This window comes from Phyllostomus discolor, chromosome 10 (genome assembly GCF_004126475.2).
Source record: "Phyllostomus discolor isolate MPI-MPIP mPhyDis1 chromosome 10, mPhyDis1.pri.v3, whole genome shotgun sequence".
NCBI lineage: Eukaryota > Metazoa > Chordata > Mammalia > Chiroptera > Phyllostomidae > Phyllostomus > Phyllostomus discolor.
This window is the reverse complement of record NC_040912.2, coordinates 90397815-90519664: the sequence shown is the minus strand read 5'-3', so window position 1 is coordinate 90519664 and position 121850 is coordinate 90397815. Positions and strand designations below refer to the sequence as shown.

The 121850-nt window shown below is 56.3% G+C and overlaps 4 protein-coding genes, 1 long non-coding RNA gene and 3 other non-coding genes across 16 annotated transcripts; 5 read left to right on the top strand and 3 right to left on the bottom strand.

The window, feature by feature from the left end:
* The first annotated feature begins 1772 nt into the window (after positions 1-1772).
* ZNF467 (zinc finger protein 467) lies at positions 1773-10180 on the top strand. Of its 7 annotated transcripts, XM_036011010.1 has the most exons (7): positions 3469-3927; positions 4172-4250; positions 4556-4638; positions 4746-4867; positions 5306-5375; positions 5655-5768; positions 8336-10180. In XM_036011010.1, exons 1-7 carry the CDS (start codon positions 3726-3728, stop codon positions 9835-9837), a joined length of 2172 nt encoding a protein of 723 aa, XP_035866903.1. In that variant the 5' UTR covers positions 3469-3725; the 3' UTR covers positions 9838-10180. The 7 variants fall into 7 exon arrangements, with proteins under 7 accessions (XP_035866904.1, XP_035866907.1, XP_035866908.1 ...); XM_036011011.1 differs by lacking the exons at positions 4556-4638; positions 5306-5375 and adding an exon at positions 1773-2190 and having other exon boundaries at positions 3775-3927; positions 4751-4867; XM_036011013.1 differs by lacking the exons at positions 4556-4638; positions 5306-5375 and adding an exon at positions 2428-2609 and having other exon boundaries at positions 3775-3927; positions 4751-4867.
* Positions 10181-14467: 4287 nt separating this feature from the next.
* Positions 14468-34669, bottom strand: KRBA1 (KRAB-A domain containing 1). Its single transcript, XM_036011009.1, is given in 19 exon segments — positions 14468-16574; positions 16576-16664; positions 18274-18423; positions 18887-19003; positions 20128-20226; positions 20308-20514; positions 21337-21510; positions 21989-22141; positions 23847-24023; positions 24433-24606; positions 25078-25287; positions 25970-26125; positions 26957-27142; positions 27344-27478; positions 28392-28577; positions 28946-29080; positions 29609-29722; positions 30186-30312; positions 34504-34669. Coding segments are annotated over 19 exon segments (3435 nt in total). The 5' UTR covers positions 34516-34669; the 3' UTR covers positions 14468-15740.
* Positions 34670-34816: 147 nt separating this feature from the next.
* On the top strand, positions 34817-63874 carry LOC118497216. The gene is made up of 4 exons (XR_004899750.1): positions 34817-35032; positions 36479-36662; positions 56063-56172; positions 63358-63874. It is a non-coding gene; the product is annotated as an uncharacterized LOC118497216 (long non-coding RNA).
* TRNAC-GCA lies at positions 42167-42238 on the top strand. The gene has a single exon. It is a non-coding gene; the product is annotated as a tRNA-Cys (tRNA).
* On the bottom strand, positions 53014-53085 carry TRNAC-GCA. The gene has a single exon. It is a non-coding gene; the product is annotated as a tRNA-Cys (tRNA).
* On the bottom strand, positions 53956-54027 carry TRNAC-GCA. Its single transcript has one exon. It is a non-coding gene; the product is annotated as a tRNA-Cys (tRNA).
* Positions 63875-64094: 220 nt separating the features above from the next.
* On the top strand, positions 64095-82346 carry ZNF746 (zinc finger protein 746). 3 transcript variants are annotated; one of them, XM_036011007.1, is made up of 7 exons: positions 64095-64562; positions 67965-68264; positions 68394-68475; positions 69415-69528; positions 77752-77943; positions 78416-78541; positions 79663-82346. In XM_036011007.1, exons 2-7 carry the CDS (start codon positions 67980-67982, stop codon positions 80715-80717), a joined length of 1854 nt encoding a protein of 617 aa, XP_035866900.1. In that variant the 5' UTR covers positions 64095-64562; positions 67965-67979; the 3' UTR covers positions 80718-82346. The 3 variants fall into 3 exon arrangements, with proteins under 3 accessions (XP_035866900.1, XP_028381762.1, XP_028381761.1); XM_028525961.2 differs by lacking the exon at positions 64095-64562 and adding an exon at positions 64988-65153 and having other exon boundaries at positions 79666-82346; XM_028525960.2 differs by lacking the exon at positions 64095-64562 and adding an exon at positions 64988-65153.
* Positions 82347-93956: 11610 nt separating this feature from the next.
* Positions 93957-115315, top strand: ZNF777 (zinc finger protein 777). The gene is given in 6 exon segments (XM_028525599.2): positions 93957-94028; positions 94030-94809; positions 95871-95997; positions 98645-98758; positions 110270-110521; positions 113791-115315. Coding segments are annotated over 6 exon segments (2484 nt in total). The 5' UTR covers positions 93957-93971; the 3' UTR covers positions 114945-115315.
* The last annotated feature ends 6535 nt before the right edge of the window (positions 115316-121850 follow it).

The window sequence follows — 121850 nt, the reverse complement described above, 5'->3', positions numbered from 1 at the left end:
GGAATGAGAGCAAGCCTCAGGGGGGAGTGCCCAGGGTAGGAAGTGGGGGGGCGGGCAGGAGACCAAGGGCCCTGGGGGCCAGGCAGCCGGATGGGATAATCCGCAGCATCCGTGTGGTTGGGAGGGGCGGCAGCAGGCGGCTCAGGGTAGTCCTGGTTATGTCCTGGTTACCGGCTCCCCTGACAGCCAGGCTGGAATGTGGCCTGGGTCTCCCATTCCATAACCCTCTCTCTGTCCCCTAAACCCGATGTCCCTCAGAGCACTGCACATAGTGCTGGGGTGAAGAGGCTGTGGGGAACCAGTCTCACTAGGCATTTCTTCGGAGCCCACCAGGGTCCTGGGACCAACAGAGGTTGCAGCGAGTTCCTCAGGGCGCTCTCCAAAGGGATCCTCGGAAAGGGCGGGACAGTGTCCAGGTCCCAGTCTCGCGTGCACACCCGGACTCTCCCTCCCTTACCCGCTCCATCCACTCCCCCTGCAGGTCTCACCAGGAGAGACAGACCCAGGAGCGGGCGCCCCACCCCAGCACAGCGACACACTGCTCCCAGCGCCAGGAGGAGCCTGGCCCCCGGCCCCCTGAAACAACCCATCCTGGAGGTAAAAAAGCCTTTCACAGCTGATTCCCAGGGACACTGTGCCCCCTGTTGCAGATGCCACCTGCTGTGGAGCCCCTCTTCCTGCCCTAAACATCAGCCAGTACTGATGGTGCCCTGGCTGTGCGCCATGCTTCTCTGTCCCCCGGCACCCCCTCGGTGACGGAGGCAAGGGAAAGGCTCCGTGCTGTGTGCTCCAGGGTCATCCACCTGGCCCCCCAGCTCTGGATCCCAACCACTGCCGACAGGGCAGCACTCGCAGTGCGAGAAACTGGAGTCACCCGCGCCCTTTCCCTAAAGGGGGCGGGAGGGAGGAAGCTGCAACCCAGGGGAGATTGGAGGAAGAGATTAGGGAGGGCCGGGGCCTGGGATAACCAGCCTCGCTTTCAGCTCTGGCGGACAGGACATGGGGAGCTCTCAGAACGAGGTTAGGTGCCGAGGTTAGGTAAGGCGGAAGAGAAACATCATAGCCCCGGACGGGGACAAGGAGAAGCCGGACCTGAGGGCTGAGGACGCCCCTGCACACCTGACTCGCGAAGAGCTTCCCAGAGCCTCAGGAGGACCCGCCCCCACTGCGCCCAGGGAACTCCCCCCCCCCCCCGCAGCCCCCTCACCTGGACCCCGCCCTCAGAGTCTCCGCCCAGCGGGACTCTCACCTTGCCCCCTGGGGCCTCCTCTCCAGCCCTGCCTTCTCTCGGGTCACCGAGCCCCAAGCCCCCACCCCACCCCCAACTTCTACTTCGGAGGGTCCACTCATGGGCCGCAGAGGGGCCCAGCCTTAACGCCCTCGGCCTCACCCCAGGGGACCCGGCTCCCGAGGCAGGTCTCAGATCGCTGGACTCAGGGCGGAAGGGTGTGGGTCCGGTGGATCTTGGTGGGATCTGGGTGGAGATTGGGGTGGAGTCGGAGTTCCCCAGACCGACCCCCCCAAAACCGGCAGTGGAGACGATACCACCGCGGGAGCGCGGCGCACACACACTCCCACGGGTATTCGCGATTCAAAGACAGCAACGCAGACCGTGGCTCCCCTCCCCAAACACGCCCCCTTCTCGTCCCCCCAGCTCCTCGCCCCCCACCCCGCCCCGCGCTCCACCTTTCCCCTGGCTCCTCCCCCGACGCCCGCGAGCACCCCCCTAGCAGCCCGAGTGCTCGCCCTCCCAGCCTACTCTCCCTCCTCCACTTCCCCGCACAGTCTTCCCTTCCCTGCCCCCTCGCCCCTTCCCCCGATCCTTAGCTCCCCCTTCCCATCACCTACCCCGGACGTCTCCCCTCCCGACCGTCACCTGCCCGCCGGCACCCGCTGTGAGCCCACTCCTGGACGCCCCTGCCTCGGCCTCCCCCACAGGCGCTCCGCGGTGCCCCTCCCGCTTCCTCGCTCCCCTCCCCCAACCGGGCGCCCTTCCCCTCTCCTGCTCCCCCGGCGTCTTTTCCTCTCCCCTCCCCGCGAAGTTTCGGGGCTGTCAGTTAGTCAGTCTTTCGGGCCGTCCGCACCCGAGCTGCGGGCTGCGGGCGCCATTGCGAGCAGAGCCGTCCGGGACCGGAGGCAGGGACGCCGGGGTCCCGTCAGCAGTGGGGAGACCCGGCGTCCGTCCGCCAGGTACGGGCCCCGGAGGCGCCCGGCGGCCCGCAGCTCCGCCCGCTCCCCCCGTCACCCCGGCACTTAGTCTAGGCCCGCCCCGCGCAGGTGACAGCCCCGGGGTGGGGGCGCGCGGAAGGGGGTGGGGAGAGGTGGAGGGGAAAGAAAGCGCCGAGGAGGGGCGCGGGCTGGAGGGGGAGAACCTGGAGGGGGGGCAGGGTTGTCACGAGAAGTGACGGACGGGGGGAGCTGGAGGAAAGGGCAGGCGCTGGGAACCGGGGCGGGGGGTGGTGTTACCCCGGTGGGAAAGGGGTGAGAAGCTCGGAGGGGCGAGAGTGAGGATGATCCAGAGAGGGGAGAGGGAGTGTAGGAGGAAGCGGGGAAAGGACAACGCGGCGCAGGGGTTGGCCCTTGGGGAGGGGGGAAGAGGGTGTTGACAGGTGAGCCCGGGAGTCGGGGTGGGCCGGGGTGTGCGGTGCGCTCGGGGCGCAGCGACTCCGGACGCGCGAGGCTGGGAGGTGGGCCGGGAAGGATCGGGCCCGCCGGCAAACTTGGGAGGGGGTGGAGAAACCAGTGGGGAGCAGAAATGGGGAAGGGAGCCACGGAGGGGAGGGAGGGGAGGGGAGGGGAGGAGAGGCGGAGGTGAGTTGGAGGCCGGGCTGGGCCGAGGGGAGAGTCCAGAGCTAGCGGCTAGCGGGGCCCGGGTCTCGGGGGAGCTACGGGAGAGGACTGGGAGGGGGAGGGGCAGAGCGGTTCTGGGGACCGGGGACCCGGAGGGAGGGGAAGCGGGAGCCTGCTGGGGAGGCGGAGGGGGAAGGGAGCCGGGGGCCTCGGAGGGGAAGGAGAGCCGCAGGAGGGAGGGGCGGGGGTGGCGTGGGGAGACGCGAGGAGGGAGGGGACTGAGGTGCAGAGAGGGAGGAGAAGGAAGGGAAAGCGGAGTGGGGGAGGAGAGGGTGGGTGGGGAGGAGATCGGAGTGGGGGAGAACAGCGGGAGGGGGCCGGCGAGGGGAGGAAGGAAAGGAGGAGGGGAGAGGAAGGGAGAGGGTGCGCACCGGGGAGGGGACGGAGCGGGGAGAACCGGCGGGGAGGGAAAGGCGCCGAGAGCCTGGGGAGGGGGAGGGGAGGGCTGCGGCGGAGGCAGCCGAGAGCGGGGGTCGGGGGGCAGGGGGCGGGGCGGGGAGCGCCAGCCGGCTGCGGGCAGGGGCGGAGCTGGAGGGGTGAGGCCGAGGCGGAGCTGGGGAGCCAGCCAGATCCAGCGGGGAGAGAGGGCGGAAGGCAGAGGGAGCGGGAGAAGGGAGGGTAGAGGGAAGGCTGCCAAAGAGATTTTGGGGGGAGGGGAGTCCGCTGGGAGAGGGGCGGGGCAGGACGCTGGAGGAGGAAAGAGGCGGGGGGCGGGCGTTGGGCGGGATGGCCCTGCGCTGGGGGTGGTGTGGGCGGCGGTACCTCGCGAGGGAAGGGAGATGGTTTCGAGGTAGAGTTTTGGGGAGAGGAAGCAAGAGCCATTTCCTGCCTGCGGCGAGGACCCTCCTTTGAGAGCCTCCCCCACCAGTTGCCCAATGGTGACACTACTCACCTCCGCCCCTCCGCTGGCTCCTATTTCACCAGCTCCTGCAGTGACAGCTGGAGGGCCTAGACGATGCCCTTGCTCCCCGCCCGGGTCTCCCACCCTCCACCCTCTGCCCAGAGCATTGACTTCATCCCTGACACCCCCGGGGCAGGATCCCTGTGGGGCTGGGGCTGGCTCTGGGGGACCTCCAGGTGAGGGGAGCTGCTGACTTCTGGCGCCTGGCCAGAGCCTCGCAGGAATGGCTTCCAGACCTCCCTGGGCCACCTGCAAAGATCCCTTTGCTGTCTGAAATCCCTCATTTCCCTCATCTGTACCTGGGGACATCACCTTGGGAGCTCTCGGGGAGAGCTGATGGGGAGAGGCCGGGCTGGGCCAGGGCCCAGGGGAAATTGCGAGGAGAAGCATATTCGGAGCAAGGATGTCTTCTCTCCTTAGGGTGTGTGGCCCGCCGGTCCCCAGGAGGAGCTACCTGGGGTTGCCATGAGAGAAACCTTGGAGGCCCTCAGCTCCCTGGGTGAGCCAGCAGAACTGAAGGAACCTGGGGTGGGGGGTGGGGACTCGGGGGCCTGCCGGGCTTGTGGCCTCTCTGCAGTAAAGAAGGCAGAGCCCTCCTCCTCAGAGCCCGCAACCTCAAGATTCCCGAGACCCCCAGAACCTCTTGGGCAGCGCGTCCTTTGGGGCCTTACCCCGGTGTCTGTGAACGCCTCGCCCACGCCGGAGGTTGTGCTAGACTTGGGTGTGCACAGGTGTACTCACAGGGCACCAGGATGTGTAATCCACTCTGTCCTTCCTTCACCTGTCCCTGCCTCAACACCACAGGGGGGCTGAGGTTGACCCCTGGCCAGCCTGCTGGGGAGCCTGGCTGTCCCTTGTCCATGCTGACCAGAGACCCCTCCTTCCTGAACAGATTGGGAAAAGCCCCTTGGGTGGGCTGGGAAGGCGAAGAGCCCTAGCCTTCAACCATCCCTTCTGTCCCAGATGCTTTACTTGGACCCGTGCTTCTCCCTGTAACAGGCTTCTCTGTGGCACAGCGGGAGTTGGCCCCCCAAAGTGAGCCTGGGGACAGGTCCCATGATGCCCAGGAGCAGATGTGCCCTCCCAGGCAGGAGAGAGCGCTGGGCTCCTGTTCCGGTAAGTGAGCGGGGACCCTGCGTGGTGGCTCAGGGCAGAGCCTGTCCTTTCTCCGTCCAGTGTTTATTGAGCAGCTGCTAAGTGCCCAGTGCCATTCCAGATCTTTGGAATACCTCGGTAAGCAGACAGACGAAGGCCCCCCCTTCCAGAAGCACAGTCCTCGTGAGAGGGCAGGGAGTCAACAAGCAGCCAGTGTAAGAACAAGTGCGCTTGTAAACCTGTTAGAAGGGGATGCGGCTGGGGTGGGGGAGGGGCCTGAGGAGACTGCTGTATGCGAGGATGGAGCAGACAAGCCCTCAACAGGGGTGATGAGAGCCGCCTCGCTGGGAAGGCAAGATCTGAGCGAGATTTGAAACAGGGAGGTGGCCGAACAGATACCAGGAGAAGACATCTAAGAGGGGGGTGTGCCAGGCTTTCTGACACCCCGACCTTCTCCAGGGGTTTGCCGTGGAACTGCCATCCGTCTGGTGCTTTGGGCGGTCCCCAGCCCTCCTCCAAGGAGCCCCATGTAAGCCTAGGGGCAGGGCCCGTCCTTGCTTACGCACACATGTTCCAGAAACCGCTCACAGCTGGGGCTTTAGCAACCGTGCGGGGCCTAAGCAGGGCTGCTTGAAGGAGCCTGAGGGGCTGGGAACCCCACCCCCGCAGGTGTGCCTGTGAGCTGGGTGCCGTCCTTGCCTGCGGGGTGGGGAGTGGGGTTTCAAGCTCCCCTGTGTCCTGGCACCAGTGGGGCCCTCTGTCCGTCGGTGACGTCTGCGGTAGCTTGAGGTGGCCTGTTCTCTGCCAGGGCACCAGGGCCCCGCACTGGAGGAGGGCACCCGCACGGAGCAGGCTGAGGCCCCCTGCAGAGGAAGCCAGGACCGCCCACCAGCAAAGGCTGAGCCTGTGGGCGCCTGCCCAGGTGAGTCTTCCCAGCGCTCCGTCCCAGCGGGGGACCAGGCGGAGGGGACAGGGGCCCTGCAAGGCTCCAGAGCCGCTCTCTGATGAGGCAGCCACTCCAGGCCCCTCCCCCACAAGGCGAATCAGGCCCTGGCACCTTCCTGCTTGTAGGGCCCCAGCACCCGGAGGGAATCCTGCACCCACAGGCGATGCAGGTCAGAGAGGCTGGTCACCGAGAGAAACACTTCATCACGCCAACAGGGCCGCGTCCTCTCAAAGTCCTAACTTTGTCCTCCACGCCTGCGGTCTTAAGCACAGACTTGTCCGTGGCTTGAGTTACTTGGTGTGGGACCCACCTTTGCAGTGGCCTTCCCCAGGCATTCCCCTCCCCCACGTTCCCACTGGTCTCAGCGGCACCCAAATGCTCCCGCTCTGTGGTCTGACTCCTCTGCCCCCTCCCCAGGGCCATCCACCCCACCCCACCCACCCCCCACTCATTCTCCCTCCACAGTCCTGCCCATCACTTCCTTCCGCTACCATGGACCGCATCATCTTTTGCCTGAACGATGCCATTTATCCCACAAGGACTTCTTTGGTGACACTAGGCCCAGTCTGTTAGGTAGATGGGAAAGAGATGGACTTTAAAGCGACCCAGACCTGTTTGAACCCTGGTTCCACGTTCCCTCGCTGAGTGATCGTGAACGCTGCCTTACCTCCAGGCACCTCAGTTTGTCCCCCACCTGGAAACGGCCACGTCGTGCCTTCTGTGAAGGTTCGTGACGATGCGTACACAGGACAGCATCCGTAGTTGGCACTCAGGACCTGGCGGCCATCCTCATTTTATTAGACACGTAAAGACACATTTTTAGTAGATACAGAAGGAAATCGAACCCAAGGTGGCTGCCCTCCAGAAGCTAAACTCTGGTTGAGACTAACATGGGCCAGAGTAAAGAGTCCCCAGATAAACAGTACAGCCACGTCACTGAGCCAGTGCTCCCAGGAAGCACGCTAGGCGTTCACGTAAGAGATCCTCGGGCATCGGATATGTCAAAAAGATTTTGCTTTGTGCTGCATCTTGACAAGAGTGTAGACTTCGGCGCTGAGGAGGGTGGGGTGCAGGATGGAAAGGCACTCTAGGCTGAGGCAAGACTTCGACACAGGAAAGCTGACGACAGGTGACTGCAGTCGGAGCAGACCGGCCTGGCGACAGTGAAGGGCCTATTAGGCCTGGGAGCAGTGAGAAAGTTGGACCGAGTTGAGGTGCACCTCGGAAGCAGCCAGAACTTACTTTATCCTGTTAATAGGGAGCTGCGGATGGTTCTGGAGTGGCAGGGTGGCGCGGTAAGCGTGAAAGCAGCGTCACAACGAGATGAGGAGCTGTCTGGGACGCATGGGTCGGCGAGAGAGGCTGGGAATAGACATGATTGGGGTGGGCCGGGGTAATGCAGCCAAGGCTCAGGCTGTCACAGACTTTTCGGGCCAGACAGGAGCTCGGGTCATCTGGTTCAGGGGGTCTCAACAATGAGTCACCCGAGGAGCTTTAAAGAAAGAACGGATTCGTGTGCCTGGCTCCCTTCGATGCATTCTGTAGGATTCTCCCAGGAGATTACGATGAGGCACCAGGTTTGCGAACCGTGAACTAGTCCAGGCCTTACCCTTACGCAAACTGAAAACACTTAGCTCAGAGAGGTAAGTTAACCAAGGTCGCACTGCTGGTTAGTGACGGAGGAGACCCCAAGGGGAACTCAGGGTCTGGGCCTTCAGCCCCTTGCTCTCAGCTGGGCCATTCTGGTGCCCAAGGGGGGGCCAGGCTCCAGGAAAACCCACTTCAAACACACTCCCCCAAATGTCCCCGGCTTTGGAGGTGAGGACCAAGACCTTTCACTGGTCCCCTGTGCATGAAACCCCCTCCTTTTTCCGACTGGGATTTTTCACCTGGCTGTAGAAGCAAGAGCTGGAGGGGAGGGAGCTGGGGAGACAGCAGGAAGAAACACGAAGTCCCCCTGGTGGGAAGCCAGAGAGCAGGGGAAGCTCAAAGGTGTGAGGGTCCAGGTCCCAGGGTAGTGAGCCCAGCCGTTGGGAGGAGGCGGCTGCAGTCCTCACACTGTGGAAGCAGGGAGGTCTGGGAAGGGGAGCTGCTGGGTGATAAGCAGGCTGAGCCGCAGCCAGTGTCTAGGACCCCGGAAGGCAGCTGCCTAGCTGAGGATCAGAGGCCATGATTCCAGAAAGAAGCCTGCCTACCTGCGGGACAGGACGATCTGGGGCGGCCTAAGGATTGGAATTTGAGCGACACTGGTATTCGGGTGCCGGGAAAGCACTCCAGGAGACTAGGGAGAGCCTGGGAGAAAGCCCCCCCAGGAGGGCGGCTCCCCAGCGCCCCCCAGTGCCTGCTCAGAGGGAAGGAGGAGGACTGTGCAGATCCAGGAAGGTTCCTGGATCTTCCCATTTGGTCAGTTCCAGGAACCTTCCAGTCGAGTGGACGGAGCAGAAGCCTGGACTGCAGGGCTCCAGGAAGGGGTGGTCCACTGGTAAATAAACGTTGCAGAAACAAACGTGGGGCTCAATAGACGTCTTGTTTCGACTTTTCAGGAGAGGAGTGGATGATCCGGAAGGTGAAGGTGGAGGAAGAGGATCAGGAGGCGGAAGAGGAGGTCGAGTGGCCGCAGCATCTGTCTTTACTCCCGGGCCCCTTTCCTGCACCTGAGCTGGGGCCTCTGGCCGCGGCGTATAAGCTGGAACCCGGAGCCCCTGGGGCACTGGGTGGGCTCGCGCTGGCCGGGTGGGCTCAGGCCGCAGAGAAGCCCTACGGCTGCGGGGAGTGCGAGCGGCGGTTCCGGGACCAGCTGACCTTGCGGCTGCATCAGAGGCTGCACCGCGGCGAGGGCCCCTGCGCGTGCCCAGACTGCGGCCGCAGCTTCTCGCAGCGCGCGCACATGCTGCTGCACCAGCGCAGCCACCGCGGCGAGAGGCCGTTCCCTTGCTCCGAGTGTGACAAGTGCTTCAGCAAGAAGGCCCACTTAACCCGCCACCTGCGCACGCACACGGGCGAGCGGCCCTACCCGTGCGCAGAGTGCGGCAAGCGCTTCAGCCAGAAGATACACCTGGGCTCGCACCAGAAGACGCACACCGGCGAGCGGCCCTTTCCCTGCACCGAGTGCGAGAAGCGCTTTCGCAAAAAGACGCACCTGATCCGCCACCAGCGCATCCACACGGGCGAGAGGCCCTACCAGTGCGCGCAGTGCGCACGTAGCTTCACGCACAAGCAGCACTTGGTGCGGCACCAAAGGGTGCACGAGGCGGCCTGCCGCGCCCCGCTGTCTCCCGACGCGCCTGCCTCTCCCGGTTCTCCTGCTCCGTCCCCGACCCCGTCCCCTCCCGGACCTAAGCCTTTCGCCTGTTCCGACTGCGGCCTGGGCTTCGGCTGGAAGAAGAACCTCGCTACGCACCAGCGTCTGCACCGCAGCGAGGAGGGCGCCTTTGCTTGCGACGAGTGTACACTGGGCGCCGCCGCGGACGCCGCAGCCGCCGAGGCCCTGCCCTGCGCGCACCGAAGCACAGCGGCGCCCCAGGACGGTCCCGCCAGCGAGCGGTCCTACTCCTGCCCGGACTGCGGGCGCGGCTTCGCCCACGGGCAGCACCTGGCGCGTCATCGGCGGGTGCACACTGGCGAACGGCCCTTCGCCTGCGCGCAGTGTGGCCGTCGCTTCGGCTCGCGGCCCAATCTGGTCGCCCATTCGAGAGCCCACAGCGGCGCCAGACCTTTCGCCTGCGCGCAGTGCGGCCGCCGCTTCAGCCGGAAGTCTCACCTGGGCCGCCACCAGACGGTGCACACGGGCAGCCGGCCTCACGCTTGTGCCATCTGCGCCCGCAGCTTCAGCTCCAAAACCAACCTGGCCCGCCATCAGGCCATCCACACGGGCTCTCGCCCCTTCTCCTGCCCGCAGTGCGGCAAGAGCTTTAGCCGCAAGACGCACCTGGTGCGGCACCAGCGCGTTCACGGCGAAGCGGCCCGCCTGGCCTGTGACGCTGACCTCCCCGCCCCAGCCTGGACCACCCCGACGGAGGTGGCAGCCTCCCCACTCTTCTTCTGAGCCCCGTTCTCGGCAGGCCCTTCCTCTGCCTTCTGTCGCTCCCCGGCTGGAGAGACCCAGGTCCAAGACCCTGCCGGGCGTTGATGTTCCCTCTCCATCTGGCCAGGAAGAAGAGGTCTGGGAAGGATACCAGCTTTGACGATCCGTGGCAAAGGCAGTGCTGAGTGCACCCTTGCTGGGACGCATGGGGCCTGAGTCTTTGGGGGAGGCTCCTACGAAGAAAACCCCACTGGAAATCAAATGTTTCCTGGGCCCTCCCTGAGTGTGGAAGTCAGGAACCTCTGCGGGGGAGGGGGGGAGTGGTCATCTGTGTACCTACGTGTCATTGAAATAAACGCCTGAAGGCTCTGGGGCTGTTCACTGAGCTGAGGGGAGGGAGCCCCTGACTGGAATCCCACACACAGGGGACCTTTCCTTTCCTATCGGGGTGAATTCCCCTTCGCCAATGGCTGGTAATCGCTCCACCAAATCAAAATATAATAGAGTGAACTGCCAACCTCTCCCCTGCTCCCTGCTCCCCGCTTAGAGGTTTGAGGAGGAAGGAACATGAGCATGTACATTTCTCACGTCAGGTGTGGATGGCTGGAAGTGTGGGGAATGCACAGGGAGGGGGCAGGGAGGTGCCTTGCTGCCGTTCCCATGGAGACACGTGCCAGGAGCCACCAAGGGCCCTGGGGCTGGAGAGCCTCTGCCCTTGGAGCTCTCCCGAGGGGACCTTTGGTAAAGCAGCCCACCTGCCACTGTGCCTGGCACCGGGAGGGAGGACATTAGTGGCATATGACATTCCTTTCCTGGAAGTTGCATCTTCACGATGGGTGCTGGATCCAGATGTCTCTCTCTGTGTGGCTGGGCCTCCCCAGCACAGGCAGGCAGCAGGGGAGAGCTGGCTGGCTGGCTGGCAGTGAAGGGAAGGGGCGGGGTGATGGGGACCCAGCTGAGCCTGGAGGGAGAAGTCCCGGGTTCCAGCCCCTGGAGCAGGACATTCATTTCCCGGGCCTCTGCTCTCTAGTTGCAGTAAGATTGTTGATGTTGGTGAGAGGCAAGGGAGGGGGTGAGAAGGGGGCGTGGATGCAGTGAGTTGGGAGTTTCCTGGCCACGCATGAGTAGGTGTCTCAGGGAACATGACAGTGTGGCCATACACAGGGGCCACTGTGTTGCTCCGGCCATGTTTTAAATACTTGGGCATTGCACACAGAAATATGGACTTCCAGCTTCCCTGGTGAAAAGTTGGAAGAGCCAGCTGCTCGTAGCTGGGGCAGAGCGGACCTTGGTCTCGTCAGACCAAAGGGCAGGGCCAGGGCGCTGTGCCCGCACCCCTAGCGGCTCCTCGGCTTCCCTCTGGAGGCGCTGCTGGGCCACTTGGGCTTGCGATTCACACGAAAGCAGCATTGATGGGGGTTGTACCAACGTTTCCGTTTCTCTAAATGTTCTGGGATTCTTGTGTGAGAACAGCTTTTAGATCCTGCCACATACTCAGTGAGACCTACTGCGTGTCAGCCGTTTTCAGGATTTCCCATTCACTTGAATCTTTTCGACAATTCCTGGACCCAGCGGGTGCTTGTGACATAGTAGCTGTCGTCGTTACCTCACCGCTTCTCACCGCAGGGATTGGGGAGGAGGCACCAACGCTGGACTGCGCTGCTCAAATGGACTTTGTCAAATAAAACGTGAAAAGTGAGGAAGGGTATTTCTGCTGGGCGGGATGGCGAGAAAAATGCAGGGGCTCAGGTGGGTACGGGAGTAGCGAGAAGTCCGGTGTGGCGACGTGAGGGCCGTGGCAGAGAGCAGTGCGTGGTGAGGCTGCTCAGCGAGGCCGAGGCCAGCCCGTGGAAGGCGCCAGGTGCACCTCGGAACGATGCTGCTCCCACGCCCTCTGCCAGGGTCCAGCCTCGGCGGGGCTCAGGGACCCCCCAGAGGAGGACTGGTTCAGGCGAAGTGAATGGGGCAAGACACCAGGTGGGGTGCCGGAGGGCAGCCAGGCTCTCTCGGCCCGACTGACTCACCGGGAAGAATTAATCTTTACTTTTATAGGGGAGATTATACAATGTTCTATGGAGCAAGTGCATAGTGTGATTATCAAAACATAAACGGTTACCATAGAAATAACTTCAAAAGGTACAGAAGGTTTTACAGATCAATCGCGTTAAAGGTTATTTTGACCAAGAGGGTTATCAATCAGATAGCCAACGAAGCTATATGGGCACACACTTTTAGGTGCCAGTTAATAACTAAATGTCTACTCAGGTTCTATCGATTGGGTTAAAAAGGGTGCAAGGGGTGATTTAAAAGTCAGTTATTGTTTATTGAGGTTAGGTTGTCTAAGTTAGATAAATGGTATTTTGCCTAGGTCTATTGATTTATACATCTTGGGGGGCCATGTTTTATATTTGTTTCCATGTACTGAGATTATTATATTTAATTAAAACTCCTTCCTCCTTTACCCACCTGGTCCCACCAATAAACATCCCTGTCCAGAGTATGGGAGGATAGTGACTCTAATAAATCTTGAGCTTTTAAGTGGTGACTCCTTAAGGGACATTTTCCTAGCAACAGCTTCCTCCAGCGTTCTGGCAGCTGGTCTGCCCTTAGTTTAATTTTGTCCTTAACTTCCCAGGTGTGGGAAGTAGGCAGCATTAGGGTTGTTAGGGACTTCTATTCTGTGGTCAATAAGTCACTTCATGCAGAATCAGAGGCACTATGCAGATTTTTTGTTATAACGCACAGGTGTCCAAAAATCCCACCCCCTGTTGCTAGCGGGGACAGGCAAACAGGAAGAGACAGACAGGAGATCCAGCCACAGTCGCCTCTGCTGTGCAGATGCGTCTCATCCGTCCCGACTGTGTCAAGGGCCGGCTGTTGGTCGGCTCCTGACACCCCTCCCCACAGTGAGCTCTGCTGGAGGAAGAGAAATCTGGCGATAGATGTGTACACAGTCATTCCCTAACCAGGAGCCACTCACTCACAGAAGGAGTCCATGTGCGAGACCCTTGAAGACCTTTGAGGAGGTCCTTAAGGTTGTACTGGGGAATGGGAGGGGCCAAGTTCACGGCTTCTCAGCTTTCCTCTCAGCCGCCGTACGATACCAGGTGTCACTTGGACCTGTAATTGCACATGGCGCCCAGGCTGGACCCGAAGCCCCTTCCTTCTACCAGATCCCAGCTCGTCCTTCCTGAATCAGGAATCTAGAAATGCAGCTTCCTGCTACTCTGCCCAGGGCCCCACTCCCCTTTCCTTAAGGTTCTGTTGTTCCAGCCCATCCCACTCTCAACGGTGAGCTGCCGGTGCCCGGTGAGGGTGCGTGAGCCCGCCTGGGGCTCCGGGCACGGGCCTGGCGCTCACTCTGCGCATCTCTCTGTGATGAAATACAGGCGTGAGATGTTGCCGGTCCGGGTGGACACAGGGAGGCTCTTTGTGGTAGGTAGCGGGGAAGGCTGAAGGGAAACGGGAAAAGCCCCCAAATAAACGTTTACGGTTTTGCCAACAAAAATAGTTCTCGACACAGAATCTCTTAGAAACTTAAAAATATACCGATGACACCCCAGTTGGTGTGGCTGGGTTGGGGCATCGTCCTCCAGAGCAAAAGGTCGCTGGTTTGACCCCTGGTCAGGGCACACACTTGGGCTGCAGGTTCGGCCCACTCAGGGCGTGCGGGAGCAGCCGACCAGTGCTTCCCTCCCTCCCTCCCTCCTTCCCCCCCTCTCTGAGGTCAATAAGGGTGTTCCCAGGCGAGGATAAAAACTATTTTTTTGGCAAAATTGCTCAAAATATCTTTCAATTTTTATATGGTCTATAGCAGCATGTGGTCACCTCTTTGTTCCCGGTCATTTGTGCTTTTTACAAAAAAACTGGTGAATGACACCAACGGTGGGTCAATTCCATTTTTTGTTAAATACTTTTTGGCTTTCTGGATTATGTCTAATACGTGGATGCTATTTCACAAATTTTTGCCTTATCCTTACATCCCCTCAACCTTTTCTGGATCTCCTGTGCTGTCCTATGTGTGCCTCCTCGTGGGTCTCTTTTTCGCACGCTCATCCAGGCCCACATACTTGTAAGTACCGGCTTAGCTTCATCCTCCACGTTCGAGACGTGGTACTTCCTTGTAGTTCGGTTCGAAATATTTCCTTTCTTCATCGACACATGGGTTATTTAGGAGCATAACTCTTATATGAAAATGCCTTTTTTTTTTATTGGCTTCTAGCTTAAAAGCTGCAGTATGGTCAGAGAACACATTCCGTAAAAGACTCTCCAATTTGTTTACTCTTACTGCAGGGTTTACTCTATGGTCAATTTTTGTGGCCGTCCTGCATCTGCTTGGAAGGCACGTGCCTTCTGCAGTCCTGCGGGGGGCGTTCCCCACACTCACCAGCCGAGCTGGCCGTGTTGAGTGGTTCCAGTCTTCTGTAGCCTTCCTGTGATTCTCCTGACTCCTGGAAAAGGGGTGCTAGCATCTCCCAAACAGGACTGTAAATGTGGGCGCTTTCCTTTCAGTTCTTTAACCGCGGAGGTCAGTGGAGGGGACACGGGTGAACACGAACAGAAACCCACAGGGCTGTGGGTACAAGAGAGGGCAGGAAAGAAGCGAGAACCCCCAGAGCCAACGGGACGAACACCGCAGAGAGAGGGCAAGTTCAAATGCAAACGTGTCAGTGATTTTATTACATGTAAGTGGGTCCAGGGCCCCGAGGAAGGAAGACAAAGTCTCGTCAAGCTGGATGAAAGAATCAAATCCTACCACAGGCTGCTGGTGGAAGCCACACCTGGAACACCGACGCAGAGAGCTGAGTCAAGTCCGTGAGCCAACTCCTTCCGGAGGCAGCTGTGACCTCACGGGGTGTCGCAGACGCTGCCCCCCTGGTGGGCTCCCTTCCACTGGACCCCTCAGGAGTGGCCTGGAGCCCATGGGACCGTGCTGGTCCTGACCGATGGAATTAGGACCGTCCCTTTCCTGCCTGCAGTGGCCTCAGGCTGGCGGGTGGCCGATGGAGTGCAGAGGGAAGGCCCATGCCCAGGCCAGCCAGGGGCCGTCCTCGGGGCACCTGCCAGGATGGTGGCGGGCACAGGTGGAGCCTTCTCTGCCCTCCCCCTCCAACCCCCGGGATTCCTGAGTTCAGAAAGGCCGCTCAGTTTCTCCCACCAAAGGGCCATTTCCCCCTACAGCGGGTGCAAGTGTGGGACGCACCCCCAAAGCCCTCAACTGCAGAGGTTTTGCCCCCAGTGACTCTGGAAGGCTTTCGGCAGACAACCGTGAATGGTTTTGGTTCGAGTGGCCCCAGACCTGTGGGGTGAGTGTGGCTGCGGATCATGAAGCATCGTACCATTCATTTTATAACTTAACATTCTTAAAAAAAGAACAAAAAATGGAAACTTCCCGTAAGCTGATTGGGTGTGGACCACCCGGACTGGCCTGGCCCCAAGTGTCCTTGCCTGCCGCGCCAGCTTATCCCAGGACCGGTGACCGACTGGCCACGCCCCAGGGTATGGACCCGCCGAGCCCCTTTCTGCCAAGGGCCCTCCGCTTAGCAACCACCTTTGCAATCTTTAGGATCCGCACGGGCGAATCCAACCTAGCCCAGGGAGTGGCGCGCTCCACAGGTGAAATCTCTGCCTGCGTCCACCAGGAGGGCGAGAGCCCTGCCTTCCAGCGCTGAGAGCAGGGAGGCTGGGTGTTAGGGAAGAGGGGCCCTCATGGCGCCCCCCAGGCACGCATGCTGTGCATAGGTGAGAATGCTGCTACCCGCCTCTGAGTCCCGGCGGCACAGACGGGACAGAAGCAACGTCTGAATGGACCCGAGCCAAGCGGGGCAGAGGCGAGGCTGAGCAATGCACCTCAAGCGGCGGCCCCGCTGAGCAAGCACATCTTGGAGTCTCGGGCGGTCAGGCCAAGGGGGACGCCCAGCTGTTCACAGCCCTGAAACGGGGAAGGCTTGGCCGGAGCGGCAGGTGGGCGCTGGCTGGCCCCTAGGAGAGGCGGCCGGGGACAGGGCGCCCTCAGGGCTGAGCTGATGAAGAAGACGGTTGGGGGCCATCCACCTCGAGTCCCTATGCTCTCCGCCCCACCGTTCCTCCTTGAGGGCCCTCTGGACCCCTGCTAACAGGCCGCTGGGGTCCTTGGGCCAGTTCTGAGTGTCCGCTGGCACGGCCGCTGCAGCCGGCGGCTCTGCATCCGCACTGGAAGCGGGAGAGGCCATCCGGGGAGGGAAGGCAGCAGGCACAGAAGGGGCAGGGGGGTTCTGGGGGCCCCCTGTGTGTCTGAGTGGGGGGTGCACAGTGAGCCCAGCGCGGCTGCACGCTGAGGATGGCGGATGCTGGGAAGGGCTGGAGCTGGTTCCGGAAGGTTCTGCCTGGGGGGCGTCTGGAGGTGGCTGAGGCACCAGATGCTGTGTCCCCCAGGAGAGGCCCGAGGCGTCGCCAGCTCTGCAGCCTTCCGCCTGGCCGCGCAGGAGCTTCGGTTTTGGCCTGGTGGGGCCCTTCTGCCGCCGGCACAGCAGGTGCCTGTGAGCAGGGCCCTGAGCCCAGTGAGGTCCCCGGGGCAGGGCCCATGGCCAGGAAGCCTGGCTCTTCGGCCCTGGGCCCCGCGGCCGCCTCCTCAGCCGATCCACCTGGGTCCTCACCGTGGCCACTTCCTGAGACAGGCCTGCCAGAGCCGCGGCAAGCCGATCCAGCTTCTCCGAGAGGGCGGCACTGAGGCCGCGGAGCTCCTGCCGCAGGGAACTCCCACAGGGACACGGTGGCCGTAGGGGAGGCGGGTGGCAAAGCGGGGGAAATGGTGGCCACCGGGGGCGGCTCAGGCAGGCCCCTAGGAAGCAGCCTCTCTTCCGTCCGGGCTGGAACCAAGGCAGGGATTCGGGGTGAGCGTTCTCAGGCTGCCAGGACCTCTCTCCCCCCCAGGGGGCCTCCCGAATTGGCGCATCGGGCACCCTGCCTCCCTAAGGCCCGGCATCACATGGGAAGGAGCCGACTCAGGCTTCAGAGTATCGATGGCCATGCTCACGACATCAGTAGTGGCCATGCTTCCCCACGGTTGCCCGCACTCACGGGCAGGATAAACCTGGGTCTCCACGGTAACTGAGATTTCTGAGCACACTGGGCTTTCTAGGAAAACGGGGACCAAATGGCACCTAAACGCGACCTGGGGAGTCAGCGGGCAGGGCCTGGAGAAGCCTTGGCAGAGCGCACCAGGCCGTGGGCAGCGGCTGGAAGACGGGTGGGGGAGGGGCGGGGCGGAGGTCCGACCTGGGGCCTGGTGAGGTTGGTCAAAAGCAAAGCACCAGGGCTCCTCCCTCCCTCCCTGACTTTAGTCCTTCACACTCAGCAGTTACAGATCCAGAGGGTGTTGTGTCTTAAATCACTTTTTAAAAAACCACCAAATGTGCCCTGGCTGGTGTAGCTCAGTGCATTGAGCGCGGGCTGCGAACCAGAGCATGGCGGGTTCGATTCCCAGTCAGGGCACATGTCTGGGTTGCAGGCCACGACCCCCAGCAACCGCACATTGATTCTCTCTCTTTCTCCCTCCCTTCCCTCTCTAGAAATAAATAAAATCTTTTTAAAAAATCACCAAATCCTTCACCCTGAGTTCCCTTGGAACCGGTCTCCACCTCAGGTGAATCCCCCAGGAAAACCCTGAGACCACCGCAGGCTGGCGGGACAGGCGCGGGGTTCCCCTGTCCCCCCCCCCCCGCCCCCGGGCCCAGCCTGGCTCCATCCTCCTGTGCGCCCTTCACAGCTTCAGTTGGAGGAAACGGTGGCGCCGGAGGGGCTGCAGGAGCCCACCGCCAGCTGCGCACGTTCGAGAAGGACCTGACTAAGCGCCAGCGACCTCACTGCTGTGGCGGGCACACTTGGGGAGTGTCTGAGGGAGAGGCGCGCGCCCGCCAGCCTCGCTCTTGATAGACCAGCGGTGACTTGATATGCCTGCAGCGATGGAGCCACGCAGGCCACTCCCGAGGCCTGGTGCCAGGGTCTCCACTGGTGTCCCAGAGCCGACGGGGGCGGGGGGAGCCCCAGTCACTAACGCGGTTAGGGAGGAGCTTCCTCCGGGTCAGGGCTGATGTGGAACCACCTCTCACGCCCTCCGTGTCCGCACCTGCTCTCTGAGCCCCACTCAGACCCCAAACACCCATTCTGGGGGTGTCTATGCTGGCACACGCCTCAGTCTCTGCTCTGCCTCTGAAAGGCATCTGTGCTTTTAGGAAAAAGCCAGCCGTTTCTGTAAGAAAACTCTGAAATGAACCTGCGGTGAGCTCCAGGTGAGACTCTTCCTACCTGTGACCCAGACAAGCCGGAAGGGTGTGAAGAACAGTGCCCCCGCCCCCGGCTGTGACCCTGCAGCCAGGGCCTGAGCAGCGGGCAGGGGCCGGGCGGCCGTGCACATGCCCGCCTCTGCACCTACAGGGCCCCGGGCAGCTTGGGGGGCCGGGGAGCCCAGAGGTTCACCTGCAGCACCGGGTCCTCTGTGTCCAGGCCCTGGGCCTCCGGATTCTTCGCTGACCCTGGGCTTCCGGGACGGGGGCTGAGGGGCTGACCCCGGAGGCGGGCAGGGCCTTTTCTCCGGCCGAGGGGCAGGACAGAGGCTCCCAGCAGCCCCTGCGGAGAGAGCACAGAACATGTCGGGTGTGCACGTGTGCAGTGTGGACAGAGGCATTCTAACACGGGGCTACTTGGACACGACCTTAAAAAATCGAACTTTGGTTAAGTTCTCAAATAACGGTTAAATGGGATGCAACACGGGCACACTCGGTCCATCGGGGAGCCCGACTCTGGTCGAACAGCCCAGCAGGGCCCGTGTGACAGGCTGCGCTGGGGACAGCAGGTGGAGAGGGCCGTGGTACGCAGGTCCCACCGCCAGCGGGGCTCCATGGGGACCGGCTAGGGGCGCCCTGCGGGCCATGGGGGACTGTGCGGCCCCTGCCCAGCTCACTGGGCTCTTTCCCACCAGCCCCCTGGGCAGTGAGGAACCGCCTGGGCCAGCAGAGAGGCCAAGGACAGCGTGGGGCCGCCAGCCTGAACTCCAAGGGAGCCCTGTTCCCTGACCGACCACCCCGCCCACCCCCTCGAGTGCTGCCCAGGGGGTCAGGCCAGCCTGGGGTCTCCAAGCACACTTCTCTCCTGGGCAGCTTGGCCCCACCTCCCACCTGCTCCTCTGCTTTTCCTGCCGGGTCAACAGCTAGGTCAGGCTTGGCCTGAGAGGCAAGGCGGCCTGGGTGGCAGGCGGCGTTTCCAGCTTTCCTGACGGGACACCCTCTGAGCTCTCCCAGGTGGAGGACTCTCACCTTTGACATTCGGTTTACTGCCCAACTTTAACAACGTATATTGTTGTTGCCTTATATACATACACATATGTCCATACACATACACACTAAGTCCCTGACACTAAGCCTTGGATGGCCGAGGCCTCCATTCCAGAGACGGCCACCTGGGGTCAACACACGGCCAGGGTGTGAGTGCTACCAGCCAGCGCTAGGGAAGGAGCCGGGCCGCCACCCTGTGAAGGTCCTCGTTCAGAAAGCCTCGAGTGACCTAGATATCTGGCCGTCTGAGTGACCCCCGCTCTCCCTTCCTGCGCCCTGATTCCCCCCGTTACGTTTTAAATCAGCCAATAAAGAGTGAACCGGCCGAACTCTGGACAGCCCAGCACGACGGTGACAGACACAGGGGCCCAGGTCCCCCCCCCCCGCCCCTCGGCCCGTGACCTCGCCGCAAGCCCTGCAAGCGCTAAGTGCTAAGCCCCGGAGTGCCAAGTCCCGTGCTCAGAGTGCTCTGAGGGGGCTGGCTGAAGGGCATGCTGTGATCATAAGCAGCAGCAGACAGCGGCCTGGCCCAGACCTGTCCCCAGAACGGGGGTTGGGGGGGCAGCATCAGTGGGGCTCGCTCTGAGAAGCATGGGGGGGAGGAGTGGGGGGCGTGCCCTGGGCCTTCCTGGCCGAGCGCATCACTGTCCAGGGGCCAGGGCTTCACAACAGAGAGAGAGAGTGTGTGTGTGTGTGTGTGTGCAAACATCATTACGTGTATACAATATGTGTATATGCATAACATCACCCCCCATACCCATCAAGTTCATTGCCAGGCTTTCTAATTAAACACATGCACTTAACCCTTCTGGAACTCTCCGTGCCTCAACAGCCCCACCCTCTCTCTCAGATGTGACTCATCTCCTGGGGAACTTGAGCAGGACAAAAGTAGAGAACTTTCTGGCAAGAGTCGGGCAAAGGGACAGGTCAGGTGACACAGAGAACCCAGCCTCCTGGGGCAGGCCCTTCCCAGGAGACCCAGGCTCACCTGCACCGAGACCAAAGCGCTCCCGGGGCTCTGCAGTCCTCGGGCCTTCGCCAGGGCTGCTGCCCGTCAGGCGGCCACCCGGGCTCTTGCTCCTGGGCAGAGGGTCCCTCTCTGTGTCACAAAGCTGGTGTCAGGGTAGAGGCCCCAGCCGGGGGCACAGCTCCCTGCCCCTCCCCTCCCCCCGAAGCTCACCCGGCAGGAGCGGCTGCCAGAGCTCAGGCTCCGGCCTTGGGTCCTCTCCTTCCGAGCTGCTGAAGCTGGAGCTGGAGCCGGTGCTGGGGCTGGGGATGGGGACGGGGCCGGGGCCGGCCAGGCAGGCGAAGCGCAGGGGCCGCCCGGGCAGGATCCCCTTCAGAGAGTTCTCCAGGCAGTGGAGTGGGGAGGGCGTGGAGGCTGCCCCTGGGCAAGCGACAAGAGACCTTCCGTGGATCAGCCTGACAGGGAGGAGGAGCCCCTGCCTGAATGAGCAGGCACACGCCCAAGCAACGGCCGCAGACGAGCCCTGCTGGCCCCAGCACCCTCTCTGCCATGACGGTGGACAGGAGTGACACCGGAGCCCGGCTAGGCCCCGGCCCCCTGCAAAGCCAGTTGGGGGACTTTGCAGGAGTCTAAAGGCCCTGAAAGCCCCTAGCAGTTGGTCCCAGCCAGGCCCCAGGCCCTCCTGCCCTGCTCCCCCAGGACCGGATGTCTGACAGCAGAGACTCAGGCTGCCCACAGGAGGCCCCCCAAGGCTGCTCTTGTCCAGTGGGGGCACTAGAAACCCCACACAGGGCAGAGCCACCCAGCACTTCGGCCGGCTGTGGGCAGGCTTTTGCAGCAGGTTAAACTAAGTGCTAGAGCAGCAGGGGCCCTGCCCCCGCTCCTGGGCTCAGCTACAGCCTGGGGCAGGGGTGCAGCCTGGGGCAGGGTTGGGGCCTGGGGCAGGGTTGGGGCCTGGGGCAGGGGTGCAGCTTGGGGCAGGGATACAGCCTGGGGCAGGGGTGCAGCCTGGGGCAGGGGTGGGGCCTGGGGCAGGGGTGCGGCCTAGAGCAGGGGTGCAGCCTAGAGCAGGGGTGCAGCCTGGGGCAGGGATGCGTCCTGGGGCAGGGGTGCAGCCTGGGGCAGGGGTTCATGAAGGGGAGGAACAGAGGCACAGAGAGTGGAGGGGAACTGGGCTCCGCATCACAGACTTTATCCGGAGGGACACACGGCAGGAAGACCTGGGGGCAGGCGTCAGCTCACCGTCTTGGAGCCACCTCCACGGTCCTGGCCGGGTGGCCGCCTGGTCCCTGAGCCCTCGCTGGCAGCAGGCAGGGACGCTGCTGGAGGACAGTGCCTGGGGGCTGGCCGGCCACGGGCTCCTGGGGGGTGCGTCGCCCCGGAGGTGGACTGGCTCGCAGGCCTCATTCCGCAGTCCTGTGTTAGTGAGAGGCCGAGGGGCCGGTCAGCCCCACGGGGCCCCTGTCGGCACCGAGGAGAGGAAGCTGATGGACAGAGAACCTCCCTCGCCGCACCCTCGGGCACATGAGCCCCGGGACTGGCACACACGCCCACCCTGCAGATCCTCCAGGGTCTCCTCAGGCCCACCCCCTGGGCTCCTGGGAGCCCCGAGGCTCAGTGACTCGCCAGGCACACGGGGACGGGAAGACACTCCTCCCCGGGCCAGGCCGGGCTCAGGCCTGGACTCGGCAGCCGAGGGCCCAGCCCTGACTGTACCCCCGCACAGAGGCAGGCAGCCCCTGGCCCCCCCGCCGCACGCCAGCCTCTGCCGGGTCGTGCCCAGAGCGCCTCTTCATCTCCAGGGTGGACGTGGGCGGCCGGGGGATGCAGCACCTGGGGGCCAGCACAGGGCGCCTTCTCCTGCTCCCAGACCCCCGGGGCAACCACGCTTTACCTTCCTTGTCTGCCGTCCAGCCCCTGGGCTCCACTCTCCGGGGTTCTCTGTCCCCTGCTGAGGACCAGGGCCAGGCAGGCTGTGGCCTGGGCACAGGGATCTCTCGGAGACAATTCTCCAGGCCCTGCAGGGGGGCACTTCCGACTGGGACCCCTGGGAAAACCAACGTGCGCGGCCCTCGTCGGAGCTCGGCCTCTGCACGCCCTGGGGCCTCACCTACACCGTGTCCAGGGCGGCTGGGCCCACGGGCGGAGGCGCAGGGCGCTGGACCTGTCCTGGCAGTACAGGGCCCCCCGAGCCGAGACCCAGCGCCCCGCCTGTGTCAGTCCTGCTCCGGCTGGGCCAACCCGTCTCGCCGCCTGCTTGGAAGTCAGGTCAGTGGGCTGCGACGAGGGACACTGGCCGCAGGCACGGGGTGAGGACACCCAGCGCCACCCCTGTGAGAGACGCCACTACCCAGCCTCGCCCCCCAGGGAGGCCCTGAGGTTCGAAGGGAAACGCTGAGGGCGCCCTCTTGGGTGTGAAGGGGAGGTCGAGGAAGACCCACACCAACGCGGTTCAACCAGGAAACAAAACCAATCACAGCCATCACACTTCTAGCGGCGGCTGCCGAAGCGACAGAGCGCCGGCCGGCGCCTGGGGCTGGGATGGCCGGGTGTCCATCAGGGGAGCCCCAAGCTCGGGGCTCCCCACGGGGCACTGCTGAGTTCTGGGGCGACAGACAGACAGAGCCGGGGAGCTGGGCTGGAAGCCTCTGAAGGGCCGCATGAGATCCCCTTGCAGCCCGGGCTGCTCAGGAGATGAGGCCCGTGCACGGAGGCCGCCCGAGAGAGAGACCTGCTGACCCCCCCAGGGGAGACCCTGCCGCTGCTCAAACGCAGGGGCGCCACGAGGGTCCAGGGGGCACCCAGACAGGACAGACATCCAAAACCGACATTGAGACGAAGAGCAAGGTGGCGGGTGGAGCACAGGACGCCACCACCTGTGTGAGGGGACAAGCGGCATGGCCACGCAATGACTCGGCAGGTGAGAGCCCACAGCAGCGGTGGCTCAGGGAGGGCCGCAGGTGCTGGGGGGCAAGGGCGGGCGGGAGGGTGACGTCACCATTCCTGCATGACCTGCTGCAGCTTCTGACCAAGACCACGTGATTCTACTACCTCTTTAAAGCCAGAAATTTCAAAGAAAGGTCAGCTACGTTTTGGGAGGAAGGAGCCCCCACACCCAAGGGGCTGCTTCCTGGCAGGGTGCAGGAAGCCAGGCCACCCGGACACTGGAGGGCCCCGGGACTGTCCCACGGGCCCCGACTGGCCTGGGCACCAGCAGTGAGCGGGCCAGGACACAGGAGGCCCGGGGCCGGGCTCCGTGGACACCGCAGACCGAGGCCTGTGTTACTCTCGTGGGGAGGGAGAGGTCAAGGAGGGGCCCTGGAGAGACTTGCAGGATTCTAAAGAGGTGACAACGGCTCACCACGGGGGCTTCCATGCAGAGGGGCCTCGGAGACTCGGTCACCCAGCACGCCCTTTAATGTGGTTTTTCACGTTAACCCCACGTGGTTCTTTTCCCCAAGTCAGAGGTCAGTCTGATGTCCCAGCACGCACTTCTTGGTGGATGGGGTAAGGGAGGATCTGACCCCTTTTCATTTTTTAAGAGCTCTTGAGTGTTGTCCCCGCCCTTCGGAGCCAAGTGGCTAAGAGAGGCGCCTCACCCGAACAAGTCCTGCGTCTCCCTGTCTGGGCGCCCCGGCTCTGCGGCCGGAACTGTGCACAGGGGCCCAGCGGGGTATGCTGGACGCCGGGGTGCATTGGCTGCCCCCGCCCCCCCCCCCGGTCGACCCTGAGCCTCAGGCCAGCCTGCTCACCTTTTCCGGGCCTGCGCCCCCGGCTGCTGCCGTCGGGGCTCTGGAAATCGAGGTCCCCGTCGGTGCTGCTGGACGAGGAGCAGCTGGTGGGGGTGCTGCGGGGCCCTGCGGGGAGCACGGGGCCCTCCCTGACGAAGCCCTGCAGGCCCAGCGCCAGAAGGGGCCCGGCCGTCGCTTCTGCGGGGAACAGCACAGCTGGCACCCGGGGACGGGAAGGCTGCCGGAGGAGGGGCCCCTGGGCCCTGCCCCGAGACCTGCCCCGAGGACCTTCCACCGGGGCCTCCCCTTCGGTCAGGGCGTTTGCAGCGCTGATCAACATACTGATCTACATGCTACAGTGCATCACCCCACGCAACCCCGCCACCGGCCTCCTGGGGCTGGAGGGCGAGGAAGAGCTCTTAGAGGAGGTGGTGGGCAGGGAAGGCGTAACTGGCTCCCACCCAATTCAGGAGTTGTTTGGGGGCAGGTATGACAGGGGGCGGGGGTGGGAAGGGAGAAGGACAGTGCACTTTAAGGGGCCCAGGACAAGGAGGGGGGACCCGTCAGTGTCCTCGGCATGGCCACCCCAGCCCAGGGCCAGGTCCACCTTGACTGTGCGCTCCTCGGGGCTGCAGCTCGGGCCTAGGAGACCCGGTGTCTCCCAGCGTGGGGCTCCGGAACCAAGAGGAGGCCGGCGGCTGGGGAGGCAACGACCCACTCAGGGGAATGTCCTTCAGGCAGGCCTCCAGGGCGTCCAGGGGCGAGCTCGAGGCACTGCTGGCTGGGACAGGGGAGACGGCCCTTCACCATCTCTGGCAGGTGCCCTGGCCTGCCCTGGCTGGCTGCCCGCCCACTCCTGCTGCGGGGACAAGTCCTGCACCAGGCGTGGGCGCCTGCCAGACAGGACACCCTCCCGTGGGGGTGCAGATCTGCTCTCTGTTCGTACAGGGGGGACTGACAGCAAGTGTAACCCCAGGTCTGGGGCGGGGGAGGACACCCACTTGTGGGCCGTGGCCAGCACCCCGACAGCAAGGAAACCTCTGCAGACGAAGGTCCTGCCAGTGGAAGGCTCCCTCCCTGGGCGAGGCCAGGCAGAGGAGGGCGTGGGTGGAAGGACGCGGTTAACTGCTTGGGGAGGGCAGCTGGGTGCTGCCCCTGTGCCCTGGACCTGCTCCTCCCCCCGCAGGCACGCAGAACCTCACTGGGGGGCTGAGAACCCCTTCGGGACTCAGGCAGACGAGTCGGGCCTCACCTTGAGCCGCGGGGCCCCAGCTGGGCACTCGGACCCCGCTGGCGTCTCCGTCGCCCCCCTGGCTGCCAGCGGCACAGGGGCTGTGGGGCGGCTTTCGAAGCTGACAGGAAGCAGGCGCGGGGGGGCTCTGGGCCCAGCTGTCCTCCGTCTTCACAGAGAGCACACGGACAGCACCAGGGCAGGGAGGAGGGGTCTGCAGGGGTCTGGGTCCTGCGGGAAGCCCCCCACGGGGCCCTCGGGGGTTAGGATGGGGCTCCCGAGGCCGCTGGTCCCCGCTGCAGCCTCACCTCGGAGGCAGTCACCACTCAGCCACCAGCAGATGGACCAACTCTTACGCCCCATCCCCCGGCAGCCGCCTCCCCCCACCTGCGGGCACCTGCACAGGTTTCCACAGAAGGAGCCAGGCCAGCACTCCCCACAGAGCCCCTGATGAGGCTCCTGCCCCCGAGGCCGGCACGCCTGTCTCCACTCAACCTCCTCCTGGGAAGCCACTGAGCACGGGTGAGCTGCCGTGTGTGGAAATCCTACCCCCACCCACACGTCGTGGGATGAGCACCCCGAGATCAGAACTAACACCCTGGATGTCTACGGGCGGAAGCTCTGTTGTCTGCCCTCCGTCTCCCATCGCCCTCCCTCTACACCCCCTCCTCCCGGAACTCCTGGCTCCTGCTCTAAGGGCCCATCTGGGAAATGATCATGAACGGACGGGTCACCTCCTGTGTGACCAGCTCCATTTATGGCGACAATCCCCGACTCCTGGCCACTCTGAGCAACAACACACAGACGTGTGGCCTGCGTGTCGCACCGCGGAGGGTCACCCACGGCCCTGCCTGGAGCCGAGGAAGGAGTGGACGATGGCCGGGGCCCGCGCGGCCCCGCCTCTGGCCTTTACCTCCAGAAGTCCTCTTCCAGGCCCCTGCATCCTCTGGCGGCCGTGGGTCCCCCCCGCCGGAAGGGCTGGGGCGTGTGTCCTGGGCCACCGGGATCTCCTTCAGGCAGTTCAGCAGACCCTGGAGGGGACAGCCCCCGGACGCTGCCTCCGTCTTCACTGCGGGGAACGGCAACACGTTTCCACCCTGAGCTGGGTGTCCTCCGTCCCCGGGACACACAAGGAGTGGACAACCCAGGCAGGTAGGCAGAGAGGCCAGGGCCAGGAATCTGGAGAGCTGGGCCGTCTTGCAGAGGCCACTGTCGTCTGGGTGGCAGGTGGAAAGCCGCTTGCCACCACGCCTCCCCGATAGGTCAGGGAAGGGGCGGGAGACAGAGGCAGAGCGCACAGTGTGTCTCTGCGCGCAGACGGGGCAGCGGGCCGCCGCCGGGCTGCTGCTTGTAGACCCTGAACGGGACATACACGGGGGAGGCCCAGCCTTTGCATGTGAGCACGCACACACACGCACACACACACACACACGCAGGCCTCTTAGGTGGGAACAGTAAGTCCCCCACCGTACAGATGGGGAGACGGAGGCCCCAGGAGCCTCCAGTCCGCACAGCCGGCAGGTGTCGGACTCCAGGACAGGTGCTCCGGCCCCACCACGTGGCCCCAGGTCCACGCTGAGTGCCCCGCCCAGTGTCCAGGCGAAGTGGCACTCAGCACCTCCTCCTCCCGGTCCCCACACGGGCACGGGGACGAGTCAGGAACACTAACAGGGCCCTGGGTCTGGGTCTGCGCCTGAGTTTTCTTCCCCAGCTGCCCAGACGCTGCTGTCAGAACGCCGCCTGGCCCCCCGAAATCTGACCCTGGGGGTGCAGGGGCAGCCCGGCTGGGGACGACTCTTCAGGAAGACACTCCATTTAGAGGGACGTGTCTAGAGAAAGCCAATCAATCGGGTTTCAGGGGCTTCTGGACCTTGGCCTGAGATGCGTCCCCCGGACTCACCTCTGCCTGGTGGGCTTCTGGGCCCCGGCCCCATCCCGGTTAGCTGGGCCAGGCCCGGGCCCGGGCCGGGGCCGGGAGGCAAGCGTGGGGCCGCCTCGGGCTTCTGGGGCCCGGGCACAAGGATGTCCTTCAGGCAGTTGATGAGGCCTTGCAAGGGGGTGTTCCCAGGAGAGGCTCCCTCGGGACCTGCAAGATCACTGGGTCAGCACAGCCCTGAGGGCGGCAGCCGGGGGAGGACAGGGCATCGGGGCACCAGAGACTCCCTGCAGGTGCATGCGACTGGGAGGGACAGCGTGCGCTGTCAGGTTGTCAGGAGGCTGGGGTGGGAGAGGATGCCACCTGCCTCCCCCTCCCCCGTCCGCTCCGCTCCAGCAGCCAGCCTCTCACCTGTCCCCAACGACGTCCCCCTCTGCTGTTTCCTGTGGCTCTTCCTTCGGCCAGGGCTGCTGGTGGGAGGGCTGTGCTCCCTGCCCGGGGCTCCGGGGCTCTCCTGCTCTGCAGGCCCCGGCGTGTCTGCAGTTTCTGCAGCAAGAGAGACAGGAAGGTCTTTTCGGCCCTGGCTCCCGACCCCTGGGGAGGTGCGCAGGTCGGGTGCCCACAGAGGGACAGACCTCTCCCGCCTCCAACCCCAGGCAGGGGGCAGCCAAGGCATGGGCACCTCAAGTGGCTGCAAAGCCAGCTCCTTTGAGGCTTGTTCCCGAGGGGCTGCCTTGGAAGGTGTGGGCAGGGGGAGGGTTCCCTTCCCTTGCTCCTCCCAGGGACTGTGAATGACAAGACTGTTCGCTCCCAGTGCCTGGGACCCGCCCCCAGCTCCAGCCTCGGACTGGGGCTCAGCGAGTGACAGCAGCTACCTCAACGAGCAGGCCCCCTTCCGCATTCGAACTTCTCGAACGTGGGGACCCGGAACCCCGGAGCAGACCTGCCAGGTGACACCCGGATCCACAGGCTAAATGGGGCGTGTCTTTCAGGAGTGCTGATTTTACCCCACGTTGATTTAAAATATGTTTAAATAAAGACAGACATTCAAGCAAATGCGAACTTTGCAAGGATTTTACAAGATGAAGTGAGACCCCGGAGAAAGTCTAATGGCTGCCGTCGCCCCCCACCCCCTGCTCCTAGGGCTGCTGTGACGGGCAGGTCTGAGAACCCGACCAGGTGCACGCACAGGCGTGTTGCCTGCTGATGGGCCTGCAGGTCCGCAGCCGCCCCACGCCCGCTGCATGAGCACACAGCGCTCCACCAGCAGGGCTCCAGGGGCACCGAGCATCACCCCCTCTCTGGCTGACAGACAGGGGCCAAGCACTTGTCCCAGTCCCTAGGGAGCTGTGCCCATTTAGCGACGAGGGAAACTGAGTCTTAGAGAAAGTGAACAGGGCATGGGATCCAGACCCCCCGACTCTGGTGTTGGGGCTCTGCCCCCGTGGGTCACACTCACTGATGGGGAGGGGACTTCCCTGCCCCCTGGCTCCGGGCGACCCGCTGGACGATGAGCTACTGCTGGGCGTGCTGGCCAGACTGGGCCGGCCGACAGGCGGGTCTGGAAGGCAGCTGAGCAGGCCTTGCAGAGGACAGGTCTCCACCGTGACCGCTGCTGCCGGGAGCAGGGAGAGGACAGTGGAAGCTGAAATATAAACCCAGCAGTGGGTGAGGTGCTCCTAACACTGTCCCTTTCCAGCCCTTCCCCGGCCGGTGCCACCAACAACGACCAGGGCGGCAGTAAGCTCTGCCTCGTCACGCCGAGCTCTAAAAGGCCGGTTCACAGTCTCGAAGGAGCCCTAAGGCTCGGGCTGGTGGGCACAGACCCCCTGAGGAGGTGAGGCCTGAGGAGAGAAGGGCGAGTGAGCAGGGCACAGGGCAGGAAGGGGAGGATGGGGAGGCTCCAGCTGGGCCTGGCAGCAGCAGGCCCGCACATGGCACAGGCCACAGGGCGCTGCCACAGCTTGAACTTCACCTTGCGGACGGCAGAGGCTGCCCCGCTGTCCGACTTACCCTCGGGGCTTGGCCGCTCCCCGTCCAGGCTGGCTCCCCCGCTCTCAGGGCCGCCTTCCCCGAACAGGAAGCCCGGGATCTCCTTTACCAGCTGCACCAGCGCGGAGAGGTGCAGGCTGTGCTGGGGCGCTCCTCCTGCTGAGAGGCCACAGGGAGCCCCCAGACCCACGTCAGCTCAGCACTCACGCTTCGTGTCGTCCTCATGCCAGCGCCTCACATGGTCCCCGCACCACGTGAGCAGCAGCAAAGGGGAGACCCGTGGCCGGGAGATAAAGAGGCCCCAGGCTTAGGTCTGGTGACCTGCCCACGGGCCAGCCAGGCCTGGGGGCACCTTCAGGGGTTGCAGGAAGGCTCTGTGTGGGGGGGGTGGCAAGAAAAGGGCCTTCTGGGGTGACACAGTCCAATGGCATCTCCGGGTTTCTCTGAGCAGGTCACGCCACTGGCAAGTGTACCAGCCCAGAGGGACGAGGTCAGGGTAGGGCTGGGGCCAGCAGCTGGGTAAGGTGGGGGCGGGGGTTGATGTCACAGTGTCCGGTGAGGAGAGGGGCTGGGGGCTAAGGACCCCATGGCGGAAGGGACAAGAGTGAGTCCACGCTGGCCCAGGCTGCCCAGGGGGACCAGGACACCCAAAGGGGCCTGGCCTCCATCAACGAGGTTACTCACCTAGGGCACCTCCCCCCGGAGGCGCCTGTCCCTCACCCGCTTTGCTGCTGCTCCTGGCTCCGCCAGGCTCCGCGGGAGACAGGAAGGCAGAGAGGGGGACCAGCTCAGCTGTCCCTGAGTGAAAAAGAGGGACGGTCCTCCTAGAACAGAAGCTCACCTTTGCCCCCCCAAGTGCGAGCATGCAGGCAGCCCTGACGCCTGCGCATCCACACACCTGCTCACACGCCTTCCTGTGGCCACCCCAGCCCCAAGGACCGCTGAGCACCAGGGCCTGGGAGGCCACCTTGCTCAGTGTCTCCCCAGTTTTTGAGCACCCCCCCACTGCAGCGCACCCAGAGCCCTAGTGTAGTCCAGAGAGATGACAACAGCATAAAAGATCAGTGAGGCCGCCAGCTCAGCCAGAAGCTGGGCGGAAAGCCGCCTCAAATGCTGTTCCTTTTGTAAACGAAGACTAAAGGCCTGGGGGCAGGGGGGCGGGGGGCTCCCCAGGGAGCCTCTGGGTGTGCCTGGTGCCAGACCCAGCCCCCTTCCACTTCCAGCCCAGAGAGGCCCCAGGGCACCCCAGCCAGTGCCTCACCCAAGGAGACCAGCGCCTCGTAGTTCTCCTGCATCACGTCCCGGTAGAGCGCCCGCTGCCCCTCCCCCAGCAGCTGCCACTCCTCCTCGGAGAACCGCACGGCCAGGTCCTGGAAGGCGATGGGCACCTGTGGGCACAATCTCGGGGAGTTGGCTGGCTCCGCTCCCCCGAGGCCGGGTGCACACCGGGGAGCGGGGCGCAGCGCGTGTGGGGCGGGCACCCGATGCACAGGACCAGGTGAAGGGGCAACAGGGGAATTCATGCTCCCGGGACAGTGACGGGAGTCGTCGGCTGCGTCCCCGAAAGGAGACGCTGGAGCCCCCACCCAGCGCCTGTGAAAGTGGTCTTATCTGGAAATGGGGTCATCGCAGATGTCGTTAGTTAAAATTAGGTCATACTGGAATGGGGGGGCCCTTCACCCAGCATGACTGGCGTCCTTGTCAGAAAAACAGAGACACGTGGACACAAGAGACGGCCACGTGACAACAGAGGCAGAGGCTGGAGTGACGCAGCCGCGAGCCAAGGCCACCTGGGGCCACCAGAAGCTGAGTAACTGATTCCGCAAAATGTGACACCCGGGATGACAGGAAACTCCTGCATATGAAGGAACTGGCCACTCTGACTTATCCATCCGTCCCCTTGGGTGTGGTTCCCATAAGTCAATTAATTCCCATCAGAACCATAACCGGGGGTGTAAGGACCGACATCGGGCTCTGCTCCTGCCAATCAAGAGTCCCGCCCAAGACACCCCCGCCCCCCTCAGGATGGACTTGGAGGTTCACTTCTTCTCCACCTTCTGAACTCAACACAGAGCTGGCTCGCAGGTCCGCGTCGATCCAGGGAGCAGGCTGACGGCACAAACACCCTGAGCTATGCAGGGCCCGCCTTTCTAGCAAGGCCACTTCCCAGACCAGGGACATTAGCTGACCCCTCCCGGGCCCCGCTCTGTGGAACTTGGGCCATGCTGCGCATGGCAGCCGGCCTGGACACCTCCCTACCTGGTGACCAGAGCTGGGGCTCGTGGGCACGTGGCTGCTTCTCTGCACGGGCGGTTTCCCCGACACGCCCATTTACACGTGTACCGGCTGCACCAGCCACACAGCCAGCCCCTCGGCCCCGGCTGCCTCTCTCCCCGCCCTCTCCAGCTTTAACACCTACATGCGGGCTGCTAAGTGACATGTGTCACACACAGGCTCTGTCCTCGAGGGGCCCACAGGTCAGCAGAGGGGTGATTCTGACATGTTTCAAAGCACTTCCAATCTCCCATCTGATGAACACAATGGCCCTATGCTGGTGACACATTTGTCCTGTGTGAGGGGGGGAGGATCTGAAGCAGGACAAATAGCCTCGGGCCAAGTCCAGGGCTCGGGCCTTCAGACTAAACTTGTGGTGTCCCTTCCACTGTGCTTGACAGTGACCCTAGCCAGTAACTATGAGGTCAGTAAACCTTAAGAAACCAGGCATCTAACATCCAGTTTTCTAAACGATTATTCTCTGGTCAAGTCTGCAGGGACACACCTGGGGTCACCTGTAATCAGACATCACCACCCCTCTTGACAAAAGCTGAACATTTAAACAGGTTTGTTCGAGGTGGTGATGGGTAGGAGTCCTGGGCACAAGGAACGCCCCTGTAGCCACCGCTTTGTGGCCGGAGCAGGAACGGGGAGCCAGGGCCCAGGGCCGGGCAGAGCCGAGTGGAGGTGCTGCTGCTGGAGAGCTCGCTCACGCCAGCACCCAGCACCTGCGGGGGGGAGCCAGGCGGGAAACCCTTGGTGCCCTCAGCCTTTCCCGTCAGCAGCTCTTTATCGCAGAACCGACAAAACGAAGAGCTTCGAGGTTCCAGTTCACTGTTACAGGCGGATTTCCCGCCTCACCCCAGATCCACTAAATCACGGTTTAGTGCTTTCTGCGCTTAGAGATGGGCGTTTTCAAACTTCCCAGGTGACTCCGACATGCCGCCCAGTCACCGGCTAGAGACCGGGTGGCACCTGCCTGGTCCCCTGAGAACAAAAACTCCCCTGGAGAACTGGCCCCTCTGCCCCTCTCCTTTCCTCTCCCCAGGCACCAGCGGTCCAAGGCAGCACCTTTGGGAGACGGCTGCTGTGGACCTTGAAGGAACAGTGAACATTTCATGTCGATTTCCACCGGAAATAGAGTGGCTCGTCAATTTCTCCTTCCAGTGCTGTGAGTAATGGGGCCTCTCCCACTCCCAGCTGCTGGTGCTATGGCAGTTAACAAAGTTCTGGGCACAGACAGGGGATGGTGAGGGGTGGGGGCTTGCCCTCAGGAGCCAGGCCGCAGGCCTCCCGGTCCCTGCTCTGCTCCAGATCGGCTGTGGCGCCAAACCCATCTCTAAGTCTGGGATCACAACCACCTACCCCACAGGGATGCTGTGAAGACGAAATGAGTTAATACAGGAAAAGCGCCCAGAACAGATGCTGGGACGTAGTTAAGTGCTGATTAGTGTTACTGCAGCCAAATCCGCCTGCTTAACGCCCAGCTGCGGGTCACAGCCCGCCACCTCCGGCTACACAGCACGGACTCTTCCCCACACACTCCAAGTGCCTCGTTAGCACCCAGCTAATACACCCAGCTCTTCTAGGCACCTGGAAGGCACGGTTCCCCGGCCTTTCACCGCCTCAGCCCCGAGCCAAACTCTTCTATGACGAAGTTCTTATAAAATGGGAATGAAAACGGACTGTGGCCAGGGTAGGCAGTACCAACAGCGGCCTCCCTCTGCCCCCGCAAGAAGCAGAGAAGTGAGGAATGTCTGTGCGAGAGAGTGAGCAAGAATGAGGGTGAAAATGTGAACGAAACCCACCTCTGACTTGCGGTCTGGACCCGCCACCCTCCCCTGGCCCTACTTCACCCTCTGGGCTCTCAGACCACCGCCCTCCCTCAACCAGCAGGAGAGACGCTTTCTGGGCTGACTCAGGGTAGCTGGAACTATGCAGCCTACTGGCTCACCGCTGCCATGCTGGTCCTCCGAAGACACTCCCCCATGGTGTCACTAGCGCAGCCTGAAAACCGCAGGTTCGGTGTCCACGGGACCTGGCCATCTTTCCCCCGTCCTTCCAGCCTGACCCAGCACTCCCCAAGCATGCCTCAGGCTCGGCGGCCTCCCAGATCATACCCTGCACCCTGCCGCCCCCCACCTGTGGGCCTGCTCACAGGTCCCTGGGCTTTGGGGAGTGGCACTAGACAGGAAGACAGGAGGCCCTCCCTGCTCCTCTCCATCTGACTGTGCCCTCCTGCTCCCCAAGGCCACTCCTGGCCCCCTTCTCCATGGAGCTATATGCAGTATGAGTGCACACCGCTCCAAGAACATCAGGTCTGAAAGATCGGGGGTCCAACCCCCATTTTTTAGAAGAGGAAACTGGAATGAGGAGGCCCTAGCATGGGGCCAGTGGCATTCCGAGTACGGGTGTCCCTGGACCGCTAACTGGGCCGCCAACGCTGCAAGGGAGGCAGCCCCTGCTCCCACAGCGCCCAGCATGCCTGGCTGCTCCTTCCTCCCACAAGTTTGTGGGGCATTCATGACACGGAGGTCCTGGCACAATGACTGCTCAGCCTGGACACAGCCTGCCCCACACCCCTGTGCCGCGCTACACCCCCAAACATGGAGTCTACAGCTGCCTGAGACTGGCCCAAGCTCAGGCGCCACCCTGATTACAGATACTAGACTGCCCAGGAGCCCACCAGGAGAACGTGTGGCAACTCCCCCACCTGTATCACCCTGTTTCCCTAGCACCCTTACATAACCTGTCCGAACTGTGCCCAGGCTGTGACAGACCGGGCTTTCCCTTCAGCTCCCGGAGCTGCACACCTTACCTAAAGGATAAAAGCTGGGAGTGGTGGGCACGGACCTACTAGTAATATGTCTCCCCAGCCCCCGAGCGGGGGCGAGGTGTCTGTTCAGTAATACAAGAATTAGATGTGCTCATTCTCCTGAGGCCTTCCTGCCCACCGCTCCCAGAGTAACTTACAATTAATTAAAATTAAGAAGCCAAACCGAGGGAGAAAGATGATTATCCCAAAGGATCGAGGTTCCCAAGGTGGAGAGACGCTCCTTGTAGGTGTATACCGGAGGCGAGGAGTGGGGAGGGGTCGCCCGAGGACTGGGCTAGAGCGCACGACACCCTGCGTACCCGGCCAGCGCGGCCCCGTACTGCCCGATCCAAAGTTGGAGGGTCCCAGGCTCTACCCGCCGCCCCCGGGGCCCGCACGGAGCTCGGGGAGGACACCTGCCCACGAGTGCATTAGTGCTTTCCGTCCCCCGACACGGTCTGGTTCACAGCCCGGTCCCAGCGCGCCTTACCTGGTTCGCCATCCCGGACTCAGCCTCCGCTCCCAGCTTCCAGCGCGGTTCCCGTCGCTAGCTCCCCCGCCCGCGGGTCGTGGCGCAACCCTTGGCGACGCCGGCGACAGAGATCCCGAGGTATGAGAGGGAGTAGGCGGGGCCGGGGGCGCGGACAGCAGAGAGTCGGCAAGGCAGGGCGCACTGCGGCCAGCCCCACGCCTGGCTTCCCTAGACGGGTGGTCCCACTTCCGCCCAGAGACCCCAGGCCTCGGAGGCCTCCGGGGCGCAGGCGCGAACTAAACTTCCCAGAGGGCGCCGCGGCGCCGGCCAGGGGCCGCCCGTACCCCTGAAGACCTGGAGTATCCCACTCCTCACCGCCTTAGACCCGGATCCCCGAAGCTGCCAGGAGTGGCTGGACGCTGTGACCCGCCTGATGGCCAGCTTATGGTGTGCTTGGTCGAGTGTACGCATCCTTCCGTCTGCCCATCCCTCCATCCCTCCATCCATTCTTGCATTCAACAGTTACTGAGCGCATCCTCTATGCAAGGTGAGGATGCTGGGATGAAACAGAACCGGCCTCTCCCAGACGGCGCATGTGTTAAACCGACAGTAACGGAGGCCCTCGGGGGGAGGGCGTGGGGATAGCGAGTGGCCCCAGGGGTGGAGAGGGACTGCAGGCTGGCGGTGCCGGCGGAGGTCATGCGTGGGTGGGAGTGGCTGCCAGGCCCTGGCGCATTCTCACGTGTCACCCCGCTCCCTCGCTCACCACAGCATTGACCTGCGTGTCGTGTCTTGGCTGACTGCTGATCTGTTTGGTTGATTGTGCTATCCTCAGAAGTTCCTGGCACATAGTAGGCCTTCAAATAAATGTGGGGACTGAGCCCTGGAAGCTGTGGCTCAGTGGATTGAGTGCTGGCCTGTGAACCAAAGGGTCACCTGTTTGATTCCCAGTCAGGGCACATGCCTGGGTTGTGGGCCAGGTCCCTAATAGGAGGCATGTGAGAGGCAACCACCCATTGATTTTTCTCCCTCTTTCTCCCTACCCCTCTCTCTAGTAATAAATAAATAAAACCTTTTTTTAAAAAATGTGGGGCATGAACTAAGTGTGGGCCCCGCCATTCTGTCAGGCAGAAGTCTGCGGGGCCAGGGAAGTGGTGAGCTGTGTGGGTGGGGGGGAGGCAGGTGTTTGAGAGGTGAGCAGAAGAAGCCTTATCCCAGGTCTGGAGGAGGACCCAGCTCAGAGAAGGTGGGCCTAAGGGGCTCAACCTGCTCTGAAAGACAGAAGGTTGGCGGGGCAGAGGAAGCGGCCTGCAGCCTAGAGAGCCCTCCTCCCCGCCCCCTCTCCGGCACGGGTTGTCTTCCTCGGGAATATTTGGGGCAAGGGACTGTCTCGCCCAGCAGTCCTAATGTTGGCCCCTGTGATAGCTCTGGCCTGCCATGGATCTCTGCTGGCTCGCTGCTGGTCACCTCCCAGAACCCTGGGGTACAATATTGACATTGCTTTGGCCTGGCCTCCAAAGAAAGGCTGAGAGGAGCCTACTCTCAGTCACTGCCCAGCCCCACGCCTGGGCAAAGACCGTTCCTTCCCACCTAGCAATTCAGGGGAGTTATCCAGACTGAACTGCCAAACTCTGCTGCGTTCCCGCCCTCTGAGCAGGTCCCTGATAAAGGACTTCCTGGAATCCTCTTTGGCCAATGGGCTGAGACCGGCCCCATCCAATCGGATCTGTGCAGCTATGTTCTTATTTGCATCTCTGCTGATCCATTAGAGCCACTCCAACTTGTGAAACCAACCAATCAGGATAGTGCTATTTGGATATCACTGCAAATTTGAATTTCTCATTTGCATAAAAATAGACAAATCAGGTACCAGGGTAGGAACTTGCCTTATGAAGAGAGCCTCCACTTTGTCTCTGTGGTTTCTTCCTGAGGCTGTTTCCCCAGTTTGCTGACTGTTCATCTGAATTAAGTTTCTTCTCTTCCCACACTCCAGACTATCGGTGGCATCGAACTTTTGTTGGCAGTGCCTAAGGAATCCCTGACACAGGGCTGGTGCGTGTATGTGTGACCAGCTGTTGGGCGATTTGAAGAGATCACAAGGGTTTCACACCATGGAAAAGTAAAACTTAAAATTCAACATCTGATCTCAGGATCCCTAAAGGCCCAGGAACCTTATGGTAAGTCCTTTGCCTGCGCTTTGAGCCCGGTGTCCCGCCTGCTTGCTGATGTCGGCTTCCTCCTAGTAATTTGTTCCTACTCCTGGCTCCGCCCCACACCCCATCTTTGGTCTCAGGATCCCTTAACTTAAAAAAAAAAAGGCAGTATAACTATTCAAGAAAGCTACACACCTTTATTTTATCATGTACAGCATCTTGACACCTCTTTGACTCAACCTCCCCGTCCCTGACCAGGACTGGGGTCTATTCATTGACTCTGGGTCAGCAGTTGCTCATGAGCGAAACATCCTATTTGCTGAGGGACCAATTCTCCCAGTTTTTGACAAACCTCTTTTCTACTCCTGTACCCCCAGGACTTAGCGGCACCTCTGACCCGTTCACGCATCCCATTCCTGCCTCTGCTGATTCTGGTTTAAAGTGTTTATTTGGCAGTTCTGCATAGGGACAAAGGCAGGATTGCAGATGGAACACATTTTTTAAGAATTCTCAGTAATTCAAATTGGTTTATCAGCCAGTTGATATTCACTGGCTTAACTTACATCGTACTTGGCTTTGGCTATCATGGTCATTCTATGAATTGGCTTTGGGTGAACCATGCCAGCTACAGGTTTTCCCAAATGAGCTTCCTCTAGAGATAAACTGGTACTGTCCACTCTCCCATGTGAAAATGGCTGCAACTGATTTAATTACTTAAAGTAGTTAAATATTTAAAAACACTTTCCTGATTGTCATTATTTCTTTTTATATTCAACTGGTTATTTTAAAGTACTTTTCAGGTTTCAAATGTATGTGTCTTTTAACAAGTTACCTTTCTGTTATTGAGTTTGGCCTTGTAGTAAGAGAATGTAGTGTAGGATGCTGATTTTTTTTGTTAAGGATTTTCCAAGACTTGCTTTGTGGCCACGTATGCAATAAATGTTTGAAAAATGTTCCATGTTCGCTTGAGAAAGGTATATTTTAGTGTTGATTGCAGGGATCTAGTTAGGTCAACTGAATCAAGCTTATTGATTGTGTTATTTATATCGTTTATATTTCATACTTTTTGCCTCTTTGATCTATCAGTTACTGAGAAAGATGTATTAAAATCTATCAGGATTGTGCATTAATCATTTTCTCTATATATTTCTGATAATTTTTGCTTTAGATATTTTGAGACTGTATATATAGGTTTAGAATTGCATTTTCCTGGGGAAGGGTTTATTTTATCTTTATGAATACTCATTACCCTAATAATACTTCTGCTCTGTAGTCCACTTTATCTGATACTGATATTTCTACACTCACTTTATTTTGGTTAGTATTGTTTGATATATTTTTTATCATCCTTCTACTTTCAAATTTTCTATATATTTATGTTTCAGATGTGTGTTTTATAAGAGTAAAACTTTCCACACTTCCGTATGTTGGCTATTAAGAGTGTTTGCATTAGCGTTGTGGAAATTGGCGAGAAAACTATTTCTTCTATTACACTGAGAGGCAGGGCTCAAATGGAATATCTCTCACTCTTGAGAAACAATTGTTACCGCATTTAAAATACCACATTTTACAGGGAGGAGTGGGCAGAGCTGAGGGAGGAGCGGAGGAAGGAAGGGAGGAAGGAAGAATGGGTGGGGAGAATGGGGTTCTCACGCTTGGTGCTGCCCCACCCAGAACCGAGTGAAGACTTGCCTATTAGACAAGGGAGGGGTCCCAGGAATGGAAGGGTGAACTCCTGGCCAGTGGGGGGTCTCCAGTCAGCCTGTGATGGCTCTGCCATTTCCATCGGCCAGCCAGGAATACATAGACCTTCCTGTACCTTGTGGCATGAGAGGTTACACAGGGGAAATAAGGAGCTCTTACTAGGCAAGAAGGTATATAGCTCAGGGGTAGTGTTTGACTGCAGATCCATGGGTCCCTGGTTTGAAGCTGGGTGCCCCCTGGTGGTGACCTGCTTTATTGCCAAATACCTTGATGTGTATTTATTGCCAAATGTCCTTGATACCACATTCTACTAAATAGCAATGTCTTTGGTGGTTTTTGTGTGCTCTGAACCCCTTTGCTCCGGGCTAGGCCATATGTAGCAGTCTGGGCCAATCAGAAGACAGAAACCACACAGCCCTTTAAACAGGGAAAGTTTAATATAAATCATTATTGTGCTATAAGAAGAGAGTAATCATAAAGGTTCAAAGAAAACTCTAAAGGTACCCCTGGGGTGAGGGACCCAAGCAAGGGCAAGTTTGGAAGGGGGACCCTTCCCCAAAGCTAGGATTCAGACCTCATCAGGGGCAAATGTGGTTGCTGCCCACCCACTGAGTGGTCCCATCCTTACCTGTCCACAGTTGTTGGGCAAGCAGGGGTTGGCTTTCAGGAGCACAGGTGAGTCACTTGGGAGCATGAGGACTGGAGTATGTGGTATTTACACCTGGAGGGCGTGGGAGCCGGACTGGGACACAGCCAAGCCCATGCTGGCAGGCGGCTGCATAGAGGTAGTTGGGGTGGGGAGCAGGGGAGTGGTCAGAGGTCCAGCTGGGCCTTGCGAGGCCACAGAGGGGCTTCATTCTCTGGGTGTGGGCCTGGGACTGAGCGCCACCAGGTGTCCTCACACACTTGTACCCCCTGCCAAGCATGCAGCAGGAGCCAGAGAAAAACCGGGCAAGAACAGGTAGCCGGAACTGGAAGAGAAGCCCCATTTTCCCAGCAGTGTCCCTCTACTGCCCTCTACTGACAACTGTTCACATTGTGTTCACTTGAAGGAGAAATGCTGAATCAGTCCTATCCCAGAGCCACAATGAAAGGGGGACCTTAGAGCTGGGAGTTACTACACTGATAACCTGCACACCACGTGACTTGTGCTGGCCAACAGGATGCTGGCAGATGCGCTGTGAGCAGGAGCGTGGGATCTGCGCGCAGGGTTGGGTTTGCTCTCCGACATTTCCGCCATCACCAGTGGGATGTGCTTACCTTGTACGCAGCTCCCCTTCCGCCTTGGCCCCAGCATGGAACGTAGCTCCATCTGGAGCCCAGCTCCCGGAGAGGACCTGAGGCCAGTTAGACCGGCAGCCTGTAGCCCGCCCACCCACCAGTGCCCCACCTAGATCAGCCGATTCACATTCAACCTGCAAACCCACGGGCATGAGAATAAATGCTTACTGTTGTGTGCCACCGGCTATGGGTGGCTTATTATGCAACGTTATTGTGAATAAGGCTGACAAATACTGAAGTCAATATGTAGAAGGGGACATATTTTAGCCTGCTGGAACAAAAGGCTAAAATACACATAACAGCTTCATGAGGGAGCAGTAGGTGGTAAGGAAGCCGTGACCGTCAGCTGAGAAAACAGCAAGAACAGGAAAAACAGAGGCTTCTGATAACCTGGAAGGCGGCGAATACACTTGCACTTGTAGAGTTGGCGGTAGGCTACTTCGAGGCAATGGAAGGTGAACTCATGGCCAGGAGAGTGGTCTCTAGTCAGTCTGTGATGGGCCTGCCAGTTCGCACAGGCTGGTCAGGAATAGACAGAATTTACAGTGTGCTTTGGAATCCTTGGGTGTGGTGACCCAGGTGAAATCGCTGAGGAGGACTCTTGGCCCCGGGGGGGGGGCGGGGGCGGGGAGTGTGCCGGGAGTGGTCGGTGGATATAGCTCAAGGGGTAGAGCGTTTGACTGCAAATCAATAGGTCCCTGGTTCAAAAACCGGGTGCCCTCTGCTGGTGGCTTGTTTTATTGCTGAATACAGATAAAAGACCTTCCTGATTTTTTTTTCTTTTATTCGTATTTATTTTATGCCGAATTTACTCCCAGGCCATCAGTTTTTGTTTCTTCAGTTTCTTCTGGGATATATTTGTCTTCCGTGCAGCCTCCTCTTCTGGGTTAGGTCCAACCTGCTCTTTCTCAGGAGGGTCATCTCAGGGTGGTGGGGAGAGCCCGTGTGTGGGTTAATCCACCTGTGAGCTCTGTAAGTTCTGGGCTGCGTTTTGGGAGCTTTGTTCACCTGCGTGTGCTCAGAGAATCTGCATCTAAACCCTTCAGGTCAGCACTACTCTCTGCACTTTTAAGCCCATGCGGCAAAAATGCAGCACTCTTTTTGGGCCGCTGGCAGCCCTGCGTGCAGCCCCACTGCTTGGCCCCGGCTCACCCACCAACTCCACCCTTGTAACAACAGGATGGCACACACTGCTCCTGTAAGATGATGTCCATCCTTCAGATCCTGGGTGGCTTTTCTAATATGCGTACCCCTGATGGGCAGCTTCACACGTGTTCTTCAGGTGAACACAAAGATTCGAACCTCTTTTTTTTTAAGATTTTATTTATTTATTTTTAGAGAGGGAAGGGAGAGAGAGAGAGAAACATCAATGTGCAGTTGCTGGGGGCCGTGGCCTGCAACTTAGGCATGTGCCCTCACTGGGAATCGAACCCGCGATGCCTGGTTCACAGCCCACACTCAATCCACTGAGCTACGCCAGCCAGGGCTAGACCAAACCTCTTGATTTGTGTGATTTTGTGGGGTTTTCTAAGTCAAGTGAATAGCGGACTATGTTCAGAGGTCACCTCTGGCTGCTTTTGGGAAGAGCAAAACCCTCCTGATTTAACTTCCTCCTGATTTAAAGTTAGCCTTGTCTCCACTCTTCCTTGGTCCGTCGGTTTTTCAAAAGTGACTTCTGTTTTCTGGCGCAAGTCAGGATGCTGTCGCTAATGACCTGTGTGTTTCAGAGGTTCTTAATTAGGTCCTCTTTGGAGCTGACATTACAGAGGACCTCACTGAATCAGGAGTTACCCAGCCCGTGCCACAATTACTAGTGACCTTGCTAAAAATACAGATTAAAATTGTGGCTCAGTGGGACTGAGGAGGGGCCTGGGACCTTTGTTTTGGGGGAGGCACACTGCCCTGTTAGCCTGGATCCTCCCACCCAGTGACCCTAAGTGGCTTGGAAATAATTTTGAAATTTACAACATTACAAAACCCTAAACAGCATTCTGGAGGTCAATAGCATGGTCTTCAAGCTAGTGCCTTCCACCCAGGACTGAGGGAAGCTAGGATGCTGGGCTGTAGGCATAGACCGAGGCCAGGTGTGCAGAGGTAGAAAATGCGGGAAAGGTGAGAAAGGCACAGGCGTGATGGAGTGGTGATGGCTCATAGCTAATGACCCGACTACGTGCACTGGTTGTGTCTGAGCAAAGCATGTAACTGAAACTGGGTTCAAATTCAGAGGCAAGGTAGGTCATGCTGTTCCCACATGGTTGCAGCCCTCCATGACCTCTCCACACCAGCTCTTTAGTCCCCACTTCAGTCCCACCACATCTCATGGGACATGTTCAGGGACTGAGGGAAGAAGGACACTGGTTATAAGTAGAGGTGACAATCACCTGTGTAGAAGGTGGGGGGAGGATATGGGCTGGGCACAGTAGGAAGGGCATGTTTGCAGGGTTCATGGTGACGTAGCACTAGCAAGAACACATCTCAATGTAGTGACAGCCAGGGTGTGGCTTTGTAGGTTTAGAGTACTTATTAAGGTTAGGTAAACAGGTGGGGGTATAGCTCAGTGGTAGAGCATTTGACTGCAGATCAAGAGGTCCCCGGTTCAAATCCGGGTGCCCCCTACCCGCATTCAGTTTTTATCGACTGGACACACTATGCTCCTTACCCTTTTCCCACCACACTGGCTCGGCCTGCAAGGGGGAGAGAGAAGAGATGAAGGCCCAGGCTTTACCAGAAAACCTCTGCTGACAAATCCAGTTTCTCCCTAGATAAATTCAATTTCTCCAAGGTGGAGTCAGTTCTGCTAGGTTTGTGGTGCATGTATGGTTCTTTTTTTGTCCAGCATCTGAACCCTCTGAACTCCATTTCGGGAATTCACAATTGTCTCAGTCTTGGTGGCAGACAGGGTTCTGTCTCTGGCTAAGGAAAACTAAAATGCCAGTTATCTCCTCCCCTCATTATTAGGAAAACCTCTCTCTCTCTCTCTCTCTCTCTTCTCTCTCTTATTGGATCTGAAGAAAATGAAAATCGAGGTCGTTTGGAGGAGGCTAGTCCAGGAGCCCACGTCACGCAGTAGAAAGAGTTGAGTGAATTTTGCCTGAAGTCTGCTAGGGATCACACTGAGTTCCCATGGAACCCTAGAATTGGTTTCAGGGTGGATGTACTTCCAGCCTGGATGGCTGATCCGAGCAGTTTAAAGAAAGCAAACAATTATTAGCTCAAGTGTCACTCTATATGATCTGGAAATCCAGAACTTTCTCTGACTAGACTATGATAACCTCTTCTCTCCTGTCATGGAATAACTGAAATAGCTGAAAATAAAAGTAAAGGCTGTCCTGGCCAGTGTGGCTCAGTTGGTTGGTGCGTCATCCTGTAACCAAAAGGCTGTGGGTTCGATTCCTAGTCCTGGTATGTGTGACCCCGGGTCTGGACGTGTACGATCCTCTGTCCTTGGGTAAGGCCACCAATCGATGTCTCTCTCTCACATCGATGTTTTTCTCTCTCCTTCATCTCCCTCTCTAAAAAAGCAAGTGAAAAAAATGCCCTTGAAAGAGTGGGACTTCACAAACTGAACGTGGGTTTATGAGAGCATTTGGAAAGCTTAAATTATACCAAATAACCTACTCTGAGGACTCTTCCTTGCCAACCATGCCAGCTCCTTCTTCCTTTCTGAAAGCTGGTTGGCCCAATTGAGGGGCTTTCATTGCCAGGGAACACCTCCCCACTCCTCATTGTCTCCTCATCTTCTAGAGTGACAGAAAGATCTCCACTGACCCTCGGTACCAATTACTGAGGTGAAGACTCACACAATGAAACAATTTCAGACTGGCTAGTTTATATCAAGGAAAATCTACAGAACACATGTTGGTCTGGATTCTCAAAGTATTTCGTGAAGTAGGAAGGTGTAATTTTAAGTAAGTCTGAATTTATCTTTATGACAGGTACCCAATTAACATTCTGTTTAAAATATCACAGCTATAGCAACCAGGACAAACCTGTTCGCTCAGTTGTTGACTTGAACCGGGATTCACGGGAGGCCAGTTCTAAAGGCATTTTGTAGGGCTAATGATCCCTTGGTGTGGTTAGCGCTACTTGGTGGGGGGAATCCGCACCCCAGCTGGAGAAGATTTATCATGGGTGGCTTGTCCATCCGGTCAACAGTGACTCCCTTCATCAGTGTGTTGAAAAATGCATGGGTAGGTGGAGCTTCCACATCCTTGAAAAGCATTTGAGTAGCTGTCCCCTGTAGATAGAGATGCTGGCCTAAGCCATTACAGCAGCAAGGGTTCCCTGATTTCAGTGGGAACTGGAGGATCTCAGGGTGTCAGAGTTCGAGCAGTGTGATTCTGCACCCCCAGGTGCACGTTTGGGGATTACTTCGTGAGGTCTGTGCCACAGAGAACTTGGCTGTGGTTGATTGGTCATGAGGTCCATGGGACTAAGAATGGGAAGCCCAGCCCTGTCCTACCTGATCTGCAGATCTAACGCAAGAACGAGCACCATAGATTCCTGACCTCTCAACCAGTTCCCAGATCTGAATCAGTTCCGAGACCCTGCATCCTTTGGAAGGGAAATGTGAGTAAACTTGAGAAAAGGACGCTACCAAAATCTCCAACCATGGTTGCGGATCTTCCCCTTAGATCTCCCCAAAGGGTCCTTCAGCCATTGACCTGGAAACTCTATACTGGGAAAGACAAACACCCATATGTTTTAAGGCCCACTCAAGTCATTTCCAGTGGCTTTTTTATAGAAACAGCCTGTCTTGGTTCATGCTTCATACTTTCCTAAAATCTCTCTAAGGTTCACAAGCTCCAGATAAATAATTTCTGGCTTCCATGTGCTCCACATCTCTTGCTAAGTGGCCCCAGGCCTGGCACTAGTGGTAACCAGCTTTGGTTCACAGCTTGGCCTGTAGGGCACCTCTAAGCCTATCGCAAGTAGCAACTATCTGCAGATCGCTTTGTAGCTCATGCTGCATGCCCCAGACAGGGCACAGGCAGCAGCTGATTTGGGGCTGCATCTTCCAGGAGGGCCCAGAGCCAGCGTACCTGGTGGCCAGCTTCAGCCCACACTGGAACACCATACCACCACCCCACTGGAGACACACTGAAGAGGTGGACTCATCAGGCACCAGAGTCCCACTGAAGTAAGTTCTCCTCTGTGGAGTCGGCCCATGTGCAGCAGCTTCTCCACTGTGGTGGAAGCCAGTCCTTGCAGCCCATCAGCCTGGGGGTAAATGTCTCCCATGGACATGCCAACAGCACTTAAGGCTCAACTACAACAGGAAGGTGCACACAGCCCAAACAGGGGGCACGCTCGGAGGGCCCAGGTCAGGGGAGGCTGCACCACTGAGCCTTACAGGACACCTGCTACATAAGGCCAGTCCACCAAGGTCATGAAATGTAGCAGCTCTACCTAACATAGAGAAACAAGCACAGGGAGACAGCCAAAATGAGGAGACAAAGGGAACCCATCCCAAATGATTGAACAGAACAAAACTCCAGAAAAAGAACTAAACAAAATGGAGACAAGCAATCTACCAGATGCAGAGTTCAAAACACCAGCTATAAGGATGCTCAATTATCTCAGTGAAAACTTTAACAAAGAGACAGGAAACATAAAAATGGAATTAGAAAACATAAAAAAGAACCACCAGAAATGAAAACTACAATAACTGAAATGAAGAATACACTAGAAGGAATCAACATCAGATCAGAGGAAGTATAGGTTGAACCAACATTTTGGAAGGCAAGGTAACAGAAAACACCCAATCAGAACAACAAAGAGAAAAAATAATTTTTTAAAATGAGGATAGTTTAAGGGACCTCTGAGACAACATGAAGCATAACAATATCTGCATCATAGGGATACCAGAAAGAGAAGGGAGAGAGCAAGGGATCGAGAATCTATTTGAAGAAATAATAACTAAAAACTTCCCTAACCTGGTGAAGGAAATAGACATGCAAGTCTAGGAGGCACAGAGAGTTGCAAACACTGATGAATCCAAACAGGCCCACTCTGAGACATGTCATAATCAAAATGCCAAAGGTTAAAAACAAAGAGAATCTTAAAAGCAGCAGGAGAAAAGCAGTTAGTTACCTACAGAAGACTCTTAGAAGACTGTCAGCTGATTTCTCAACAGAGATGTTGCAAACCGGAAGGAAGTGGCACGAAATATTCAAAGTGATGAAAAGCAAAGAAATACAACCAAGACTCCTTTATCCAGAAAAGCTATCATTTAAAACTGAAGGCAAAACAAGAAGCTTCCCAGACCAAAAAAAAACCCAAAAAACCCTAAACTAAAGGAGTTCACTAGCATAAAACAAGTATTACAAGTTATGTTAAAGGGTCTTTATTTTTAAGAGGAGGAAAAAAAATAAAAGTATGAACAATAAAATGGCAGTCTATCAACAATGACTTTAACTGCAAATGGAGTAAGTGCTCCAATCAAAAGACAGGGTGGCTGAATGGCTAACAAAACAAGACCCTCACATATGCTGTCTACGAGAAACTCGCTTCATATCGAAAGATACCCATACTAAAAGGAAAGGGATAGAAAAAGATATTTCATGCTGTAGGTACCACCCCCGCAGGGTCAGAACTCCGGGCTCAAACCCCCAGCCTCCCCACCCCACCACAGTTGATCCATAGTTCCCCTCGACCAATCCTGCGCCTCACTCCTCGCCTGTCCTCCCCAAGACTGGCCGCTCCCCAGGGGCTGGGACTCCTCTTCTTTCCCTGCCCCCATCAAACTGTCCAGCAATTTTGCAGTGCCCTCCCCCTCTGCTTTCTGGGACTCTAGCCAGATCCAGTATTTCTTCAGACTTCCCCGTGGGTCTTTTCTCTGAGGACACCCCACCAGTTTTTTAACTTCCTAAGATATCACAAATCCCGTAGATGGCATTAGCCTAAGTGTACAACTCAGTGGAATTTTTCATACTCACCTATATGAGCATATATATATTTACATATACATGTCCATGCATAGGGGTGTATACATATATCCATGTAACCACCATCCCGACCAAGATAGAGAACTATTTTCAGCTCCCTGGAAGTTTCCCTTGGGTGGGACACTGCTGTTTGGAAGTGAATCTGCATCTACAGCTTCTGGTCTTTGTATATGTCTGTTCAATTTTTAAATTCCGGGGAGAGGGAATCTGATTGACATAGGAAGGTCAAGGGGTGGAGTCCTATACCAGAGGCCACCGGCGGCCAGCCCTGCTGGTGCTGCCCCTAACAAAGGAGGGTGGTCGTGAGCAGCGGAACCTCTCCAGTTGATGTCTGACTCTCTCATCCTGTCGCCAGAACCTTTCTTGTGACTTAACTGTCATCCACAGAAACCTGTCCTTTGACTCAAAAGAAGAAGAACTTGGGGAGCTCCTCCAGAAATTTGGAGACTATAAAATATGTCCACGTTGTCTTGTACCCAGACACAGAGCATCCTACAGGTGTTTGCTGTCAGCTGGTCGGGCCCTAACGGACACTGACCAGGTTACGTGAGAGTCTAATGTGTGCCCTTCCGAGGGGTCCACATTCAGCCCGCGGCCTGTGGTCCATCGAGGCCTCAAGGACAGTCTGAGGTTGCCTTCCATGAGGTCAAAGTCAGCATCTCTCATAATTTTTTCTGAGCTTTTGAAACCCTCGCTTATTTACTTTAGGGTAAAGAATCCCATGTGTCGTTCTTTGAGTTTCAAATGTGATAGCATCTCCTGGGTACTAATCCCTCCACAGTGCTTGACATTACTGGGACCTCTCCTAGTTTGGGTCCGTTAGAGGTGGAAGGTGGATAGAAACTTCGTTGGAAGGGTAACAGGCAGAAAGACTGTTAACAGGAGTGCTGCCTTAGTTTTTTGTGGGTTTCACCCCCTAAAGCTGTTTCTTTTGAGTGTCCAGGGTTGACCGCTCATTTCAGCATATTGTTGTTCAGCGGGCATTTTTTCAACCCATTCCCAATCTTTGATTTCATCCATTGCGGTTGTTCTCCTAACGCTGGTGAATTCTTAATTCATTCTGATTCTTGAGCCCTTTGTGATATATGAACCCTCTCCTCAGAAAAATGCCCCTTCTGAGGGTTTGCGGGCTCTCTGGAGCCTGTCCATGGGTTGTTAACCAAATTCTGAATCTTCTGATTTTCCAAACTGGTGAGACCTGAGAATTTGGGGGATTCACTTAGCTAAGAAAGATGTGCATGAGGCCATATGGTGGAAGAAAAATGGGACTACATCCTGGAGATCAGGGGTCCCATCCCAGCTAAGCCATAGACTAGCTGGGTGATTGTTGGCAAATCATTTAACCACTTTGGGGTTCAGGTTTCTTACCTGTAAACTAATGGGTTCAAGTAGAATAATCACTTAAGGTGCATTAGCTCTGATATTCCATTATACTTCTTGGACCATCTCCATGTCCAGTATTTTTTTCTAAAAATGGGCGACCAGAATTGCATGGCAGTGCTCCAAGTAGGGGAGGATATTGCTGTCCTGTGGCGATGTCTTTTGTCCCTTTCACACATCCTTTCAGTTAGTCTGCTGCCACTCATTCTTTTTATTTTCCTTAAAGATTTTAATTTACTTATTTTTAGAGAGAAGAGAAGGGAGGGAGGAAGAGAGGGAGAGAAACATCAATGTGTGATTGCCTCTTGCACGCCCCCTACCGGGGACCTAGACCACAACCCAGGCCTGTGCCCTGACTGGGAATTGAACTGGCGACCCTTTGGTTCACAGTCCAGCGCTCAACCTGCTGAGCCACACCAGCCAGGGTTGCTAACATTCATTTTCAATAGGGGACAAAAGATCAGCGCCCTGGTAGCTCCAGGACATATAATGTTGTTTTCATATATGAGGGAATACTAACAAAATATTATGAAACATACTTCTTTTTTTTTTGGAGTTTACCATAAGGTGAACTTTTTTCCTTGCTTATAAAAGCTGCTTTTTCTCAAAGGCAGAAATTAGGGTGAGTTGATTGACCCTGCATCTAACCCATGAAGGGTGTCTGTGGAAATTCTGGAGCACGAGTTAAGCATTGAGCTTAGCCCTGACCCATGCGGCCCAGTGGGTTGGAACATTGTCCTGTAAAGGGAAGGGTCACAGGTTCAAGACCCCATTGGGACACATACCTGGGTTGTGGGTTCAGTCCCAGCCCGGGCATGGCAACTGATTGATGATCGATGTTCTCTTCCATCAATGTTTCTCTTTTCCTCCTTCCCTTCCCCTCTCTCTAAAAATAAATAAAATCCTAAAAAAAAAAAAAAAGAATTGAGCTCATGGGTTCGCTGCTATATTCATTTGAAAGAGGCCTTTTGCTCCAAGAAGCAGGTCTGCCTTTGTCTATCACCTCACCTACCTTTCTTGGAGCCAGGCCCAGGGGGCTGATCTTGGGGGTGAGGGCAGGAGTGGCGCCCAGTTTCCCCGCTGCTGCACCTCAGGTGTACGACTTTGATCCTCTGTGGGGCCCAACTTTGGGTGGCCTGGTAGAGGCGGCTGGTGCCAGAAGAACCTGGACTCAGGATAGTCAAAGAAAGTCTGCACCTGCTATGAGCCTGGAGCTGAAAGCCTGGAAGCCATGCTTTGCTCCCAAGAAGAAGTGTTTTATCCCCCTTCAGGCTCTCAGCCTGTGCTCGAGTCCCCAGCGCCCCGCGGTGAGCTCGGGGAGCCGCACTGAATCTTCAGCTGCTGTGTGGGACAGACGTGGGTTCACACCAAACCTCAGTAGACACCAGGAAGAGAGACCTCTCCCCTTGCCCACGCCTCTCTGCACCCCTGTGTCAGCACTGACCACGACACCGTCCTGTGGTTGTCTGTCAATCATTCCTCCCGCCAGACTGAGCTCTTTGAGGGCAGGCGTCATCTCTTGGTTCCAAGGCCTGGCCCAGCGCCTGGCCCAGGGTCACCTGCCCGCCAGTACTCACTGGACAAGTAGCGTGGCCAGTGTTCTGAAGCGGCTTTGCCCTGTTTCATCACCACGAACTTGTCTTCGGTATATCGGCTGCCTTATGCCATTGCTTTCAGGAGGCGATTCTGAAGCTGCTGACTTTAAAAAATGGTTCAGGTGGCTTTATCTGTTGCCAACACTTATGTACATACTGCTCTTATCTGGGTGAAAGTGCGCCGGCCCCCTGCCTCCGTTTCCATGTTCAGATCAAACGTGCCTCCTGCAGTAGCATGTCCACCTCTCTCAAAAGGGAGGAGAAGACCTCGTCATTTGTGCCTGGTGAGCTTCCTTAAACAGATGCTGTTCTTTCTTTTTCTCTTTTTTTTTAAGATTTTATTTATTCATTTCTAGAGAGGGAAGGGAGGGGGAAGGAGAGAGAGAGAAACATCAATGTGCGGTTGCTGGGGGTCATGGCCTGCAACCCAGGCATGTACCCTGACTGGGAATCGAACCTGAGACACTTTGGTTCGCAGCCCGCGCTCAATCCACTGAGCTACGCCAGCCAGGGCCAGACGCTGTTCTTTCCATCCGGACCCTCACTGCTTCGAAGTGGCGACGGGCCCCTGGAAGGTGCACCAGTGATCTTGGTGTATCGATGTGCCTGATTTTTAAGGTGAAAAGGACAAAATGACAATGTTAATTTCACACGAGTCTTCTTTTACTTTTTGCACTTCAGTGCACCATAAATCTGTCCCACCTTTTGTGCCTGCCTTCCTGCAGTCTCTCTCTCTCTCTCTGTTTTTTTTCTACCTGTTGCTTCATGGATTTCCTCTTTAATGTTCTTTCTTTCTTCATGTAGATTCGAGTTTCTGACCTAGGACATTTTCTTTTTCTGAGGAAATTCATGTAGCTTTTTTTGCAAGACCATGTCTACTGGTGACAGATTTCTTTCATTTTTATTTCCCTGAGGAAATCTTTGTTTCTCTTTCACTTTTGAGAGACAATGACACTGGATCTAGAATTCTAAGTTGGTGACTTCTTTTCCCCCAAACTGTAAATATTGCACTCTGGTCTCTTCTTGTTGACATGGTTTTTGGAGAGAAATGCAATGTAATCCTATCTTCGTTCCTCTGTAGGGAAGGGATTTTCCCCACTCCAGCTTCTTTCAGGAGTTTCTCTTTATCTTTGGTCTTCTGCAGTCTGATATCATTTTCCTAGGTGTAGATTTGTTTGGTGCTTATCTTGTTTGTTATTTGTCGAGCTCCCTGGATCTGTGGTTTAGTGTCTGTCTTTAATTTTGGGAAATTCTCAGCCCTTTTTGCTTCAAATATTTCTCCTGTCCCTTTCTTTCTTCTCCTGGTATTCCCATTGTATATTTGTCACACGTTTAGAAATTGTCCCATGCTACTAGACTTTTTTTTCCCTACTGGCTTTAAAGTCCTGTGCATGCAGGTACTTCCCCCTGATTTCTGCACATGGAAAGGGAAATGGTTATTTTGTGCCCCACTCAGTAACCCTTGTACCATAGTAGGGCCTGTGAACTGCTTGGATTCACTCTCCTGTAGTTCATCTTTGGGGTGGGGAGAATCCCCTTTTCTCACGAGCTCACACAAAGCTCCTCTTGTGCTGAGCGTTGCCGGCACACACACCTCACCCAGAGGCCCGATGGTGCTCTCTTGTCTCGTGTAGCAAAAAGTGAAATCTAAGTTCGCAACCGGCGAGCCCCAGCGGGAGCATCCGGAGCTTGGAACAGACCAGCAAGGCAGCAGCTCAAAACCACACACAGGAGCAAAGCAAGGCCCCCCTCCCCCCAGAGCGGAAGGGGAAGGTGGGCTCGATCTCGTGGACAGGGTTCTGGACCAAGGCCAAGTGGAGGGGGTGGAGCTGCCCGAGGGGAAGAAGAGGAGAAAGGCCCCGGCACTACCCTCACACCGAGGCCTCAGATTTGGTGAGAGGCAGGATAGCAGCATGGAAGGCCCGGATTCGGGTGAGGGCAGGACGGCAGCATCGAACAGTGGGAGGCTTCTGCGAAGGTTGGTTTTGCTCAGCTCCCATCCTCTTTGTGGCTCTTGTGGGGGTGGCAGGGATGCTTCGTGCTGTGACAGTCCCACGGCACAAGCAGGGGTTTCATTCCTGGACCACATGGCGGCCAGAACAGGACTGGCAGAGGGGGCCTCAGAGGACTTCCCAGGGTAGGCTTTGGGGCCATTTTCCTCCCCTTCTGAAGAGCTTCCTCCTGTCCAGACGAAGGATCAGAGGAAGAAGCGTAGCCTTGACCCCGCAGCTGTGTGAGACCTAGACCCTGAGCAGGGCCAGGGGCCCACAGCCTGCCTCACCTGGTCCCCCACACGGCACCCCCTGTTGCTGTGCAAGCACAGGAGGCACCTCCACGCCCAAGCATCTACAGACCTAGTACCCGGGGCCCGACACCCGGCCCTTCGGAATCAGGGAACACGCCAAGCAGAGGTTCTGACTGGCTCCCTTGCTCCTCACCAGGCGCAGCGAGGTTCGGCTTTCTCCGTCAGAACTGCAGACCTGGGCCTCCCCGGCTGTCAGGGGCCGAGGGGAACAGGCAAGGTCAGGTGCAACCGCGCTGCCATGCACCACCATTCTGTCCTCTCTGTGTTTAAAGGAAGTTGCAGAGGGTGGTCTTTCTCCGTCACCGGTCTCGGAGTCCACAGACTGAAATGGCTGTTCGTTCCAAATGCATGAGCTTAATCGGGATTCCGGGCTTTTATTACATAAATCGGCCTGTGCGGGAACAGTCCTTTAGAGACTAGGCAGAAATGCAGGTCGTATAAGAAGCCCTGTGAGCTCCCTTCCCGGTCAGGAATCAGCGTGTACCTAATCCCAGCACCTCTGTGACGGGGCGCGGAGGGACGGCACCCTGCTCCGCGCTGGCAGCCTGGCGCTCACGTCTACCGGAAGGAACAACTCCACACCCACGAAGACCAAATCACTGCCTTTAGCGGGCGTTCTTCGAAGTAGGTAGCTCAGTAAAACAAGGGCTCGCACAGCCCCCGTCGTCTTATTTACATGATGGTAGATCTGCAGCTAATGGTAACAACTCACATTTGAGTGCTAGGTATTGCTCTAAGTGCTTCAAATTCACACACACACACACACACACACACAGAAGCCTCTGAGCTGCTGTTATTACTAACTCCCTTTCTATAGATGCAGACACTGAGGCACAAGAGACACTGAGTAACTCCTCCGAGGGGACACTCTCCAACTCACCCCAGCGGGCATCGGGGAAGCTCTGGCTCTTAGAATCGAAACCTGACGTTCCTGGGAGCTCTGAGCTGCTCAGGTTGCTGCTGGAGGTGTGCAGGGGCCAACTCGCCTTCACAGCTGCCCAGCTGGCACTTTGTGAGTCCCTCGGTATGACCCGACTGTAGCTCTCCCGACACGCTCCGCCTCCACCAGGACTTCACCTGGAAGTCGTGCTTGACCGGGGATGCAGGGTGGAAGGTGGGCTGTTGAAGGCAGCTGAAAAGACTATTCAAAAAAATCACACATGAGGGGGCACCCGGATTTGAACCGGGGACCTCTTGATCTGCAGTCAAATGCTCTACCCCTGAGCTATACCCCCTTGGATGGTAATGTAACCTAATTGACACCTTTCCTCTGTGTGGTAACACTCGACTCTGCAAAATTAAGTGGTTGCTCCTCTCCAGGACTGACTTTCTAGAAGCTGCCAGACCTGCTTATAATGACACCTTCCCTCGGCTCTGTAGCTTTCCCAGCCTCCGTCCCTGGGTGGGGTCATCGCAGAGGAAAAAATGAGAGAGGCTACCTGCAGGAACCCCACACCATTTCCCACTGCCTTTTCGTTTCAGCCCACGAGCTGGCCAACCACCCCCGATGCTACCCACCTATCCGGACTCCCAAACCTGCACCTCTCTTCCTCTGGAAGAGGACAGAAACGGGCCCTCAGGCAGTGTCAGAGTGCTCCTTGCTCTCTGAGTGTCAGAGTGTCCCTGCACCTTGTAGGGCCAGCTCTGCAAAGTCCCTGTCTCCCTTGTCAGAGCGGCTAAGCCAGGCTTTTAGCCTCTGAGGTTGAAGCAGGCGTGTGGTGTGTGAGCGCTGGTGTGGAGAACCCATTCCCCAGCGGGGAGTGCGGATGCTCCGGTTTGCCTCTGCGGGTCTGGGCCGCTCCACGGTGCCGCACCGTTGGGGCGGAAAGGCGAGCACGGTGGGTTAGGGTTCCCGCTGACTGCTTGCTCCTGCGGAGTGCCTGAGAGTCCCTGCCTTGTCTTTGAGGACCCAACAGGGCTGAAGAAGTGAGATCTGTACAGAAGGGGGAAACTCCAGATGCCAGGACGAGTGCAGGGAGACCAGGGAGCGGCCGCCCACCCAGAGGGAACTTGGGTGAGGTCTCTTTCAAGGAGGATCGTCATGGGCATGGATGAAGGGAAACCAGAATATGGGCAACGGCGATGAGCAGGAAAACCAATAATGAAGGGGGCACCCGGATTTGAACCGGGGACCTCTTGATCTGCAGTCAAATGCTCTACCCCTGAGCTATACCCCCTCACCTATAATATACCGCTAATGAAATACCTTTTCACCTGTGTTGCAACACCCACACCTGCGCACTGAAACTCCTATTAATTCTTAGAAAGTTCTGGACATGTGACAAGCCTGCCTTACAGCAAAATCAGTAATTCTGGCCCCCAGAGAAGTTCTCTGCTTACAATCTTCAAGGCTCATCGTCCTCAGTGTCACTTCAAAGGCACCTGTTTGGAAACTCACTGTGGACCATCCCTTCCTTCCTCTCCTGGTGAGCTCCACCCACCGTAGACTGGTCCACAGGCCTTGCCCCTGCCCCACCCCCTCCCCGGGGGGGGGCTCCTTGGCCTATCTCTTCCTGTGCTCTTCCTTCCTCTACCACCGCTACTTCTTGGCTCTTGGCAGTGTCTTCACTGAGCCCGGGAAGGCCAAACAAATGACTTGAGTAATTCGGCCCGAGAGGCCAAAGCTCGCATCCTGGGGCCCAGGAAGGCACCCAGCTGTCCCCATAGACCTTGGAGCAGAAGGTCAGCGCAGCCGGGACTGTGCGCTGGAAGCAGGACCAGAGGTGCCTCCGCTGGGCGAACGCCGGCCGGCAGCACAGCCGTGCGGACCTAGGAATCGAGCCGAGCCTTGCCAGCTGGCAGGAACATGGGAGGGTAACACCGGAATCAAAGGGGAGAGAAAAAGTCACCTGCCCGAAGGGGCCCTGGAGGCCCGCCACCCCTGCCAGCGCTGGCCCTCAACGGTAGGGCCAGTGCAGCCACCAACTAGTCTACGTGGCTGAGGTCCCACAGGAGTGGTCAGAGCAGAGCACTTGGCTGAGCAGAGGGGTCGCTTTCTATCAGCTTTTCCCCCAGCCCCGCTGTGGCCCCAGCGCCAGGGTCGAGGGGTACTTGGCTTCCCAGACTCCCATGCCCCCACCTTGCCCTGCTGTGGGACGGCCCCTCAGTGACTGTGCTCCATCCTCCCCCTCCCCCTTCGGGACCGTTCCTCCTCGCAGCTCACTCTACAATTGTGCAAGCTCTCGTTTCTGCAACAGTCCCCTTACGCAATAATACTTGGTGGCGAGGCTGCCCTGATTGAGCACGGGCCGGCGGGTCTCCCAGATTTGTGGGATTGTTCATTCGTGTGTGAGACCTGCGGAAGATGCACAGGTCGTAAGTGCTCAGCTCTGTGAAATACTCCATCCAGACCAAGGGATGGAACGTGACTCGGAGGTGGGGGGGGTACACGCTTCCTTCTCTGTGTGTGTGCACGTTTCTGCAGCCTCAACCTCGGAATCATTCTAATGGTTTACGTTTCCAAAAATACAGCAACACGTATGAGGAGGTAAAAGTAAGTATAAACAAAACCCAAAGCCCTAACATTGGTCACATGACCACGAAGAAGAAAACACAGTGGGAGCTATTCTAATGGAGAAGAGGAGATAGTGACTTACAATGAGGTTGAACTTGACTTAGTAAGAGTTGTTCTGGTGTATCTCACAAAACCTATCTTTGAGTAAATGAGTACACACACTGATACTTCGGGGATTCTGGCTGAGACAGGAAATGTGAGTGCGGAATGGAGAAGGGCAGGGAGGTGCTGTGGGGTTGGGCTGGAATGGTGAGTAGCTGCGTGAACACACATGCCCTCATGCACACACATGTGTGTGCACCCCCCCCACCACATACTGCACATAGGTTTCCTAACTCCGTCTCTCGAAAGCTGGCTAGAAGCGATGACGACTCAGATGCAGTGAACACTCCCAATGCCCGTATCGTGGTTGCTAAATACCGTTCGAAGGAACCAGGCAGCCTTGGAGAAATGGCTGATTTCAGGGCTGGGCAAGAAGCCGAAAAGATGAACCACGGGACACCCCTGTGCCGGAGAGTTAGTTAGAAAGTGCTGAGTCTGACGGGAACGTGCCCGCGAGCACTGGCCTGGCCTGCAATCTCACCACCAGCTAACGCCGCGGCAATCGGAAGGTCAGAACAAATGGGATAGGAACGTGCCGTGTAGCTCACGAAATGAAAGGATCCACAAATCCATATTCATAAGTTTTTAAATTTTAGGTGGAGAAAGGGAAGCTGTTCCTTATGAAGAAGTCCACTAAGAAGCATGAAAGGAATGACAGAAATATAAAATCACCATTTTATAATCATCCTTGTAAAAATTGATGTAGGTAAGAATCATTCAAGTGTTGGGGAACAGGATGTAGCAAAATCTATCAAACGCCATTTTAATTGAATAACCAAATCCAACTTCATCGATAGTAGAACAAATTGACATCATTGCCTCTTGAGGTAATACACTGAGGACATGTAGTCATTTTACCAGAATACTGAACTTTTTAAAAAATCTATTTTTTAAAAGATTTTACCTATTTATTTTTAGAGAGAGGGGAAGGGAGGGAGAAAGAGAGAGAGAAACATCAATGTGTGGTTGCTTCTCGTGTGCCTCCCACTGGGGACCTGGCCCACACTTTAGGCATGTGCCCTGACTGGGAATCAAACCGGCGTCCCCTTGGTTCTCAGGGTGGTGCTCAATCCACTGAGCCATACCAGCCAAGGCTGAGCTTTAAACAACAAGGAAACAGTCAAATCCTCCTCTCCAAAATTAACCACTCTCTCGACTTTCAACACATTTGTTGGCCTGTTTTTGAACTCCTTCTCCCAACGTGTGTTTGGGAGATCTGGCCACGCTGGTTTATGTATGTTGACCGCAGGGACCTTCTGCAGAACAACTCGCTCTGACCTTGCGAAGAATGTCAATGTCATGAGAGAGACTGGAAGACTCAAGAGCTGCTCCAGACTAGCATGATCTGAAAACACACGACTACCACATACAATACGTGAGCCTTGATGGGGTCCTGTATTGGAAAGGAAAGGCAATCATCAATGACATCATTGGGAGAATTGAGACATACTGGGTGGGGCAAAGTAGGGTTACATTGTGAGTATGCAAAACAGAGTTTATTCTTTTATTATGTATTGGCTATTGTCTTATTTTCCATACGAACAACTGTAGACCTACTATGTAGAATATAGATTGTGTAATAGATCAGCGATTTTCCACTGGTGTGCTGCAAGGATGTTTAAAACGTGCAATACCTGACTGTTTAGTCAGGGGCACTGACCTCTTTTCCCTTAGACTGTCAAATAGAAAAATGGTAACAGCCAACACCCCAAAGCTGCCTGGTGTAGGTGCCCTATCTTGAACCATAGATATATAGTTCATATAATAGAGTTGCATCTTTTGAAAAAACATGTTTAGCCCTGGCTGGCGTAGCTCAGTGGATTGAGCACAGGCTGGGAACCAAAGTGTCCCAGGTTCGATTCCCAGCCAGGGTACATTCCTGGGTTGCAGGCCAGAACCCCCAGCAACCGCACATTGATGTTTCTCTCTCTCTCTCTCTATCTCCCTCCCTTCCCTCTCTAAAAATAAATAAATAAAATCTTTAAAAAAAAGTGGTATACCAAAACCCATTTTAAAAAAAAGAAAAAACATGTTTACTGACTTTAGAGATAAAAGATGGGAGAGAGAAACATCGATTGGTTGCCTACCATTGGTATGTGCCCTGACCAGGCACTGAACCCCCAACCTTTTGGCACACAGGACCAAGCTCCACATGGTCCCGTGGACCACCAGCCACACCGGCCAGGCCAATGGAGATGCACCTTACTGATCACAGCACATAAGGTTGCATCTGATTGGTTAATTCTTGGTACCAGAAATATTTATATATAAGTATAGGCACTTGATTTTTTTGTTGTTGTTCATTTTTTTCTTTTTATTAGCACTTGATTTTTTACAAAGTCATTTTGAAACAAAAAGGGTCGGCGATTACTACTATCATTTTTTGTAAGTCCATCAAAATTATTTATTTTTATCAAATCAGCAAAAATATAATATTTTTTCGGTGAGCCATAGAATTTTAGTAGTTAGTTTATGTGTGCCATGAGATGAAAAAGGTTGAAAATCGCTGTGACAGATGGTCAGATTGTACTGCTGATAAACTTCCTGAGCATGTTGCGGTTAGGCAAGAGAACGCATTTGTTCTTAGAAAATACATGTTGAATATCTAGGGGCACCAAGATGTCTTTAACTGACTTTCTAATGAATGAGAAAGTTCCCGGCTTTTTGAATGTTCATAACAGTTTTAGAACCTATGTGTACGTGTCCACAAAACATTCATGTGGTTGAGATGACACGGCAGTTTATAAAGATGGAATGAGAATGGGTATGGCTCTTTAAAATGAGACCCTATACTTAGTGTCTCATTCTATTAACTTAGTATATTCCACCGTTTCTGAAGTCTTTAATTTTTCTCAGTGATTGTTAAGTTTCTGTAGAGAGATATTTTATATCTTTGATTATTCTTATTCCTCTGTAGTTGATGTTTTATTTTTTGTTATTATAGAATTGTTTGAAAATGTTCTTCCTTTTTTTTTGGTTTCTGTCACTCCTTTCTGTGTTTCCATCTGCTATGATTTGAGTCCCTTTCCTTCTGCCTTAAAAACTCCCCTTTTATTTCCTTTAGTGAGGCTGTGCTGCTAACAAATCATTTGTTCTCTCTCTGGAAGTGTCTTTAATTTCTTTTTCTTTTTTTAAAGATTTTATTGATTAATTTTTAGAGAGGGGGGAGGAAGGGAAGGAGACAGAGAGGGAAAGAAACATCAGTGTGTGGTTGCCACTCATGCAGCCCCCACCGGGGACCTGGCCCACGACCCAGGCACGTGCCCTGACAGGGAATTGAACCAGCAACCCCTTGGTTCACAGTCCACGCTCAATCCACTGAGCTGCACCAGCCAGGGCTCTTTATTTTCTTTCCACATTTGAGGAATGCTTTCCGGGGTGCAGCATTCTAAGCTGGCTCTTACTTTCCTTCGGTGCATTACGGTGCCATTCTGCTGTCTGTTGGCCTCCTTCTTTTTCTGTTGAGGAGTTAGCAGTCGGTCTTCTTTTATGTTCCCTTGAAATGAGTATGTCCTTCTTATCTGGGTATTGGCGATGTTTTCTTCTGGTTTTAAGTCATTTCACTAACGAGCTTAGGCAGGGTTTCCTCTTGATATGTGATCATTGGAATTGGAATTCTTATGGCTGTGGCTTGTCTCATTGCATTAGTTTGGAAGAATTATAGGCCATGATCCTTTTAAGCGTTGCTGCTGCCTCTTCCTCCTCGCCGCCTGGGCATCCATTTACACGTATGTTAGACCATTTCACCGTGCCTTATATTCTCCTTTAGGTTTCCTGCATTTCCCATTCTTTTGTCTCTCTGTGTGTCAGTATGGATAGTTTCTTCTGCTTTTCCTTCCAGTTTCCTAATGCTTGCTGTGTCCACTCTGTTGTTAAACCTGTCTATGGAGTTATTTATATCATAGAATTATTGTTTGATTCTTTTTTATTGCATCTAGTTCTCTACCGAAGTTATCCATCTTGTCCTTTATTAATCATATTTAAACTTATCAATCCCAGTTAGTTGTATCACCTGTGCTTCTCTTGATTTCAGTCAGTTTATCTTTTCACATGCTTGGTTGTTTTCGATTAAATGATAGGCCCTCTATTTGATTTTTGTTTTTATCCTCACTGAGGACATTTTTTTCACTGCTTCTAGAGCGAGGAAGGGAGAGAGCGACACTGATTGGCCGCCTCCCCACAAGCCGGGACAACCCGGGGCTGGGGATCTCACGCACCCGGACCAGGCACACGTCCTGACCGGAATCAAACCCGCAACCTTTCGGTTCCAGGGCGACGTTCCAACCAGCTGAGCCACACCGGCCAGGGCCAGACCCGCTGGGCCTCTACTGGAAAACCCGTGAAGATACTCTGAGGCCCTGTAAGAGGTTTCCCTCTGCCCGGGAAGATTTCCGTTTCCCTCCGGCAGGCGGGCAGTGCGGTGGCTGAGCTCAGTCTGGGAATGACGCCCTTCCCACTCAGACTTCGGCATTCACGGAGACGGTCCAGCCCTGGCAGGGTCCACCCTGGAGGTCTGGCGGGCTTGCCAGGGCCTCTCTTTTTGGCAGCTGTGACTCCCACATTCGTCCCCTCGCAGGGACTCACCTGGACTTTTGTCCTCACCTCTCGGCACCTGCCTCCCTCCTCTTAATGCAACCACATCTCCAGAGTAATCTTCCCAGATGCCTCTTTTGTTTGGTACTCCCTGCTGGGAACCTCCGCTTCCTAAGCTAGTGGCTTCGGAGGTGTGCTCTGTGGAAATCCTCCCGTGACCCCGCCAGGGGAGATGCGGAAGAGGTCGTGCTCCGTGGGGCTTGTGAAACCCCGCCGTCCCTGGGGTCATGCCCAAAGGGAGCACTTCCTCCCGGGTCGCGTTTCCACATTGTGCCTGTCAGGTTTTCTTGTGAAGAAAGGGGTTCAGAGCCAAACTTGCTTTAACAGCCCTTGATTTATGAATAGAATCTCAGTGACGAGCACCACACGCAGGGTCGTTTCTCATCTGGCCTCAGTCTCATCACCACACTTGAGGCGTTCTGATTTCCATCTGGAAAGTTCCTTGCCCCACTTCGCCTGCCTAGCAAACTCCTACTGACCCTTCTACGGCTCAGTTCCAGTCGGGGGCTTGGAGAGGCCCCGCCCTGCCTCCCAGGCCGGGGGTCGCGTTCCTCCTTCCCTCCGCTGAGCGTCCTTCTCGTGCGTGAGTCCCCTCCGCGCTGCGCTGAGGGTGCGCACAGCCTTCCCACAGACAGACACCGAGCTCCTCGGAGCAGCGGCGACATCTCTGGCCACTGTGCTGACCCTGAGCAGTTTGCATCAGTGAGCGCCTAAGCTTGTTTCTCTAGGCCGGTTGTAATTCCAGACACTCTCTTTTACTCAGATGTGTCTGTAAATTGTCCCAGGTTTTTCTCTATGTGGGGGTCCAAATTGCATATCCCAGACTGTCTCTTAACACCAATATGTGTTATAGAAACCTTTATTATACTAAAAACACTGGGGTTTGTTTGTTTGTTTGTTTGTTTGTGTAGAAAATGTGGTCACCCTGACTATGATCCGGTAGGAACTCAGTACAGGCCTTCTTGACTAAGTTCTCCTGAGTTTTGTCCCTAGCCAAGCCAGAAGGGACTCGGTGTCCCTATGGAATATTCTGGTTTCGCCTGGCTCGCCTTTCAAGGGACTGGCGTCCCCACCGAAAGCCACAGGCAGTGCTGTATTCACCCCAAGTGCATCAAAGATCGAGGACGCAAGGGTCAGCCTCGTAAAACTGAAAACCGCGTGTAAATAGGAGTGGGAGTCAGTAATGAGCTTGTTTCTATTCTAATGGATAATGGCGTTGCCAGGGCGGGCCCTGCGCTGCCCAGGAAGTGCTCCTGCATGTACGTGGTGAGAAATCTAATTTGTGTAACCAAAACACTACTTTCAAAAGCTGTGGAAAACTTAGTTATGGGCAAATTCAATAACTTTAGTTATTGAATTTTAAAACATCTAAAAACAAAGTCTGATGCTCGCTTCCTGTGTCTGGAAGTTTTCGTCTTTGGAGTTTGCTGGAAGTAAGAGCCACCTGTGATTCCGTACGTCTCATCTGTACTTGCTCAAGGTGACCCCACTTACGCCCTGGGGAGCCCAGCCCAGAGCCTTCCCCTCTGCTGGGGGAGCCCGGATGTCCTGGGGATCCATCCTTCATTCCTGAGCTTCGAAGCTCAGGGGAGGTTCAGGCGCCCAGGGACGGGTCACTCTCTGAACTGTTGTCAGTCATGGACACCCTCAGCATAGGCAAGTTTTGACATCAGCATAGCAGAAGAACTGAGGCTATGGAAGGTTCTGGAATGCCTGAAGGGCAATCATGGATGCCAGGGCTCTGGACACTTCCTCCTCACATTTGCCACAGGGTCACCTAGCCCCTGGCTCTCTGAAGCCCCATCAGGAGCTCCCCTCTAGGCCGGCCGAGGACGATGTGATCACGGTGTTTCTGGGACTGAGGCAGGGAAAGGAGGGGAGGGAGCAAGAGAGTGGTCTGACCACAAGTGCTGGTCAGACCGATCCCCAGGGTTCAAGGTCACCAGCCTGCTCCCCAGGCCCTTCTGGGTGAGCTGCAGACCCTCAAGACCACCCACCTCAGGAGGGTGAGGGAAGTGGAGGGCAGTGTAACAGACCAGAGGAGAGCAATGAATTCTTGGGGCCACAGTTCATGCCACCACGTATCACAGGCGGTTAAGATTTGTGCTGAGTAAGCACTTCATGTTCTGTAAACCTACCCTGTATCAGGCACCATAGAGAGAGAGAAGAAAAATAAGGTACAACCCCTGTTCTCAAGAAACTCACAAGCTGTGAGATGAGTCAGGACAGTATTCCTCTGTGTTAACATTTTTTGTTTTTTTAAGTGCCAAGTGAATGGTCCCAATACAAAAAGTTAGGAGCTTGGCCAAGGCAGAGTTGGCTGCAGGCAGTGATTGGGGCAGTGGGGTTGGGAGGAGGGTGGGGCTCGGTGCGGTTAGGGCATGAGCCCTGTCTGGAAGCAGTGGGGACCCCCAGGTGGGTAAGAGGAGGGGAAAGAATACGAGGAAGGGCACGGGAGTGGGAATTCTCATGCCTGCTTAGGACACAGACTGGGCCACAAAATCGTGATGTGGAAAGACCATGGAGGTCTTGAATATCAGCCCAATGGGGTGGGGACAGTCTTTGCTCTTTTTGCAGACAGAGGTTGGAAGGCCAGCTACCAGGGGTGCTTTGCATTGGATCCTTGCCGTAGGTGGAAGGTTGGGGGAGTCATTGTTTCCCAGACTCAGCTGAGCATCACAGCCCCACCCACAGCCCTGCCCTAACCCAAGCAGAAGCTGGTTAAAAATAGACCTTTTTAATTTTTATTTTTTAAAACAATTTTATTGTTTCTCAGATACCAAGTCAAGCTACTGGTGCTCTGTATTTATTTTTAAATGTTTTATTTATTATTTTTAGAGAGAGGGGGAGGGAGGGAGAAAGAGAGGGGGAGAAACATCTATGTGAGAGAGAAACATCCATCACTTGCCTCACAGAGACTCCCTGACCAGGGACTGAACCCATAATCCAGGCTTGTGTCCTGATGGGGAATCGAACCAGCGACCTTTTGCTTTGTGCCACGACACCCAACCAAGAGCCACACCAGCCATGGGAAAAAAAAACCAGACCTTTTAAGAAAGCTTTCCCCACAATACCCAGGACCCATCCTTATTTTGATTCAGTCATTCTGGGACGGGATCCAGAAATTCACATCCTCCACAGGCTTCCCCAGAGACTCGGATGGAGCCGACCTGAGAAGCTGCGAGGATAGGTCATGTCTACCCCCAGACGGCTCTGGCTTATATCAAAAGCCGAATTTTTACAAAATCACATCCCTGAAAACTAGCTCTTCTCTCTGATCACTTTATTTCTGTCGCAGGTGCCTGCTCCCTCCGGTCAGACTCAGCACCTTCGCACTGTCCTGGAGTTTTTGTTTTTTTCCCCTGTGAAACGCACATGCAGCTGGCTACCCCCTACTTATTGCAGATTCTTGACAGTGCCCTCAAATCTGCCCCTTCTGTTCTGTTCCCACCCCGCTGCCTTTGGTCCGGCCTTGTCTCACCTCATGCTTGGACTGCTGCAGTAGTATGCTTGTGACTAATCTCTTCTCTCTCTCCGCACTCGCCTTCAGCATCCCCATCAATCCCTCCCTGGGAGCGGAGGGCATGAGAAAACAGCTGGGCCTATAGCATTGAGGGAAAACACCCCCCCCCCACACACACACAAATGCAGGGGACAGACCTCCCAAAATAGTTTGTCTAACGTGACACCTCCATCCCCACTCCTGGGGAGACCGCACTTTTCTACACAAACACTGGATCCGGGGTGACCCCTCTGCTGGAGGTTCTGCCCAGGGTGAGGAGGAGAAAACGAGGGCGCGCTAAGATCCCGCTGATAGACCCCAAGCCCCGCAGAAGTCCGGGGCACGTGGTGCAGGTTCCTCTTCAGGAAGGAGTCCCACGGAGAGGAAACGGAAAGGAAATGCATCCTTGTGACCACAGGGGGGCCCCCTTCAAAGGCTCCCACCGTCCTCCGACCCTGGGTCACCTTAGGAGTTTTTCCAGTTTTATTTTTTTCTGTCTTGTTTAAAAATACTATTCTTAATACTACAAACTACTATACAATATTATTGTTGTTATTGCAAAATTTTAAAATTTGAAGAAGAGAGAAAATGTGTGGAACTGGCCTGCGGTCTCACCGTTAAAGAAGACTCCTTGACTACATATATTCCAAACTTGTCATTTTATATACATATATTTATTTTAAAGAAATAAAAATGGGATCATTCTGGACTGGCGTCTCTTAAAATACCAGGAACATCTTTTCAGTACAAGTTCTTCACCAAAATAATTTTAAATGATGGTATTTTGTTCCACTGGTTGTTCCATTAAAAATATTTTTATAGGTCATAAACACGGTATGGGAGTTCTGAGTGGCTGCCTACCGGGGTTTACCGAACTACCGTTTCTATTGTTGCGAGAATTTTTTTCCATTTCAAACCAAAGGTATTTGTGAGCAGCAGCTGCCAAATCAGCAACGACGCGGCAAGAAGCTCGAATCGCCTGGCAGGACCTACAGCGGCAGGTGCGACGTGGGCGGGTCCCCGGGGGGTCGCAGGGGGAGCGGCCGCGGTCACCGGGGGAGGCCCGGCTGGTCTCGGGAGCCCGGCGATTCCGAGCCTCTCGGGGCGCGGGGGCCAAAGTCCGAGGCGCTCGCGAGACGCGGCCAGCGACAGGTCGGGCGCGAGGCCCGGCAGGTGACTCAGCGCGCGCCCGGCCGTTTCCGCGGGGTTCGGGGATCGGGATCCAGGGGGTCGGCGGAGCGCAGGGCGGGGCGGGGCGCGGCGGGGCGGGGCTGGCGGGCGCCTGCCGTTCGCCTCTCGGGCTGCAGGTGGGGCTGTGCGGCCGCGCTGCCTCCAGGAAGCCTCACGGGCCTGCGCCGGCTCCCAGGATGCAGTGTGGACCGGCCGGGCGCTGACGGCGGCGGCGCGTCTGCGGACCGAGCGGCGCGGGCCGGCCAGCGAGGAGCGCGCGCCGCGGACGGGGACGGCGGGCCGAGCGGGCGGGCGGCGCCTGCGGAGAGGCCGGAGCCGGCCTGCGTGGGGCCGCGCGGCGGCGGCGACTTCCTCCGGGCCGGGCCGGACAGCGCAGGGCCATGGCCGAGGCCGCGGCTCCGGTAAGGGCGGCCCCCCGCGCGCACGGACGCGCGGACTCAGGGCCGGGGCCCAGCACACGGCGCCGCAGGCCCGGGAGAGGGGCTCCGGGGGCCGGGCCCGGCCGCCGGGCCCGGGGCTGCGGCGAGCGGGGCGCGGGGTCCGCTGGGGCCTACGTCACCCGCCGGCCGGGCCCCCCAATCCGGGCTGAGGCCGAGCGGGGCGGAACCGGCCGTCCCCGCTCCGGAGGCCGCCCCGCGCCGAGTTCCTGCAGCGCTCCGCGGCTTCCTGCCCTCGCCCCACCCTTGGGCCCCTCATCTGGGCGGACGCCCCCACCCTCCCCGCGTCGCCTTTCTCTGCCCACCGCTCTGCTCTGCGCTCCCTACCCCCCAGCTCCCCCCAGCGGCCTGGTGGCACCTGGGTGGTGTCCGGTGCGGCTTGGATTCCGCAGACCAGCAGTACCGAGCGCCCAGCTCGCTGGGGTCCGGGCGGAAGACAGCTGCCCCCGTGTGTAGAAACAGGCACCACACCAGCCCGGTCAGGCACGATTTTGTCCTCGCAGCAAGCCTAGAGGCACCCGCTCTCTCGGTCGTACAAAAGGAAAACCCGAGGCCTAGAGAAGTTAACTTGCCCAGGATCGCACAGCGAGAAAGTGTGTGGAAAGACACGGTTGCTCCGTGTTCGGGACCACACCGACTTGGGGACAGCAGGCAGGTACACAGGCAATAACAGGGCAAAACCGACGGAGTCTGAGCGTTTCCTGCCTCGAGGTGGAGCGTGCTTGGGAGGCAGGGGAAGGAGAGGGCAGGGGCCGCCCTCTGCAGTCCGCACCCTTGCGGGCCTGTGCCTCTGTGATTTGAGCTGGGCTCTTAGGGCTAGGATTTCAGGCGGGGAGGACAGCCCCGGGCACAGAGAGAGCCACGGAGGGGCCAGCAGGTTCAAGGAACAGAAAAAAAGGTGCCGTTGCACCTGGGGGCGAGGGGGGGGAGGCTGCAGGAGAGTTGGAAGGGGTTCGAACGCCCGGACTTCCATCACCCGGTGAGGAGCTCTTGAGGGATCAGGAGTTCTCTGACCCTCCGCTGCTCAAGCCCAGAGTTTAGTGCTTCCCTGGCCGGAGTCAGGTGACAACACCATTTAGTAAGGAGCTGGGCTTGAGCAGAAGCGGTGGACCTCTTCCACCACGGGGCTCCCTGGCCCTGTTAACGTGGTAAGAACACTGCGTACCTTATTGTTTATCAAGTAGGAGTTTACTCAGGGGCCCTTTGCTGCAACGCAAAGATTGTTGTGGTGGCGGCCGGGTGCCCCTGGAGGCACCTGAGGAGGAGGACTCCGGTGGATGGGGAGCTGGGTGAAGCAGCGTTGGAAGAGCAGGAGTCCCACACACATCCAGTCGTCACAGCCCTCTGCCTGTCCTGCTCCTCTGTCCTATGAGACGCAGCCAAAGCCCCCCCATCCTTAGGTTAGAGGTCATCGGGTCCAGCCTGCTCCATCCTTGACGGTATTTTTCAGCCCCTGCTCAAACCCTCCTCCTGTCACTACTTCGTGAGGTGCCCGCCCGGGTGCCCGAGTGCCGGTGCTCCGTGTCTCAGTGTCTCTCTCTGAGTGCATCCACGCCGGTTCCCGCTGCCACCTCTTTATTTTGCACGTGGTCGCCAGCCGTTCGTTCAGGAGTCTCTTCCGGAACGTGGTGGTGAACCGTCAGTCCTCGGCCACGCAGGGAAAAGGCGTGAATAGTGGGACCCCCTCTCTGACACGGGGCAGGGGGGAGCTCGACCTTCCAGTGTGGCTGTGGGTGAGGCAGGGGGTCCGGCCCCTCTCCTGTGGGGGGGTCCCTCCCCAGCTGCCTGTCATTCGAGGCCCCGCATGAACTCTGCAGAGACAGGGGAGTCACTGCTTGGGGAAGCTTCGCGTCTGCGTGACGGCGGCTGCACCTGCCAGAGCCCCCCCTCATGGCCCATGTCCCACCTTCTCCTCCAGCCCGCCAGGTGTGTCCCTGGTCCTGGGGCAGCTACAGGAGTGTCTGAGGCCGTGACGGTCCCTCGGGAGAAGTGGGGACCGTGACAGAAAAAGTCAGAAGCTCAAGGGGGCCTAGGGGACTCGTGTGGTACCCCCCCCACACCCCAAAAAAAGTCTAACTCTTGGCTGATGGAGATTTGCAATAATGGTGATTTTTTTAGTTGGGGGGGGGGCTGTGGCTGGGGAGGGGACAAAGTCAGATCATCCTGTGGGTCGAGGAATTAACTGTTCAATTTTTATCTTTATTAAAGTGAGACACATGCTGCTTATTTAAAAAGCCATTGGGCAGTGCTCTTGTTTATGCTGTTCCAGTGGCTGGTTTTTGTTTTGTTTTGGGGTTTTTTTGTTTGTTTTTGTTTTTTTGCTAGGTCATCCTCAGTAGACAGTCCCTGCATGAGTCCTGTGTGGTGGGAAGTGCTGGCTGGCCTCCAGGGCGTGTGCATTTTACCGTTGTTTCCACCAAATCGCCCAGAGGTGTATAGCAGTAGCCCTGGGCTGTGAAAGGGGCAGTACAGCCTTCTGAGGTCATGCAGGTGGGACTCCAGAGGTAACTGCAGGGTGGCGGACGCCCCCTAGGGGTCTGCGCGGCTGTGTTGCAGAAGCCTGGAGGGACAGCAGCCGCCAGCTCAGGTCTTGTCTAAGACCCCCAGAGAAGGGGCGTTCGCTAGGGGGACACCTGGCCTGTGGCACAGGATGTCCCTACTTTGACATATGGGCTCCTGCCTCCAGCCCAGCCCCCCCACACCCAGGGCCGCTGGGCTCCTGGAACACAACTGGTGGAATGATTGAGGCCGGTCTTTTCTCTTTGTTTCTGGAAGATTTCCCCCTGGACAATGGCAGCTACAATCCAAGCGATGGAGAGGAAGATCGAATCGCAGGCTGCCCGCTTGCTCTCCCTAGAAGGTCGAACGGGGATGGCCGAGAAGAAGCTGGCCGACTGCGAGAAGACGACCTTGGAGTTCGGGAACCAGCTGGAGGGCAAGTGGGCCGTGCTGGGCACGCTGCTGCAGGAGTACGGGCTGCTGCAGAGGCGCCTGGAGAACATGGAGAACCTGCTGAGGAACAGGAACTTCTGGGTGCTGCGGCTGCCCCCGGGCAGCAAGGGGGAGGCCCCCAAGGTAACCCGGGGCACCTGGGGTGGGACGGCCCGGGGGGCCATGCCTGTCAGTGTGGGTGAGCGTGCGTGACGCCTGGGGCTCCGGGGGCCCGTGACCTCTGATGACGTGGTTGTCTGTTTCTCGGAGCAGGAGTGGGGCAAGCTGGACGAGTGGCAGAAGGAGCTGTACAAGCACGTGATGAGGGGCAACTACGAGACGCTGGTCTCCCTGGGTGAGGCCTAACGCTCATTTCTCTGTTCGGTGTGGTTTGGGGGAACCTCAGGCCTCTCCTTTCATGCCAGTGGGTTTTCTCACGAGGACATGTATACATCACTAGAAACTTGGACCATACAAAGAACTGTCCCCTCTTCCTAAAGCACTGGACGACTGAGTTGAAAGCTCCCTTCCACCGGGTCAAGTTCGTGGGATGCCAGCCCCAGGTGGGGTGGCCCCAATCCTGACCACTCCCCATCCTGGGAGCGTGGCTGCTCGCGTTCTCCCGCTGGGACTTGGAGTGGGGCAGGCGCTTGCCGCTCAGACCTGGGATGTGACCCGCCCACATCTGAGACGGGCTTTCTCTCTCTCAGCCTCCTCTTGCTGAGCTCTGTGGCCTGGACTGTGGCGCTCTCCTGGGTCAGTGCAGAAGGCAGACAGGCTGTGCTTCTTGCGGCCAGCGCTGTCTTCATCCCCCTAGACCCCGGGGCTGCTGTGGCACTCCCCATGTGACACCCCCAGAGGGGCGGGCTGTGCTGTTTCCTCCTGGGCTTGTTTCCTCTTGGGGTGTTTCAGCGTGACCCCAGACCTGCAGGCAGTAGGGCCTCCTTAGGAGGACGGAGCGGGTGCCAGTGTGACAGTACACGTCAGTTTGCAGGAGCACACCACTTCTCAGTGTGGGGACGGTGCCAGTGTCTCCTCGCCTTGGCACGGCGGCACGGCGGGGCAGCAGCACCCTCACCCTCCATCCACCCGGTGCACTGCCCTCCCAGCCCTCAGTCACAACACCCAGAAATGTCTGTCCCCCCGGGGACAGAGTCGCCTGTGGTTGAGCCCGCTGCTCTGTACCAATCAGGACATTCCGTCGCTCGGCAGCTCTGGGTTTCCCAGGCCGCCTGGCCCCAGCCCCGAGCGGAGCCACGCGGCACACGCTAACCCTGATGATGTCTCTCCTCAGACTACGCCATCTCCAAGCCAGAGGTCCTGTCCCAGGGCGAGCAGGGGAAGGAGCCATGTGGCTGGCGCCGCACAGCCCCCAAGGTTCCAGATGCTCCCGTGGACCCCAGTCCAGGTGAGGGGCTGGGCGGGTGCCAGGGAGACGCCGGGCAGTCCGACGGAAACAGGGAGGAGAAGGCCGGAGACCGTGTGGCCTTTGTGGCCTTCTGAGTTTTGTCCAGGAGTTACGGCCTATCCCCTGTTCAGCCAGCACCCGGAATACGTCCCAGTGGGGGACCAGGCAGCAGACCCGGCTGAGCAGGGGGAGAGGGAGACAGAGGGAGAGAGAGCCGGTGGTTCTGATCAGGGGGAGTGAGGGACAGACCTCGGTAGGGAGGGTAGGAGTGCACTAAAGACAACACCTGATTCACACACAGCTCCCTCCCGGAGCCACCTCTCATTGAAATCCATGAGGCGTCACAGAACACTGACTCACTAGCCGCGTGTTAGCCACACTCTGCGTGATGACTAGAGCCGCGGGTTGACTGGAGGTGGGTCCGGGTACTGGATATCACTGTCTCGGGTTTTCCCGCAGCCAGTCAGCACCTTTGAAAGTGACGGGAAGGACAGGTGGACGCGAGGGGCAAGCCACGTGACCGAAGCGACGCCCTGGCCGGGTCGGGGGGTGAATGAAGGGGGACCTACCTCCTGGTCTGTCCCCTGTGCCTGGGTTTCCCTTGCATCCGATCACTTGGGCCACTTGTGGTGAATGAAATGCATCTTCTGAGTTTGCCTATTTCCTCGAGATTAGATTTTCCCTTTTCCAAGGGCAGACGGCCTGCAGAGCCGGCCACGGCATCCTCGGTCAGAGCACGCACCGAGTGGGTGCCGAGGACGGTCTGGAAGCTAGAGGATGAAAGGACTGAAAGGGGGCTGGGACTTGGGGGCTTGCTGTCTCTCCGTCTGGGGGGCAGGTCCGTGGTGGGCTTGTCTGACCACATCTAGAGCACACCATATATGGGGGCCTGTCACCACCGTCACGGAGGGTGCAGGGATCCAGGAACGGGGTGGCCCGTGGCAGGGCCCCCACCGTTCCCTGCCCTGTAGTCTCTGCCTTGAGCAGGTCGTCCTGAGATCCCTGTAGGGCCTGACTCCCCACCCTTCCCGTGCAAGAAGCCCAGATCTCACTCCCCCTCCCCCTCGCCCTCCGGGCAGGTGCAGCCTGTCAGCCCTCCTCTGCAGCTCCCGCCTCCCAGCTCCCTCGCTCTGTGGGGCTCCCGCTCAGCGAGGCCCAGCCTGGGCCAGCCTGGCTGGGCCCGCCAGCACTGCCCCTGCACACACAGCCTCACCTCCCTGGCCCTGGTTTTGTCCACTGTGGTCGCCTGGCCAGCCATGACCCTGGTCAGACCTGTCCGCCCTTCCGTGCCAGCTCCGCAGCAGCCGTGTGTGGCCGGGGGAAGCCCCGCGTGCTCGCCATCTCTGCCCTGGCGTTCGGGGGCGCTGGGGTGTGTCTCCTCAGCTCGGCTCCTTGGTGGCCAGAGGTTGGCCAGCAATGGCCCACAGGCCAAGTTGCCCACCCTCTGTTCAGACTAATTTCTATATTGAAAAGACATGATTTAATTGAAAAATGAAACAAAACACGGTCACAGTCCTCACCACCCCACCTGCCTGTCTGCCTGTGTCTGTGCCCAGTTCTCTGCTCGTGCCTGTGACACACGGTCGACTCCCTGGTCGGAGGACGCTCATTCCCAGCCCCCACACTCATTCCCAGCCCCCACACTCATTCCCAGCCGGGCCACCTTCTCCGGGACTGGGGCCTCCGCTCGCCCCGCCAGCATCCACTCGCTCCTTCCCCTGGAGCCCCGCCTGCTTCCCTGCCCACTCTGTGCCATGCTCCCCATCACCTCCTTCCTCTCTTCCCACTCCTCAGGGGCCCCCAGCTCCTGTCAGGGCCACCAGGGGCCTGCATGGGGCTAACAGTCTGTCCCTTGCCAGACCTGTTGGTGACACCGCCCCCGTGGATCACTTGATTCCTAGACGCACTGTGCCCGCCCTCCTGGGGTTCCCCCGCCTCACTCGCCATTGCCCTTGGCTGCGTCCTGTCTCTCTTTCTGGCCTCACCTTCCTCCTGGCTTGGACAGTGACTTTCCCCTGTCGCCCCGTTTAAAAGTGCAGCCCCCCGCCTCCCACCCAGGAGCCCCTTTCCTGCTCCTTTCCCGCTCAGCTTCATGACAGATACCTCCTCTGTTGCTACATTTTATATTCACAGGTTTTGAATATATTTCATATTTACAGATTCACGTATGTCTGGTCGCCTCCCCCCCCCCCCCCGGCCATTAGAATGTAAATTCCAAGAAGCCAGCAACTTGTATCTGTTTTGTTCATATAATCACATAATTCTGAGCATCCACTGCCTAGCACAGAGGCAGGAACCCGGGAAACGTTTGATTGACTGTATGCCGCGTTTCACAGATTTAAAGCATGCGCGTGTGCGTGAAAACCATTCCCGATACAATTTAAGTTCCTTTTTAGGTCCCAGTCCCACTTGTCCCCCGGGCCGCCACTGTCCTCGAGCTGGCGGTTATTCTCCCCACCCACGTTTCACAACTGCCACCGTGTGCGTGTGAGGCCACAGGCGATCGAGAACGTGGCTTTCTGTGTCTTCAGATTTGCATAAGTGTCATGTGCGTCACTCAATATTCTATATTTCAGATTTGTCTCCCTCGATGCATATAGATGAAGCTCCTTCATCCTCACAGATGCTTCGTGTTCCAAAAGCAGCCACACTGCCGTGTGTCATCCCTCCCTCCCTCCCCTCCCTGAGCGCGCTCTGGCTCTCCTCCCCGGCACGCGATGCTCCCTGTGGTGCTGCAGGGAGCGTCCTCGAACCTGCCTCGTGTCCGAGCGCACGCACTGGTGTCTCCGTGGGGCGTGGGCCCCCGGGCAGGGCCCTGAGTCGTCGCAGGGCGTGCTGGCCTGCCGCTCTCTGCCAGGCCACGGTGCTGTCGCTTGGGCACCGAGCTGGCGCGACTGCCCAGCCCCTAGGAGGCACCTGTTTCCTTCCGTCTGGGCCCACTTTTCAGAATTAGGTCTTTGCCAGCCTGGTGCAGGCGGAGTCATGCCTTGCCTCCGTTTGCTTCTGGAGCCGAGCATCCTCTCCGCGGTCTGTTTGCTTCCTTCTCCGGTGACACATGTTCGCCTCTTCTCTGCCAGTGTCTTCTTTTGCTCGTTGATGCAGGACTCGTGTCGGTCCCAGACTCGCGCTTCCCTTCGCCCCGAGGTGCCCCCTCCCGGTCTGCGGCGGGTGTCCGCTCTGCAGTCTCACGTGGAGGCTCTGATTGGGGTCGAGTCCGCACATCAGCCCTTTCCTCTGCGATCTGTGCTTTTCTGTCTCAAGGTGCCCTCCCCCGCCCCTCCCCAGCTCGGAAGGACGTCCTCCTCCTCCTCCTTGTCGGGGAGTTTGGAAGCAGGGGCGGCACAAGCCCAGTCTCGCCCGTCCTTCTTCCCTCGGGCAGCTGGCCACCCCCAGGGGGACAGGCTGTCTCTGCCCCTCCGCCGGGGACAGCCCCCGACCACGGTCCGGCCGGTGACTTCCTGATCCAAGGGTCGGTGTCGGGGCCCCTCTCGCCCACGGGTGAAAGCTGCACCCTCGGTAACAAAGATGGTCACCCTCACCGGGCTTCCTCCCCAGTTTCACGTCTCTGTCATAGTCCACAGCAGCGGGGAGGGCGGGGAGGGGGAGGGGCAGTCACGGTGACGGAAGGAGACGTTGGGGCGGGGGACGCAGGACACAGCGGTCAGGTGACGTGTTGTGGAACTGTGCCCCTGAGACCTGTGCCGTCTTGTGACCCAGTGTCACCCCGGTGCATTCGATGAAGAAGAAAAACAGATTCATGACAGAAAGAAAATGGTTAGCAGTGTACAGTAATAATGCAGTTTTCTTTCATCTATCGATAGTTCTGCGTAGGAACTTGCTCAAGCTCTCATTAATGCCCTTAACTTTTCTAACAGTTGTCTGATGATTCTCAGATTTTTCTGAAACTCTAATCATATCTATGAGTCCTGAGAGTTTTTGTTTCTTTTCAAATCTTCACTGATTTACTTTTTCTCTTGTTTTCTTGCGCTGGCTGAGAACTCCTAGAAGATCCTTAAACTGACGTGATACTAACAAGGATCCTGTGGGTTCCTCATTTTCAGGAGAATGCTTCCCGACTCGGCACACCCAGTGTGACGGATGTTTCGGGGTCACCGGCGCCCTCTGTCGGGTTAGAGAAGTTTCCGGTGTCTCTTGTAGAGCAGAGGTTTCTACCGAGAAGAGCCGTCGGAATTTTTCCAGGATGCTCTTTGGGTGTCTGTGGGGATGACGTGCTTTTCCTCCTGGCGAACCTGCTGGCGTGGCCTTTTGTGTCGCGTGCCGGTGCTGAGCCAGCCTCCTCGCGGTCACGGCGTGAACCCGACCTCGTCCCGGCCCTGTCGCTGCGTTGCCGCACTTGGCGCTGGTTGTCTACGTAGGGACTTTTCGCATCTTCGTTCCTGAGACTGGCCTGACACTCTCGCCCACTGCCTCTGTCTGTCGCAGGCGGTAAAGGCAGCAGCTGGGGTGGTTTCCTCTGCCCGGAGAGCTGGTGCCCCGGGGAAGGGTCCGTTCCTTGAACAGTCCCGTAGGAACACCAGGGAGACCAGCCTGGGCCGGAGCCTCCTGTGTGGGGCGGAGTTCTGCCCCCGGGTGTAAGTTCTGCAGTTGTTGTGGGACTGTTTCGGTGCCGCGTTCACTCTATCGTTAGTTTTGGCAAATTGTCGTTTTTCTGAGGAGTTTTCCCATGTCTTCAGAGTTCCCATACTACTTGGAGGAACATTTATAATACTGTCTTTATCTTTTAATCTCTGCTGCTCTGTAATGATGCTGTCATTAATTCTTCATATCAGTTATTGGTACTTCCCCTTAGTAGGTGCTGGAGATGCACGGGTTCAGTGTTCTCTCCAGAGAACCAGCTTTCGGTCTTGTCATCTGTCTGTGTTTTCCCTTTTGTTAATTTACACTTTCGTATTATTTCCGTTCTTCTACGTTTTAGAAGAAAAAACGTTTTGTTGTTGATGTTTTTCCTTCCTAACACCTTGCATTCTCTGCCTGACCCACTAATTTTTTACCTGTCTCCTCTCTTTAATATAAACACACGAGGCTATAAAATTTTCTGTAAGTACCACTGTAGATGCAGCCCATACTTCTTTTTCACGGATTTTGTTTATTTATTTTTAGAGAGACGGGAGGGAGGGAGGGAGAAAGAGAGGGAGAGAAACGTGTGAGAGATACATGGATCAGCTGCCTCCCCCACCCCCCCCCACCCCCACCTGGGGACCTGGCCTACAACCCAGGCCTGTGCCCTGGCCGGGAATCGAACCTGCAGCCTTCCAGTTCGCAGGCCGGTGCTCAAAACCAGCCAGGGCGCAGCCCACACATTTTGATAAACAATATTTTCATTAGCATTGGGTTTCAAATATCTTCTCATTTTTTCATTATAATTTGTCCATAGAGCAAGCCTTGGATTATTTAGAAAGTATACATATAAAAGTATAATTATATATTTTTTCTTTAAAGATTTTATTTATTTATTTTTAGAGAGGGGAGGAAGAGAAAGAGAGAGAGAGAGAAACATCAATGTGCGGCTGCTGGGGGTCATGGCCTGCAACCCAGGCATGTGCCCTGGCTGGGAATCAAACCTGCGACACTTTGGTTCGCAGCCCACGCTCAATCCACTGAGCTACGCCAGCCAGGGCTAAATATATATCTTTATATATATATAAATTTTAGTATGTAAGGTGAGTTTGGGGGTATCTGTTACTGATTTTTAACTTAATAGTGTTATAGTTAGAAGATAGGTATGTAGGAAATAATCTTTTTTATTTTCTCTAATGTTGTGCCTGGCTTGAAAAGCTCGTGTTTCCCTCCCCTTTTCTACCTGTATCCATTCGATCGGGTTGTTAGTAGCGTCGTTCAGGTTCCTGCACCTTTAGTCAGCAAGCGTCATCAGTCACAGAGGGAGGCGTGTCGAGGTGCCCCACGAAGAAGGTGGATTCGATTGTTTCTCCTGGAGTTCTGTCCAGTGTTGCTGTACTGTTTTGAAGCCACGTTATTAGATGACAATTTTAGAATTATCGTCTCTTCCTGGCCCATTAATGTGCTGTTGCCCAGTAGTCCTTTCCTCCCCCTTCTGTGAACATTTTTCTTTTTGCAGCCTATTTCATCAGCTGTGGCGTAACTCCACGGCCGGAGCGGCCAAGCTCCTCCGGCAGGGCAGTCTCCGCTTTGTTGTCCGCGGGGGACGCCGCCCTCGGTGTCGCGGGCCAGACGTGTGGCGGGGGTCTCCAGCCCGCATCCCGCTCCAGCCCCAGGTGTTTCACGCTCCTCTGCCGCAGGCGCGCGCCGCCCTCCACGGCCCGGGCAGTGGGGCTGCGGCCCGGAGATGCCCCGCGGCGTGCTGGGGACGAAGTGGGCTTTCCTGGAGGTGCTGGCCTCTGGTCATGTTCCTCACTTGAGGTCTGGGTCACCGTGCTTCAATTGGAATTGTATTCTTCCTGCTTTGCCCAGCATCCTTAGCTGCTCCACACGGGGAGGAGTCTCTGTGCATATAGCTGGCTGCACACCAGAAATGGAACACCGAACGCCGCTTGTCCGTCTGTTGAGATGACTTTATTGTCTTCTCCGTTAATCTGTTAGCTTTGTGAGTTATATTGCTGTGTTTTCTAGGGTCAGCTTGCCCTTGAGTTCTCAGGATAAACTCATTTGTTCATAGTGTTCATTGTCTCTTTTCTGAAAACCCCTGACCGGGTTTGACTGGTAATGCTCTCGTTAAGACACCTGCATATCCCCTCACACAGGAGACGACCTTCTGTATTCTTCGCGTCCTGCCCCACGTTGGTGCGGGCAGAGTCAGACCGGCGGAGGCGCCCCCTCGGCGTTCCGGAGACATTTCATCGTCCTCCGATGCCCTGTCTGCCGACGGGGATCTGCTTGCAGTCCAAACGTCGTTCTTTTCTCTCTGGTGCCCTTTAAGGTTTTACCTTTGCCCTTGCTCCACTTCACAGAACGTTGTCGAGGTTTATACTTCTCATTTCCCACTTAGGAGCTGGTTGCTCCTTGGGACGGGTCTTGGTGCCTTCGATTGGGGCACATCCTTGGCCGTGAACGCTTTACATGCGCCTCTTTCCTGCTCCCCCTCTTCTCGCCTCCGGCGTCCGCAGCCTGGGCGGGGGCTCCCCTTCTGCCCTCTGGGTCTCTCACTTCCCTCTCCTGTTTCTTTCTTTCTTTCCGTGTCAGCCCCAGAGCCGTGCTGGGGATGGTTTTTCTCAGGTTCGTCTCCCAAGTCACCGGTGTTCTCCCCAGCTACGTTCAGTCTGTTGTGAAGCCACGCACTGAGTTTTTCACTTATTCGGTCATTTCTAGAGTGTGAAATATATGTAGTTCTTTCTCAGGTATTCCTGTCCTTGCCCTAGGGATTCTGTTCCTTCATTTCTTTGACTGCTTCAGACACACCTACGCTACAGCGTCTTCCGGCTCACTCTTCGTTCTGTGGCTCTCGGGAGTGAGTTCTGGGAGCACCGCCTGCCGCCCGGCTCCTCTCCCAGTCTGGGCGTCGAGCGTCTGAGTGGGGGCCCTGGCGGGGCGGGTGGCCGGGGCCCTCGGGCGGGGCCACCCTGTGGGAATGAATTTCTCAGGCGGGGTCCGTGCACCATGTGGGAATTCAGTGTGGGCACGGGATTTTGATTTCTCGAGGGTGGCTTTCCCACCCGTGGCCCTGGTCCTGCAGGCCCCTCAGGTGGCGTTTTCCTAGTCCCCGCCTCCAGCAGGGACCGAGTCTCAGGGCGCCTGGCTCCACGCAGGCGGGCGGCTCAGCTCTGCTCTCGCCTCGCTCGCTCGGGCATCAGAGCCCCAGCCCCCGAGGCCGGCATCCTGTCCCAGCGGTCTCCCGGGTCCCTCGGCTCCCACTGCAACACTTGGTTTGACTTGGTGTTTTCCCTTTGATTCTCGTATCTGCAGTCTCTCACGCTCGCCGAAATATGGGCGGGTGTTCGGAGCGAGAGCGAGAGCTCCGCAGGGCATCTCGCTCTCCCCCACACGCCAGGGGGCTAGCCCTGAGTGGGCAGCAGCGTGCCCCTGCCCCTCCCGGCCTCCCCCTGTGCTCAGAGCCGCACCCTGCACGGGAGCCCCCGCAGCCCCTGCAGGCCCTGTTGTCCTCGCTGCCCCTTCCCACCGGGCTCTCTTGCTATGGGGCCTCCCAGGCCCATCTCCTTGGCTGGCTGTGGTCCACCCTGGGGCCGAGGGGCCCTGCTGCTGTGTGCTCACACACTCTCCCTCTCTTAGGCTCGGCGCCCCCCGTTCCTGCCCCCGACCTCCTCATGCAGATCAAACAGGAGGGCGAGCTCCAGCTCCAGGAGCAGCACGCTCTGGGGGTAGAGGCCTGGGCGGCCGGCCAGCCAGATATCGGGGAGGAGCCATGGGGCCTGAGCCAGCTGGATTCTGGAGCGGGAGATGTCTCTACAGATGCCGCCTCTGGTGAGTGGCTCAGACGGGAGCAGGTACCAGGAATGAGAGGCAGGGAGCAGCCTGGCCGTGGCAGATGCAGTTCCTGGAAGCCCGCACGGTGGGAGCTCTGGACTCGGGAGCATCTGGCCTGCCTGGCTTAGCAGTTCCCCCACCTTAAGACAGGGATTGGACCAAAGGACACCTGTGGGCCCCTCTGGGTTCCGTGACGCTCTTGTCCTGATGTTTCCCTGCCTCACCTTCATCAGCCACACTTGTGCTCCCGCCCCCTCCCCACATCGGGCGTTGAGGCCACCAGCTGCCGCGTGTTAAGGAGGAGTGTGTGGAATCAGCTGGTGACGTTGCCTCCCCTGAGAGGGGAGCAAGAACCTGGGTTCAGGAGCCGTGCAGCCACAGGGCTCACGCAGAAAGCCGAGATGGGGTCCCCGGGGGGTTTCGTCCACTTCCGTCCTCTAACCCGCGGGCTCTGCTCCCTCCGCTGCAGGCGTCCACTCCGGCTTCTCAACCACCATCCCACCCACGTCCTGGCAGGCGGACCTCCCCCCGCACCACCCCTCCTCTGCATGCTCAGACGGGACCCTGAAGCTCAGCACGGCGGCCTCCACGGAAGGTACGGGTGGCAGAGAGGGGGCGGGGAAGGCTTCCGTCCGTCCGTCCGTCCGTCCATCGGCCCTGGAGGCCACCTCAGCCCAGGCCCGGCCCGAACTCGGGAGCCTGTCAGGCGGCGGGCATCTAGGACTCCACAGTCTGCCCTGTGTCCCGTCCAGGCCGAGGCTGCCACAGCCTTCCTTGCGCGGGTCCGTGTTTCCAGCGGTTCTTTTCTCACGCTGACCGGTCAGTCCTCGTCAGCTGATGCCCCTGGATGTGCCTCCTGCCCCAGCCCGGAGCCTGGCTCCCGGCTGGCGTGGCGGCAGCCAGACCACCCCAGAGCGATTCTTAGATGTGGGCGCTGCCAACGGCAGGCGTCCCAAGGCCAGAACTGGGGAGAAGACTTTCAAATTTATGTATTTTCTATTTACTTCTGTTTTGAAGACCCATTATCTGTTACTTTAATAATTTGTTATATTTTAGCACTCCAAAAATGTGCTAGAAGCCTAGACCCCTGACACAAAACTTCAGGAAGTGAAATTCAAGTGCATTTACATCACTGGTATTGTTCCTCGAATATTTTCATCATTAGCTAGGTGGCCACATGTATTGCATGCTTGTTGCGTGCCAAACAGCATGCAAGGTGCCTTCGGACACGGTATCTGGTAACCCTCACGTCCCCTACGACGGGGTGTTCACAGGTGTGCTGCTGGTTAAGAAATTGCTCTACAGCCCGCAGCTGGTCTGTGGGAAGGAAAATGTGGTGCCATCTCAGATCCGCCTGAGCCCCAGCCCGGCGCCTTTGCCCCGCGGGTACATTGTCACTGGTGGTCAGACTGCCTTCCTCGAGGTCATTTTGATTAGCCTTGGCGGCCAAACCAGAAAGGGAACTCAGTGAGCAGCTGCCATGGTTGCTTTCCTTGCGCTGGAGGCTCTGGAACGGGGTGTCCTCCTCAGGGTTTGAAGCGGCCGCTTGACCGCTGGGGGGCGCTCTGCAGAGCTGGATCCTGCCGCCTGGAGACCAGGGCCCAGCGCGCTGCTGGGAGCCGGGCGAGAGGCTGCTGAGCCTCCAGGTGCACCGTTAATCTGCGCTGTGCACGGGGGAGGGGCCACAGTGATACCTGGTCTTTCTGTCTTTCTCAGCAGATGTAAAAATTGTGATCAAAACTGAAGTCCAGGAGGAGGAGGTGGTGGCCACCCCAGTGCACCCCACTGACCTGGAGGCCCACGGGACCCTCTTTGGACCAGGCCAGGCCGCAAGGTTTTTCCCTAGCCCTGTTCAGGAAGGCGCCTGGGAGAGCCAGGGCAGCTCCTTCCCCAGCCAGGACCCCGTGCTGGGGCTCAGAGAGCCCGCCCGGCCGGAGCGGGACCTGGGGGAGCCCAGCCCCGCCGTGGCCCAGGATGAGACCCCTCCGGGGGACTGGCTCCTTGGGGGGGTCCGGTGGGGCTGGAATTTCAGGTGCAAACCTCCTGTGGGTCTAAACCCGAGGACTGGGCCTGAGGGGCTCCCCTACTCCTCCCCTGACAACGGAGAGGCTGTGCTGGACCCAGGCCAGGCCTCGAGAGCCTTCAGTGACCCCTGTAAATACCCGGGCCGGACCAAAGGCTTTGGCCACAAGCCGGGCCTGAAGAAGCACCCGGCCGCGCCCCCTGGCGGCCGCCCCTTCACCTGCGCCACCTGCGGGAAGAGCTTCCAGCTGCAGGTGAGCCTGAGCGCGCACCAGCGCAGCTGCGGGCTGTCGGATGGGGCGGCGGGGGCGGCGGGGACCGCGCGGGACGGCAGCGCCCTGCGGTGCGGGGAGTGCGGGCGCTGCTTCACGCGGCCGGCCCACCTCATCCGGCACCGCATGCTGCACACGGGCGAGAGGCCCTTCCCGTGCACCGAGTGTGAGAAGCGGTTCACTGAGCGCTCCAAGCTCATCGACCACTACCGAACCCACACGGGCGTGCGGCCCTTCGCCTGCACGGTCTGCGGCAAGAGCTTCATCCGCAAGGACCACCTCCGCAAGCACCAGCGCAACCACACGGCGGGCGCCAAGGGCCCGGCCCGGGGCCAGCCACTGCCGCCGCTCCCGGCCGGCCCCCCGGACCCTTTCAAGAGCCCTGCCTCCAAAGGACCCTTGGCCACCACAGACCTTGTGACCGACTGGACTTGCGGCCTGAGTGTCCTGGGACCCACTGACGGCGGGGACCTGTGAGGCTCCCCAGGATGCGCCAGGGCTACCTCAGCCCTCCGAACCCCGTGGGCCGGCCGCGAGTGTAAAAAGTCCCGTTTCTAGACGTCGGGGTGGTGGCGGACGCAGAGGCGGGAGCTGAGACTGGGAGACCAAACCCCAAGCGGCGAACTGTTGGCTGGAGGGAGAGAGACTGTCGGACACGAGGGCTTCCGCCTCTGAACAAAGTGGACTTCTCTGATTGTGACACTGAGCACCATAGAATTTTAAGTAATTTAATTATGAAACTTTTTTTTTTTAATTCTTGAAGCTGGAAAATAGTCGTAGTACCAGTTTAAACTTTCTAGCCTACTTTTGGTTTCTGGAGCGTGTGTGTATGCTGTGTCCTTACCAGGTCTGACGGGGAATGTGCTGGAAGGGCGGCGGGGCTGGGGGCTCAGTGAGGGGGGACCCGCAGCTCCCCTACCCCATGGGCTCCTAGGGACGGGGCAGTGGTAGCAGGAGGCTTGGGGGGTTGTGACCTTGCTCTGCCAGGGTCTGTGCCTGGCTCTCCACGCTGCCTGGGAACCGAGGCCCGCAGGGCGCTGGAACCCAGCCTCACCTCGCCGGGGAGGAGGACTCGCCCCAGAGCAGCCACCTCCCCTCCCAGCCCGCCTCTCCCTCCGGAGGCCCTCAGCAGTGCTGGCCCGTGTTCCCCGTTAGGGCTCACCAGCCACTCCCACTCAGAAGGTAGCTTGACAGTGTCGCCCCCTTGTGTGACTCCCGGGGCCTTGGACAGGAGGGACGTGTGTGAAAGCACAGGGCCAGGGCTGCAGAGGTGACCTGGGGGGGGGGGGCAGGGGGTGCATCACATCTAGGCACCAGTGGAGCCCAGCACGCAGCCTGGCCTGCCAGCGCCGCTTGGGGCTGCTTTCCCCTCCCGCGAGATGCTCCCGTGTCCTCTCTGTGTGGCGTGTTTTCACGCTGCACCTCACACAGTGGTTGTGACGGTGACCTTGTGAAACACGCAGGGCAAGTCTTTCTCGTTCGAGACGAGGAAATAAATGACTCAAAGGGGACACATCTCGGCCTCACTGCTTGGGGCCCGGTGCGTACCAGCAGTGGGGGAAAGCCTCGGGTCAGACACGGCTTACCCTCCCAGAGCCTCGGTGTGGGCGAGGAAAGCTTTCGTTTTCGCCCTGTTTAGGAGATCGGTCCCCCGCGTGCATGAGCAAAATCGTCAGGCCTCAGGCTGCGGCTGAGCCCCGGCCTCCCTGGTGTGTGCGTGCCCCGCAAGGCCCGAGGGCCAGGGCCCAGGCGGCGCCTGCCCGTCTCCGCTGCAGACCCTGGCATGGCGGCAGGCACAGGCCCAGGCTTCTCCGTGCTGCCGCAGTCCTCGCCGCGCAAGCAACCACTCCTGTTCTGTGGAAGCCGCCGCTGGGCCCCTCATCCAGAACCGGCGCCTTGCTCCCCCGCCCCCGCAGAGGAGAGGCCAGGGCTGCTACTCACTCAGCTCCCCCGTGTGTACTTTTGTTAGGCAGTAGACTAGTTAAGAAAATTGTTTCTATGTACTGTATATTTTGTACCTGTTTACACCTCTAATTGATATAACTGATATTTTGAACAAACCAATGAGGAAGCGCCCTGTTAAAATAAAACCTAACCAGCACCGAGGCGGTTTGGTGGGTTCCGTTCTTAGACCTGCGTATCTGGGGCCAAGGCCTCTCAATGCGCCCCCCCCCCCCCAACACACACCCCCCCCAAGGCTGTGCGGTCAGCTCCCAGCATCCTCCCTGGGCACTTGGTCACCTTGGACCCAGGGCAGCGGCAGTCCCTAGGAGGTAGGAATGGAAGGTTCCAGAGGAGTTTGACTCAGAGGTAAACTGACATCTGGGGGGGCGGGGGTGGAATCCAAACGCATTCATCCCTTCGCTTGGGAAGACACCCACAGGTGACGTGACTCAGTCTCCCGTAGTTGGACGGGACGCACACGAGGACGGGAAGCTCAGGAGAAGCAGCGCAGAACATCACAGCAAAGTGGGTGCCGGGGTTTCCTCTCCGCGTCTTCTCCCCGCGGGGCTGGGACCAAGGCGAGGAAAGGCAGGCACAGCACCCGTGATTGTTGTGTCCGTGGTCTTGGGGTGAGGTCTGCCCCAGGCCGACACCCTCATTCCCACCACCCAGAGTTAGCGACTGTTCACCCAGCCCCCGTGCCTTCTCTCACTGCCCCGCACCCGCGTGCTCTGCACCCGGGAACCTCTGCACTCGGGAACCCCCGGCCAGTTAGTGGTTCAGCACGGGGGTGACTTCTGCTCGGCTGCACTTGCCAGGACGACGGAGCATGGGAGGAGGGGGCTCGGCCGAGGGAGGGAGTGGGGGTCCGTGGCAGACATCTGGCAGACACCGCCCCCGAACTCCTGGGAGCCCTGGCTTGAACACACTCCTCCAAAGCGTCCTGCCTAGGCCAGAGCACAGCGGTGCCCGCCTGTGCCAGTTTCCGAGCGGTGCTGGGACACGTTACCACAAGCTCTGTGGGTTGAGCCAAGGCCGAGTCACCCCACGGCTCTGGAGGTCAGAAGGCCAAGATGCACCAGGGGGAGCTACAATCGAGGGGTCGGCCAGGCCGGCTCCTCTGGAGACTCCAGAGGACCTCTGTCCCTTCCAACCTGCAGAGACGCCCACTTTGTAGCATGGGACACGTGACCCTCGTGAGGTGGGGCTCCTCCCTGGTCCTGGTGTCCTGCAATGTCTCCTGCGTCTCGCCCTCTGGTGAACCGAAGTGTCTGCCCTTCCCTAAGCCCCGTGCTGCCCCGTGCCGCTGCACAGGTGCTCATTGCAGACACCGCCCGCCTCGTCCCCAGCCACCTGCAGCGCCCCTGCCCCCTAGTGCCACCCGGACACCCCCAGCCTCTGCAGGGAGGACGGAAGCCTCCCACGTTTCTCTGAGGGCCCTCGCTCGGGCGCCTTCCGTCTTATTAGACCCTCCCCCGCCCCCTCCGACTTTGCAGGTAGCACATTCCCGGAGCTGTGCACAGGGGTGTGTGTACGAAACGAGGCAGCAGACTCACGGGCCACGGAAGGCTCTGTTCCCTGGCGGCCGTAAAAATGAGGTTCCTGATTTGGCGTCATGAAACCCCACGTACTGTGCGGTTTCTGCGTGAGGGTTTGGAAATATTAAGAGCACGATTCAGACTTTAAATACCTAACAGTGACATAATTTCTGCCCTTAAGAAGTTTTGGTCAAGAAGTAAAAAAAAAACAAAAAAACCGCACATATTGTGGATTGTATAACCCTGGACACAGGCCTGACAAAAACATCTGGGAATCCCAAATGGGTGCGATGAAACACACACACACTGTTAAATACGGAGCTAAGGCAGAGGAGAACGCAGGGGCGTTCTCACGGGCCGGAAGTGAAGACAGGACCAAACACCCACTCCAAGAGTTCGAGGGGAGGCTGCACCTACCTGGAGTGGGGTGAGGAGAGGGGCGCAGAGGCCTCGGGCCCCCGCAGGTGAGATGCGGGGCCCGATGCCTCTGGACAAAGTCTCTGGACGGTGTCGTCTTCAGAAAACACACAGTTCAGTAAACACACACCACCCCGACACCATGACATGTATCCCCAGAGAGCTGGATGCTGACACAGACACGCGAGAGGGTTACTGGGGAACGACCTATGAAAAAGGTCAGAGGAGGAGGAAGGAGGGCTTTGCAGGCACCGTCTCAGACCAGGGCGTCGATCCAGCACCTGGGAAAGGAGAGCACGCGGGTCCGGGGAGCAGCTCTGACAAGTTTCAGCCTGACCAGACACGGGGTTCCAGAGCAAGTATCGCCTGGCAGGGGAACCTTGTGCAGGGCACGCAGGACCGGGCCTCAGGACCTCACCTGCTCCCTGGGCTGGGCGGGGCTGCCCCAGAAAAGCACGGTCCTCCGTGTCAAAGCTGAGCCGTGCCCTGAAGGCGTTAATGACTGGAACAGCCTGTTGAATCACTCCTGACAGCTGAACAATAAGTTCTTGACTAGAAATCTGAGTGGCTTAGCTCCACGGCTGCCTCGAGGGCAGAAAAGCTTATCTGTCTCAGGCTAGGCTCTGGGTGACAGGAGCGGACAGGACAGTTTCTTCCTCGAAGATCCAAAACCACAGCCGCCACCTGATGGAGGCCGGGATCCAGACTTCCCATGACCCACGGGGCTGACAAACTGGCCTGAGAACTGGAGGTGGCTGGTGCTTGCCCTGGAGGTTTCTGCCTGAAGGGGACATCGGATGCAGGCGGGACCATCCCACGGTCCAGGCCACAAGGCCTGGCTCGCTGTAAGCTCACAACCAGAAACTGTGAAGCCCACCAGGAAGGAGTCCACCTGTTGGTGAGAACACAATGAACAGATCGATCAAAGATCCCAGAGGCGGAAATCATGTAATCATCCAAAACACAACATAACTGTCAACAGCCTCCTAAGGTAGAAAATGAACAGGGCAGGAAGCAGAGGAAGCATGAAAAAGGCATGGTGAACAGAAATCACAAAATCTTTTTTTTTTAACATTTCATTTATTTATTTTCAGACAGAGGGGAGGGGAAGGAGAAAGAGAGGGAGGGAAACATCAGTGTGTGGTTGCCTCTCATGCGGCCCCTAGTGAGGACCTGGCCCACAACCCAGGCATGTGCCCTGACTGGGAATTGAACCAGCAACCCTTGGGTTCACAGACCAGCGCTCAATCCACTGAGCCACACCCACCAGGGTGAAATAATCAAATCTTAGGGAAAATCAAGATACTATTAAAACAACAATTTCTAAGCTTAAAATATATAGTCACTGAAGTTTTTACGAACTCCACGGACTGGTGAAACGGTAGATCTAGACGCAGCTGAGAAGGTAGACACAGCTAGAGAAAAGCTGACTGAATGGAAGAGGAGGAGAGCATGCAGAGTGAAGGACAGGGAGAAAAGCGATGGCTGGAAACATGGCACGTTGAGAGCACAGACCAGAAACGCCTGCATCCGATCGGATTTTCACATGAGGAAATTAGGAGAAAATTAATATTTTTCAGAGAATAGTCGGTGAGCTTCAAGAATCGATGAAAGACATAAACACAAAATCCTCAAATTCAAGAGGAAAAGGCTGACATCAAGGGGAAAGCTATTAGACTGACAGCAGACTTCTAGGATGAAATGACAGAAGCCAGAAGATGGGGGGGCTGACACATACGAAGTGCGGGAGAGCAGCTCAACCTCGGTGTCATACCGCGACCCACTATCTCACACAGACCAAACCAAACAAAGACTCGTTCAGAAAATAAAACCTGAGCATGCGCCCTTCACTGAAAAACTACTGAGGACTACTCCTCGGAGAAGGAAGGAGGACATAAGGAGAACAGTCAGCAAAAAAAACTCAGTGAACGTGGGTAAACTGAGCGTGCGTAGGCTTCGTAAGACGATAAAGACGAGTTCAAGGGCCACGACTGAAGCGGGACTAAAATACCAGACAACAATCACGTGTCAGGAAGATGGGGCAGGACGTCAATAAAAGCATCTCGGGGTCCTTGTGATTTCAAGGGACGGGACAGAAATACCGATTCCTTTTGAACGTTTTAACTCAAACATACACATTTAAAATGTTTGTCATAGCTGCTAAGGGAACAGACGCAGAATGGCTCCAGCAGAGAAGAAAAGGGAATAAAGAACACCTGATTAGGCCCTGGCTGGTGTGGCTCAGTGGATTGAGAGCCTGCCTGAAAACCAAAGGGTCACTGGTTCAATTCCCAGTCAGTGCACATGCCTGGGTTGTAGGCCAGGTCCCCAATGGGGGGTGTGACAAAGGCAACCACACATTGATGTTTCTCTTCCTCTCTCCCTCTCTTCCTCCCTACCCCTCTCTCTAAAAATAAATCTTTTAAAAAAAAAAGAAAACCTGATTAGTCTAATAGAAGGCAAGGAAAAAGGGGAAAGAAGCAAAGTTATGGTCAATGAAGGTCACAAAACAAGATTTAAAATCCAAATAGATCTGTATTCACTGTAAGTGGGAAGAAAATAAGCTCTCCAGTCAAAAACAAAACAAACAAACAAAACCCGTCAGATTATAAACTAAGCAAAAATTTGCTCTATGCTTTGAAGTTTTAGTGAGAAACACAAGGTCGTGGTGACGATGGCACAACTTTGAACACACTAAAGCCACCGAGTTGGATACTTTCAACAGACGATTTACACTAGGCGAAGTAAATCTCAGTAAAGATGCAATTTATTAAAAGCCAAAGATTAAAAACCTAACCGTGAAAAAGCAAAAACTGTACAGGTTTTAGAATAAAATGTTGAGGGCTATCCCGAAGGCATTGGGGGGGGGGGGAGGAAGACAACAAACAGAAAAGACAGGAAAAGCACAAACCCTGAAAAAGAAAAGCGCAAGATTTGGTTACGTTTAAATAGAAATAAAGGTACAACACCTACTGTGAACGATGTTGGGAGAGGATCGGGAGAAGATTTTTGTCCTGGGTACAATCAACAGCGAATGACTCAGCTAATAACACAGACACATTAGAAGGAAGCTGATACCAGAACCAGGTGGGGTGGGTCACCTGGCATAAGGTGAGTCGTGCACCGCAGGTGGAAGGGCAGAATTTGTGTGATGTAGGCTGTTAGAAACTAAAGATGTACGCTGTCAAACTTAGGGCAACCACTAAAAATGAGATGGACCTGGCTGGCGTAGCTCAGTGGATTGTGCTCGGACTGCAAACCAAAGCATCACAGGTTCGATTCCCTGCACATGCCTGGGTTGCAGGCCACGGCCCCCAGCAACCGCACATTGATGTCTCTCTCTCTCTCTTTCTCCCTCCCTTCCCTCTCTAAAAATAAATAAATAAAATCGAAAAAAAAATGAGATGGAACTAATACGTGAATGGTCAAAAATATAACTTTTTAAAAAATAATTCCAAAGCAGACAAAAAAAAGTGGGGAGGTATCATCAAACATCTGGAACCTGGGAAGAAATACTAGGAAAGATGACAGAGTTAGGTGCGATCATTAATGACACCCCATTAATGATGGAATTCACATCATTAATCCCATGAAGAGTTTGGTGATGAGACTAATATCTGGAATGGTTGTTTTTTTTTTTTTTTTTAAACAGCTATAGACCAATAAGAAAGACTTCAGAACAGAAATATTGGCAAAGGACAGGAAGAGGAAATTCACTGAGGAAGAAATTCACACGAGGAAGAATGCCTAGTAAACACAAAAAGATGTTCAACTTCCTTAATCGTCGGGGAAACACAATGAAGACACGGAGGAAAGTCGTGAGCTGCCGTTTCACAGCCATTGCGCTGCCAAGGCCACTGAGTCCACTATCAGGGACTGTTGGCAGAGACGTGAAAACAGGACCCTGCACGCGGCCGGTGGGAGTGTCACCAGGCACCTCCCGCTGGTGAGCAGCCGGGGGAGCCCAGTGGAAGGGGGAGGCGCTCCTGGGGCGCAGTGAGACGCTGGGCAGGTGTTAGGGCCCCCGGTCTGTTGCCCTTCCTCAGGGGCATGGAAAGTCCACTGGAGCTTGCTTATTCGATGAAATACTATGTAGTGGTTAAGATGAATCAACTGGATGTGCTTGTTTAAATGTGACCCCTATCTCCAAACCGGAATGACGGATGAAAATATAAAAGCAGATTCCAACAGGATCTGGACTGAACGGCACCACTGACACAAAACGGTAAAAGACCAAAGCCAATGGAATGCACTGTTTACTGATAGAGGGAAGGAAAAGCAGCCAGGCGACTGGGAAGTCTGGTCTCTGGGAGGGGAAGGGAAGGGAAAGGACCGGGTGGCACTGGCCTTATCGCTATCTCTAAGTCTCCACTTTTAAAGAGAGAGCGGAGCCAAAAGGACCCACGGGGTCCTTCTCCTGTGGCCTCCACGCAGCTCACCCCTGACCTCCCTGGGGCCCCTTAGGTGAACCAAATACATTCTACGCCCTACCCCCGGCCCCTTTAAGTTCCCTCTAGTTGCATTTGCATCACTTGTAATCAGAAGGCCTGCCTGTACTTTTTTTTTTTTTTCTTTTCTTTTCATTTGCAGTTCTTGCCACCTGGAAGGTGGGTATTCCATAAATATGTGACTGAACCCGTCCAGGTGAAGGAGTCACCCACTCCCAGCTCTACCATGCCTCTGGGGATCTCTCTCGTGGGTAGAAAGAACACTCACAGAGGGGACTGAGACTGCAGCTTCGAGTAAACAAGTCTCTTCCCACTCGGCCTCAGTTTCCTTCCAAACGACGGGTCAGGACCCCGCGGGCCCCAGCACTCTAGAATTCTCGGAATTCTGCCCTTTCAGGTCACAAACAACACTCGGGCATTTCACAAAAGCACTCAACCCCCCGGCTACCCTTGGAAGCACAGCCCGCTTCCCTGGAACCCCGGGCTGCACAGAGCTGGTCACATGAACTGGGGCTGTCTTTGGTGTGACGGGTTTCTTAGATCCCTTTGTGAGCGCAGGTTTGAAAGGGTTCTGGGTTTGAGAGGAGCAGGGGATCCGGCGGGGGAAGGCTGTCGGAGCCAATCAAGCCGCCTCCAGACCCCACCACGTCGCCCGGGCTGCGCGCTCTTATTTCTCCTCTGCGCTCCCGCCTCCCGGTCTCGCCCTAGGGTGCCGGGCAGGCGAGGACCCCAGGTGAGAGGCCCGGGGGGCCCGAGGGGGGGAAGGCCCGGGAGGTTCGGCCGGGGCTGCACGACGGGCTGGCCCGGGGCTCAGGGCGTGTCCGTCGCCGCCAGGCTGCTCGCTCGACACTGTTCGCTCCTACCGGCTGTAGATGGAGCTGTCTGGGTTCCTGCAGCCTCCGACGAGCCTCGGAGTGTTTCTCTTTAAACGGCCTGAGAGGGACATGCCTCCCAGGATGCAGTTTGTATCAACATGGCAGCTGCGGTGCAGCTCCCCTGCTGAAGAGGCGCCGGGACGGCAGCGCAGCTCGCAGCCGGGGCCGGGGCCGGAGCCGGGGTCGCCGCCGCGGCCGCAGAGGGGCCGCGCGCGGGCCGGGGGCCGCTGCTGAGGGCCGGGGCCCAGTTCGCGGCCGGAGCGCAGCCCGCCCGGCCGCCCGCACCGCCGCGCGCCCCGCTCCGACGCCGCCGCCGGTCTCGGCCGCTCCGTCCCAGCCCGCTCCGCACGCCCCGAGCAGGCCGGGCCCGACGGCCGCGCGAGCCCGGGCGGGGGAGGCAGGCCGGGCGGGCGGGCGGCGCCTGCGGAGAGGCCGGGGCCGGCCTGCGTGGGGCCGCGCGGCGGCGGCGGCGGCGGCTCCGGGCCCGGCCGGACAGCGCAGGGCCATGGCCGAGGCGGTGAGGGCGGCCCGCGCGCGCACGGACGCGCGGACTCGGGGCCCCGGGGACGGCCTGCGCGTCCCGGGCTCGGCGGCCCGGCCTGGGGTCTCGGTAAGGGCCAGAGACGCCGCGACGTTGGCGGTGGGGGGGTTGGAGGGCTCGCGCGCCCCCGAACGGGAGGGGGGGCTGCGGGACGGGAGCGGGGCCGAGGAGCCGGCCGCCGTCCGGGCGAGGCTGCGGGGACGCGCCTGGCCTGGCGCGCACGCGGGCCGGCGGTGGGCGCCGGGGCGGCGCGCCTCGCTCCCTGCGGAGCCGGCGTTGCGTCCGTCGGGGTTGCCGCCGCACGTTTTCCGCAGAGCTCGGCCCCGCGGAGCCTCTCGCGGCCGGAGCGCGGCGCTGACGCGGCTCTCCCCATTTCGCAGAGCGGAGACACTGAGGCACAGACACCTGGCGGCGACCTGCCCTGCCCGCCCCAAGGTCACGTAGCGAGTCATCCGTGGCCCGGTGCCCGCGTCCCCAGAAAAGCCTGCCTCCAGGGCTGCGGGCCTGGACGGGGTGGGGGCGGCTCCGGCGGCGGCCTCCCCGGAGTTACAGGCCTGGGCCCGGTGCGCGGTGGATGCGGCCCGTCGGGGGTGGGGGAGGGGCGACGGCCGGGTGGGAGGCCCCGCGGCGTCCTGCCGAGCGTCGCCACCGTGGGGAGCTGGTGACCCTCGGACTCGGCGTCTGGGCCTCCAGCCTCTGCGTGTGGAGGGTTCCCGAACGAACTTTGGGTGTCTAGACGGATGGGGTCTGGGGAGGGAGCTCCCAGGGGTTTGGGGGCTGATGTGCCTCTTCTGTGGGCCGTTCTTAAAAATCTGTCCGAAGATCCCCATAGACCTGCTCTCGGAGACGCAGCAGCCGTTCTGGGAGGATTGCTGCGTGGGAGTCAGTGCCTCCGAGCCTCAGTTTCCTGTTGTGCACAGGAAGGGGTCAGGACGTACGGCTTTCTAAAGAGCCTCTCAGTTCAATAATAATAATAATAATAATAATCGTCTCTTAGAGAAATAAAGTAAAATGAAGGTTTTTAAATGTCTACCTCCAGGCATAGGTCTGCAGGGCCCTACATAATTCCGGGTGAACCCCACTGGGTCATACAAAAAAAATGGCTTAGCTCTCTTTATACATCAGATATGTGTGGCTATGTATTTTTCTGCTAATATGGCCTGGATCCTGAAGACCCCATCCGCTTTGGAGACACAAGATAGGGAGGGACAGTTAAACCCTATAAAATGCAGTTCAGAAGAATTCTATTCCTCCCTCCCCAACAGTTGGAGAAGACAGCTTATTAATCTTAAATATAATATTTACCTCCTGCTCTGGGGCCACTTCTGTCTGCGTAGGGTACCATAAAGCCATTATGAAATGATAGCGAGGGGCTTCTCTTTGGGGGCAGGGGAGGGGGCTTGCTCCTGTGGCCCCTCGACCCTCCGTAGCCCTCCGCAGCCGGAAATGGAGAGAGACGGTCTAATAATAGAAAGCAAAGAAATGGTCTTTTCCTCCGAGCTCCGATTAGACCCGTTGGTGAAGATGTCTTACTGTTCTGGCTCTATTTACTGTACTGGAGCCTGTTTGCATTGTCTCGGTTAAACCCCTGAATTACTCAGGGAGGCTAACTCGGCCCTGGGGGATTTTCCCTTCTTCCTACTAGGGGTAGGCAAATACCCTAATCTCCTCCGAGGATGGGGCTGCCCTGTGCCTGCTGTGTCCCCTTACCTGAGTCGGAGGTTCCCCTTGCTGAGGGCAGCCCAGTCTTGTGCTCACCTGGGAAGAGTTGAGAGGTGGCTTAGCTGTCCTCGAACCTTCGGGTTTAGGGGTCTGTGGACCTCTCGGCAGTGTTTGTAGAATTGTGGGTACTCGCCCACGTGCATTTTGGGGGGGAGGGGAGAATCTATAGCTTTCACTAGGTTTTCAAAGGGAGCCCTGACCCCAGCGTTAAATGGAAATGTCTTTGCGGGGCAGGGCCTTCCACCTCCCCCACGATAGAACCTCCCACAGATCTTTGTTTAATCTCCGAGCCTCTGAATGTTGGAGGGAAGAAGGGTTCAGAGCGCCAACCAGCTGCCTCAGTTCACGGATGGGGGGGGTGGCGGGGGGCAGGGGGGGTGGTAACCTGCAGCGTCAGCAGAAACCTGGGCCCAGGGGCCTGACCACTGTTGTGACCTTGGGCAGTTACGTAGCCTCCCCTGCGTAGGTAGGTGCGGATGACCATTCTGGTAGCCCTTACTTCACGGGGGTTCGGGAAGATTAAGTGAGATAACCCTCTAAAATGCTTGACACAGTTCCTGGCACGCGGAACACTGCTCAGCCATCTCTGACTCATGTAGCGGGCACCTCTGGTTAGCTCCGGAGCCGCCGTTGTGTCTGTCATACTACCTCCACGCTCTCCTGCCCGAGTCGAGTCTTCAATCTTTAATCCTTGGCTTACAAACGTAACGGCGTCTTAGTCGAGAGACCCGTAAGCGAATCAGCGAACGAAGAAAAGAAAGAAGGTGAGGGACCTGTAAATAGGGTTAGACGATCTTTGGTAAAAGACCGAAGAAACAGACGTCTTCGGTTGCCCTAATAGTTTTTTTCTCGTGAGGCAACAGTTTATGCTGGTCATTCATCCAGCAGCCCCCGTTGACTGAGCACGTACTATGTATCAGACCGGACACAAGGGATATGTTAATTCTCACACAAAGAAAAGGCGGATTTCGGTTACTTGAAAGACCTCTGGTGTGGTCGTTGGCATGCTGTGGGTCCTCTGAAGGAAGCTGGTGAGGAAGCAGGCAGGCGTCACAGTGGGAGGAATCGTGTTGCGTTCCACTGGAGTTTTTGGTTGTCTGGAGAGGGAAACGCAGAGCTCACCACGTAGCCGTTGGCTTCGCATCCCCGATGACAAAAGAAGTCTCTCGACGCGGGTGTGTCAAGGTGGGGAACAGGGGCAGGGAGGCTCATGGAAGCCCCCCCAAAGCATCAGTGTTTGCATGGGTTCTGGCCCCCTCCAATCCTGACACGAGGCACGGAACGTCAGCTCCGCCCCCAGCCCTTCCAGGCCTCCTGTGCTCATCCCCCACCTCACACGTGGAAGGGAGGACGCCAGACCACCGCAGCCGCTGCACCTGCCGGCTGGCTGTGACTCCTCCCCGCCTGCTCAGAGCAGAGGCCAGCTGGGAAGGCCCAGAAGGCCATTCAGCCTCTGCAGGAGGGGCCGGGCCCATACAACACGTGTCCGGGCCAACCCACAGCATAAAACTCAGGAATTTGATCGATACGTCAACAATTCCGCTTTGATCGGGGTTGGGGACACTCGAGGTCACCCCTTCCCTCCTGGATAAAGTGGGAGGAGGAACACGGCCACTGGGACCGCCTGGGAATCTGAGTAGGAGCCCTGGGGCTGGAGGACTTACCTGGGAGCTAGGCCAGTGGACAGCAGCAGCCCCCACCTGCGATCCCCTCCCCCCTCGCCCGGAGTCTGGGGTCGGGCAGCCGCAGTGCCTGGCGCTGATGAAATTCTGCTCCTGTTTTCCAGAGCGTTATTCTGTCGGGGCCTCAGACACCTCCCTGAGGTAGCGGGAGTGTCGGGTTACCATCCCCACGTTAGGGACACAGGACAGAGAGGTCAGAGGATGGGCCCAGACAGCACAGGCTGCGGCAGGTGGGGGCGGGCCCGAGAGCCAAGCGTTGGACTTCAAGGCCGGCGCCCTTTCTCCTCTCCGACGCCCCGACTCCTCAGATGGTGCCCCTGAAAAAGGGGTTGGCTTCCCAAAGGCCAGACGCTGGCATAAACCCTCTTCTGTTTGTTGTGTTAATGGGTTCACAATTGATGTCTGCGCGCTAGGCTTTGGAGAAAAGATTCCTATCCACAAAATACGGCCACCAATGCCCTTATAATGTGAGTGCTTGTCTTTGGCATTCGTTTTGCCAGCCTTGGAGACCTGTGGAGACCTTGACTGCCGCCCTTTCTCTGACCACAGGTCCAGCAGCTCGACATGGAGGCCCAGCGCTCGTCGCCTCTGCCATTCCCCAGCGTCCTGCCCGAAGAGAGCCCGCAGGCAGGCCCCCGCCGGACCCCCCCGGGAAGCTCTGTTCCAGTCCTGTGTTCTTCCCCCCAAAGAAATCCCTTCTTTGTCCCCCTCGGTCCCCCGACAAGGCTCTCGGCCCCTCACTCCCAAGCAAGAGACCTCCGGCCGGATGCCGCCCGCCCTCCAGAAGGGACCCTCACTCCTGTACTCTGCCGCCTCTGAGCCGGAGATGCCGCTCCAGGGCCCCCTGGCTTCCCAGGAAGAGACCCCGTATCCGGCCCCAGCTGCTGCTGAGCGAGACATGCCACTGCTCTCTCACTCCGCCCGCCACCAAGAAGCCCCACTCCACTCCCCCGAAGTTCCCGAGAAAGACCCCCTCACCCTGTCCCCCACGGTCCCCGAGGCCGACATGGACCCCCTGCTCCAGAGCCCCGTTTCCCAGAAGGAGACCCCCTTCCACGTCTCTTCCGCAGCCCAGAAGGACACGCCCCTCCCGACGGCCGAGATCACCCGCCTGGCCGTGTGGGCTGCCGTCCAGGCCGTGGAGAGGAAGCTGGAGGCCCAGGCCATGCGGCTGCTGACGCTGGAGGGGCGGACGGGGACGAACGAGAAGAAGATCGCCGACTGCGAGAAGACGGCCGTGGAGTTTGCGAACCACCTGGAGAGCAAGTGGGTCGTGCTGGGCACGCTGCTGCAGGAGTACGGGCTGCTGCAGAGGCGGCTGGAGAACATGGAGAACCTGCTGAAAAACAGAAACTTCTGGATCCTGCGGCTGCCCCCGGGCAGCAATGGAGAAGTCCCCAAGGTAACCCTGTCCCCCCCTGGGGCTCCCAAGGAGCGACCTGAATTAGGACGCGTTTTAGGAGTTCAGTTGAATGCAGGAGAAGGGGAAATGTGATGGTTGAGAAGGGAAGAAATAAACACGCACACAAGGACACCCAGGGGTCAGCATCACTGCACTAAGACCAGGGCACGTTACAGTCAAATTCTTTCTCCTGTTGATAAAAGCGGAGGTGGATGGATCGGAGGAGGGGCCCAGAGATCAGGGAGTGTCGGCTTGGCGGGCGTCCGGTCCGAGAGGTCCGTGAGGTCCGTGAGGACGAGAAGGCAGGGGGAAGGCGGGGAGACGGACGTGGTGAGGCTCTCCCACCGGTCTCCACGGGTGCGACCCAGCCGCCCGCCACCGGGAGGCGGAGACCTCGAGGGAATAGTATGTGGCTCGGCGGGGCTCGGCGTTTTTATCGGTTGGCTTGTAAATCATGTCAATGCCAGTAAACATGTGCTCTCGAAAGGGATCCTAAAAAAAAAAAAACCGAGAGAACATTAGGTTTCCACATGATTTTCCAAAAGACTCGACAAGCACTTGAACGTGGACCAAATTTCTTAACGTTCCTCCATGCCGCTGCCCCCGGCCCCGGCCTCTGGGAGAGAACTCGGACTGTGTCCCGGGGCCGGCACCCGTCCAGTTGGGTTGTGGTCGGGTGTTGCACGGGGAGCTCACCAAGGGCGGAGTCTGATTCATGGGTCTCGGGTGAGGCCCCCCAGCCTGTGTTTTTAGCACGCTCCCTGGTCGGGCTTTTGCTGCTGGTCTGCACACCGTGCTTTACCGCAGGGAAGGGTTGTCCTGGTGGAGGGGGAAAGGGCCGGACAAGGCGAGGTCCTTATTCTGCGTGGCCCAAGCCTGGCTGGACCCCTTGGTGACACCTCAGGGCTGTGCCCTGGGGCCTTTCTCCCCCTCAGGTCCTAAGAAGAGATATATGAACTCAGCCCTGGGGTGGGGGTCACTTGTTTCCTTGGGATTTGGCAGCCGAGAGCCTGTGGCAGCCCTGCAGGTGGTCCCCGCTGAGCTTGTCCGTGTGGTTTCAGGTCCCTGTCACCTTCGATGACGTGGCGGTCCACTTCTCGGAGCAGGAGTGGGGGAACCTGTCTGAGTGGCAGAAGGAGCTGTACAAGAACGTGATGAGGGGCAACTATGAGTCCCTGGTCTCCATGGGTAAGGAGAGGGCTTCCCTCGCAGGGGCTGCCCTGCTTGTCCCCGCCCGAGGGTCATGGGGACCCGTTGGACAGTGCTGAGCACCAGTACTACCGAGGGCCAAGGGGACGGAACAGCTGGCGAGCACTCCATCCACTTCCGTTCACCAGTGCAGCCCGGCTCGGGACCCCACGGAGAAGCCACTGGAGCAAGGGGCGAAGGCAGACTCAGAGAGCAGGGGTCTCTCGCCTTTCTGGTATTTTCCCCACTGGACTCCTGTACGTTTTTATATTAGTTTGTCCAGCAAAGTATTTCTAAGCAAGTGTGAGGTGCTTTATGAGAACCATGTCATTGAACCCTCGAGCCTCCCCATGAGGGAGCTAGGGCAGTGGCGGGTGCTCCTGTTTTTTTTCCTTTTTTATTTTATAGTTTAACAAAATGGTTTTATTATTTTTTCAAACAACGCAAGGATTTTAGAATGCTGTGGGTTGTGTTTTCTCCCGAATGGCATGCTGTTGCAATTTTTAAGAATTGTTGTTCAAATAGAGTTATCTCCATTTTCCCACCCCCACTTCTCCCTGCCCCACCCACCCCCACCTCCCACCCTCCGTGCTTCCCCCCCTTGGCTTTGTCCGTGGGCGCTGTCCTTTCTTGAGGGCTCACGTCCCCTGCATTTCTGTCCCCCTTGTGAAGAGAGGAAGCTGTGACCCGGGGAGGTCCCAGGTCCCCACCAGAAAGTCACAGTTTCACTGAGATCTCTCGTACCCCAATGTCTATGGATTATTGTTGTCTTTGTTCAATAAGAGTACTTGAGGATGAAAACCTGGAAAAACTATAATTTCATATGTATCCCTTTCTCAGGGGAACTCTTTGGGCACACCAAAAAGTTTAAAAAATATGAAGTATTGCTGTGTACAACTCTTGGTTCTTGTTAGAATTGTTAGTTTTATACATACAAATCTATTCTTAGGGTAACTTTTTTCTTTTCAATTGGTTTTTGTTTTTGTTTTTGTTTTTTAAGATTCTATTTATTTTTACGGAGAGGTGAAGGGAGGGAGAAAGAAGGAGAGAAACATTGATGTGTGGTCACCTCTTACATGCCCCTACTGGGGACCTGGCCCACAACCCAGGCATGTGCCCTGACTGGGAATTGAACCCATGAGCCCTTGCTTCGCAAGCCTAGGTTCAATCCACTGAGCCACACCAGTTAGTGTTCTTCTTTTCTTTTTAAAGTATGTATGTACATAACTGTGAAAATTCAGCCATTAAGATTTCTCTAATAAAGAGCCACCCCCTTCCCGCCAGTGCCACTCCCCAGAGGTAACCACCCTGAGCCCACTGACCCACATGGTCTCTCCCCTTTTTTTGTGCACATGTAAATATACACACCACACGCAGTTTGGTGCACATGCAGTTTGTGGTTTGCACCAGCGGGAGTGTTCGCTCATCTCACCTCACGGTGGGTCACTGGCAGCTTTCCGTGTGAGCACGCAGTAGGCCTGCTCGGGAAGACGGACCGCTGGCGTGTAACAAGCAGTCACTGGATTCTGTCCTCTCCCTGTCAGTGTTGCCATAAACACGTGTGTGCGTCCGTGCACTTCCGTGAGTATTTCAGTGGTACGGATTCCCAGAAGGGGAATCTCTACTCATGGAAGTGAAGATGGTGCACATTTATAGTAATACCACGGCCACTGTGGTGGCGCCCTCCGGAGGCCGCGTATGTTTATGCAGCATTGTGCAACAGTGCCTTTCTGCACACCCTGATGTTCTGTTTTAAATATTTGTTTTTTTCTGATGGGTGAAAAATGGCACCTTATTATTTTAATCTATTTCTTGGATGATTAGTGAACTTATTTATCTTTTCATGTGTTTTCTAGCCATTTGCATTTCTTCTATGAATTGCCTATTCTTATCTTTGCTTTTTTATTTTTTTTATTAATTATAGAGATTTTACATGTAGAATTATGGATATCAGCCCTTTGCCTTACATGTGACAAATGTGTGTGTGTGTGAATATTTCCTCCAATTTTCTTCATCTTTTAACTTTATTTCCAAAGAACTTTAAACTTTTTTAAAGGGTTTTATTTTAATTTATTTTTAGAGAGAAGGGAAGGGAGGAAGAGAGGGAGAGAAACATCGAGAGAAACACACCCCTATTGGGGAACCTGGCCTGCAACCCAGGCATGTGCCCTGACCGGGAATCGAACCGGTGACCTTTTGGTTTGCGGGACAACGCCCAACCCACTGAGCCACACTGGCCAGGGCTAAAGTTTTTTAATATAAGGAAATTGATCAGTATTTTGTGCTACAGCCTTTAGATTTTTATCAGGATTAGTCTTATGCTTTATAACATTTTAAACCTTTTGTGCATTTGTCATGAAAAACCTGAGCAACAGGAGAGGTAGGTGACAAGGGGACCCTGCCATTGGTGGCAGGTGGCACCCCACCGCCGGTCCCACCATGGGAGGACCCAGTATATGGTTAACACTTACATGCGTGTGCACACGCACACACCCAGGGGACCCCAAGGAAAGGGCTGGAAACTTGACTCGTAGCTTCTCCGACGTTGCCCGCCGCTCCTGGTGTGGCGCCCCCCGCAGGTGATGCCTTTGCAGCATCCACTGCGACCTCACTCCATGATGCATCTTCTTCCTTCCCTTCTGCTCAGACTATGCAATCTCCAAACCGGACCTGATGTCGCAGATGGAGCGCGGGGAGAGGCCGACCATGCAGGAGCAGGAAGACTCAGAGGAGGGCGAGCCGCCCGCAGACCCCAGTGCCGGTGAGTGGCTGCGGGCAGCTCGGAGCGCCGTCTCCTAGGTCCGTCCACGGGACCACGCAGAGCAGACCCTGGACGGATGCGTCAGCCAGCTGCGTGCGGGAAGGCGGTCGGCCCGAGGCGCTGGGCCCTCCCTGCTCACCAGGCCGATACACAGGCCTGCTGTTGTGTCCCTTGTCTCAGGGAGTTTTGGCATGATCAAGTGTCACCTCGCTCTACAGGAAACAAAACGAGAACGGACAGAAAGGTGGTCTTTGTCAGGGTGCCTGCGCCTGGTGGAGCCCCCAGAGAGGGGCCCTGTCTGGGTCCCACAGCCAGACAGCCGGGTAGGGTGGACGTGACCTTGACCGGAAACGTCCTCCTGGGTGCAGAACAGTATCTAGACGCGGCGTTACATGGAGGCCAGTAGAGAGGTGCCCAGTGGGACTGGCCATGCGACTCGCGCTCCGGCCGGTGTCTGGCTGCCCGTGTTTGAGCCCCGCCCGGCTGCTTGCCAGCAGGGTGACTTCACTTCCTCGCCTTTTCGGAGGCCTCGTTTCCTCATCTGCTCCTCATAGGGCTGGTGCTAATGTCTGGGCCCGGCGCAGTGACTGGCAGGTAGCAGTGGCCCGGGGGACACCAGCTGGGGTCATCCTGCATGGGTTGTGCAGGCCATGGGTTGTCCCTTCCACACCGGCCGCTCAGTAGCCCGCACACTTGCCCTGTGCTGCTCGCGGGACGTGTGGCTCGTCTGGGGAGCCCCTAGTTTGGAATCCCCTTTGGACTCAGGGTGGCTTGCCTTCGGGGTCTTCAGCGGAAGCAGACCCTCGTCCTTTGCAGCCAGATGTCCTTGGTGATGGTGGAGGCTCATGTCCTTGGGTCCAGCGTCAGGTCTCGTTGTGAGGAAAGGTGGTAGACTCTGGGACCGCCTGTGGACTGGCTCTGAGGACGAGACATACAGAGTGACGTCGGCCCCACGGACCGAGAGCAGAGGCGACTGGTGGAGGAGACGGAACCCTGCGGAAAAGGAAGTGCCGGCAGGTGTCGGAGAAGTCAGCCTCACGCCCCTCTGGGGCTCCGCCTGGGGACTTAGCTCAGAGGGAGGGGTGGATCCTAACGTCATCGGGCTGGCCGGAAAAGACGGGTTTACACGGAGAAGGGAATGGGGGTCGGGGTGGAGTGTGGCACACGGCAGGGGGGTCCTGTGGTTCGAAGGGAAGCCTGTACCTGAAAGGTACGAGTGGTCACCCCCAAAAACAAGGGGCCTGTGGAGCGACTCGGAGCAGAAGGACTGAGGCCGGAGCCTGGCACGACGAAGAACGCGAGTGAGGGAGGGGCGACCTGTGGTTACAGTCCTGCTGTCCGGCCCTCTATGCCAGTGTGGTGGTGTGGCCCAGCTGCTGCTTCTCCAGCGTCTGTTTGAAAGGGCAGGAAGGAGAGGATTGGTCCCCGTCCTCTGTCCACTGGTCACACCCTCATCACACGTGGGCCTCCCACAGACTGGGGCTGGAGTCGAGACATAAACAACCCCAACCCGCCGTGCCCGGGGCTGGTTTTTCCTGGCGTACGCCTGTCCACACCGGAGCCTCCCTGGGAGGTGCCGGCCTCACAGAGGCTGCCTTGTGTGACTGGGACGTGCCGTGTGTCCCACCGACCATCTCCAGCCGCCTGGAGCCCGGGCTGGGAGGGGTGGCAAGAGACGACACGGGAACCACTGAGCCCCGGCTGGCTTTGAACTCGCACCTCTCTGGGACCCCAGAGGCCCTGGGCTCTGGGTAGCAGGGTTGTTCTGAGAATCCGCAGTGACCAGGGGCCTGAACGTGCCCGGAGTAACCCGTCCATGTGTCTCCCTCACACGTACAAGGCCGGCAGCAGAGCCAGCCCGAGGCCAGACCCGGTGGCGTGGCACCACGGGGGAAAGGCCCAGAAAACTGAGAATCTCCGTAGTTGTTTGCTTGAGGTGGGGGTTGCTAAAGCCTGTGGGAGATGTTGACAGGAAAGGAAGTTAATGATACAGACTTGGAAAATGTCGGTACAACATGAAGTCCAGGAGGTAAGCAAAAGAGAGAAAACTGGATGCAAACATACTAAAATCATTTCCCAGGGCATTGCAGGATTTTCTGAAGTGGGCATTACTTTTTATTCGGGAAAAGCACAAATTTTTTTTTAAGAAAGGGTGCATGAAGAATGAGTCTGCCCGAATGACGGCAGATGGAATGTGTGTCGACTCTGTTCTCCCCCAAGCGCTTCCTCAACGAGAGGAAAGAGAGCTAAGAGACTGTGGAGAGAAAGACCAGGAGACGGCAGCCGCCGGGTCTGGGAAGCCTGAAGGCAAACAGCTGGACGGTGACTCATGAGAAAGCTGCCTCCGAAACCCGTGCTGGGGGCACAGAGGGGAGGCCTGACTTGCACTCCCCCCCACCCCCACCCCCACCCCACCCGCACTCAGGACTTGGCCATGCAAGAGACTCTGGGTGCCTTTGGGAATGGGCGTGAAGGTGAGGTGAAAACAGGATTCCTAAGAGGCCTTCAAAGGCACTCCCCCCTCCAGCACCTCCCCCAGTGCTGGCCTCCGCCTCTCCCAGCCCTGGAAGAGGACCAAGGCTTAGTCTCAGGAGCCTTGAGGTGCACACGATGGTGTCGGGACTGGGCACCAGGCACAGTCAAGGGTGGGGTACCACACTTGGAAACAAGGGGACAGCGGCAGTTGACAGACGAATGTCAAGATCTCCAGCACACGTCCCCGACTTGGCTGCCAAAGTGACGCTGAGGTCCAGGATTAAAACCCCCAGGGCAGGGTATCGGGAGAGTCTTCTCGGGAGATCTCCGGGACCAGCCGAGGGATATCCCAGCGAAAGGACCCGCAGGAGTCCTCCTCCCCCTGGGAGGGCGCCGTGGGCAGGCTCCCCGGGGACGCACCGAAGTTGCACTTCTCTTCTGAGTGCTCCGCCATAATAAAAATGGACAGCCGAGGACCGCAAGGCATTCGGGAAAAGTTTCTTGCGTACAGAGACCAAAGGGGGAAAGGCAAAAAAAAACAAATTTCGAGGAAAACAGAGATCAAGCAGAGAGGAAAGCAGGAGAGTTTGAAGACACGCAGGCACGACGTGCAATCCTCAGAGAGACGAGAGTGAGTGCATCCGTGACGCAAAGTGTGATGCTTATTAAAGAAAAAAAAGAGAAGAGGGAGGAACACTTCGAAATTAAAAATGGGATAATACAAATTAAAAGCTCAGTAGCAGCATTCGACGATAGCATTAAGCATACATTTCATAAAAGTAAAGCAAAAAAAGGCAAATAAAGAAAACAGGGAAAGAACAAGAAAATTAGAGGATGGAAATTCAATGGCTGGAAAATGGGACTGTGGAGGGAAAAAAGAACAGAAAACCCAGGAAGGAGGAAATTAGCCACAAAAAGATTCAAGAAAAACTTCCAGCTATACCTGAAACTAACATAACAGTGTATGTCCGCTGTAACTGGAAAGGTAAAAATAATCAAAGTAAAGTAAAGTAGCAACCAAAGCATCGCAGGTTCGATTCCCAGTCAGGGCACGTGCCTGGGTTGCGGGCCACGTGAGAGGCAACCACACATTAAACAAAAAAAAAAAAACAACAAAAAAAGTAAAAGCAGCCCTGGCTGCTGTGGCTCAGTCAGTCGGAGCATCATCCCCTGAACAGAAGGGTTTCGGCTTCAATCCCCAGTCGGGGCACACGCCTGGGTTGCGGGTTCGGTCCCAGTTGGGATGCGTACGGGAGGCCACCAGTCCTCTCTCACACCTGTGTTTCTCTCTCTCCCTTTCTCTCTCTTTCTGTCTGGAATTTAAAAAAAAAAAACTACATAAAGATAAATAAATAAGTAAAAATTGAAAATAAATGTTGCAGAGAGGAAAATCCTCAGCACCAAAAGGCATAGCTCTCCAGACTGGAAGCACCCACCCACCGCCCAGAACGATGGACGGACATAGAGCCACACCTTAGCTCCCGCAGCCAGAAACTTCAGAGCCACTGCCGCCAAAGGAGACTTTGCAAGCTTCTGGAGAGAGAGAAAAAAAAAACGGGTTCACACGAGGGAGCAAGAATTAGAATGGCTCTAGACTTACAAGCGATATTAGAAGCTACGAGATAGTAAAGCAATGCCTTTAATATGCTTAAAATGTAAAAATAGGAAAATATCGTCCGACCATTCTCGAAGGCGAATATGTAGCAGATTATTCTAATTAAATATGAGTGAAACTGAGACACTTCGGAGTGTTCACGTCTCCTGTGCCCCCCATTCTCAAAGTGGGGGTAAACCCAGAAAGAGACATTAGGAGGCCAGTGGGAGGGAGGTGAAGGGAACCCTGCTGGGGTCGAAGCCCAGAAAGACAGCTGTGCACCTGGAGATAACCTGGAGGTCAGACTGGAGCACATCAGAAGGTTCCAGAAATCTTCGCTTCAAGTAGATGAAGTTCAGAAATACCCAGTATGCTTCCACATTTTGAAAGGAGAGTTATGTACAGAGCAGGGTTGGGGAAGAGGCTGTGAGAATTAAGAGTAAGCCAAGCAAAAGAAAAAATTACGAGCTCCAGGGGAAAGCAAAAAAGGTTTATAGGCATAGAACCGTGCTTATAGCGTAGTACGTGCTTCAGTTTAAAATAACACGTACGAAATCTAATAATTCGAACGCCTGATGACTGACCCAATCAGAAGGGCAGACTGAACTGGAAGGACCAGGGATTTGGAAGAAATGCGGACGGATGGACGGGGGGAGAGGGGGTCCTCACCGGCAGCTCTTGGAAGCCAATAGATTCCACTTAAAGTTGAAAATTCAAAGAGTAGCCACAGAAGTACGTTACTTGGAGTTACGAAGATACGTGACAAACAGTCCATTAGAAGAATTGAAAAGTGATTGCCTCTGGGGGCCCCGTGGTAAGGGCTTGTGGGGGGAGGATGGCTTTCTAGAAGCAGGTTTTGAAGAACCATTCAACCCTCTGGCCTACGTGCATGTATAACTGTTAAAAAGGATTTTAAAAGTTAATACTCAAAAATCAAAAACATCTACCAGGAAGTGCAGCCATGAGAAGGTTGGAGAGCCAGGGGTCAGGCCATCACACCTCTGCTTCTTGCTGGTGGAGAAAGTGCATGTGGCCACACCGCTTCTTTTTTTTTTTTTTTTTTTAAGATTTTATTTATTTATTTTTAGAGAGAGAGACATCAATGTGCCATTGCTGGGGACTGTGGCCTTCAACTCAAGCATGTACCCTGGCTGGGAATCGAACCTGCGACACTTTGGTTTGCAGCCCGAGCTCAATCCACTGAGCTATGCCAGCCAGGGCTTGCCACACCGCTTCTTACTCCGCAACAAAGTGGAGTTTCCCCAAGAAGAACAAATTCGGAGAGCGGAAGCTCCACATCATTCTCCCACAAGAGTCCACAGTTTATTCCTTACACGCACACAGACACACACACACACGGCCTTAACGTTAAAAGGGATACGTCAGTACATACTCACTGTAAAAAAAAAAAAAAGAAAAAAAGCCAAACAGCACAGAGGTATATTGTTTGGCAGCTCGTTTGATTTAATAATATATCTTTGGCCTCTTTACGTGTCAGAACACATAAATTGATTTTTTAATAGCAGACTACGGTGTTCTGTGCCCTGGTTTTATAATTTACTGAAATCAGCTCCCATCAGTGTGTATGTGGAGCGTTTGCAGTTCCCGTGCTTCGTTAAAGGACCTCCGTAAATATGTCGCGCGCTTGTCTGAGGCTTACTTGGAAGTGGGTTTTCTGAGTTGAAGGGTATTACCGTCTAAAACGTTAATAGACAATTAGCAGATGCCCTTCATAGCCGTTGTTCCGATTTGTACGCCTTCGCCTGTGCAAGAAGCTGCCCGTCTCCCCACCACCCCTGGCAAGAGGAGGTGGTATTTATCTTTTTATTGGCCAGAGCGATGGGTAGAAAGGACAATATTTTGATCTTTTTATCTGACTTCTGTAACAGTGAAGTTGAGGATATTTTTATGCCCTTATTGATCGCTGGCGTGTCTTATTTCATGAATTGCCTTCTGCCTATTGTTCTTTGGAACTATTCATCTTTTTATTATTGATTTGTAAAAGCGTCTCAAGTATTAAGGATGTTCGCTCTTCTGTGTTTTATGCGTGTGAACACGCTTCCGAGCTTGTGCTTTCCCGTGGGGTGGTGTGTGTGCGAGGCACGGCTGTACGGCATTTGTCTGTGTTCAGATGTATCGATTTTAAGTCCCCACGTGTTCAGACTCACCAGGGTCCGGGCCCCACGGCGAGTGCAGGAGCCCTCACTCGGCGCATTGTGTTCAGCTTGCACCTTAGGAGCACGGCTCTTGGACCCGTGAGCTTCCCAGAATTCCGTAAAAGTATTTGGAACAAGCTATTTTTTGTTGTTGTTCCAGAAAATAAAGAGAAAATTGCAAACTGTGAATCATGACATGTTTAACTGTCTACAAATAGAACCTCACGTCAGCCTCACGGATGATCAGGGTCCGTGTTCACGGACATGTAACAAACCGGCAAACAGGTCACAGGACAGGCTTTCCCGTCTCACAGATGTTCTCAGGAAGAGACACGGCCGGCAGGGGTTAAAAAGCAATCACAAACGAAGTAAGTTTCCTAGGGCCAAACAGCATTGAGGCAGAGCTACGAAAATCATTTGCAGCCCTGGCTGGCGTAGCTCAGTGGATTGAGCGCGGGCTGTGAACCAAAGTGTCGCAGGTTCGATTCCCAGTCAGGGCACATGCCTGGGTTGCAGGCCACGGCCCCCAGCAACCTGCACATGGATGTTTCTCTCTCTCTCTCTATCTCCCTCCCTTCCCTCTCTAAAAATAAATAAGTAAAATCTTTTTAAAATTTTTTAAAATTATTTGTAAAAACTTGATGGCAGAGGTCACTGGCTGACACGGGCAGGGGACTTGGGCTGTGTTTGGACGACCCAGCGGACAGCCTCCCTGGGTGGGGGCGGTGGGGAGTGGCATCTGAAGTCCCCGGAGGACCCGGGACAGCCTGTTCCTGAGCTCAGAGCTGAAAAAGGAAAAGAAAGAAAAGGCTGTATTTTTGTCTGACCCTACTATGATTTTATTACTTGTGTTTGAGTTTTTGATTCATCAGTAATTTGTGTTGATGTGAGACAGGGGAAGGCAGATTTTTTTTTTTTCCTTCGACTCAGGAAGCGGGTTGTCTCGACACCATTTCTTCAGAACTTTTGGAAAACTGCCTTTGGTCGTAAATTACGTCCCCACAATGTACGGGTCTTCCTTCCGTTTTTGAAACGGGAGAACAAACGGCTACCTACAAATAAATGCACGTTGGTTATCGGGACTCTCTCAAAAGCTGTTGGGTGGGAGACCTTTCTGGGGGAGACAGCCAGCTTCCCCACCGTCTGACAGACTGGGGGGGGGGAGAATGTGTAAATGCGTGTTTCTAGAGAAAATGAATCAAATGTCAGAGGAACAGAAAAGAACTTGGGGTTCGGGGAGGAGTGCAGCTGGGTCCACTGTGCGGGGTTTGGGGGAGTGGGCTCTGGAAGGAGGGGCAGGTATCGGAAGGCAGTGCCGGTCAGGCTGGGGCAGCCAGGCTACTGACGGTCCAGGGTCCCAAAGAGACACATCGGGTGGCGTGGAAGGTCCGTTTTCCAGGCCTTGGTGCATCATACAACCCCTCGGCGAGAGTGCACAGCACGTGCGCCCCCTGAAATGCTGGTCCCCATCTCCGGCCTCCCCCACGATTACAAAATAAAAAAAAAGAACAGGCGCCTCCACCCATCTTGATCTTATCGCAGCGGGTTTCTCTGAAGCCTGAGAAGCCCGCCGGGTCACGGAGCCGCAGCCTCCAGTGCAGGGCCACACGGCTCGGGGGCCTGGAGGCTGAGTCCTCTGGCAGGTTAGAGCATTTGTGATACTTCGCCTTCAGCGGAATGGAAAGAGGAACTAATTAAGTTGTCAGCTAATAAGTCATGAAAAACAATTTCTGAGAGGTTCCCCCTGTGCCTTTCGTGGCATTATAACTCAGAAGCTCCCAGAACAGGGCGACGGCTCCCCAACAAAGCTCCCGGCAGCCCCTCCACGCGCCTGTGCAGCTGAGTGGACCCACTGCTTTAATTTGTGAAAGTGAAAACTAGGAATAGATTGGGTCTCGAACTCTGTCTCATTTACACAGCGAGAATGTTCATTCTCAGATAAAGCGAACCAGTTGGCGGGGGGGGGGGGGGGGAATCCCTATCCATCCTTGTAAGAGATACATTTCCAACAAGTTTTTTGTTGTTGTTTCTTTGTTTTCTATCTTGAATAATCGTTTGTTGATCTACAGTAGCACTAACTAAGGGTGACTTAAGCTGGGGGGTTGGGGAACGGACACTTGGAGTCCTCTGGTTGTTAGAAATGAAACTAAAATGAATCTTTCACTGTGCACACACAGCTTGTGGCAGAGTGGTGGGTGAGTTGGTTGGTAAGAGGCTCTTCAGCACGAAAATACATTCTATTAGGATGGAATTTGGTGGGCAAAGTAGGAATGGAAATAGAAGTTCAAGGTGGAAGGAAATGATAGGAAAATTTCAACTGTCAAAGGAGAACTTGTTTGTGTATTTCTTAAGCGAAGAATGGTGGGTTCTAAATTGCCGGGGTCCTTAGATTCCATTGGGCACCTTCAAGGGCGATGGAAGCGTTTATTTTAAAACACCAATATTCCTGGCTGGCATAGCTCAGTGGATTGAGCTCGGGCTGGGAACCACAGTGTCCCAGGTTCGATTCCCAGCCAGGGTACATGCCTGGGTTGCAGGCCATAATCCCCAGCAACCACACATTGAAGATTCTCTGTCTCTCTCTCTCTATCTCCCTCCCTTCCCTCTCTAAAATAAATAAATAAATAAATAAATAAAATCTTAAAAAAAAAAAAAAAAAAAAAAAAAAAAAAAAAAACACCAATATTTACAGTACTCTGGAAATCACATCTTTTGCAGTTATGGAAGCATTTTATATGTTTACTCAAAAGGTACAGAGGGTACATAGTTTTAAAAACATGTTTTAGGAAGGAGGCAAGCAGCGAAGTATTTTAAGGAGTTTGTTGGGAAGATCCTTCCGATGCTGGAGTCGTGGTGGTGGTGGTGGTGGCGGCTTCAGTGCAGGGATGAGCATGGGAGACAGAGAAGGAAGGGACACAGTGTGGGAAGCGCAATGCCAAGGTATTTAGGTTGGAATTCGGGGAGAGGGGAGGCACTGCTTTTCCTGAGATCAGGGGAGCAGGTGGGGTCAGGATGGGGGCCTTGAGCTAGAGCGGGGGAGGGGATGCAAGAGGCAGGTGCAGGACACAGACTCGGATGCAGACGACTTGCACGGGGAGCAGAGACCTCTGGAGGCTCGGTCCGGAGGGAAGGCATGCAGCACCTGCGTTTCAGGCTGGGGGAGGGGACTGCAGCCTGGGAATGTGAGAGCTGCTTTGCACGGTGCCCACTCGCAGAGGGGCTGAGTTGTCCGACCTGGAGAGGAGTTCAAGGACTGCCTGCGGTAGTTACCAGCGGGTCTGGTTGGTGTGCTTTCTCAGCCCTGTGGTTGGTTGGTCCGCTTGACTCGGGAACGGCAGGAGAACACGGTTGTTGGGGAGGGGGCTACGTGAAGGGGGGCCTGTGGGCTTTGTCCACTGGCTTTCTGGCTGCTTTGTCCTGCATCACTCACCACCGTCGGACACACTGTAGAATTTGTCCATTAGGTTCAGTGCGTTCCGTAGACGTGTGAGGCAGAGAGCTCTGCCGTGCCCGCCGGCCTCTCCCGAGCCCTCGGAATGCCGCGTTGCACACGGTGCGAGCTCGGTGCGTGTCTGCCGAGGAAGCGTCCGGCGGGGGCACGGGTGTGTTGAAGCGTGATCGCTTCCAGTTTCCTTAACTGACAAAGTGATCTGCAGCCCAGAAGGGGGTTTATGTTGGCACAGTTCAACCCATGGGGGAGAAAAGAAATTCCAGGTGTCATTAAGGCCCAAGTATGCATAACTGAACAATAAAAACCTTCCAATAAGCCCTGGCTGGCGTAGCTCAGTGGATTGAGCGAGGGCTGGGAACCAAAGTGTCCCCAGGTTCGATTCCCAGCCAGGGTACATTTCTGGGTTGCAGGCCATAATCCCCAGCAACCGCACATTGATGTTCCCCCCTCCCTCTCTCTCTCTCTCTCTCTCTCTCTCTCTCTCTCTCTCTCTCTCCCCCCCCCTTCCCTCCCTAAAAATAAATAAATAAAATCTTAAAAAACAAAACAAAAAAACAAAAAACCTTCCAATAAAACCTAGGAGACCAAATGACCCATCTAGGGCAGGGGAGACCGTCTTAACTAAGACAGAAGACCCAGGGGCCATAGAGAGAAAGGGACACACTTGACAATATGAAAACACGAGGAATTTGTGTGGCAGGAGGTAACAGTCAGCAGACAAATGATGGACGTGGGAAGTACTTGAAATGTCGATAAGAGAAAGTGGGTTATCTTTAACACAGAAATCCAAGGACTCTTACACATTGAACAGGACACAGCGGACGTGGACTCAAATCTGCAAGACCGAGAAATAAGTGGTATGCAGACAACCCCCGTCCAGGAAGTGCAATGACAGGGTCGTGAGCTCGCACTCCCCACCCGTCCGAGTGAGGCGCGTTGGAGGAGCATCGTGTCTGCCGCCGGCAGGGACGAGAGGACGAGGCTGCTCTCTGGCCGGGCTGGTGGAAACGTGGATTTGTCACGGCCCTGTTGAAAAGCAGGCTGCGGGCGTTCCTCGGAATTCAAAAAGCCACACAAGTGGCTTTTGACTTTGCAGAGCCACTCCGGGAACCCGTGTAGAAATAAAACCTCGGTTGCGTAGTTAGAGGTATAAATAAACAGATGTTTGTTGCAGCTTTGTCCACGGTGGCAAGACACCGGGAAGGAAAAGTGGGTGTTCTGCAGGAGGGGACCCGTCGGACCCATCCCAGCGCCCTCCTCACAGGGTGCGCGTGCAGCTGGGAAACGGAACGTGTTAGCCCCACGGAGCCGGAGTGCAGGGATCTCCACGAGATGCTGTAGTGAGCCAGGGAACAGAGAGGGAAAGGGAGGGGAAAGGGAAAGCAAATTAAAGAGAAAACAAGCCCTGGCTGGCGTGGCTCAGTGTACTGAGTGCTCGCCCGAGGACCAAAGAGTCGCCGGTTCAGTTCCCAGTCAGGGCACACGACTGGGTAGCAGGCCAGGTCCCCAGTAGGGCGGGCGTGTGAGAGGCAACCACACACTGATGTTTCTCTCCCTCTCTTTCTCCCTCCCTTCTCCTCTCTCTAAAATCTTTGAAAAAGAAAAAAACTGTCCCCTTTAAAGGGAAAACAGTACTGCAGTAGTGTGCGGAACCCCATTTACGGAGTGGCGGCTGTGTGGGTCACGAATTTGAGATTAAGTTTGAAATTAGCCTATATACCTATAGACAAGGTGGCACCAACTCTGTGCTGTTTGTGTGGGATCTCTGAACTACGCGTGTTTGAAATGTACCATCCAGGGAATGAACGTGTCCTGGCTTCTTCTGTCCTCCTCAGCCCACGACGGCATCGTGATTAAGATCGAGGTGCAGACCAACGACGAGGGCTCGGAGAGCCTGGAGACGCCGGAGCCCCTGATGGGCCAGGTGGAAGAGCACGGCTTCCCGGACTCGGAGCTGGGGGACCCGTGCGGGGAGCAGCCCGACCTGGACATGCAGGAGCCGGAGAACACGCTGGAGGAGTCCACGGAAGGCTCCGGCGAGTTCAGCGAGCTCAAGCAGATGCTGGTGCAGCAGAGAAACTGCGCAGGTCAGTCGGGGCGGGGCCAGCAGCGGGCCAGCGGGTGGCACAGAGCCCCAAGCACAGCCTCTGGTGCGTGGCTCGTGGGCACCCGTCTCCGGGCGAGGGAAGGGGGTGGTGCGGCCAACCTGCCAGGTCAGCACCGCAGGCAGGAAGAAGGTCGTCGACAGTGACAGTGACAGAGCTAGAGCTTCCCTGTCCCCACGGGGCCGTGACTGTTCTTACGTCACAGTAGACGCCTCGCCTGACTTGCAGGTTGCAGCCCTTGGAGAGCGAGTTTGTTAACAGGACGGGCTGCCCTTTTCCTGGTAGAACCGAGGCATCACCTTGGTTTAGTCGTAAAATCCCAGGGTCACCATTCTGCACGCTCGTGAGTATGCGGAGAACGGTGGGGACACGGGCCCGCACGGCCCGGCCCAGGACGCCTTTTGTGGTCGCTCTCTGATGCTGAACCAGCATGCTCTCCTGAGAAAAGCCCTGCCTCATCATCTTGCTGTCCTTTTTTTTTTTCCTTTTCTTCATTAAAAAAAAAATACTTTTATCGATGTGGGAGAGAAACTGTTGATTGGTTGCCTCCCATACATGCCCCAACTGGGGATTGAACTTGCAACCTAGGTATATGCCCTGACTGGGAATTGAACCTGCAGCATTTTCATGTAGGGGATGACACTCCAACCACCTGAGCCACACCGGTCAGGGTGTGGTGTCTGTCTTAAACACACTGTTAGACCTAGTTAGCTACTCTTTTATAAAGGAGCTTTACAACGTTATTCATAAATGAAATGAACCTGAGCTTTCCTTGAATCAGTCTCATCCAGTGTAGGAAACAAGATTGTACTAGACTTACCGAAGGAGCTGGGAAGTTTGTGTTCTTTTCATATTCTGAAAATAAGGTATAACATGAGAATTAAGTGTGTTCCTTGGAAATTTGATAGCACTCACTTGGGTTTTGGTTTTTGTTTGGATGTTTTGTTTGACTGCGTGAAAAGTCACTAACCATGACATCAATTTACATATTACTTATATTTAGCACTACGTGCACATCCATTTTAGCTAGGTTTTTAAAAGCATTATGTTGATTTTTTTTAAGCATAGTATCTATAGATGATTCTTCCGCAATTTGCCTTTTTGCACTTAATGAAGTACGGACACGCTTCTTTGTCCAAAGATGTGGATCTGGCTCCTTATTTTTAAATAACTGCATGATATTGCAGAAGTCTTTTAAAATATACCACTTTATCTTTCACCAAAGAATAGTGCAAGACACAAGGCAAATTGTGAGTAGATGCTAAATCGGAGCTTCATAGTAGAAATTCCAGATGGTCCTCTGAACAGCCCCCATTGAGAACCTCAGAAGATGACTAAGGAGTCCTTTTGGGATTTTGAGCCCTGAACTTTAGGGCCAGATGTTCCGTTCCAGTTTCATTAAGAAAAAACAACTCTGGTGGTGTCCAAAGAGAGTGTGAATCTTCTAAGGCCCACACTTCCCCCTATTTCTCTCATAAACAGCCCTGGAAAAACACCAGGGCAACTAGTTACCAACGTCGGAAGCTGCTCTCTCCTTCCCTGTCTTTTAAGCATTGTGTTCCTGGGGCCCTGGGTCACTTCCTGCCCAGAGCCCTGGCAGTACTGAGGCAGCACAGCGTGAGGGGCAGGGGCCTGAGCTGGGCATCGGCTCACCTCTGTTCTGACGTTAACACTGCCTTTTACCGGACTGGCAGGCAGTGCCATGGCCCAGCCATCACTGGCAAGCTTACAGGACCTGGGCCATGTCCCAGGCACTGCCAGCTTCAGGCCTGTCAGGTGAGGCGAGAGGCTAGTGTTCCCCAAATGGCCAGCTCTGCAAAGGTCTGTGACTTTTACTTGACCTTGAAACATTGCCGACATCCGCAGGCTCAGGTGCTCCCTGTCTGCAAAGTAGGGATAATTCTTTTTTTTAAGATTTTATTTATTTATTTTTAGAGAGGGAAGTGAGGGAGATAGAGAGAAACATCAATGTGCCATTGCTGGGGGTTATGGCCTGCAACCCAGGCATGTACCCTGGCTGGGAATCAAACCTGTGACACTTTGGTTCACAGCCCGCACTCAATCCACTGAGCTACGCCAGCCAGGGCTGCAAAGTGGGGATAATCCTTGCTTGCCGTAGCCTGCAGTAAGATGCTGTGGCTGTGGGAGAGAGAACAGGTGTGAGGCGCGTTGAGAAAGGTCTCCTTTGTTTGCGAGTAAGAATTCCACAAATGCACGCTGTCGCTGAGTCTCCCGGCTCAGAGGTGGGCCCAGAACCCAGAAGAATGAGCAACTTCCTCGTATCCCACAAAGTCGGTCAGTGAGACTAAAAATAGAGGCCCCCATTAACAGTGTTTAGGGCGTACCAGTAAGTACAAGGCGCTTGAGGAAACTCAAGCAGGCGTGCGTGGGAGGCCACTCCTTTTTGCTGGGATGTCAGGTCCTCCTGGGCCACAGAACACACAGCCTGATTTAGGTCCTAGAGGGCGTGGAGGGAGGGTATCCACATGTGGGGGTGTCGGTGGCCCCTGCCCCAGGGCTTGTGGGAAAGGCCTAGGAGGCCCCCCAGCTGCAGAGTGGCAGCCCCCGTGCAGGTGAGGTGCTGCGTGGGAAGGCCGAGTTCTCGGGCCTGGGGAGGGGCACCAGCCCAGGCTGTGGGCTCAGGAGGCGCCGAGGGCTGCAGCAGGGATGGTCAGGGAAGGTTTAGGGCGTAGAGACGATTGGAGCCGGTGTTCGTGGACCGGCACGACTTCGAGACGTGGAGAGGAGGGTGAGTAAAGGCCCCTGAGGAGAAAGGCCCAGTCGAGTCCACAAGAGATGTAGCCCAGTGGGGCTGAGCTGAGTTCAGGTAGAGGAGACCGTGGGGAGGGAAGGTTGGCAACCTGACGAGTCAAGACCCTTGGGATACAGGGGGAAGAAACACAAGGCCTTTAGTGAGGTGAAGAACTGGTATTTGTGGGCTCGGGTAGCCACAGGTTCACCTGCAGTGCCAGCTGCCCATCACAGGGACCCGTCTTCCCTGTGTCCTCTGCGGCACGTTCCAGCAGAGGGTCTGGGCTCATTCCTGAACCAAGTGGGCGTGTCGTTACATAGCAACCCCGTGGGGGTGGGGGCCGTGGGCGGCAGAGGGGTGGAAAGAAGGCTTTTCCCAGAGGAAGGAATTCGGGGGACAGCCTGCAGTGATTGTGGGTGAGGATGGAGCTCTGGTAATCAGCCCTAGGCAACAGCTGACTTCTTGCTGTTTCTTCTGTCCTTGCCGGTCCCTGGAGCAGAGGGGATCGTGATCAAGACTGAGGAACAGGAGGAGGAGGAGGAAGAGGAGGAGGAGGACGAGCTGCCGCAGCACTTGCAGGACCTCGGGGAGCTGTCGGGGAGGTACGAGGCCAGTATGTATCAGACCCCGCTGCCCGGGGAGCTGTCCCCGGAGGGCGAGGAAAGTCCCCCGCCCCTGCAGCTGGGAAACCCAGCGGTGAAGAGGCTGGCGCCCGTCCCCCACGGCGACCGGCACATGAGCGACAACCGGGGCTCTTCGAGCCAGCAGCAGCGGAACCGGCGCGGGGAGCGGCCCTTCACCTGCATGGAGTGCGGCAAGAGCTTCCGGCTGAAGATCAACCTCATCATCCACCAGCGCAACCACATCAAGGAGGGGCCCTACGAGTGTGCCGAGTGCGAGATCAGCTTCCGGCACAAGCAGCAGCTCACGCTGCACCAGCGCATCCACCGCGTCCGCGGAGGCTATGGGTCACCGGAGCGCGGGCCAAGCTTCACCTCCAAGCACGTGCTCAAGCCGCGCCCCAAGTCTCCCAGCTCGGGCAGCGGCGGCGGCCCCAAGCCCTACAAGTGCCCCGAGTGCGACAGCAGCTTCAGCCACAAGTCAAGTCTGACCAAGCATCAGATCACGCACACGGGCGAGCGGCCCTACACGTGCCCCGAGTGCAAGAAGAGCTTCCGCCTGCACATCAGCCTGGTCATCCACCAGCGCGTGCACGCCGGCAAGCACGAGGTCTCCTTCATCTGTAGCCTGTGCGGCAAGAGCTTCAGCCGCCCGTCGCACCTGCTGCGCCACCAGCGGACTCACACGGGCGAGCGGCCTTTCAAGTGCCCCGAGTGCGAGAAGAGCTTCAGCGAGAAGTCCAAGCTCACCAACCACTGCCGGGTGCACTCGCGCGAGCGCCCGCACGCCTGCCCCGAGTGCGGCAAAAGCTTCATCCGCAAGCATCACCTGCTGGAGCACCGGCGCATCCACACGGGCGAGCGGCCCTACCACTGCGCCGAGTGCGGCAAGCGCTTCACGCAGAAGCACCACCTGCTGGAGCACCAGCGCGCGCACACCGGCGAGCGGCCCTACCCCTGCACGCACTGCGCCAAGTGCTTCCGTTACAAGCAGTCGCTTAAGTACCACCTGCGGACCCACACGGGCGAGTGAGCGCGCCCTGCTGCCGCCCGGCCTGGCAGCCTCGACGCCCGAGCCCAGCCGGCGGGGCGCCCCCCCAGCCCCTTTGCTGTGAGCCCCCCCTCCTTTTGTCCCTCCTTCCAAGGACACAGGGGTCCTGAGACCAGGTCGCTTGCTGCCTTGTTTACCCGGGGCCCCAGGGGGGAGAGCGTTGCCCTGGGGAACCCCTTCGGGCTGTTAATTTCCTTGACAATAAAACGGATGAAACCAATCAGCACGGGGGGCGTGATTTGGCCGGCCACGCGGAGGGGCGGTGCAGGGCCACTTAGTTGGGTATAGAACTTTATAATTACCTTTTGGATACTGTGGTTCTATTTGATAATAATAGAGTAATTTTTAAAAGACGAGCGTTTCCTGTTTGCCGTTTTTGTTTGGTTTTGAAGGGGAGGGTTTAAGAAGGTGGCCGAGGGACATGACGTGCCTAGTGTCAGTTGACAGGTTTTCTTGAGTCCTCCTTTATGTGCTCATCCCCGCTGTGGGGTGGCGAAAGGGGTGCGGATCCCACCAATTATAGAATCGGGAAGAGAGACAGGATGGAGGCACTTGAAACAGTGAAGGAGCCCGCGGCAGTGGAGAAGCTCTGGGCGCCTCGGTGCCGGAGGACTGTGGGAAGTCAGGAGGGAGACAGGAAGGGGGAGTGGTCTGGAATGGGCTGGAAAGATGGTCCCACAGCAAAAGTGGGCGCTTCCCGCAGGACCAGCAGCCTTCCTGCCTAGCTTGCAATGTGGCTGGGGAGGGGCGTGGCCAGGGAGGGGCGTGGCCTGGGGCAGGGAGGCTTGAGGAAGGGGTGCAGGGGGCCTCGGAAGGGGTGCAGGGGGCCTCCCTGCCCGTCTTTGGGGAAACCACAAAGGGCATCGTTCTGAACATTTTTTTAAATTTATTGCACCAAAGCTGCTCTCTTTAGACATGTTGTTACATGCACGAATGCACCCTGGCTCCCCTAGGTATTCATGAATACTCGCCATCCATTGAGGCCTAGAGCAAATGTTACATTGCCCGCAGAGCAGCGGACTCTCACTCTGCTCCCCGGCTTGGTAGTGACCCCGAGTGAATTCAGGCAGTTTGAAGGGACACGTCACGGAGGCCAGCAGAGTGCCCGCCTCAGCCACAAGCACTGGGAGGCTGGACCTCTGCTGCAGCAGAGGGGCTGACCTGAGAGAGTCCAGGGAGGGGAGGTGACACGAGACACTTAAAGGAGAATTAGAGGGAGATGCTATGTTACTGTCGGAAAGGACCACGGAGAACACGAACCCCACTCCTCTCCTTCCAAAGATGCATGAACAGAAGCACAGGGAGGGGAAGTGATGCCCCAGAGCTCACACTTGAAAGGATGTGACTTCTCTGTTTACACGAACATTTCCACAAGGATGGTGGGCCATCAGGGCGGGCGGGCAGCCAGGGAGGGGCAGATGCCTGGGCTGGCACCCAGGGCCGGAGAGGTGGCCAGTCTGGGCCCTGCCCTCTGGAACCAGCTGGAGAGGAGACGCGCATCCAGGAGCAGGACTTCCGTGCAGCAGACGCCGGGGGCCAGGCCCTCATGCACTCTGCCGAGCTCGGGAGGAGGAGCCTGCGGGTCAGGACAGTGTCCGCACAGGCGGGTCTGTGGGCTGGGAGGATCCCACAGACGAAGAAACTGAGGAATGCCTTCTGGTGGGGGATTCTTAGAGGCAGGAGTGTGGAACGTGGGCTCCATCAGACACGGGAGCAGGCACTGACTTGGAGACGGCTTGTAGAGAGAAGGCAGGGTCAACGAGCTTGGCTTGGGGTAGGTGGGGGTGCAGAGGGATTTAAGACTTCCAGACTGGGCCCTGGCTGGCGTAGCTCAGTGGATTGAGCGCAGACTGCGAACCAAAGCATCGCAGGTTCGATTCCCAGTCAGGGCACATGTCTGGGTTGCAGGCCATGACCCCCAGCAACTGCACATTGATGTTTCTCTCTCTCTCTCTTTCTCCCTCCCTTCCCTCTCTAAAAGTAAATAAATAAAATCTAAAAAAAAAAAAAGACTTCCAGACTGGAGTCTGAATTTGACCTTGTGTGGGAAACCACTGGAGATGCCCGAGCAGGAGAGAGCACCTGACCCAAGTGGATGGCGAGGGACCAAGCTTGATGGAGAAGGAGTCTGGCCATAGTCAGGCCCAAGACGACCAGCCATGTTCAATGGACAGGTCACTGACCATGGCACTGCAGGCTGGAAGTTCAAGGGTGGCGGGCAGTGGGGGCGGGGGGGAGTGGCTCTTTTGAGTACCAAAGGTACCTGCAGCCTCTAAGAGAGGTTAGCAGAGATACTTTGGAAATACTTGGGGGAGGCCCGTCACTGCCCCAAACCTTGACTCATCCTGGAGCCTGAGGACCAAAGACTCGAGTTCTGACTGCAATGAAAGACCATGGTGCTTTGGGGGGAATGCAAGGTAGAAACCCAGCAACTTCATCTGTTACGCAAGTACCAAGATTGGCGTTTTCGAGCTTTCTTTTTCTAGGCCCCTGGGGTCTGAAGAATTCGGTATAGTCGAAGACCGGAACTTCCTGTGTGGAGTGGGGCTGTCAGGGGGTCTCTGAGCTCCTGTGTCCCCTTCGTGGGCTATAACCCTGCCTTCAGGCCTCTTCGAAGGGCCCAGCACCCTGTACTCTGATCGTCCCCCGCCCCATCCAGAGTCCCCGATACAACACGATTGGCCCTTCCCACCGGCTGTCAGTTCCACGGTGGTCCGAGACCAGCACCTCCAGAGGGTGGTCACTAAAGTCTGTCGGCCTCTGGAGGAGAGCAGATGGGGGTTTCAACCAAGCCGTGTGCCCTTGCACAAACTAATTAATGAACAGAACACCAACTTCCGCATCCGTGCAGTGGGGATAACAAGGTTCGCCTTGTTCTGAGGCTTAAATAACCTAACGAACAAATAGGTAGCAAAGGCCCTGGCACCGACTTGGGTTTCGACAAAAGTGGAATAGAGGCTAAAAAATTTCATTCTGAGCTTCTAGCTCATGACAGCTTAGTAAAAACAGAAGTTCCCGTAGGTTGTGGGCTGGTGGTGTCTTTTAAAAGAACGAATCGATGAGAAGGAAACTTCCCCAGCAGGCAGCAGTGGAAAATTATTTTCATGCGAGGACATTCAAATCAAACCACACGGGCAACTACGCTCGGTCGTGACATTGGAGTCTCTGCTATCTCCCATCTGGGGGGGCAGGGTGACTCACCTCGCTCGCACGTGCCAGTTTGCCGAGGGCAGCACCCTCCTTGCTGGGTCCCTGGTAGCCTTTCACAGTGCTTTCCAGGGTGCCCTTAATCGAATTAGGAAGCCAGACTTTGCAACTCCTAAGTCGCCAGTTGCCACGGGCCCGTGGAGTTGTGTACCGGTAAGAAGAATTGCCGTGCGCGGAACACCTCTTGCTTTCGAAGACTTTGCGCATCTCCTAACTCCGCTGTCTGCATCGTTTCCGCTGGTTCTCCAGGTGGAGAGCTCGTGGTTCGGAGAGAGTAGATAGGCCCGAAGTCACGCAGCAGCCAAACGGACAGGTCACGTCTGTCCTGCTAGAGCCAGGGTTGGAATTCACGTCTTTTCGAGTCCCAAGCCCACGCGTGCTTGGCCACAAAGTTCTTTGCCTGGGATCTGAGTGGCTGTTGAAAAGAGGAAAGTCAGCACCTCCGGAAAACGACTCCGTTGTATCCTCAGACTTTTAAACGTAAGACAAAAAAATTAAGGGAAATAATACATCAAGCAAGACATGCTCGGTGCCGTATGTTTGTCAAAATTATGAATGTAGTAAGAGCATTTTTTTTTAAAAAATTTGAGGCAAAAAAGGCCTCGGCGTGCAGCTGGTGGTATCACAGCTGGGGACACGGGGATGGAGAGGAGCAGGCTGCTGCAGCCACCTGGCTCTCCCGCCTGCCCGCTTGCAGGGTCAGCAAGGGCAGCAGGGTGGGCGCCTGGCACCTTGGGGGAGGCTCATTGTCACGCTGCCCCCGTATTTATTAATCTGTGCGTGCACAGCACCACGCTGGGTGCCACGGAGAGACACAAAAGGGTCAGGAAGCCCTCCACGGCTGTGACCACACTGAGAACGGCTGGAGATTCCGTGGCCTAATTCTCTAGACTCAGCTTTTGGGGGTCTGGATAGCCGAGACCGTCCTGGGGACCTGCGGGCGGCTCTCTACGTAGAAAGGGTCACACCTCCATCTTTTCTGGGTCCCTCCCATTACAGACGCTTTCGCTAGCCAGGTGTCTACGGGGACCTTTCGTGAGGCAACGTGGCAGCAGCTCCTCAGATTAAGGGATCAGGGCCCGAGGCCACTGGGCCCTGTTGTTGCCAGGGCAACGGTGAGGCAAGCCAAGGCCTCACCAGCTTTCTGGAAAGTGTTTTGGCCGCTGAAGCCTCTCGCTGCTTCCCAGGCATAGCGGGAACTTCTAGATTTAAATTTAAAAATCCATTCTGCATTTGCGGCTTCTAGCTGGGTTCCCTGAATGGAGTATTTCGTTGTTGGTAAAGCATAATAGAATCTAACCCTTTTATTTCTACTTTCTACAAAAGGTAAGTCCAGGCTAAAAGAATTTTTTTTTTTTTAATGAAGGAAGGGGGTAGAGAGAGAGAGAGAGAGAGAGAGAGAGAGAGAGAGAGAGAGAGAGGGAGAGAGGGAGAGAAAGAGAGAGGGAGAGAGAAGGAGAGTTAAACCAAACAGTGCTGACTGGCCTTTCGTGAAAGCTCCCAGGAAGTGGGCAGGCCCGGCCTTGAGGTTATTCGGGATAACTGCCATCATCACTAAGGTTCACTGGGTCCCACCACGTCCCAGGCACCGTACTGAGTTAATGCTCACATACCGTGTTTGATCTTGTGACAACCTATGAAATCATATACGGATGAAGTTTGGAGAGATGAAGCAATTAGCCCAAGGTCACATGGCCAGAATTTAAACCTAAGCATGTGCTGTTCACTGCTCTTATATACTGCCTCCCAATTTCTTCAACATGGATCCTTTATTTAAAAAACAAACAAACAAAAAAACCCCAGCAAGCCCTGACTGGTGTAGCTCAGGGGATTGAGTGTGGGCGTGCGAACCAAAGGGTTGCTGGTTCGATTCCCATTTAGGGCACATGCCTAGGTTGCAGGCCAGGTCCCCAGCAGGAGATGCATGAGAGATAATCACACATTGATGTTTCTCTCCCTCTTTCTCCTTCCCTTCCCCTCTTTCTAAAAATAAATAAATAAAATCTTTAAACACACACACACCTTGGTGCTTAAAAAAAAAAAAGGCGGCCCTGGCTGGCGTAGCTCAATGGATTGAGCGCAGGCTGCGAACCAAGCATCACAGGTTCGATTCCCAGTCAGGGCACATGCCTAGGTTGCAGACCATGGCCCCTAGCAACCGCACATTGATATTTCTCTCTCTGTCTCTCTCTCTTTCTCTCTCTCTTCCCTCTCTAAAAAATAAATAAATAAAATCTTTTAAAAAAAGGCAAAACAGTACCATTTATCTCTGACAGGCAGCTCTACCTGTCCCGAGGTCGCTGTGTGTAAGCTGTGAACCCCGCTGAAAGCAGATGGCTCACTGGCCGGCCAGCCCAGCAACACTGGGACTGTAACCCAACTCTCCCGACCAGGAGAGAGCAGATTGGCTGGGGCCAAGCACCAAGCTAGCCCCTGTTTTGAAATGAGCCCCTCTCTTCCAGAGGGACTTTGGGAAGAGACGGTCTGTTAAGGGGCTCCCTTTCTGTGTTTGTCTGCGACGCTGGGGCCTGAGAAGCCCTTCAACAGCCAGAGAAGGAGCCGGGTGAAGGAGATTGTAAGGCAAATGCGCCTGCACCCTAATCAAATAGTACTCAAACCCTGACTTGAAATCTTTCAGGCTTATACTACCCGTTGGGGTTCCCACCATTCCTTCCCCCACTTCCCCAGAGGTGTCCTCACTGCTTCTCTTTATAGAATAATATCCAAGGTCTCTAACTCAGACTAGAAGACAGAAGCATCACTATCGTCTCTAACTAGGATAATAGAAAGTTGAATTTTAATGACAAAAATCGGCCAGTGAAAATTACCCTCACTGGTAATGTTATTTTTTAAATAACGAATATCAGGGTAACATACTGTTTCCGTTTAGAATCAGTAGAGTCTAGTAGACGTATAACCATTTAGAGGAGCACATTTGATCAGTTCTTTATTTCCAGGATATACAAATGCTGACGTTATGTCCTCCAAGGATTGAAATTGATTGGATTTAAAGTAAATTCAATTAAGGAAATTAAACAGGTTATGAAATGAGACATTAGCTGTGCTTCTACTGAAGGGATGGTCCAAGAATCACAAGGTTCCTTGATCAAATTTTCAGCAGATAAATTATTTATGCAGATTCTAAGATCTAAGATGAGATTTTTATGTCTGGATTATCCTCATTGCATTGCCTTTCATCACTGGACGTCAGCTCATTAATTTTATTCAAAGGTAAAGGCCGTAAGGTGGTTGGCATAGTTACCCTGAGCAGTTTAATAACAAATGTCCCACTGAAATCATTATTCCTTTCCCATGTTAACCCAGTGGCTTCCTTGGTTTATCTTGAAGTATTGCTACCGTACCAAGCCAGAGGTTTGTGATGCATTTTGAAATAAGGTTAGAAAAAATTAAATCACCTATGTTTCAGACTGCCACTAAAAAAGCAAGTCAATATCCAGACCCAAGCACACCCATCTCCAGTATATTTCATTCAAACAGTAGGCGTGTGAGAAGAAATAGACACGTTTTCCTGCACAAATCTCTTCCGGTTCCGCCAAGTCTGGGGACAGCATAAACTGTATACAAACTTGCCTGGGTGTTCATTTTACCAAAAAGACTAACGAAGGTAATAACTGTACAACAGAATTTCAGAACTAATTTAAAACACTTTCCCCCTAAATG

Coding starts and splice junctions, on each gene's coding strand:
- ZNF467 (XM_036011010.1), top strand. CDS start 3,726: ATGGTGACACTACTCACCTCCGCCCCTCCGCTGGCTCCTATTTCACCA. Junction 4,251..4,555: donor GGAGGCCCTCAGCTCCCTGG/GTGAGCCAGCAG, acceptor TCAACACCACAG/GGGGGCTGAGGTTGACCCCT. Junction 4,868..5,305: donor AGCGCTGGGCTCCTGTTCCG/GTAAGTGAGCGG, acceptor GACCTTCTCCAG/GGGTTTGCCGTGGAACTGCC.
- ZNF746 (XM_028525960.2), top strand. CDS start 65,133: ATGGCCGAGGCCGCGGCTCCG. Junction 77,944..78,415: donor CTCTACAGATGCCGCCTCTG/GTGAGTGGCTCA, acceptor CCTCCGCTGCAG/GCGTCCACTCCGGCTTCTCA. Junction 78,542..79,662: donor CACGGCGGCCTCCACGGAAG/GTACGGGTGGCA, acceptor TGTCTTTCTCAG/CAGATGTAAAAATTGTGATC.